The sequence below is a fragment of the Pelodiscus sinensis genome, chromosome 5 (assembly GCF_052426305.1).
Source record: "Pelodiscus sinensis isolate ZL-2025 chromosome 5, ASM5242630v1, whole genome shotgun sequence".
NCBI classification, from domain to species: domain Eukaryota; kingdom Metazoa; phylum Chordata; order Testudines; family Trionychidae; genus Pelodiscus; species Pelodiscus sinensis.
Genome location: NC_143056.1, coordinates 17717676 through 17861854, shown reverse-complemented (window position 1 = coordinate 17861854; position 144179 = coordinate 17717676). Strand labels below are relative to the sequence as shown.

At 44.5% G+C, this 144179-nt stretch overlaps 1 protein-coding gene across 5 annotated transcripts; it reads left to right on the top strand.

Annotated features, from left to right (window-relative positions):
• Nucleotides 1–48618: 48618 nt before the first annotated feature.
• On the top strand, nt 48619–140378 carry CEP170B (centrosomal protein 170B). Of its 5 annotated transcripts, XM_089778335.1 has the most exons (20): nt 48619–49118; nt 52661–52796; nt 72836–72925; nt 76869–76947; nt 80103–80161; nt 82856–82985; nt 92329–92439; nt 96100–96576; nt 99643–100406; nt 104814–105002; nt 108167–108290; nt 109870–111666; nt 116287–116533; nt 122202–122361; nt 130643–130681; nt 131312–131455; nt 133241–133329; nt 134057–134150; nt 135173–135224; nt 136122–140378. In XM_089778335.1, exons 2-20 carry the CDS (start codon nt 52692–52694, stop codon nt 136352–136354), a joined length of 4983 nt encoding a protein of 1660 aa, XP_089634461.1. In that variant the 5' UTR covers nt 48619–49118; nt 52661–52691; the 3' UTR covers nt 136355–140378. The 5 variants fall into 5 exon arrangements, with proteins under 5 accessions (XP_089634461.1, XP_075782562.2, XP_075782559.2 ...); XM_075926447.2 differs by lacking the exons at nt 48619–49118; nt 52661–52796; nt 72836–72925; nt 76869–76947 and having other exon boundaries at nt 80072–80161; nt 92308–92439; nt 116392–116533; XM_075926444.2 differs by lacking the exons at nt 48619–49118; nt 52661–52796; nt 72836–72925; nt 76869–76947 and having other exon boundaries at nt 80072–80161; nt 92308–92439.
• Nucleotides 140379–144179: the final 3801 nt, after the last annotated feature.

Here is a 144179-nt window from a genome sequence, read left to right as displayed (position 1 = left end):
AGCTGGTTAAACTGAATAATCTTGGCTAGAGTTTTATGTCAAAGTGATTCAGCCCCAAAAATCCTTCTGTCAAGCAGATTTCAGGCTTCTTAGGCTTTGTCTACACTGCAGGGTTTTTGTGCAAGAAGCTTTTTGTGGAAGAGATCTTCCGCAAAAACTTCTTGCGCAAAAGCACGTCCACAGCTCAAAAGCGCATTGCAAAAGCGATGTGCTTTTGCGCAAGAGAGTGTCTACACTGCATGGATGCTCTTGCGCAAGAAAGCTCTGATTGCCATTAACAGAATGGCCATCAAAGCATCTGTGCTTTTTCTGATAGGCTCTTTTTGTGCAAGAAACCTCTGTAGAGTGTCCACAAATGCCTTTTTGCGCAAGAGCTGTAGCGCAAAAAGGAGTTATTTCTCATGTGGAGAGGAATAACTACCAGCGAATACCAGCAAACCCCCCCGTCCTGTCGATTTACTGTTTTTTTTTTTTTTTTTGCATAAAATCTCACTTGAGGTGTGGACGCTTCACCGGTTTTTGCGTAAAAACAGTTGTTTTTGCGCAAAAACTTTGTAGTGTTGACATAGCCTAAAAGGTTTTTTCCCTCTTAAAAACATATTGGGACTCTAATGCTCCTAGGATTTTTTTCTTTCATATGTGGAACTGTGTTTTGGGTGGAACTATGTCTGTCATAAACTGTGCTAGACAAAACCAAATCTTTCATCAAGTTTAAAAATACAATAGTATCATACTAATAGTATGGTCACTGAAATAATCAAAGTCTCTTAACACCCAAGCCACCTAAAAAAAGGAAACTGATTCTAGCCAAGATTTTGACAACTGTAATATTAGACTGCAAAACAATTATAGCTATTCAAGAATTAGTAATAGATGAAAGTACCATTAACCCCCGAAGCAAGCCAAGTATATACAAACTTAATATTTGTTTGCTGTTTTTTTCATAGTATCTACAGGACATAGGTAGGTCCATAACATATTATACAAACACTATTGTCACCATTAGCTTAGGGAAGGGGAAATACTCCATTAACTAAAAGGGTAAAGGCAAACTATGAACCAATTTATAGTTCAGTGTCCCAGTTCTTTGTGCTCCGGGATTGCCTCTGCCATTCTGCTAGATTTGTTGCTAGCACTTTCAGGTGCCTGACTGCCCCTTTTAAACTAAATCACTACTCTCATTGCTTTGAGCCCTGTATGATATAAAATTGACTCTTTAATATTTTCAGATGTTAGATGCAAAAGATTAACACTAATATAAAAGAAAAGTTGTGAAACAGAGTACATAGGAACCAGGAAATGAAAAGTTAAGTCTGAAAACTCAACATTTTCTTTGCCTTGTGCATTTGCAGCTCATAAATTTGTCAAAATTGCATTTGGTGTAATACAAATACAAAAATAATTTCTTATACAGTGTTACATATAGTACAATCTTCAGACTTGGCTTGTTTTGTTGCTCTCATTGAGATTTCAATCAAGTCAGGTGGGAACAAAATTTTAGCTGCTGAGCTGTGAATGTATAAAATTGCCTGTCTGAACACAGAAGGCAAGTGTATTTTTTGTACATATAGAATTCAAGAACAGCGGAAGAGAATTTTCTCAAACAAACATCAGCTCTGAGCAGAGACCAAATGTGGAACTTTTCTCAAACAAATTATTTTGAGGTGAAAATTATGAGCAAATGGAAAAAAGAGATTATACTCAAAACCACATTTTAGCCTTAAGCATAACTAAAAAATTCTTTTAAATTTTTATAGCAAAAAAGAGCATCTGGCAACTGCTATTGCTTATAAAATGCTTTAATTTGCATGTTCAGTTATATTTTAAAAGGTCATACAAATGTCTTTTTTCCTTTACCACCTCTCCCCCACAAAACTCCTTTGCATTAGAAGTGCTATCTCAACTGCAACTTGAGTATTGTTACTACAATGTTATAACAGAGCCACAAGTGACCGTTTCCACTGTAACCTATTTGATTTTACTTTTGCCTTAATCTTAAAAATATTGGACATTTTTCTTTCAGACAAAGTGTTTAAATAATGGATTAGTGAAAAAAATTACTGTGATATAATTTAGCTGACGATATTTACTGATTTCATTGGTAGCAGATTTTTCTTACATATAGCGCTCCTTTAGAAAAATCCCCAAATAAATGTGGACTAGCAATTAATCTATCATAAGAACATACTGCACCTTGTTCGGTATGTCTCTTAATTTTTCAATTATATTTTTATTAGGCTTATCAAATATTCCTTTCCTACTTGTCAGTAACAGTTCTCAAAGATGGAAGTAGAGTGGTGCAATTTTGTGTGTGTAAATGGCATCCACTATGAATTTTCTAAAGCAGAAATTATGGTTTTATTCTCTCTGCAATGCACCATGGACACCTATGGTGCTAATTATAAACATTAATATCATTGTTGACAATTTCTTGTAGCATTTTGATGATAACTCTTCTTTCTCCATCATTTATGCAGTCACACACTATAAAATGCTTCTAATGTATCCATTTCACTATAGGTTTTTAAATTTTAAAACATTGTTTGCTAATTAGTTGTATTATTTTCATACATCATGTGTCCTTTTTATGAATAGTTCTCTGCAACTCAAGAGTTCTGTTTGTGCATGACTTTTGACTGCTACAATACAAGAAACCTGGAAGGGAACTGGTTAGTTTGGGTACTCAGGTATGAAATGCAAAAGCTCTTGCTTTAAGGATGCTAGTTCAAATATAGTCCCAGGTGGTGTAAGCCAAACCATTGTGTGAGAGAAGGGAAAAATAAGACAATGTATTTGTGCTTACCAGAAATTTTCCTTTCTTTGAGCAATAAGGTCACAGATCCATTATAATGGATACGTCGACCTGCTTGCAGCTTGGAGGCAGCATCAGACCAGTAAGTTTCCAGCAGCAGCAGAATGCTCTACCTGCAGCGTTCTGTCCAATCAAGAGAACTTCCAGAGCCAGGACACCTCAGTTTACTTCCCTAAATGAAATCCCTGCTGGAGGAATTCAGAGCTCTTTGCCTTGTTTAACATGGATGTTGAACTTTGTACCACCAAGCAGAATAGTTCTATTTATTGACTTTGGTTCTGTGATCAAAATTGTATCTAAGTATCCATTTTGAATTTGGTTGGTCCTAGCCAGAGGGAATGCTTTGGCAACAGCAGACCTCTGCTGTAAGATAGACATCAGAAGGTCCAAAGCTAGATGAATCAGGCCCCACAGCCATAGCTGCCTCCACAAGAAAGGCATAAACTGTATCACTGACACCTGCTCTTTCCTATGTTTGCATCGTACTGGGGAGAAGTAGAAGAGATGGGAAAACGTAGCAGTCACCTGGCCCAGCTTTGGGAGGAGTCATTCAGTACCTCACAAGAGGCGTATTACAATGAGGCCACAAGACTTTTTATTTGCTCTTCCTGGATGTGACGAGGTCGAGCACCAGATCATCAAACTGATTTACAGTCTGTAAGGATACATCTGGATGCAGATTCTAGTTGGGTAATTCAATGTCTGCAATGTAAATCTTGGCATTCATCTTCCCTAGCTTGGCAGTGCACAGAGGTAGGGAGCTTTGCTCCACCAAGGCCAAGAAAATTTATCTTTGCAGTAGGGTTGATCACATACTTCCTAGTTTATTTTTGAACCCCCCCTCAGACATGTTGACCAACTTGACCAGAACAAGTCTGTTTCTTAGGGAAGAAAGAGTGCTCCAACACCTCAATGAAACCAACTAAAGATATTCCAGCTGACTGATATTAGACACTCTCTCTTCTGGTATCCACTCCTTGAACTGAATTGGGGTGATTCTTAAAAAACAAAGAAAAACAAACTAATTCCCATTCATGAGCAAAGACTATGCAATTGGAGCTAGAGCTCTGCCAATGGTGAAACAGGGTGAAGCGTGGAGGAAATAACACAAATTATTAAATGGGTAGCTGGTGAACTCTGAAGCACGCATTTCTGAGACCAGAATTCCCAAGAGGCTCCAGTAAGAACTGGATTTTTGTTTCTTTGACACCACTTGTTTTCCATTTGGACCATCTTCACCCTGTTAATGTTCTCAGAGGAGACCTTCTACCTAACCATACTCATACTCCACTCACAATGATGATGGGTCATTTGGTGCCAAGAATGCAAAGTACTCTAGGAACGGTATTACCTGTGGGTGAGTTTCAGCGTTCTCTTAGAACAGAGCTCTGATCAATTAGTTCATATTTATTTTGTTTCAGTGGGATCTAATAATGTTCATGCCTAAAGGGACGGGCAGAAACAACACTTGTCTGGACACAGAAGAGTCTGCGTCATGAAGAGGCTGCTTGTTCATGTAAAGATCTCCCCCACTTAAAACTGGGGTGCCTCGACCATCAGGTGAAATACACACACACACACACACACACACACACACACACACACACACACACACACACACACAGTGATTTACATTTCAACTAGCGCATGCTAGGGAATCTGTTCACTTTATAAAATGGAGGTCTGGAGGGGAATAGAGGGTGGGCCAAACAGTCCCTTACACTCTGCTATTGTTCCTGCTCTCACCACTCCAAGCCTAGCTGCTGGGGGCAGAGGTGGGGGTGGTGGAGAGGCACAGAAACCTGCAGCAGAAGCTGGGAACAATAATGCTAGAGCATGATGACCCTTAGAAATGACTTTGAATCATAGCCCAAGAGTTAGGGCACAGTGAGCCACAGAGGCTGCTGGAGACTTCTAGTAGTGACAGGAAATCCCCATCTCTCTATTACTGTGGTGTCCAACATGCTAGCCACGAGCCACAAGTGGCTATTTGGCCAGTTGAGTGTGGCTAGTTCACTATAGTAGTAGCCACTATAGTGGCTACTGCTTCAGAACTGGTTAGACATCAAGTGTATGTCTAGACTACATGCCTCTGGACAGAGGCATGTAAATTAGACTACCTGACATAGTCAATGAAGCGGGGATTTAACTATCCCCCACTTCATTAAAATAAAAATGGCTGCTGCGTTGTGCCGGCTCAGCTGATCGTCGGCACAGCACAGCAGTCAAGACGCGGAACAGTCGACAGGGAACGCCTTTGTCGACCATCCCTTATGCCTCATGAAATGAGGTTTACAGGAGCGGTCAACAAAAGCTTCCCTTGCTGACCGAGCCGTGTCTTGACTGCCGCGTTGTGCCAATGATCAGCTGAGTTGGCACAACGCGGCTGCCATTTTTATTCTAATGAAGTGGGGGATATTTAAATCCCCGCTTCATTGACTATGTCGGGTAGTCTAATTTACATGCCTCTGTCGGCAGAGGCATGTAGCCTAGAGATACCCCAAGGGTCAGGGATTTATGGCTCTCAGGTTGGCTAGGGTAGCTGCAGATTTCTGAAATGCAGTGTCACAATATTCCTCCCTGCCTGAAAGAGTTTGTACTTTGGGTTGGTTGATTTCTGTGTTTTACTGTTTGACTCTCTGCCTCTCGTTCAGATTGCAGACCTTCCACCCTCCCGAAGAGGACATTCTTATGTGAGGAATCAGCATGTGTCTGAGGCCCAGTCTTCTTCTGCACTGATTTGCTCGGGTGCACTCTGTCAGGGTCCCCCAGAGAACCAGGTGTTGAGTTTTATCACAAACAGTTATTCCAGGAAGGTGAACAGTGGAAATGACACTGTTTTTATGTCTTCATTTGTTTCTCCTTTGGGAGTGTGTCCTTATTTATCCCTGCTACCAAGGGGGGAACAAAACTGTGCTTGGAGATAGCTGCAAAAACATTTCAAGGGGCTAATGAATTCCCTAGCCACAAAACAACTGGGCTTTTATGTGAGTCTTCCCTCACATCATCCCATTCAGGGTGTTGTAAGGGCAGGAGTACATCAAGGGCTCAAGGATGGGCTCCAAGAAGCTCTACCTCTCTCCACTCCAGGGGATCCAAATTGGCCAGGTGGATCTGTTTCTTCTAGAGGTCTCAGCCTAAAGGGATCTACTTAGGGGCCTGTTATAGAGATGGTAGCAATGGAAAGGAGCTGGTCCTGATGGCAACTTATCTTGTTACCTTGTTCTTTGGCACTTGCAGTATCCATAGTGTGCCCACTGCCCTCCATCCATGATCTGTGGGGAAGGAGCTAGCCCAGTTCTGTAGGCATGGCTGCTGGTGTCAGCTCTAGGGAACTCAGGTATCATTGTCCATTCGTCTGCCTTCACTGCCTCATTGAGTGGGCAGGGGGCTATGCATCCCTGGGACTAATTCTTAATGATTCCTGTCAGGCCACCTTGCCTGGGCTGAGGGAGGGAAACTTCACCCTGCCCACAGAACTGGGTTCCCCAATGAGACACGCATGAGAAGGTGAAACAGAAGAGACGTACTTTTTCTTTTGCCTCCGGCTTCTTTTGGCTCACCATGTTTGCTGAAATCTGCCTGGTCACCATCAGCTACAAATTCCTGGTGCTGAAGGGACAATCTTCCCCGAAAGGTAAAGGCTGCCTTGAGAAAGCTGCTGGGAATCAGACTGATATACTGAGCCACGCTGTCAGAGAATTTGACATCAGGTTTGGAATTTCCCTCCGAAAAGCTATGCAGCTGAGAGGGCGAGCCGAGCTGTCTCACCAGGAGACAAAAAGACTGGATGTAACTTCAGGAAGCTGGGCTTCCCCTAATGCCGGTGCCTGCCAGGTGTGGTTCTGTCCCCGAGCTACATGCAGGCTGACGCACCCATCTTGTGGATTTCAGGACTCTCACACAAAGAACGTATCTTCTCAAGTGTTTCCCTGGACTGCTGCTGTTCTCCACTGCGCAACTTCACAGTGAATACTTTTCGTATGTGTGATAGGTGGTGGTGAGCAACAATCGTTATAACCTGTCAGCAGATCAGTGGGCTCTATGCAATGAATTGTTGGGTTTGGGTCAATTCCAGCTCCCTGCCTTAAAGATTATAATCATGTGCTGCAAGAAGGGGACATAATGGTATTAAAAGGCAGAAAAATTAAAATGGATGAAAGGAAAGACTTTTTTTACCCAATAACTTCATGGGACTTCATTGCCACATGGTATCCCTGAGGCCAGCAGAACAAGGACATGCAGAGTTACAAGAGGAAAATATATATGGTTTTGTAACAGCTATAAATTCACATGATTCAAACCAAATGCTATTTTAAGGCTTCTCGCACTTTATTCTGAAATACTGGTACTGGCTGCTGTTGGAGCCAAAATAATGGATGATACGGACCAGTGGTCCAATCTGTTATGAAGACTCCACTGTACTATCTCTTGGACCCTTGCTTTTGTCCACATAACATTGCAACATGCAGATAACACCTCCCTTCAAAGTATTTTAAATATTTTAACTCCTGAGTGCACAATCTATGCTTCAGAACTAAATCACAAACTCCGTAGACAGATCATATTTACCTTTGACAGATATCTGAGGACTCTGCTTTTCTTTTCTCTCCCACCCCCACATTTTGGCTCCATCTGCAACGTGCCTGACCAAAACTAATTTATATTGGATTGTTCATTGATGCCACTGAAGTGATACTGGTTTGCTGCCTGTGTGAGAGAAGTTTTAGTAATATCTTAATTAACTGCTGCAAAACTGGATACCTTTCTTCATCCTGAATGCAGCAAAGCTCAAATTGCCTTGTTTTTATCCTCAGTAGCCTCACAGTCAGGCTGAAGAGAAAAGGTAACAGAGTGGAACCCAGGCCAAATATTTAGTTGCTCCATTTTAAATGATCAAGTATATTTATTCCTGCATGATGCTTTGGGTGTGTCTCAAAACCTACCTTTACTTTTAGATGGGTTTATAGGTACAGACAGAGAGCTATTAAAAGAAAGCCTCATGTATGGAACAAGATGTATTGTATAGGGATTTGCCAACGTCAAAAATCGTACAGTCAGGAACATGTTCATGTGACTAGACCCATTAAAGATGACGTGTATGAGCAGGAGCTGTAGCATAGGGGCCAAGGGCCACAGTAATTACTCCTGGCACAAATTCAGTTCACCTGATTGAGTTTGGGGGGGGGTCTCCCCAATACTGGATACTTTGGCTGTATTTTTAAATAGTTCCTTAGCAAGGCCATGTATAAATATTTAGTTGGAAGGATTTTGAATATATTCAACCTCCCCCTCCCCCAGGTTATAGCAAATTTATTTTTTGATCTTCTGATGTTTCCTGACTCTTACGATTCACTGAAATTCATTTTACTAGCTTGGTTACAATGTACTATAACAGCTTTCATAGAGCTATGAAACAGTGGCTTGCCGAAGAATGCATTTTCATTGAATGCACCTTTCAAACCAACCTCCAGAAATAATTCATATGGAAAGTGCTATATTAGTGCTAAGTATTATGGCTATTATGTATGTACAAATGTAGAGCTAAGAAACCACTTTATCTACCCAGAGATTCAGGTCAGATGTCTGCAAATTTAGGGAATCTGTACACTGCAACTGGAGACATATTTGCAGACACGCTCAAGCTGGCTTTGATATAGCTAGTACAAGTACCAATAGCAGTGAAGCCATGGCAGCACGGATAAATCTCCTGAATAGGTTCCCAGGTTCTCAGACAGGCTTGTACAGCCCACACTGTTATTGGTACCTGCACTATCAGTCTGGGTATGTCTATCCCTGCAGCCACAAGACCCCTGATTGCAGTGTAGACTGACATCTCCTCCCCAAAGGCATCAGTCCTGCAACACATATGCTTAACTTTATGCACACGACATTTAATCAATGTGATTACTTGTATATTTAAAGTCCAACAAAGCACTTAAGGACATGCTTGACAGAGCCCCAGGTCCCCGATCCTGCAGCTATTTTATATGGGCACCGTGTGGAATCCCAGTGATTTCAACAAGTGGGTCCTTCCACGCAGAGCAAGTTGCAGGCTGAGACTTGGAAATTCCCACTGAATGAAATGTGGGTCTGTCGAAGAAACCTGAGAAGTAGGCACTTCACTCCCTTACATTGTGGTGAAACCTCAGGTGAAACACACTCAATTCACTGAGAATTTGGGGCATAAAAGGAATGCTGAAATGTGCCCCAAATCTCATTTCTGCGAGAGATGATGTGTTCTTGTAGTTGATTTAAACATTCATCAATATGTACCTCACGCTGGGCCCTGGGAATGTCCCTTACAAGCCTATACCAAACCTTTTCACCAAATGTATTTATCAGCATTGTGATTGTATTGAAATCTCTCTCTTTTTCCCTATTATGAATATTTTTTTAATGAAATTCTGGGAATTACCTAAGTCCTGAATCTTTATAAATAATCAACATATGTAATAGTATTACAGCTACAATACGAAAAAATGTGACTTATCAGTATCCTTCACTATTCTCATATATTTGTCCATTAAAAAGCTTATTCTACTCTCTCTTCTGTAAATCTCTGGCTTCCTGTTAAATAGCAGAAGTTTCAGAGTGGGTAGCTGTGTTAGTTTGTAACTGGAAAAACAAAAAACAACAAATAAGTCTTGCAGCACCTTAGAGACTAGCAAAACATGTAGATGGTATCATGAGCTTTTGTGGGCACAACCCACTTCTTCAGATGAACGGAGTTTAAAGGATCAAGTTTTCAAATCAATAGCATAGAGAGGGGATGGGAGAGGGTAAGAGGAGGAAGAAGGGGGAAAAAAGGGAATGAAGTTGTCAATTAGCATGCCTATGCTAAATGAAGCTGAAAACCACTTATTTAAGAAGCAAGAGGAGGTAGTTTCTTTCTTCATGCTGACTCAAGAGCACCCCCTGGTGTGCATTTATGGAAACACGACAGTATTGTGCAAGTATTCATTGTGCAAGGATAACATTTCTAAAGTAAAGAACAAAAACCCATTCATGAAAATCAGCTCACTGGTAAGAAAACCTGAATTTAACAGGCGTGGCTGACACTGAACACCTTACAAAGCCAAGCCCTTAAGTGCTACATTTATGGATTGCTGAACTGGAATTCCCCAGGTTTAGTTGAAATCTAACACTTTTATAATTGAAACAATGGAGGGTTTTCAAACATAATTAAGTAGATATTTTAAATAGAAGATTAACCATACAGGAAACATAGAATTACAAGTTACAGGGCAATAACATACATAACATTAATGTTTAAAGAGCCTTTGTTTGGACTATTTATATATTCTAAATAGACTAATGATTCCATTTTACCTTCTCCAAATTTGCGGGAAAGTGTATTTTTTCTCTTGCAAAATTTCCTGTAGTTAATACTTTGTTTTGTTGTGGCATCTTGAGTTTCTTGTGAGTGCATATATCAGCTGAAGACATTATGGCTACGTCTACACTGTATCGCTATTTTGGGATACCGAAGGTATCCCAAAATAGCAGTTCTGCATCTTTTGAGCGTGCCCATTATTTCAAAATATTTTGCTGGCTATTCCAACGTCCATGTAAACCTCATTCCACCAGGAGTAAGGGATGCTTCAGAATCGCAATTTATTTCAAAATAAGTGCTGTGTAGACAATGCCAATTTTCAAAATAAGCTATTTCAAAATAAGATATGCAATTTGAGCTACGTAAATTGCATATCTTATTTCTACCTACGATGCAGTGTAGACGCACCCTATAACTGCCATGCCATGCCACCATATAATAGTTGAAATGGTCAATTCTTTTTATTTTATTTTTGCAATCAGTAAGAGCAGCTATTATTTGGTACTGATTAAAACTTTCTTTCTTTCTTGTAGACATACACACGCATACACACACACATACACACGCATACACACACACACACACGGAGTTTTAACAAAACTGAATGATAAACAGTGTGGTAGAATTATCAATAATAGTGCAGAAAAGGCAGAAATGTTCAATAAATATTTCTGTGCTGTATTGGGAAGTGTCAGATGACATACAGGCAGTCCCCGGGTTACGTACAAGATAGGGACTGTAGGTTTGTTCTTAAGTTGAATCTGTATGTAAGTCGGAACTGGCGTCCAGATTCAGCCGCTGCTGAAACTGACTGCCAGTTCTGACTTACATACAGAATCAACTTAAGAACCCCAAGCGTCCCCAAGTCAGCCGCTGCTGAAACTGATCAGCAGCTGATTCCAGGAAGCCCGGGGCAGAGCAACTCTGCCTCGGGCTTCCTGTAGTCAGCGCTGGTCAGTTTCAGCAGCGGCTAAATCAGGACGCCTGAGGTAGAGCAGCTGGGGTGCTGCTGGGTTGCTCCAGTAGCGCCTGTGCTGCCCCGCTGCCCGAGCCCCTCCGCGGCTTTGCTCCGCGTCTTCCTGGTCTGCAGACCAGGGAGACGCGGAGAAAGCCCCAGAGTACACGGGTGGCAGGACCGCGAGGTCCCGCAGTCCGTGTACTCCGGGGCAGCCCCGTTCGTAACTGCGGATCCGACATAAGTCGGATCCGTGTAAGTCGGGGACTGCCTGTACTGAGTTCCTACTAATTTTGAATAATTATTCAAATCCTGTAGAGAGGCTTTGGATGACTCCCTCCCAATCCTACCCAAACAAATGCATTTCTAATTAAGAATATAAGAACAAGCCATACTGGGTCACACCAAAGGTCTATCTAACCCAGTGTCCTGTCTTCTGACAGTGGCCAATGCCAAGTGCCGTGCCCCAGAGGGAATGAACAGAACAGGTAACCCTGAGGTAGTCCTTCCTTGTCACCCATTCCCAGCCTCTGACAGAGTTAGGGACACCATTCCTACCCACCCTTCCTTAAACCTGTTTTGAGAGGAACTGAGGAAAAGGCAGCGGTAAGTGCTAGGTAATTACTACCTAGCAAGCAAACATCTGCACACATACAACTATTAAGGAAGCGTAGGGGCTCACGGTCAAACTTGCTCTCAATTGCGAGGATTCGTATCCAGGCACTGCTGCAGGACCAAGGACCTCTGCTCCTGGCATTATGCACAGGGGCAGGGAAATTCCCCAGTCAATGGTGCCGCGAGGAGAATGGACAGGGGCAAGGCAGACCTGTGCTGAAGGGTGGAGGGGGAGCGGGCAGACTCAGATGCAGTAAGCGCCGGCGAGAGCTGGAGACGCGGGCAGGGCGGAGAGACAGAGCTGGTGTCCCTGTGCTCAAAGCGCGGGGGAGGAAGCGGGGGGGGAGGGGTGTGTTAAAAACGCTTCTTCGCCAGCAGCAGCAGCTGGTCCCAGCAACCTGGCTCGCGGGGCAGGGGGCTGCTGCCCTTGTCCAGGCTGCCTCGCGCTCTCGGGGCGCTGGTCCCTGGGCCTTACACGTGGCAGACGCGCCCCTCGCTCCGGGCGGGACTCTGCGGGGGGCCGGCCGTGCTGTTGCTCCCGGCGCGCCTCGCACGAGAGGGAGCAGGCGGGCAACTGCTGCCGGCCGGTGGGCTGCCCGCGGCGCGGACCCAGGAGCGGAGGCGGCCGCGGCGGCTCCGCTTGTTGCAGTGCTCTGGGCAGGGCTGCCCCCGGGAAAAGGGCTGGAAGCCCGGCTCTGAGGTCGCTGCTTCAGCTCCCCCCCCACCCCCCCCCGGCAGAGGCGCCCCCACCTGGCGGAGCTGGGAGGAGCCCAGAGCCGGGCTGCTGGGTCCTGGTGACAGCCCCGCTGCTGCAGCTTTTTTTGTCGGGGAGTACACGGGCGGCGGGACCGCGTGGTCCCGCAGTCCGTGTTCGTAACTGCGGATCCGACATAAGTCGGATCCGCGTAAGTCGGGGACTGCCTGTATTTAGATAACATGATGATTAAATACTTTCCATTCCAAGAGTAACTAAGAAAGATGTTAAACAGCATCTACTCAAGACAGGCATTTTAAAATCACCAGGTTCAAATAACTTGTACCCAAAAGATGTAAAAGATCTAACCAAGGAACTCTCTTGACTAATATTGTTTTTCAGTGAGTCTTGGAACATTTCCAGTGGAGTGGAAGAAAGCTAATATTGTGGCAGTATTTAAAAAGTGTAAACAGAATGACCCAGTTAATTATAGGCTTATTGGCCTGACATAAATCCTGGGCAAAATATATCTAGGAATACAGGCATGGCTGTCCTTAGGCATTGTGGAGCCCTATCCAGCACTATTATACTGGTGTCCCTATGCCCAATGGCAGCTGTGTATGTGTGATTTTTTTGAGATGTGATTTTATAATCTTCAGCATAGGGATGTAAATGAGTAGTCGAGTATATGATTAACTGATAAGCCTGGGCTTTACAGTTAATCTTCTCGACTACTTGCATCCTCCCGCCCCCACCTTGCTGACTCTATATCAGTTGCAGCAAAGGTGGGGAATGCAGGAGCCGGTGCTAGGGGGAGCCGGCTTAAAAGCCAGTTCCCCCCAGCACCAGTTCTGTGGTGCTGTCTGCCCGCCCCTGCGTGGCGGATGGGGAGAGGAGGCTGCCACAAAGTAGCTTCTGCCCTCAGTGGGCCCAGAGAAGATTACTGGAGACCAGAGCACAGTTTTTGAGTACTGGATATACAGAACAGAAACTTGACAGTAGAAGGCTTTACAATCTGGCTGAGAAAGATATACCAAGAGCCAGCGGCTGGAAGTTGAAGCTAGACACAGTCAGATTAGAAATTAAATAATTTTTAGCCTTGAGGGCAAATAACCATTGGAACCACTTAGCAATGCTTGTGGTGGATTCTCCATCACTGGAAATTTTTAAATCAAGATTGGATTTTAAAAAAATGCTCTAGTTCAAAAAGAACTAACCCTCAGGGGAAGTCCTATGGCCTGCATTGTACAGGAGGCCAGACTAAGATGATTATAGTGGTCTGAGCCAGCTTTATAATCTATTAATTGTTTGTGAGGTGCTTAGTTACTGTGGCAATGAGGGCACTATAGGAAGCCAACAGTCAGGAGTGCCTTGGATTTTGAGCCAGTGAAGCTGCATGGGGTACCTGCTTGTGGGTCAAATCATTGCTCCTCTCTGAGTCTTCACTCTCCTGTGCAGAGTCGAAATGGAGCTTGGCTCCATGATGCACAGAGGAGTGGGTCAAGACCCCCGGGTTCAGATGGTGTAGGGACAGTTTTGTTGTTGCCCTCAAACAGAACAGTATTTCTGTCCGGACACATCACATAAAATGTGTGGGGACAGCAGGGGGGCAGCAAAATACCCTGTAGGGGAACTCCAGATTCCCTCCCCCACCTTGCTTCCCAGTGAACCAAAGTCCTCTGCACTGGGAGAGGAACATGGACAAAAATGCTGTAGCAGTCACTCGGAGGCATTTTCAAGTGGACTTTTCCATGCCATGGTTAGGCCATAGCTGCTTTTGTTACATAAAAAGTGTTGCTCTATTTCCCAAACAGGGCTCAGCTTTGGACCCTTTCCAGTTCCACAAGGAGGGTTAGTCATCTTTCAGCTGGCAAAGCATGCAGAGAGGGCTGGAGCTTGCTAAGCTGAACACATGGCTCCTTGCGCCTTCCTCAAAGAAATGAGTGGGATTTTGAAAGACAGCCATTCATGTTAAAACTATCAAGACTTGGCTGTGAAACGCACCTGCTCCTATGGAGAAAATGGCAGAAAATCTTGTTTCTTCACAACACTCCATAATTCCTTTGGGATGTATGCAGTGGCCAAATATGAGCCTAATAGTGCACACGGCCCCATAACGTGTAGCACTTATATAGCATATCCCGTGTACAATCACTATCTAATGTATGTTCATAATACCTCTGTGAGGCAGATCAGTAGTGCTCTCCCCATTTCACATACAGCCAGGAAACTGGCAGGTAGAGAGAAAGCCAGTTCTCATGGCCAAGACTACACAGTGACTCTGGCTTGCCAAGAGAACAGGATTGGGAAGCATAGTTCCAGACTTCCACCTCCGGATCACACCGTCTCCCAGCAAGGGACGGGCAAACTGATTCAGATATAAAAGAACATTCACTTGACATGCAAATCAAACCTTAGGTTGTATAATGGAGAGAGCTTGTGTGGGCCTGGGGTAGGGGATGGTTCAGGGAGTCGAGACTGAAGCAGGAGTCAGGCAAGATGGGTTTCTTTCCTGGTTCTACCAGTGACCTGCCATGTGAGTTTACGTAAGTCATTTCAGCCCCATGGTCTTCAACCTTTTTAAGCACAGTCCAGGATCTACCTTAAACCCAAATACTCCTGCTCTGCCCCTTTTCCAAGGCCCTGCCCCTACCCTACCCCTTTGCCGAGGCCCAGCCCTCCTTACTCTGTGAAGATGGAGTACAGGAGAGCGGGACAGATGTGACATCAGTGCCCCTGCCTCTGTCTCCCCGACCCTGCACAACAAGCAGGAGCTGCTCTGAGGCTCTGGGTAAGAGCAGCAGGGCAGTGTGGTGAGGGGCAGCTGAAGTGCAGACACTTGATAGCCTCCCTGCCAAACCAGTCAGGATCACCTGTCAGAGGCTCCAAAATCTGCTGGTAGATCCTGTTCTACTGGTTGGTGACCACTGTTTCAGCCTTCTGTGGTTGTGTATCCCCTCCTGCCCTGGTCTGTTTAGATTGAAGACACTAACTCTTGCACATGGGCATAAATATCTACTTTTTTGATAATCTGACCCTTATTATATATTACAGGTTGAACCTCCCTAGTCCAGCAGCCTTGGGACCTGACTGGTGCTGAACCAGAGAATTTGCCAAACCTCGGGAGGTCAATATTGTCCAGCACTATTACCAACACTTCCATTGTTCACTGGACTATTTGAAGACATTTAAGGGTAAATTAGAGCTAAATAACAGCATAAAACACTGAGGCTGCGTCTACACTGGCAAGTTTTTCCGCAAAAGCAGCTGCTTTTGTGGAAAAACTTGCCAGCTGTCTACACTGGCCGCTTGAATTTCCGCAAGAACACAGATGATCTCATGTAAGATTGTCAGTGTTCTTGCGGAAATACTATGCTGCTCCCATTCGGGCAAAAGCCCTCTTGCGCAAATGCTTTTGCGCATGAGGGCCAGTGAAGACAACGCGGTATTGTTTAGCGCAAAAAAGCCCCGATCGCGAAAATGACAATCGGGGCTTTCTTGCGCAAAACCGCATCTAGATTGGCACGGACGCTTTTCCGCAAAAAGTGCTTTTTTCCGTTAAAAGCATTTGCGAAAAATCATGCCAGTCTAGATGTAGCCTGAGAGTCAGGACTGGCAGCTGTAAACAAAGTTTATAGGATCATGGGAAACTTGGCCACATCCATTATAAGTGGACATCTGGCTCACTAAAATCATGCTGGATGTTGCTGGACCAGAGAGTACCAGGTTAAAGAGGTACAAATCTTATCAGTTAAGCCTAGTTTTCACTGATAAAACTAATTTTCACTAAAAATTCATATGTTTGATATGACTATCCATCATGATCCCATAGCTGAAGGGAAAATAGATGGTTTGGACCATATTGGGGTTCTCTGGAAGCTCAGTAAGATGTTGTAGAAAATGTTATCACAGGCTTGTTTTAAAGGCTGCCTTTTGGCGATCAACCGACATATATTATATTTACCTTGTATAAATACATTGGGATTTATCAGCATCAGGTTAGAATGGAAAGCAGTCATTATATAATGATGATGGAGGGAGGTGGCTATGGATGGATATACTAACTCACCACCTATAGGTAAGAACTGATCAGGACGTACAGAGGCCTGGACCAGGGTAGAATCACAGGCTGGTAAATATGACAAAATCTTATTAAATAAGATTTCCATGTGTTCTTGCCAGTCTCAAACTGTAGTTACAGTCTGGCCATCCCCCACTTCTCAGCAGCAGCGTCTGTGTGAAGCATTGCTGGGTGCTTCTTCCCCGCATGTACTCAGCTTAGATCCGTTTGCCCCCAAGCATGCAGCTCTTTGATGCAGCTCCACAGTTAGGAAAAGGGCAAAGTGAGCACCGACCCTCACCAAGTCAAAAGAAAAAGTACTGAGCCAAAGGGCAGCTGCCTTGTGCTGTCAGAATTTGTTCTGCACCACTTAAAGTCAATGTGGCATGGGGGGAGGGGTCGTCACAGATGTTGGTGACAGTTGGGTCCGACCATTAATGAACTGTTGTATGATCTGATCAGGCTGCAGCCCGCCTGCTTAAGGCTACTGATCAAATACCATCCACCACATTGATTTCCCATTTAGTGTTTACAGTAGGCTTCCCAGAGGTCTTCGCCCCTTGAATTAGCTCATCCCCACACGGTTAATTCTCTCTGATGTGCTCTCTAGCTGATCTTCCCCTGTCTACTCCCATTGTTTTCTCTTATTTCTGTCTTCTCTAACCTGGTGCTTCTGACCCTAATCATGTTGTGCCTGATCCTGCCAGGTGCTGAGGCCCAGCTCCACAAAGGTGTTTAGGCCCTGACTCCCATTGATTTCATGGGGAGCCAGGCACCTTCCCGCCTCAGCTCTCACTGAGATCTCTGGGAGTTGAGGGCATTCAGCACCTTGCAGTGGTGACCTGAACCTTGCAGGATTGGACCCTTTTGTGGCAATCTCTGGAGGTTCTGCTTCCTTCCCTGAGCAGCCTCCTCTGTTTCCATCTGCTCTCAGCAACTGCATCCCAGGTTTCTGGCTGGGGCATTCGTCTGTCGGGCCTGAAGCTGCTCTGCCCCTGCCATTATGCAGGGCTCACGCTAAAGTCCGCAGACATGGCTGCTAAGCCTCTCCTCTTCCTGGGTAGGTTTAGCATTTATAGGTTCTTTTGTCTCAGTCTCCCAAGTGCAGCAATACTGAGGGGAAGCTTTCCAGGGCCACGTCACCACCTGGATGACACCTAACCCAGGTGAGTCACCAGCACCCCTGAATGCCAAGAAATCAAAGTAACCAACCAAAAGCTGTGAAGAAAGACAGCCAGGAACAAGTCGACCTGCATCGGGATCTTTTAACCAAGCAGGAAACTATAGGTAAATATTGCCCTCACTAACACCCAGGAAACACCAGGGAGTGCAGAGATTGCACATGGCTAACTGAAGGCACTTGTACGGCTTACTGGGATATTAGAAGACATTTAGGGGTAAATGAGTGCTGACCTCCTGCTGTCCAAGCGGAGAGCTGGAATGTGGAGGATCCCATACACAAAAGTACCAGCCTTCCACAACATAACTGCACTGGTGCATTTCCTGGTGAATAAAAGCACGCTGCTTTACCTGCTTCCCTGCTGTCATGAGGTATTCAGGAGTCTCTCTACCTGGCGCAGGAGAATCACAGTGAGAGCCATAAGCCTGAACACCAAACCACAGCTGGTAGATGTAATTGTAAGTCCCTCTGACCTACGTTTCCCTCTAAATCAGGGATGGGGAACCTTGTGTGGGTCAGAGGCCACTGACCCACAGAAAAATCAGGCAGAAAGGCACTCCCCACATTCCCCTTGCACCCCAGAGCCTAGGTGGGCCCAGGCTAGTAGATTTTGTGTGCTCCCGCCCTGCTGAGGGAGAGGGGGCTGGAGTGACACCGTGGGCTTCCCAATGCTGAAGGAGGGGGAGCCCTGAGCCTCAGAGGCCGGATGCAGGCATCTGGCCCCTGGGCTTTAGGTTACCTACCTAAGGTAGGTTCCTTACCCCTGCTCTAAATAGCTAAGGCTCTAGATAAAACCTCACTTAGGGTTGCCAGATGGTTTCAACAAAAATACCGGACACACTTGACATTACATCACAATCTACATTACATCTTATTTAGAAAATACTGGACATTTATATTTTCTCCTTTATATTTTCCCAATTTTTTTCACAAACAAAAAGTTCAAATACTGGACTGTCCGGTTCAAAACCGGACACCTGGCAACCCTAACCCCATTTCAAACACAGTAGAGTATGTGTATTAACCAAGGACACTGATGGTAAAAACTTGGCCCAATTGAAGTGAATGGAAGTTTAGCTATTGACTTCAATGGAGGCAGGATTTCACTTCCCCACATTCATTCCTATTCTATTCCAAATAATAGAGAGAGAAAGTTTCTGTATTACAATCATAAAAGTCAGTGGCTTCCTCAATTTAAAGCCTATAGAGGCTATATCTAAACTACATTCCTCTTTCAAAAGACGGATGTAAATTAGGCAGATCAAAAGTGCAAATTAAGCAGGGATTTAAATATCCTGTGATTCATTTGCATAATTGCCTCATAATGTTCTTTCGAAAAAGGGTATTTTGAAAGTGAAATCGCCATCTAGACGCGGTTCTTCAAAAAAAAAACCCTTTTTCGAAAGATCCGGTACTACTCATTTTTTGAGGAATACAGGATCTTTCAAAAAAGGAGGTTTTTTTTAATCGAAAGAACCACGTCTAGATGATGGTTTCACTTTCAAACTACTCTTTTTCGAAAGAACGCTGTGATGCAATTATGCAAATGAAGTGTGGGATATTTAAATCTCTACTTCATTTGCACTTTTGATCTGCCTAATTTACATCCCTCTTTCGAAAGAGGGATGTAGTTTAGACATGCCCAGAGATTTATAAACTTTTGACCAAATCCATTATTAGTAAAGAGATTGTATTTAGATCTGCATTCTTTTTACTACAGTAAAAATATGAACATAGAAAGTATTTTAGTTTTTAATTTTGTGAATGAATTTGGTTTTCTTCATGTGACTTTGCTGTTCCTGTCCTCTCCTTCTCTTGTTCCTGGTTTAATTATTTCATTGCTTATTGGCCCCTAATAGTTTGTAGATCTTTCACAGATTGTAAAAGAACAATTACCAGACACTAGTGGTAACTGTATTGTAATTTGTTTTCTTCTTTTTGTAGGGAAATATATATTCAAATGGTCAACGCCTTTGCTGATGTAAATAACTTACATGGAATTACACCTATTGGTGCCAGTATACAATTTGGCCCAAATGTACCAAAAAAGAAAAAAAAAAGAGAGAGCAAGAAAGGAGGGAAAACAAATCCTCTGAGAAATTCTGAGGGTGAGGTCTCAGGGTTGAGAATTCTCCTGTTTTGTGTGTGTGTGTCTGTTAATTTAACTCATAGAGAGAGTCAGTCTATACTAGTCTGTCCATTCCCAGTTTTGCTGGTTTTGATAGTCTAAAACCCCCAATCTTTTTTTTTTTTTTTTTGCATTCTGATGAGTGTTGATGGGAGATTTCAGATTGGAATGGCTTGATCCAAACCTTCCCAATGATTCTAGTTTGGATTGGAACCAAAAGTAGATGGGGTATATTTTCAGGTTTAGGTACCACCCTCTAAATGATACAGCAAAAGCCATTTTCACAACTTTTTGGGCTAGGATTGCTAAAATAGTACAATAACAGATGCTGTTGGGTGACTGCTTTCATTTTTTGGATTAAAATCTCACATAAACTGCTTTCCACAGAGTCCCCAGAAGGGATCCTTGCAACATCTAATCCAGGGGTGGGGAACCTCATGTGGCCCCTGGCTTGCCTGGATCCAGCCCTGAGGGCTCAGGGCCCACCCCAGCATTGGGGAGCCCGCACTGGCACTCTAGCCCTCCCTCCTCCCGCACACAAAATCTACCAGGCTGCCCCTTGCCCCCAAGGTTCCAGCGTGTGAGGGAATGTGAGGAGTGTCTTTTTCATTCTCAGTCGGGGGCCACATCAGCGGCCCTCGACCTAAAAAAGGTTCCCCTCCTCCCCCAATCTAATCCAACCTCCTGTCTCTGACAGGGCTTAGCACAAGGCCTGCAGGCTAGACACGGTTCACCAGGGTTAGCTGCATCATGCCTAAGGGCTGTTTCTTGCCCATCCTGCCTTAGCATCTCACCCCGTGATTCCCACACTGAGCCCAATAATTTGCGTTTGACTAAAGCATTTCATCCAGAAAGGCAGCCTGCCTTGACTGAGATTTCACAAGACGGAGACTCCACTACTGCCTTTGGTAACTTGTTCCAGTGATTAGTCACCCTCACTGTTAAAAATCAGTGTCTAATTTGAATTTGAATTTATCTGGTTTCCACTTCCAGCCATTGGTTCTTGTTCTTCCTTTCTCCTATAGACTGAAGAGCTCTTTGTATCCAGTATTTTCTCCCTGTGAGAAATTATAACTAAGTCACCTCTTCACTCTTTTTTTTTATGAATAGATTGAACTCTTTACTGTTCCACAATAAGGGACTTTCTCCACCCCAGGAATCATTTTTGCATTCTCTCCAATTTTAACATCCTTTTAAAAAATGTGACCACTCAAATTCCATGCAGTATTCTAGAATGGGTCCCATCAATGCCACGTAGAGAGGATACATTCACTTCCTTATTCCTCCAGCTATACATTCAACGATTCTGTTTGCCCTTTTGGTCACAGAATCACACTGGGTGCTCAAGTCCAATTGCTTATTCACTATCACCACAGAAGTGTCTGTTTCCACGATACATGCCTCTGTTCAGTTGATATGTGTTATCCTCACAAAATTCTCTGTTAACTCCCACACTCTAGGAGCACACGCCTTTACCCAGTTTCTAGGGCTCAAGGTGTAACCTGTTAATTTAAATCCCCACCCTTCCCCAATTTCTAGAGCTCAGGGCGTAACTTCCTGTAGGTTTGTAGGACTTTTTACCAGTGAAAGAGCCTTCCACAGTAATGTCCTTACACTCTATTTATTAACAATTACCAAGCAAGCAGAATATACATGCTCAGCCTACAATGCCATGTACACCATTCCTAATCAAGTAGATGAACTTCCCTTGTTGGACAGGCAAGGTCAGTCTCAACTGGATTCTGGTTGCTGCACATCATGGTCATGCAGAGGATTCTTAGCAGCTCTGATCTTAGGCTGTGTCATGGAGGTGAGTTCTTCTTCCAGGTCTTTCCTTCTTATTCCTCCGTTCCTTCCTTTCATCTCCCACTGGTCTCCTTCTTGGACCCCAGTGTATATAGAGAAACCTGAGTCCTGCTTAGCTATACCATAACCAATCATTTTACTAAAACGTTACTAACCAGTCCTAATATACTATAACAAAATTCCCTAACCAGTTATATTCCACCATCTTAACTCATTTACACCTAGCAAAATTAATTATAAAGCAGACAGAAACAATTAAAATCAGACTGAGATCATACAGACAGCAACAGGGAAGTGGGGACCAAAATTGGTCATCTGAAGAAATGGGCTGTGCCCACGAAAGCTCATGTTACCTGTTTTGTTAGTCTAGAAAGTGCTACCCAGAATATTTGTTGTTTTTTAAGTTTTTCCTATTAAGAAGTAGTGTCTTGCCGGACAAAATGCTATCAAACTAACTTTTCTTTAACCATCCTGAGATCGGTTTCTTTAGCTAGTGATAGTGGGTGCCATTAGGACAGGGTCTCCTTTTTAACAGCCTGATGTTACACTATTTTAATGTGATTTAGATGTAGGGTTGCTAGGTGTCCAGTATTGACCCAGATAGTCCGGTATTTTCGCCTCCTGTCCAGTAAAAAAAAAATCAGAAAATACCGGACACCTGAAATGTCCGGTATTTTCTGATTTTTTCCTTGCCAGGAGGTGAAAATACTGGACACCTGGCAACCCTACACACATTCAACAACTGAGCCCAGCCCCTGGGCCCCCCGGATCTCCCACCGGGCCCCCTCACCCCCCACTTACCTGGTTCCACAGGGGAGCAATCTTGTGACTGGAGCAGAAAAACAAGATGGCTGCCGGCAAAAACCTCTTCTTAAAGGGGCCATGCTGGGGTTTTTAATTTTTATTTTGCTTAATAACTGCTGTCAGCTAATGGCTGCTGCTCTTTCAGTCTGGCTGCAGATAAAGGCCTTAGGCTGTAGGCCTTTCAGTATGGCTATAGGCCTTCCAATATGGCTACAGAAAAAGGCATTACCCTTACATATGGTCATCAGTCTTTGTTCTTAGATGCCTTGCATTTGGGTGTATTCAAATGCATTTGGTTAGAACAGGCCCATTTTAACCAAACTCTGTCCTCAATATTACCTACCATTCTGTCATTTTTTGTATCATCTTCAAATTTTATCAGCAGGGATTTTATATTTACTTTCTGATCATTGAAAAAAGTAAATAGCATCAAGTCTGGAATGGATCCTTGTAGTACTCTACTAGCAACATCCCCCTTTGATGATGGTTCCCATTGACAACTACTTTTTGAAGTCTGTCAGTTAGCCAACTCCTTAATCCATTGAATGTGTGCTATATGTTGTATGATGCTAATTTTCATGAGAATGTCACATAGTAATAAGTCAAATGCCCACATCTACAAAGTTACATTTATAACCTCATAACAATTAAATCAGATTTGTTTGACAGTATCTACATTTTAATAAAACCATGTTCAATGGCATGAATTATAGTCCCATCCTTTTATATTTTATTAATGGAATCCTGTATCAACTTTACTATCGTTTTGCCTGCTATTGGTGTCAGACTAAGTGGCCAATAACTATCTATGTCAACGCACCAACTCTTTCTGAATATTGGCACAATACTTTTCCAGTCCTCTGGAATTTTTCTGTTATTCCTAGGTTTATTAAACATTAACATCTGTGAGCTACAGATCTCCTTAGCCAACTCTTTAAGGACTGTTGGGCATAAATTATCCAGGCCCATGATTTAAATGTGCATTCCTAGTAGATGCTGTTTAACAGACTTCTTAGTTACTAATGGATTGGAAAGTACTTCCATCATTTGATACAAGTACAAATCTGCTTGTATCTTAGTCTGCTTCTTCCCTAACACAGAACAAAGACATTTATTGCATACTTTTATATTTTGTCCATCATTCACATTTTTACCATCTCCATCTAGTAATGCTTCTGTGATGCTAGTGTTCTTGAAACAAATCCCAGCTCAAGTGTAATCTTGTTCCCAATGCCAGCTTATTTTCCTCTCTCTGCATAAAATACTTGAGACCTAATTAGGGCCTGATCTTCCAAGACAGCAGCAATGTGAAATTCCCAGTGAAATCACAAAGGACATGCAGTATTGGACTCCGCTCCTAATGAGATTTTTGGCATCTTTGTTATTCAACATAAAAATGACTTACATAATGAACTGGGCAAGTGGTTACTACCTCACATGATCCTCCTGAAATTGTTAAAAAGTAGCTTACAGAGGATGCATACCCTTTTTTTTTCTTAGAAAAAAAAACAGCACTGAAAACTCCCAAAGGTTTTTATAAGGGAATGTCTTTATTTATATCTGTATAAATCCATGCATTCCAAGCACCCATGACATTAGACAGAAATTCAACCAAATTAATGCCTGATTAAATGCCTAAACTATGTGACTCCAAAGGGCACCATAATTTTAATGGAAAACTTTTATGGACATGATACAAGACCATAAAAGTGCACAAGTAGGTAATGGCTTGATAAACTTAAATCAGAGATAATCTAATCTAATGAGCAAATCACACAGCCCTGATGTTGCAAATGGACCCCTGAGGGTGCAAATTTCTACACCCAAGGATTGGACTGTTGTATCTGGACCTTCTTAAGCTCTTTTTTTTTTATCACTGTAAGCTCTCTGACTATCATTTAAGTGTATATTTGTTTACATCTATGGCAGATATTGCTGCTTGGTTATTGATAATGTCTCTTGAAAGTGAGAACAGGCATTTGCCTGGCACTTTTGTTGCTGGCATTGCAAGGTAACAGCCCTGATATGTTTGACCACCATTCCAGAGGACATGTTTCCAGGATGATGATGTTCATTAAAAATAATGTGTTAATTCAATTTGTGATCAGACTCCTTAGGGGAGAACTGTAGAGGGTTGCAACCCACAGAAATTTCATTTATGGACAAAATGGGAAAAATTTACGGACAGACAAATTTTTTTACGGACATAATTTTTATACTATATTAAGATGACATAAATGGCCAAAAGTGAAAACTAATCATTGGCATTCATACATCCCAAGAACAATCTGCTATTTAAATCACTTTCATTTAGTTAGTCATGGTCCTGGAAGTTTTCCATTGATCTAAATAAACAACTGAAATGTCAAATTTTCGCTGCTCCACAGTAAAATGGCTGAAGCAGCACAGAAGAAATTTAATTGCTATAGAATAATTGCTGTTTTTTGAAATTATATTGCACTTTTACGAAATTTACGGACACCTAAATTTTTTTTTACAGACTTTAGACATGTCCAATTTCGGCTAATTTTTTACGCGCTGTCCGTAAATTTACTGATGGTTGACAACCCTGGAACTGTATGTCTTTGGGGAGCAACATGATGTTTGATCTACTGTAAGAAGGAAATAGTGACTAGAATAGTAAAAGCAAGAGCGAGTTTGAAGGAAATGGATAAAATCTGGAAAAGTAAAGCAATTAGCTTAGGAATGAAGCTGAGTGTCTTGAAAACATGTGTATTTAGCAGCATGTTGTACTGATGTGAGACATGAGTGATAATGAAAGATTCGAAGAGAAGGATATTGGCGTTCGAGAGGAGTTGTTATAGAAAGATCCTGAGAATAGGAAGGATGCATAAGGTCACCGATGAGGAATTCTATAAGAAGATACAGCCAAAAAAAAACCTACTGCAGAAGGTAATACAACGGAAGTTACAGCTATTTGGGCATATCTGCAGAATGAACGACGAGCGAAAAGTTAAGACCTTGGTATTCGGCATAATGGATGGTCCGAATAGGAGAGGCAAACCCCACAGAGAATGGGTAGATGACATAGTAGATTGGTGGGGAGCTAGTCTACAGAAACTAAGCCACTCCGCACTGGACAGGGAAAGATGGAAGGAAATAGTGAGAGAGGCATCGAACACCAACAGGCATTGAGCCCATGGTTGTTGTTGATGATGATATGTCTTTGCTCTGTTTTACCTGCACTCTGCCGTATATTTCATGTTATAGCAGTGTTGGGTGATTATCCTGCTAGCACATAGTTTGTTTTAAGAACACTTTCACTGCAGCGCTGACAAAATGCAAAGTACCCATGTGAGATTTCTAAAGATAGCTATAGCACATGCCGCGAAGTTTAAGAATCTGAAGTGCCTTCCAAAATGTGAAGGACAAGACACGGGGCATGCTTTCAGAAGCCTTAAAAAAGCAACACTGATGCAGAAACTACAGAACCTGAACAACAAAAAAGGAAAATCAACCTGCTGACTCAGATGATGAAAATGAAAATGCATCAGTCCATGCTGCTTTGGACCATTATTGAGCAGAACCCATCATTAGCATCGATGCATAATGCCAAGAGGACTCAACTGAGATTGGAGCTAGAGCACCGTACACACACAGCCATAGGCACGAACACACTTCTAGCTAGGGGTTACTTGACCCCCCTTCTCCTGCTCCACCTCTGCCCACCCCTGCTCCACACCTGCCCTGCTGTCATTCTACCCTTTCTTCCAAGTCCCCTTCCCCACCTCTTCACCTGAGCATGCCTCATCCCTGCTCCTCTTCTTCCCTCCTGGGTCTTCCTGAATGTTCTGAATCAGCTGTTTGTGGCACTCCAGAAGATCTAGGAGGACAAGGGAGGAGTTGGCCAGAGAGGCCACCAGTGGATAGGAGGAGCTAGGGGAAAGGAAGACAAATGGGGGAGCTTGGTGTTGGGTGGGTGCTCAGCACGCACTAATTTTTCTCTATGGATGCTCCAGCCCAAGAGCACCCACAAAGTAGGCACCTATGCACAGAGCATGAGACAGTCCCTGCCTCCAAGCGCTTACTACCTAAACACCCAAAACAGACAAAGGATGGGGGAGGAAACAGAGATGAAGTGACATGCTCTGTCAGAGATAATAAATGCTTTCTCTTCTGAGTCCTAATCTAGTGACCTAACCACTAGACAATGTTGCTTCTCAGTCTTATGTGGTTATGTCTGTAGCGTTACAGTGAAAGGGATCTCTTCTTTCATTCTGCATTTTCTTTCATACTTATTTTCTCATCATTCCAGTTATTGAAATAACACCATTTTACAGAACTGTATTATATCAATGTCATGCTGTAAAGTGCTTTCCTTTGGACTTCGTAATCATCTTCTACTGATAGTTTGTAAGCGCGGCTCCTGAGACTTTAATAACAGGAAAAAAGGGGGAAATGTAGATTACTGGGAACATGCCCTGAATGAGGAGACACTGAAAGGCAGAGACGAAAAGGCAGAATGCAATATGATTGAACACATCCGTACCTGCTGTTACCCCAAAAATATTCTCACTGGAGACCACCTAGGGTTACACTAGTATAGGCTTATTTCTACTAGATAAAACTACAGAGGAGAAAGCAGCCACCAAAGGTTTAAGCTAAAGAAGATAGAACTTTCTCTCTCTCTCTCTCTCTCTCTCTCACACACACAGACAATCAAGCAAGCACACACCCCTCCATTCATTCACTCATTCACACTCATTCATTCCTGCCCTCAGGCAAATCACACACTTACACAGACATATGGGTTGCAGAAGGAACCAAGGCATGTGGATCCTGGAGGGTCTGTCTGCTCATCATGGCTGGGGAAGCTGGTCAGGAGGAAAGACATTGGAGAAGAGCTTCTCAGGATCAGTGGAAGGAAAAAAGAGAGAGTCTCACATGTGCTCCTTCTCTTTATAGGCTACGTCTAGACTGGCATGAATTTCTGAAAATGCTTTTAACGGAAAAGTTTTTCGTTAAAAGCATTTTCGGAAAAGCACGTCTAGATTGGCAGGATGCTTTTCCGCAAAAGCACTTTTTGCGGAAAAGCGTCTGTGGCCAATCTAGACGCGGTTTTCCGCAAAAAAGCCCCGATCGCCATTTTCGCGATCGGGACTTTTTTGTGGAAAACACTACTGTTCTGTTTACACTGGCCCTTTTGGGCAAAAGTCTTTCGGAAAAAGACTTTTGCCCAAACGGGAGCAGCATAGTATTTCTGGAAAAGCACTGATGATCTTACATGAGATCATCAGTGCTTTTCCGGAAATTCAAGCGGACAGTGTAGACAGCTGGCAAGTTTTTCCGCAAAATCAGAAGATTTTGCGGGAAAACTTGCCAGTCTAGACACAGCCATATAGTGTCTGAATAGCCCCTGTGACTCATTCACCTCATCATCAGAGAGCATGCCCAGACTTCCCTTTATCCAGCAAGGAGCATGCCCAGACTGTGACGACTCATTGAAATGTGCTCCATTGTTCCAAGTCTTCTTCAAACACACTCACATTCTCTCTCCATTCACTCAGGGGAGAATGCAGCTTAGAGAAAGTTACAAGCAAGGTGGCTTCATGTTACAAAGATTACAAAGTTGCAGTTTACAGTAAGTTTGAGAGTTACACAGATTGCAAAGATTGACAAGGATCACAATAAGTTGCAGTTTAAAACCTTAGACCTTACAGTTTGGTGTAGCTTTAGAAAATCCCTGTATATATATCTAGTGAGCTCAGGCGGAGGCTTTTTTTATGCAAAACCTGCCAGCTCATAGTGTCTGGGCCAAAAGAACTAAGGAAATCTCTGGACTGCCTGTATGAAAGGCAGGATCTAAAACAGCTAGAGCCCAATAAGCTTAATGGAACAGATAATGGGATGGCTCAAGTCACTGCATCCACATTTAGCCCATTCTCTGTCTCAGCATTTGCTCACTGGGTAGACACGCCCATCTCTAATCTGTTTAAGGGAAGCTCCTTTTCTTCCCTGCATACATTACTACTTTTCTCCCCTACTCCTACGTCTTCGAGCACCTCGTCCGCCAGGGGTATTATCTGCCAGGGAATGTACACTAACAGGTATGTCAGTGATAGAAATGTAGCCGTGTTAGTCTGGGGTAGTTGAAGCAAAATGCAGGACAATATAGCACTTTAAAGACTAACAAGATGGTTTATTAGATGATGAGCTTTCGTGGGCCAGACCCACTTCCTCAGATCAAATAGTGGAAGAAAGTAGTCACAACCATATATACCAAAGGATAGAATTTAAAAAATCCCAGAGGACACTACTGCCAACCTGATAGCAGACCTATGTAACTTTGTTCTCACCCACAATTATTTCCGGTTTGAGAACAACTTATACCTCCAGATCAGCGGCACAGCCATGGGTACACGCATGGCCCCACAGTATGCTAACATCTTTATGGCTGACCTAGAACAACGTTTCCTCAACTCCCGTCCCCTTTCACCCCTCCTCTACCTACGGTACATCGATGACATCTTTATGATCTGGACACATGGCCAAGAAACACTGGAGATATTCCACAGAGATTTCAACAACCTACACCCCACCATCAACCTCAGCCTGGACCATTCTACACGAGAGATCCACTTCCTGGACACCACCGTACAAATCAACAATGGAAAATTAGACACCACTCTCTACAGAAAACCCACTGACTCATACAGTTACCTACATGCATCCAGCTCCCATCCAGAACACACCACACGATCCATCGTCTATAGCCAAGCCCTTCGATACAACCGCATCTGCTCTAACCCCACTGACAGAGACCAGAAGCTTCAGGATCTCTACCAAGCATTTATAAATCTCAACTACCCACCCAGAGAAACAAAAAAGCAAATTGAAAGAGCCAGACGAATACCTAGAAACCATCTACTTCAAGACAGACCCAAGAAAACCAACAATAGAACACCACTTGTCATCACCTACAACCCCCAACTTAAACCTGTCCAACACATTATCAATAAACTACAGCCTATATTGGAACAGGATACCATACTCAAAGAGGCTCTGGGAGACAGACCCATAGTCTCCTATAGACAACCACCTAACCTCAAGATGATTCTTACCAACCACCACAGGACATACCACACTAATACCAACCCTGGTACCTTCCCTTGCAACAAACCCCGTTGCCAGCTTTGTCCACATATTCATTCTGCTGATACCATTATTGGACCTAACCAAGTGAGCTATAAGATCAAGAACACATATTCCTGCGCATCCAGAAATATAATCTATGCTATCATGTGCCGAAAGTGTCCGTCTGCTATGTACATTGGACAAACATCTCAGACACTTCGCCAAAGGATTAATGCCCACAAAACAGATATCAGACAAGATCACAAAGAGAAAACAGTTTCTTGCCACTTTAACCAGAAAGGACACTCTCTAAATGACTTAGCCACCTGCATTCTGCTACAAAGACCTTTTACATCTGCACTTGAAAGGGAATCCTCTGAACTGTCATTCATGTTAAAATTCGACACTTACCAACAGGGACTTAACAAGTCTTTGAACTTTCTCACCCATTACCAAGACAGTTTCCCCAATTATCACCTGTAATACCATTAACTCACAAACATCCCACTCTCCCTACCTTTAATATCAGCAATTCACAGACACTTACCTTCCTTCCTCCCCCTTCCCACCCCCCCGCATCTCCCTTCTGTTCTGCAATGTGATTTGTCCTTTTCATATTTGTTCATTTTTTTAAATTCTATCCTTTGGTATATATGGTTGTGACTACTTTCTTCCACTATTTGATCTGAGGAAGTGGGTCTGGCCCACGAAAGCTCATCATCTAATAAACCATCTTGTTAGTCTTTAAAGTGCTATATTGTCCTGCATTTTGCTTCAGGTATGTCAGTGAAACTCAAAGACTGTGGACACTGCTGGGAAATAAGAAGTTGTGATTAAAACCATCCAGCACTCCTCTGCCTATGGGTGAACAGGGATGGTTTCAAGCTGCCAGAGCAGACAGTGAAACCCCTGTGACTGGCTGGCTAATGCATTATGCCCTTTGGCAACTGTTAGATTCTCCAGGAGCCGAGCCAGACAGTGAACTTCTCACACACCCTCTGGCTAGTGGGATGTACCAGAGCGCTCCCTGCTAGAAGGCAGTTCAGATTTACATGGAGCCTGACATTAACCTCCACATCCTCCACCTTTCCTTCCACTCCCAATCAGCCACAGTGGAGTCTGAAAGAAGCCACCGTTTTATTTAGGGGGAAAAAACATTCAAAACGTAATGCATCTTAATGGAGCTTATCAAAGAGCTGAGAAACATCTTAGATTTTACTTGCTACACCCGATTCAATGAGGGATGTCTTTCTCTCATTTACTGCACCCTCTGCAAATCACATCCCAGCTACATGGAGTCACTTTGCCTCGTACAGTGAGGCTAGGAAAGATGCTAATGCAAGTGTCATCTTGATCTGCTGAGGGCTGAGCTAGGATGCCACTGAGATAAAAACCGCTACAGCTGCTCTACTCTAAGATTCTCACCCTTGGGACTCTTTCCATTGACTTTGAAGGGAGTTGGATCAGGGAAATGTGCAGTGAAGTCTACAGCCTATGAGTATGCTATTCAGAGTGGTATTTTTACGGGTGCACATGATGAGGTGCACAAGGGCTCTGTGATGAGGCTGTGACAAGATGATCTAATGTAGCATGTAGGAACTCAACCACTGCTCATGAAACAAGATTAACTCAAACTATCCTGAGGCTTTCAAAATAATGCATGTAAATGAAATGCAGCTCCCGCACGCACTGTGCTCAGATCACTCTTCTATCAAACTCCTCCTGATGGCTGTCCTTTCCCTTTGATGCTTCTAACCCCTCCCGTCGCCCTCAAGGAACACAAACATTTCTCTAAGGGCTGGTTTTAAAATGTACGGCGAGTGCAATTATCCAGTATTCTCTTCACCCCGTATACGCTGGCTGGCTTGTCCTGACAATAATGACCTTTTCATGTATATTTATAGCTATCTTCCTTCCCTCTGGGTAATTATAACAGGACACCATCAAATCATTGTACAACAGAGGAAGAGCAGTACTAAAGGATGATGTAGTTCAGGGGTTCTCAAGCTTCATTGCACCGTGACCCCCTCTTCTGAGAACAAAGATTACTACAAGACCAAAACCAAAGTCTGACACCACCGTCCTCGGTGGGGAGCTCAAAGCTGAAGCTGCAGGCAGGGAGCCTGTAACCTTAGCCCCACCAGCCAGAGCTGAAGGAGCTTGGGCTTTGACCTCAGATCCCAGCAAATCTAAGCCAGCCCTGGAGAGCCCATTAAAATAGGCTCATAACCAATGTGTCCTCTAATCTTTTTCCATCCATGTGTGGAATAAATGTTATGTGCACCGAGGCATGTGCAAATGTGCATCATCAGTAAAAACAAAACCGATCTGTGTGCACTCTGCTAATCAGCTGGGAGGCATTTCAATCTCTCCTGAGTGGCTGCACAAGGGCCCAGCTTGCTGGGAACACTAGTTGCAACCCACTTCGGAGTCCTGACCCAAAGTTTGAAAACCACTAATGGAACTGATTTTAACTTCCACAGTGCAGAAAATGGGTGTCAGTGAACCTGAAAACTCAAATCACTCCCTGTAAACTGTCAAACAATATCTTAATCTTGCTGCCAGGTCTTAATTTCTATGGATACCATTGACAGATCCTTACATTTATATATGAACTATGATTCCTTTTATATAGATATTAAATATTTCATGGAAGTTTTTCCGTTTACAGGCATCATGATAGTGTAACAGGATGCAATAAACAAAAAAATCAAATACACAGTTCCAAGCAAGAGTGCTTAGACATGGAGATTTCCATTAATAGAAATATTACCATCTGGACCCAGTCAGACTGGCAACTTGTGACTACTGAGATCAGAGTTATGTAGCATTTATGGAAATACCTGTCTCTACTATAAACTTAACCCCACTTCACCTCCCCATCTGCCTGTTTATTGACAGGAACTGGACAGAAACATTCACAATTTCAACAAAACTTTTGAATTTGGATTAAAAAACCAAAATGAAATGTTGGTGAATGTTTTCATAAATATTACAGTCTTTCCCCCTTTTTTAACCAACTGTATTATTCACTTATCAGACATTGTCTAATTCTTGGGGTATCAGCTCTTAAAGGACAGGGACTCTTTGCATTAATAACAAGAGTAACGTGAATTTACCCTCATCTTAAACTGAGATTTATAACGGAATCATACTCTTTAGAAATTTTAGATAAGTTGATCTAATTTTTCCATCCATGTGTGGGATAAATTTTGTTATGTGCACTGAGGCATGTATGCATGTGCACCACCAATAGAAATGCATTCTGCTAGCTGTGGGCACTCTACTAATCAGCTGGGTGATATTGAATCTCTCCTGCATGGCCACCTAAACACTCAGGTTACAGAGGGCTTTTTATCGCAAAAACCTCTTCCACAAAAAGGATCGGAAGAGGATATGCAAATGAGAGTGTGAGATATGCAAATGCATGCTCCATTTGCATATCTTCTGCCAAAAAAAACCATGCAGTATAAATCTAGCCAAAGAAAGCTCATAAAGATGTTCACCTTCTTTATCAATGAAAAAGGGATGTGCACACTGTGGGTATGTCTACACTACATGGCTCCATCGACAGAGCCATGTAGATTTGTTTACTGGGCATAGGAAAATGAAGCGGTGATTTAAATAATTGCCGCTTCATTTAAATTTAAATGGCTACTGCACTGAGCTGAGTAGCTGTTTGTCAGCTCAGCGCGCTAATCTGGATGCTCCGTGGTTGACATCAAAGGCATTTGTCGACCTTCCCGGTAAACCTCATCCCACAAGGCATACCGTGAGTCATCCTGTGAGTGCATCTACACTGCAGCGTAGCTTGAAACAAGAATATGCAAATTGAGGTATGCAAATTGCATATTTTATTTTGATCTTATTCCGAAATGTCCCTTATGTCTCATGGAATGAAGTTTACAGGGATGTCGGAATAGTGAGCCTGAAATAATGGGCTTGCTGTTAAGACACAGGATAGCTATTTTGGGATACTTGGTATCCCAAAATAGCGTTGCAGTGTAGACGTAGCCTGATTGTTCTCCCCCCGATAACAATTATTTACACTGGGGTTGATAGTAAACAAAAGTGTTTTTATTAAGCACAAACAGTAGAATTTGAAGCAAAATGCAGGACAATGTAGCACTTTAAAGACTAACAAGATGGTTTATTAGATGATGAGCTTTCGTGGGCCAGACCCACTTCCTCAGATCAAAAAGTGGGTCTGGCCCACGAAAGCTCATCATCTAATAAACCATCTTGTTAGTCTTTAAAGTGCTACATTGTCCTGCATTTTGCTTCAGCTACCCCAGACTAACACGGCTACATTTCTATCAGTAGAATTTGAGTGGTTGCAAATGAAAACCAATAGATCAAAGTTACTAAAAATGAAAAGAAAATGCATAGCTAGTTCTAATACACTAAAAAGCTTATTGCAAATGTACCGTAAAACCTGTTCTTATTTCAGGCAGGCCTTCAAATAAAAAATTATCTTTTTCTCTGACTTGTACCCCAGCTCTCTTCTTGGGTGTATCATGCCAGCCAAAGACAAAAGGACAGATAGCTTCCCATTGCTTAAATAGACTTTTTCCCCTAGGCGGGAATCTTTTGTTCTGCATCCTTCCTTTTTCCCCTCTCACTCCTTCCATGGAAAATTACCTGTTCAAACAGGTATCCCACAGGATAGCTATTTTGGGATACTTGGTATCCCAAAATAGCGTTGCAGTGTAGACGTAGCCTGATTGTTCTTCCCCAATAACAATTATTTACACTGGGGTTGATAGTAAACAAAAGTGTTTTTATTAAGCACAAACAGTAGAATTTTAGTGGTTGCAAATGAAAACCAATAGATCAAAGTTACTAAAAATGAAAAGAAAATGCATAGCTGGCATGGTCACATGTCTTCCCAGAACTAACCACTGCTTGGACTTCAAGGACAAACAAAGAAGTTCTCAAGTGGTTAAGTTGACTGCCCAATTGTTAAAGCTTCATAGCACCATTGATGGCTCTCATTTGCACTTTTAAAACCATAAACAGTCTCATACTTCATATTTCTAACTTTACATACAAGAATGACACATGCACCAAAACACAATATACGGAAGTAGCAGATTGTAACATTAACATTGATAGGTTACATGAGATATTTTGTCCAAAGCATCTTTGAGTTATGCATATTTATATTCATAAGCCAACTCCATAAACTTTAAACAGTGGAGGAGGGGGGCACTTGGCAAGCACCAAGCATGAGAAACCTACAAACAAAACAGAAAGGGAACTCATCAGAAGAAAAAACAATAATTCAGGCTGCTGACTGCCTGTCTTTTCCATCATCCCATGCAGGAAACTGCAAAATCCTGCTGCTTGCCTTATGAAACCAATCAACTCTCCATGAAGAATTATTTCTTTAAACATAAAAATGAAATCAATCCGGGTTACAATAAATGGCTGCTATTTAAGAAACCACATAATATAACCAAATATCCTTGACCTAATCTCACCAGGCAGCATGGTATCTTCATTGCTGCACTTACTAATTACAGCTGCCCAACACCAATAATGAAAACACACCTTTCAAATTCTTTTCCGGCAAAGATTTATACTGCACAAACCCTGGGTGAAACAGGACCACCCCCACTCTCACATTGATATTTGTTGTTTTAATGAGGTTATAAATGGCTTAAATTAAAAACAGCCTTATGATTTAGACTACATCATAGAAAGAAAATGACTATGCTTACTCTTTCATGGCATATCTGGAAGAATGAATTCAGCAAAGAATGGCATGTGCTTCCTTACAAAACCTGCAAATGCAAATTAGATATTTTAGGGAATTTCATAGTACTGCCATTAAGTGCCAGGCTGGTATAATAGGAATATAAAGTCACTATAAAAATACACTATATTGTAAAGTAAAAAGAGATAGGTCCAGATCCTCAGGAGCTATACAATGATGCAGCTCCATAGGCCAATACAGACCTGCTGAAGATCTGCTCCTATCATGGAGTTTTAAAATGTTAACATTGCGGAAATCATCCATTAACTCCTCTCCCCCTCAAAGGGTGCGTCTACACAGTGCCCTTAACTTGAAATAAGCTACGTAATTTGAGCTATGCAAATTGTGAGGCTTATTTCAAGTTAATTTCGAAATAGCTTATTTTGAAATTTGGCGCTCTCTACACAGCACCAAATTTCTAAATAGAGAGCTATTCTGAAACATCCCTTAATCCTAGTGGAAGGGGTTTTACAGGGACATTGGAATAGCGTGTCTGTTCTTTCAAAAGCTATTTTGAAATAACGGGCGCACTGCCAAAACGCTATTTTGGGAGACTGCAAGTATCCCGAAATAGCACCGCTGTCTAGATGCACCCCCAAAAAATTATAGTCTGATAGACAGGATGGTATTCAATAGGGATTTAGGGGTTGCGATGCTAACATCACAAAACCTATTTTTTATGTGCCGAGAAAAATCTCAGGAACAACAATGCAATCAACAAGGCTAAGGTAGGTGTTGCACAGGGTAGCTTGCCCCATGGATGGGAGAACACAGGATCAACCCTGATTACTGGATGATCCCCAACTAAGAATCAGGGGATTCTTGTACATAAGGAGCTAGGTTTGATGCTGGGGAGAGCTTTCCCACTGGGAAAGAGCTGGAAGAGAGAGAAAGAGCAAACATGTGCATGAGCTAGCTCACTCACTTGCTCTTGCAGCAGTACGGAAAAGGTCAGAGCACTAAAAAAAAACAGCTTAGAAGAAAAAAGTAAGTAAGTACATTTCTTCAAGCAGGGAGGCCTGAGAGAGGCCCCAACAGGCATAGAGGCTGGAATTGGGGGTGTTTGCTGTATCCCAAGGCTTGAAGTGGTTTCCATCACATTCAGGGTTTACAGTTTGGCTCACTGGCTCTCAGTACTTCTCCCCTCTCCCCACCCCCCACACAAATTGTTCCATAACCCCTGGCTATGGGTTAAAAGAGCTGTCCTAGCTGGGCAATACAGGGTGCTGGGTCAGAACTCTGAGTAGAGGGTGGGACTTGGGTTCCCTTATCGACCACAAGGAGGCAATGCACACATCCTCTACAACAGTGTTGAGTCCCCCAAGGGGCAGCCGGCCGAACTGAGGAAAAGCCCCAGAAAGGGTGGAAGGACTTTTGTTTCCATTTAAAGGCAAGTTTTGACTCCTAGATTAGATGGAGAAGGTGGACTAAAAACCATGGCTCCAGTGGAAGGCTGAGTTATCAGGGAGAGAAACCACCAAAGCAATGGAGGGACTGTCAATGGGGGGCACTAGCTAGGTGCTGCTAGGCCACAAACACCCACAGCAGCTGCCTAGCTGTGTACCCATTCAAAAGCACCCTTAGGTGAATAGGGAGCGAGAGGAGGTCCACACAAGCCAGCATGCTAGGTGGCTCCCTGCCTAAACTAGCTAATGGGAGATGCTGACTGTAGGAGCGTGAATGCCTCACTCTACATAGCCCAGGAGTAGGCCCATTGTCAGGGTGCCACCACCCACCTTAACTCTTAGCTCAGTGATTAGAGCAGTCAGGCTCCCTGAATCTCTCCTGTTGTCCTCTTGATACATGAGGGGTTGGAGCAGGTAAAACTGGAGCCACGGTCTCCCCCTCCCTGGTAGGTGATCCTAACTACTGGGCTACAGAGCCATTCCTCTTCCTTCCCTTGCCCACATTCACAGAACAGTCATTGAGCAGAGAGAAAGAGGGTGACCCACACCAGAATCTCCCACTGCTCTGGCAGAGTGGGGGGAGAGAGGGGGAACGACTGACTCAAAGACTCCTCCTCCCAGCTCTGGGCCAAATGCTGTAAGGTGGGCTCCTGTTCTGGAGGCTGGGCTCTGGGCATGCCTACCAGCTCAGGCAGTTGAATGTGTCTTCCCTCACGCTGTGGATTGCTCTGGGGCGTAGGCAGGAGACAGACCTCCAGAAACTTAGAGGGAGACAGCAATGGGGGTGGCCAGAGACAGAAATGCAAGTGCTCAGGGTGGTTTTACCCTGACAAGCTTAGGTGCTGAATGGGTTTAGGCACCTAGGGTATGTCTACACTAGCCCCCTAGCTCGAACTAGGGAGGCTAATGAGGGCGACTGAAATTGCAAATGCAGTGCGGGATTTAAATATCCCGCACTTCATTAGCATGTTCCCAGCTGGTCGCCATTTTGGAAATTGACTAGCCCAGAATAACTGCCCACGTCTACACGCGGCAGTGAAACGGGAGTTTGAAATAAAGCCCTAACTGGAATTAGCTGTTATTCCTCCTGGAATGAGGTTTACCAGCTAATTCGAATTAAGGGCTTTACTTCAAACTCCCATTTCACTGCCGCGTGTAGACACGGGCAGTTATTCCGGGCTAGTCAATTTCCAAAATGGTGACTGCCTGGGAACATGCTAATGAAGCACGGGATATTTAAATCCCGTGCTTCATTTGCAATTTCAATCACCCTCATTAGCCTCCCTAGTTCGAACTAGGGGGCTAGTGTAGATGTACCCCTACTGAGCTCAGTGGGGACCAAAACTGCGACTTAGGTGCCTAAATACCTTTGTGGATCCCACCTTTAGGTCTCAATGCTGCAAATGCTTGTGCTAGTGAGTAACTCTATGGCCCTGAGCAGTCCTTTTTTTGTTCAATTGAATGACTAATGTGCTGTAAGTGTGTGCAGGACTGAAGCCTCTTGCTAGCTGTTAAACAGGCTGGGATATAACGTTGGCACACAACACAGTTGGAATATACTCTGGGGCTGGAAAGAATATTTAGAGTGAAGGGAGGACCTAATTCTCCCTGCCACTGCTGTAAATCAGGAGCCAGCAATGCCTTCACACCCCTGTAAAGCTGGAGTAAGTGAAAGAACCAGGCCCATAAGCTGTAATTCAAATGCAAGCCAACTACCAATAAGCTGTATTAACCATTCAAAGGGGCAGAGGTCAGACTTTCAAAAGAGGCTAGTGCTTGGGGAGGGGAGAGAGAAACTGAGACTCCTCTAAAGGGCTCTGTTTTGCAGATGGCAGATGCTTGGCATTTTTTGAACTCCAGGTCCTTCTAAGGCATCTGAACTTGGACACCTCAAAAAACAAGCAACATCCCCAATTCTGTTTGGCAAAGCCGTTGATAGAAAATAACCCCCATGAAAAGAGGGGAGGGGGACATGGACAAAGAAATCAATCTAGAGGAAAGAGGACAGACATCTTCAATTTGAAGCTCACAAAGAAAGTTATAAAATACTGTGTTGATGGCATTTGATTCCAGTTAAGACATCAAGTTTTTGCTACTAGAGAGGCACTCTATTGATGGAGTTGTGGGGAACAAGTTGGATGTGGTGGTTGTGGCTGGGAATTAGACAATTTGGAGAGGAAATTAAATAGATTAATCTTATAACAAAATGCCTAGCTTCCCAGAGATTCCCTGTCCGGCTTACTTAATGCTCCAGTTAAGGGTTTAATTGTTAAACAGAACAAATTCACTTACTGTTAACAGTAAGACTTTATATTGCTTATTATTTGAAAAATGTAACTTCTGTCAAAATGGGGTATAGTATAATATGGACTGTTCGTATTATAATAGAAAAGCTTTACACCGCATACAGACACAAGAGAAGTGCCCCAAAGAGATAATTTGGTCATTCTTTTTACTGTACCCAGAGGAGGAGAGCTCTTCAACCAGCAAGCCAAAATCTTTAGCCAGGATCTTTGAGTATTAACTTGGTCCTAAATAAGTAAGGTGTGATGTGAGATTGTTAATGTTTTATTGTAACCTTGCCTTACTAAAAAGTTTAAAAAGCAATTGAGCTGTAATTTTGGCAGCGGCCTTATGAAAACCACGGTGTAGGGCTCAACTGTGCATTCCCTGCTAGAAGATAATGAGTGTTCTGAATATATGAAGAATGCCAGATCAGACTTCTTCTAATGTCATCTTCTAAATGTCCACAGATTCTTTCTTCTGCCTCTGGCAGGAAGTCTGGGAATCCTGGCCTGAAAAGTGAGAGAGCTCCCAGCAACACGTGATTCAGGACACTATGCAGAAGCAGCCAGTACCAGGACTCTGAAGAAGTGGCTCTCCTACAATTAAGAAAGCCTTGTTTTCTGAGATGGAATTGTCTGTGTCCACTGGGTAGCAGAATGCAATGGTGTGGAAATTCACTTTAGAACACTTGACCTGTTGGGAGCCTTTACTAATGCTTCTGAAAGTAAGTTACTTAAAAGTGAATGAAAGAATCTGGGGGATTGGTGAATGGCAAATATTTATATAGCACCTCTCTTGTAAAAGGTCTCAGAGTGCTCAGCAAATTTACAAACTTCCTGGCTGTGTCTAGACTGGCAAGTTTTTCCACAAAATCACCTGATTTTGCGGAAAAACTTGCCAGCTGTCTACACTGGCCACTTGAATTTTCGGAAAAGCACTGACGAGCTCCTGTAAAATCATCAGTGCTTTTCCGGAAATACTATGCTGCTCCCGTTCGGGCAAAAGTCTTTTTCCGAAAGACTTTTGCGCAAAAGAGCCAGTGTAGACAGCATAGTACTGTTTTCCGCAAAAAAGCCCTGATCACGAAAATGGCGATCGGGGCTTTTTTGCGGAAAACCGCGTCTAGATTGGCCACAGACGCTTTTCCGCAAAAAGTGCTTTTGCAGAAAAGCATCCTGCCAATCTAGACGCGCTTTTCCGAAAATGCTTTTAACGGAAAACTTTTCCGTTAAAAACATTTTCGGAAAATCATGCCAGTGTAGACATAGCCCCTCTGTACACAAAGCTTGCTTCAGCCATCCTGTTATGGAGTAGATATGGCAGCCTTGAAACAGCGCACTGTAACATCTTTTACTTGTAACAACATGAAGAGTTTGTGGCTCCTTAAAGACTAAGGGTATGTCTACACTACAAAGTTAGTTCGAACTAACGGACGTTAGTTCGAACTAACTTTCATAGGCGCTACACTAGCGCTCCGTTAGTTCAAATTTAATTCAAACTAACGGAGCGCTTAGTTCAAACTAGGTAATCCTCATTCCACGAGGATTAAGCCTAGTTCGAACTTACTAGTTCGAATTAAGGGCTGTGTCGCCACTTAATTTGAACTAGCGGGAGGCTAGCCCGCCCCAGCTTTCCCTGGTGGCCACTCTGGCCAACACCAGGGAAACTCTACTGCCCCCCTCCCGGCCCCGGACCCCTTTAAGGGGCACGGGCTGGCTATGGTGCCCGTGCCAGGTGCAAGCCTGCCAGCACCCAGCCAGCAGACCCTGCACCTGGCACGGATTGAGCCAGCCACCCGATGCCCCCCAGCCCTCCCCCTCTTCCCAGGACCAGGCTGGCGGCTCCTGGGAGCTTGCCCGAGACAGCAAGAGGCGGGCACCTGCCTGGCCTAGTGCAGACATCGTGGACCTCGTCCACGACCTCCGCACTAGGCACAGGAAAGTGGCCGTCTAGGGCAGGAGAGCTGCTAGCCTGGCCACCCAGGAGCAGGTGTGCAAGAAAATCAAGGTGGTCCACTGAGACCCCCGACCCTGAGCCCTGAGCTTACAATGGCCGTACTGGGTCAGACCAAAGGTCCATCTAGCCCAGTAGCCTGTCTGCCGACAGCGGCCAACCCTAGGGACCCTGGAGGGGATGGACCGAAGACAGTGACCAAGCCATTTGTCTCGTGCTATCTCTCTCCAGCCTTCCACAAACCTTGGGCAGGGACACCACTCCTACCCCCTGGCTAATAGCACTCCATGGACCCAACCTCCATGACTAGATCTCACATCCCTTTAAACTCTGTTCTAGTTCTAGCCTTCACAGCCTCCTGCAGCAAGGAGTTCCATAGGTTGACTCTTTGCTTTGTGAAGAACAACTTTCTGTTACTAGTTTGAAGCCTGCTACCCATTCCTTTCCTTTGGTGTCCTCTAGTCCTTCTTTATGGGAACTAATGAAGAACTTTTCTGTATGCACCCTCTCCACCCCACTCCTGCTTTTAGAGACCTCTATCCTGTCCCCCCTCCATCTCCTCTTTTCTAAGCTGAAAAGTCCCAGTCTCTTTAGCCTCTCTTCATATGGGACCTGTTCCCAACCCCTCATGATTGTGGTTGCCCTCCCCTCTCCCAGCCTCTCTCTTCCCCTCTCCCACCTCCTTTTCCTAGTCTCCCCCAGTTTTGTTCAATAAAGACAGATTCCATTTTTTAACACAATTGTCCTTTATTTTGTACATCAATAAGAAGGGGGGCTAGGGAAGGGTAAGTGGAAGGAGGTGAGGGAGGAATGGGGTACGAGCCCCCGATGGGGAGGACTGGGCTGGCTCTGCGGTCTTCTGGGGGTGGAAGCTCTCCTGCAGCCCTCCAATTGCTCCCTCTCCCCAGATGGCAGCCTGCGGCAAGTGCAGCCGGTCTGATGGCCGAGTGCTGTGATGTGCCCAGTGTGGGTAGTCCGGGCAATGCAAGCGGGGCACCCCTGAGAACTGTCTGTCCGGGGTGGGGGTCGGGACCCTTTAAGCACAGCCCTCGGCTAGCCTGAGACAGCATCTCCACGCTCTAAGTCCTCCTCTGATGCCCTGCCGGCACTGCTTCCGGCCATCCTTAAGCCTGGTTCAGGGTCCACTTAATGTGGACATGCTAGTTCGAATTAGCAAAACGCTAATTCGAACTAGTTTTTTAGTCTGGATCCGTTAGTTTGAATTAGCTTAGTTCGAATTAACTAATTCGAACTAAGTTAGTTCGAATTAACGTTGTAGTGTAGACGTACCCTAAGAGATTTATTTGGCCATACACTTTTGTGGGTAAAACCCACTTCATAAGATGCATTAATCAGAAGGGGGTTTTACTCATGAAAACTTATGCCCAAATAAATGTTAGGCTATGTCTAGACTGCAGGCTTCTTTAGAAAGAAGCTTTTCTGGAAGATCTTCCAAAAAAAACTTCTTCCGAAAGAGAGCATCCACACTGCCAAAGCACATCGAAAAAGCGGTTTGCTTTTTCGAAAGATAGCATCCATTCAGTGTGGACGCTATCTCACATTTCTGCTGTGAATACTATGGATGGATTGGCCACCAGGGCACCTGTGTTCTTTCCTCTTCTTTTGAAAGAACTCCTTCTTCCCTATCCACACACGCCTTTTTCCGAAAGAGCTCTTTCAGAAAAAGGTTTCTTCCTCACAGAAGGAGGTTTACCAAAATCAGAAAAACCTCTCTGTTCTTTCCATTTTTTTCGAAATAACACGATTACAGTGTGGATGAAAGTAACTTTTTTGGGAAAAACTCTGTAGTGTAGACATAGCCTTAGTCTTTAAGGTGCCACAGGACTCTGCGTTGTTTTTGCAGATACAGACTAACACAGCTACCCCTCTGAGATTTATTTGCTATCTACTTTATTGATGAGTTACCTAACAGATTGCCAACCCGGGGTTGCTGTGGCCTTATCATTGTCTCAGAGAACAATTTTTTGAAAGAGGGATCTGAGATAGCTATACTCAAACCCATTATGACGTTCTACATTGTATGCAGGACTTCAGCTAGATCAGTGTAAATTAGAGCAGCTTTTGGGAGATCTAACTTAAATGTGCCTGCCAGCAATAACACTGAGGAGCTGTTTGGTAGCCAAAAACAGCAGGACTACAGCAGTGCCAGAACTTTCAAACCAATATAAACATTTGCTAGAAGTATTCCTCAGGGGCTGTATCCACTAACATTTTGCTCCCACTCTATCACTGGAGCAGCATAAAGGGGCTATAATGCAATGTATAATTAGGCCCTGTATGTCTGTCTGAACTTTATTAAGATAGAAGCAAGGATCCAAGGAATAAGGACTCGGGTAACTTCTATATTTTGTACAATATTGACCACACTGATGGTATTCACTGGTGGATTGGTGTGCTCACACTCAAAATAATAACATCCATATAAAGGCACTAACCCTATAGAACAGTGGTGGGCAATATGCAGCCCACATGCTGTATGCAGCCCTTCTGGGCTTTATGTATGGCCTGTGGGAGATTTTGTCGACTGTTGCCCATGTGCAGGGTTGCCAGATTCTGCTGGTATCCATCCACATAATTTTACTCCTACTGGTATTACTAAAATGACATGCACATAAAGCAAGGGCATGGGAAGTGAGGTACATGCTGATTCACACATTGATTGTGAGAGCTGTGTGTTCCCTCAGCACCGAATTAAAGTGCTGCTATATTTTAATTGGCACACCCTACACATTCTAGGAATGCTAGTACAGTTACTACACTACATTTTCTTGGTTACTACAATCTTGCAGCCCACTGAGATGAAGGAGACTAGCCCACTCACTAGCCTAGGTTGTCCATTGCTGCTATAGAGTGACAAAAACCTTTTTATAGATATAAACTAACAAAGATTTGCCTAGATGGCAAGTTCGTGTAGCTAAATAAATTGTACCACTGTGGTCCTATAGGGTGATTAGGCTAATACAGAAACTTTTCAAGTGTCATTCAACAAAAAGTGATAACACTTAAGAGTTAAACTCTGCAATACTGAAATCAACCATAATGCACAACAACCAAAGAGTAAACTAAATAATGTAGTAAAGTCTATTTTCATTTATAATGGCCTTGTAATAAATTATACCAACACTCCAAAAATGCATAAGCAGATATAAAGGGCCAAAGAAAATAGCCCTAAAAGTAGAGAGTTCTCTACCCTGTCCACCTACAAAGAATCTACTGCCAGCTAACCTGCTAGACTACATAGATGTATTTTGCACGAGGCCTGAAAGGTCACAAAAGGCAAGGGTTTGCCATTGAGAATTAGGGATGTGGCAGTGTAAACGGTACAAGCGGTTAACTGATGAGCCTGAGTAAACACTTTTAAACATCCCTGATGAGATGAGAATGTCCTGCTGCTTTTTTAAAAATGTACTTTGATCCCCATTAGCCACAAACTGACCCGTTAACCACGCCCCTGACTCCCATTGGCCACATGTCTGGAGGTAACACTCTGGGGGCAAGATGGGCACATAACCAGAAGTAAAAGGTGTCATGTGACCCCCTTCTAAGGACTTTTCCCACCACCCTCCTATCAACAGGGATTAATTTGGCCCTCACCAAACCCCCCTCATGCAACTATCCTGCAGTTGCATTAACCCAATGTGTGTGACATTAACTTGGGGGCGGAGAGACTGGGGGAAGTGTTCCCTCAGAGTTCCCTCCCATGAGCAGAATGAATTTTTTGTTGTACACCAGTACTGAGTTCATATGGCTTGTTTGGATGTGCTACTGTGGCACCCAAGTTATTCATAAATATCTCATCAACCTCTACCTTTTCCCTCTGCTGCCATGTCTCCTCCCCTTGCTCCATTAGCTCCCCTGGTGCATGCTGCCCCCCCAACCCCTCACCCGCCTCTGCTGTCCTGACTCCTGCCCTTCTCACTGCCCTCAGCCCTCCTGAAACCTGCCCCCCTCCATCAGCCCTTCTCTGCCCCCTGTGCCAACTCTTCCAGTAGCCCCACTCTGATCATGTGAGATACCCCTCCTCATCCCCTCTCCTAACACCTCCCTCTACACACCTACCCTGCCTCTCTCCTCTGGTGCTGGTCCCTCCTCTGCAGGTGTCTGCCCTTCTGCTTCACCCCCAGAATCCCCTGGCACCTGCACCTTCCCTTAGCCCTGCACCCTCCTGGTGCCTCCCCCTTCCCTCACTGCCCCTGCACCCTTTTTCAATGGTGCCCACCCCCTCACCACCCTCTGCTCTCATTTCCCTCATGCCCGTGCCCTCACACATGCCTTGCTCAATCCCTGCCTTCCTCATGCCTACCCCTTCTTTCAAGCCTTCTCCCAGAACCTCTCCCTTTGCTCCCTAGCCCCCGGTGCCCTTACCCTCTCCTCTCCCAGCATCACTCTGTCCCCACTCCCACTGACACCTCCCTTCCTGCCCTTTTCCTCATTGTCTCCACTTGGCCCCCTGGCATTTGTCTCTCCTCTCCTCTGTCCCTTGGTGCTTTCCCCTTTCTTCTCCTGACCTGCCCCCTCCCCTCAGCACAAACCCCTTCCTCTTATTTTTCGCCCTTCCCATCCCATCCCCTCTGTTACCTTACCTTCGGCTTCTGCTTTCCCATTTGCGGGGCTGGAGTCAGAGCCGGCCCAAGCTACAGGCCGGCCAGGCCTTAGCCCAGGATGCCTCAGGGTCACCGCACTGTGCAGCTGGGCTGGGTGGATGTGCCCCTGGGCGTCTCAGGGGCACCACACCGTGCTGCTGTGCTGGGCAGGGGTGCTCCCGGGCACCTCAGGGGTGCCACACTGTGCTGCCGTGCTGGGTGGGGGTGTTCCCGGGTGCCTCAAGGGTGCTGCGCCATGCTGCCGGGGGGTGCTCCCGGGCGCCTCAGGAGTGCCGTGAGGTGCTGCCATACTGGGCACTCCCAGGCGCCTCAAGGCCACCGTGCCGTGCTGCCATGCTGGGCAGGGGCGTTCCCGGGCACCGCGTCGTGCTGCTGGGCTGCGTGGTGCTGTCGGGCCGGGTGGGGCCCAGGGTGCAAAAATGGCTTGGGCTAGCCAGCCCAAGACATTAGAGTGTGCCTGGGCACACCCGGCACACCTTGTGCTCAGGCCTATGATTCTAACCAAGCATTGTTGCTGCAGGAGAGAAAGTCTCAGGTACAGCTGGATTTTAGATCATGTAGGTTGTGGGCTATATCTACACTGCTGGGTTTTTTCCTGCAGAAGATATGCAAATTGCACTCTCATTTGCATATCTTCTGCCGATCCTTGTTGCGGAAGAGGTTTTGCCACTAAAAAGCCCCGTGTAGACGGGGCCATTTGTCAGAAAAAAACCCTTTTTCACAAGATCCTGTAAACCTCATTTTTTGAGGAATAAGGGATCTTGCGAAAAAGGGGTTTTTTTTCCTGACAAATGGCCCCATGTACATGGGGCTTTTTAGCAGCAAAACCTCTTCCGCAAAAAGGATCAGCAGAAGATATGCAAATGAGAGCGTGATTTGCATATCTTCTGCCGGAAAAAAACAGCAGAGTAGACATAGCCTTGGAAGAGAATCAATACATTGAATTACAGTTAGTCACAAGGCATTTCCCAGAGAAGAACTCAAACATTGATTAAAGTGGGCAATCATACTACAACTTATGAATAACTAAGTTCTATTACTCCTTTTAGAGTAGGGGAGGAAGAGGAGAAATGCAGTCTCCTCTCTCACTTGTGCTATAGCTTATTTCTTCCTCCTTAACTCTTGCAACTTACAAGGCCCTTGGGATTTACAATCAATGGCTTTTCCTGCTGGTAAGCATGATTATTTACTAATATTCACTGAGTGCTAATCACTGTATTAGCTAGACACGAGAAAGGATGCCAGGATTCAGTTGTGACCAGTGTAAATTGGGGTAGCTCCACTGAAGTCAATGAAGTTATTTATATTGGCTTTGGTAGAAGTCATATGTTATATGTAACACCAGTAACAGTTAATCTGGCTCATGGTGTCCTCGGTGGCCAGTCACTGCCATCCTGTGCCTAGGTGTCCGGTTTTGAACTTGACAGTCCAATATTTGAGCTTCTGTTTGGGAAACAAATTGAGAAAATATAAATGTCTGGTATTTTCTAAAGAATGTAATGTAGATTGCAATTTAATGTCAAGTGTGTCCAGTATTTTTGTTGAAACCATCTGGCAATCCTACCTGTGCCACCATTTGCTGCTATAAGTAGTTGGTTATGTCCCTAACATAACAGAGATGCTTATGTAGGCGCCTGGAAACTACATGGGGCCTGATTTTCTATGGTAGGTACTAAGCATCCACAGCTCTCATTGACTTCCTCTGGAGTTGTAGGCACCCAGCACGTCTAAAAATCTGGTCCTTCCTTCTACCAGCATCAGCACAGAGCTGGCCTTAATTGGTGCCAGGACTGAGCTGTGGCACCTCTACACTTAGCAGTTCAAGCCCTGGCACTTCTGGGCTTGCTATGTCAGTTACCGAAAAACAAAAAAACAAAAACCAACCCACAAAAAATTACTTGAGCCCCACCACATCTTTCATTGCAAATTAAGCACTGGCTGTATTATAATAATGGGTGGCTCCAGTTTTCCTTCAGTAAGAAATAGCTGGCTGATTGCTTTCCATAGTAGTGAGCATCAGTGATTTTCTAGTTACCTTCATAAATCACTACCAACAACATATGTTTTCCTGAACTTTTTCTTTAACAGCCTCTTATTCCATTCACAAACTCTCCAGATTACTCCAATCCCTTGTCGATCACGCTTGGATATGTTCCTTCCAAAAGTGCAGCTAAGTAGGATAAGCATGATTTTAAAATGTATGTTGAGAGGAATTTCAGCCTACTCCACTAAGCCAAAGGGAGGAAATTTATGCAGAACAACTAACCCCTTGCACCCACACACCAATTGTGTTAACATAGAGCTTGGAGCTATGGTCCCAGAACCCTGCAGGACTGAAGGTCTAAGAACCTGTTAAGTCTGAGCTCTATTGCTTTCCCATGTCCATGTGGCCCAGTTTGATTTGGGTTTCCAGAAGTCTTCTTGATGTATCCCAGAGCTCCTTGGGGGCAACCTGGAGGATCAGGAGCTGCTGTCTGTTGGTTTCTAGTAGGCCAGGAGGCATCATAACTCTATTCTTAATTCTGACATTGAATTTGCTCCATTTATTTTATAGCCTTGCAAACTGGTGATAATAGAGTCTACAATACAGAAGTGTTGCAAAGCTTAATTAATGTTTACAAAGCCCACTGGGAACCTTGAATAAAAGACACTATAAAAGAGAAGTATGTTACTATTATTAATATTCATTACGAATGTAAAAATCAAGTACCCAGCAACCAGATTAAGATCTGCCTACTGTGGCATTACATCTGGTGTGGAGATACCAGGGTAGAGGCGCCTTTGAAATACCAGTGAGAGCTAGACAGCTTTCTTCTGCCACATCAGCTAAATTTGGCACAGCAACCAGCTACTAGCCTGCCAACTGTTCAGGGCAAGGTCTTCTGCTGCCGACGTTTTCATTAGCAAATGGGTGAAAGTAGATGCGCACCCTTGCGTGCCCTGACTTGTGCATGTGCAAGGAATGGGTGTGCTCAAAGCAGCGGGGGTTGCACGCAGGAGCATGTGGCCAACTTCTTATGCACATTGGGCAATGTGCCTGCGAGCAAAACCGTCCACCCCTGTCCTGTGTGCGCCCACGCTGTGGACAATGCAGGCAGATTGCAGTCCCAGGGAAGCCTCACGCACAACTCGCTGCATCAGGGTAGTTCCGAACTCCTAGGGAGGTGGGAGGGAAAAGCCCTGCCCCTCATCACGTCCTAACTCCGGGCTGCGCTTGGAACATGCCAGCTCCCTGCGCGCGGCTGCACCCAGCTCCGCCGCGCCAGGGGTCACCGCAGAGGGGAGGCGGCTGCGGGCACCTTTAATGTGTAAACCAGCTTGTCAGCTGACCTAACCTGGCTCCGCGCTCCGGAGCGGGCGGCGGCGGGCGAGCCGGGCTGGCGGGGGGTGGCGGCCGGGGTAGGAGCCGCCTACTGACGTCTAGAACCTGCTGTGCAAGTGCAGGCGGCGCTGCCTTCCCTGGCAGGAGAGGGACGGAGCCCGGCGGCCGCTGACAATGTGCAACGCCGGAGGAGCGGCCCGGCGGGCAGGCGGCCCGGCTAGAGGCAGGCGCTGAGCCGGCACCTGGCGGAGGGGCTGGCAGGGGGAGCAGCCGGCCGGAGCAGGTACCGGGAGGCCGGGCCGGGGAGAGCCTGCGGGGATGGGAGGAGGCTGGCTCGGCCGCCGACAGGAAACAGCTGATCCTCAGTGGCTCTGGCCTGCGGCCTCCGCAGCACCTGGCTGGGTTGCAGCGCCCCAGCCGGGCAGGCCTGCGTGCGGGGAGCGCGGGGCAGTGAAATGCGGGGCGGGGGGGCAGCAGGCAGGGCAGGAGGCTGCTGCCAGGTCGAGGCGCTTGGGCAGAGCGATCCGCCCGGCGGGGAGCCCCGGGGGACGGCGGCGCCAGCCCCTTTCCACGTCCCGGTGGCGGCGATTGATCGCTGCGGGGGGAGCTGTCTGCCCGAGCTCCAGGGGAGGCGGAGAATCCGCGCCCCTTCCCCGGCTCGGCTCTGTTCCATTCCGCGCCCACATCATGATTTGGGGCAGGGGGGTAGTCGCTGTAGCCCCTTCCCCAGCGCGGCCCTCTCCAGACAAAGAGCCCCAGTCTCCCCTCCAGCCCCCCCGCCTCCCCATGACTAATGGGGGCCGTCCCTCCCCCGCTCCGCGAGCCCGCAGACTGGAGGGATTGTTGTCGCACCTTCTTAGGGTGGTGTTTTCCCTGGGTGTGGGTGGGTGGGTGGCTGGCAGCAGCTTTCTAATGGTGGCGGATGATGGAGGGAAATGCGAGCCAGCCCTTTTATTGGCATCCGTGGCCACCACACATGCAGTCACCTCCCCGAGCCGGTTGTGTTCTCAATCTCTGCCCCTCCATTGTGTGATGGATTTGATCACGTTAGCAGCCAGTGTGCGGCTTGTATCCCCCCACCTCTCTCCCTTGAAAAACACTTGCATGTTTCAGCAGGGTTAGGTGGCTTTGTGCTTTTTTTTTCTCTTCTTGTCTAAATAACCCTCCTCTCCCCCTAGAAATGTCCTTAACATAATAAGCATCAGTTTCACCAGTCTCTGCTGCTAGGGATGAGAGCTGATTAAAGATACAGCTTCTCTCCACTGAATCTAGCTAAGGGGAGGGGGCAACTTCAATTACTCCTCTGACTTTCTGCATTGTGGGCCAATCGCAGCTTGTATAGAGTGTTTGTGTCCATCCTCCTAGCAACATAGGCTCATTGCATGGCAATAGATGCAAAATCTAGTGTGGAGAGGTGGGCTGTGTTTCTTTATCCCTTAGCTTTCCTGCAGAAGAGCAGTGTAACAGCACAGTCTTTTCTGTCTGGGGTCCCTGGATATCCTTTTTGGTGTGAATGCAAGGCCTCCTGGCGTCTTGCACGTTCCGTGTGCATCTGTGTTTGAATGGCATTGTGCTTGCTCAGGTCACCGAGGCTGTTTTGTCTAGGCTACAGGTGACAGGGAGTGGATTTTTAAGTGACATGCTTTCTGCAGGAAAAGTCCTTCCCGTAGGTCTGCTCTGCAGTGCTTGCAGGTGGCTTTCTCTGATCTTTCACACCTTGATGTTTTTATGTTGCCAACAAGGGATGGAAGGACCTAGTGTAACTCAAGGGCTCTCACAGGTGCTAAAAAAGGCAGTGAAAGAAGACACAGTAGTATATGCTGGGGGGAGGAGGGACATGTGTTGGTAGAGCTTTAAGCACCTACTGTGCTGTGTGGGATGCAGATGAAATCAGGATCCATGTCTCAAGGAGTTCATAATCCAAGACTGATCACAATCAGAGCCACTCTCTGAGCCTCTCAAGGCAAGCCCTAACCCTATCTTGGAACGCATTTTAATGTGCTGTGGGTGGATGATGGCATTTTTACTGATGCAGGGTAGTGTTTATAGTCTTATCACAACTATGGGTTCATGTTGCTCATGCTAGTAATTCCATATCAACCTCAAAGCCAAGTTAGGCAAAGAGGATGTGCAGCCCAAAGTGCATAGCCTAAATTGCTCAATAACAAGGTGTATCTTTTCATGCAAATTTAGTATCAGGTGACTTTGTTTACATACAGAAAAAAGGGAATAGTAATATTTGCCTCAGGGCTCATGAAGTAGTCTTTGAGATGCTCAGAAGGAAGATTCTGTAATGCAGAGATCATGGGGCATGTGTTATGTTAAATGGTCTCTTCCCTTTCTTGCCATTAGTGTTGTTGATACATCCTGCTTTGTTAGATGGACCTCACACAGGCTACCTTCCAACCCTGATTACATACAGGATTGTAGAACTGCAGCAGACAGTGGCATAACTGGCAGGAATATAAGGATTTAATACTCACCTGCAGCTAAAAAGAAAACAAAACTTTGAGAAGAGGAAGATGGGGAGAAATCAGATGGGGAGAAAAAGGGAGTCTAATTAGTGATACATCCTTTTTCTTGAGGGAGGAAGAGAGAACAAGAAACCCTTCTCCTCCCCCCCCCCAATGCCTTTCTTCCCTATCTACTCTTGTCCAGGGACATAAGGAATCTAGTGGGAGAGCCCAAGCAGCAGACGGGTTTGCTGGCACGGTTGCTTGTTAGAAGTCACGCTCCGAGCTCCTCTATGCGCTAGTGTTGCTGATGGCTGAGCATTCATACTTTAGAGCTAGACTGGGATCTAAGAGTGTGTTGGGGGTAATGGGAAGTATGTAGCTGCACCGTCCTGGAGGAGAGTGGAGAGCAAACTGTGAAAGTTACACACTGTTCCCTGGTTCCTCCCACTTGCTGCAGGGGTGGGGCAGGGATGCAGTGGGCTACTGATAGCTTACCAGTAGGTTGCATTCTCCATCATGTACCAGTGGAGCTCCTCTGGCTGCTTCACTGAAGTGGGGAATCCAAGATTCTGCCCATTCTCTGTTCGTATGTGGCCATTTCCCACCCACCTGCCGTTCTCCTCCCCAGCCTTGTGCTGTGCCTGTGATGCAGGTACCCCACAAAGCAGGGTAAGAGGGCACGCTACGTCTCCTTACTCCCTGAGTCGGTATGGCTGGTTGTTACGGACCAGCTCAGATGTTTGATTATGGAGGTGGAAGAAGTATGCTCTGTGCTCCTTGTCAGTCTGGAGGATGCAGTGAGTTGCCAGTGCCCAGAGAGTACTTGGGCCAGAGAGCCTTCCTCCTTAAGAATATAAGGACATAAAAATGGCCATACTGTAACAAACCAAAGGTCTGTCTAGCCCAGTATCCTGTCTGCTGACCATGGCCAATGCCAGGTGCCTGAAGGAATAAATAGAACAGGCATCCATCAAGTGATCCATCCCCTGTCACCCATTCCCAGTTTCTGGCAAGCAGAGGCTTGGGACACTATTCTTGCCCATCATGGCTATAACCATTGATGGACTCATCCTCCATTGAGGAACCTATCCTTTATCTAGTTCTTTTTTTAACCCTATTATAGTGTTGGCCTTCACAACACCCTCTGGCAAGGAGTTCCGCAGGTGGACTGTACATTGTGTGAAGAAATACATCTGCTACTGTACCACCTGTGAACTTTGTATCCCTTGAGTTCTGGTAGCCATATATTATTATTTGTTTATAACCCTCCACAAAACTTCCTTAATGCAGTCAAATTAATTTCAAGGCTGCTAATTAACTTGCTTCTGTTATTGACCAATAACTTAACAACTGTGTTGTTTTATTTCAGGATGTTTAAAGGTTAAGTGCCAAACACCAAAATGAGTGTGACTTCGTGGTTCCTGGTGAGCAGCACTGGCATTCGCCACCGGCTCCCTCGGGAGATGATATTTGTTGGCAGAGATGAATGTGAACTAATGCTCCAGGTAAATATATTTTAATTCAGTTTCTTCTGATCTGGTAAATGTCTCCTGAAGATGCAGTAGATGCCTTGAATGTAAAATCAGGGCTCTAGAAGCTATTCCAAACCCAACCGTTACTTTTAAATAAATTCTCTATTTCATAAGAACTCGATATAAGCTAAATTTACGATACCCACCGAGGTTTGATGTACTTGTGAAAGCGCCAGTGAGCTTTTCTCCAAGGGCCCAGTGATTAGTCTGGGAGTCGGAGCTTTGTAGGCTGTAAGCTAAGTGACAGGAACAGATTAATAGTACGGCTCCCAAGGCAACGCGTCACCACAAAATTAAAAATTCTGTGCAAGGTATTTTAAAATGCGGCATATTTTATTTCTCAAAATAGCACAATTATTTTGATAATTTATTTTAAAATACCTGTGAGCAAGTATGTCTGGAACAACACAGCAAAAAGGGGTCAGGGAAGGTTTTTTGACCAGTAAGATTCCTTACTTGGCATATTGGCACATATTAATGGCTCCTCAGAGCATATGACAACACTGATGCTTCCATGCATGCCAAACACAGACAGCTTTAAGGCTGTGTCCACACAGCCAAGAAAAACCCGTGGCCGGCCTGTGCCAGCTGACATGGGCTCGTAGGGCTCAGGCCGTGGGGCCATTTCGCTGCTGTGCAGAATGATGGGCTCCGTCTAGAGCCAGAGCTCCAGGATCCTCCCATCTGCTGTGTCCTAGAGCCGAGGCTGTGCAGCAAGGAAGAGCCCTGCAGCCTGAGCCCTGTGAGCCTGAGTGGCTTGGCACAGGCTAGCCAGAGGTTCTTCTTTGCTGCGTAGACATATCCCAAAGAACAGGATGTCCTTAGGAGTAAAGTTAGGCTGTGAACTGGCATAGCACTGAAACAGCTGCATGTAGTTCAGCACCGGATTAGGAATCAGGAGCCTGGCACATGGTAGGAGCTGTCTGCTGGGGCCTCTCCAGCCCTGTTCCTCTCCTGCTCCGGGTACACTGCAATAGCGAGAGAGAGGGACAGAGTCTTGCAAGCTTGCGCAGCCCTGCCACCCCAAGGCGGGGACTTAAGTCACTCCTGGCTGGTCTCAGAGCCCAAATCAGACATACTCACTTGAGAGCGCTGCCCAGGAGGGACATGTAAATCAGTTATCCTGTGGGGAGGGAGTAAAATCTGTACTGGCCATTAACTCTGGGCTTATGTAAAGATCCACAGTTTCCCCAGGAGTTAATACTGATGCTCATACTGGGATGTGAATGGTTAACCGGTAAGCCTCGTCCTTAACGTGTGAGGCTCACCGGTTCCGATTATCAGGTAGGGCTGGAACAGCTCCCTGCCCGCTGCCAACAGGGAGCTGCTCCAGTCCCGGTGGCACCACCACAGCAGGGGCTGCTCTGACTATGCAGCCGGAGCAGTGCCTGTCTGTGTCATGCCCGGTGAAGTCCCCTCCTTTAATTGGTTAGCCAGTTAAACAGGATTTTACCTCCTAGCTCATACAGACACTATGCAAAAGAAACACAATTCCTTCCCTTGCTTCTGAATCTATTTTTTCTATAAATTTTACTGTATATACCATCTATGGATGCTTGTGATTTTTTTGTTTCTGTTCACATTTCATTAGTGCTTTTAGAGTAAAGATCCAAGACAGAGACTTAAAACAGACACTAATGTTGTTTCCTAAGTACAGAAACTTTAGCTGATGTGGTGGCTAGGGATGTAAGCAGGTAGTCGACTACCTGGTAAGCCTAAGCTTATTGGGTAGTTGAGTCGACTACTTCCTCCACCTCCCCCCAGCTGCCTCTATATCAGAGGCAGCGAGGCAGGGAAAACCAGAACTGGTGCTTGGAGGGGCATTTTAAAGGGGGATGTTGCGCAGTTGGAAATTAGCAGAACCAAGCCAAGGATGCTTATTCCCCGGGTTCAGGCAGCGCGGCTGGGGTTGGGGGGAGGGAATGGCAGTGAAATAAGCATACACTCGATATAAATCACACAGCGAGGGGACTTACAGGCCCTGTGCTACCCGCATGTGGCCACACATGAAGGGAGCCATGCAAGGCAGGTGTTGACCCTGCGCCCTAGCTAGGCGCTCTGGAGCACTCCACTCCAGGCATTCGCTTGCTTGTCATCTCCCCCTCTGCTTCCTTCCTTCCTTCCCCTTCTCTAGCGCCCAGGGAAGGGCTTTACAGTGACTCCTCAGTCTTTCCCTCACCTGAGCTCGCTTTCACCTTTGGGCTGGGAAGTCTTGGTCCTTATTTTGTGGCTCAGGCTGGAAATGCTGTTTAGCTCCTGACTGGAGCAGGGGAAAAGGTCCCTGGCTGCTCTTGGAGGACACTTTCCTCCTGCCTCCACTGCCCCCATGCACCCGATGCGGATTTATTAATGGCTGCATTGAACAGGAGCAGTGATTGGCATTTCCTAATGGAAATGGTGTCCGAGTTTTCCGCCGGCCGCAACGCTCCCGGCTCACCCTTGCCCCATCAGGGCCTGGAGGGGAGAGGCAGATTTTCCTCTGAAGTGGCCCCGACTTCAGTTTCCCAGACTCAATACATTTTAAACATGGGCACACAAACACAGGCTGCAAATTAGAGCAAACTGAATTAGAAACCAGGCCTGGGAGTATCTCTGTATCCCCCATACCTCCAGTCTGAATGCCCCCATCTTGCCCCTTAGCCTGGCAAACAAAGAGTTTCCTTTGATTTCTCAGACTTGCTATCATTTTTAAATTAATGACTCCGCCCCTGGCTAATCAAATCCACAAGGGTTGGATGGTTTGCCTGCACTGGGGCATCGGGAATAAGCCCAACCCCCTGTTTGCTTCCTTCCTTTCTTCCCTCCCCGGCTGGGGCTTGCTCACAACAAAGTTTGCAACCAAAGTAGGTTGCAATTTGGAACTTACAGGAAGCGAGCCAGCTGGGAGTGGCAGATTTGCTTGTCCGGCAGGTCAGGATCACACCCCACCCACACCTCACACCCTGATCGATTGGTGATGCTGGGCTTGCAACCGCAGGGAGGGGTGAAGGAAGGGGTGGGCGTGGGTGGCAAAGGAGGCGAAGAGAGGCAGGCGAGGGGCGCAAACCTTGCCCTAGCCCTGGGGAGCTTGAACCTTTCTACCTTACCCTAGTTCTCTTGACATTGATTTTTCCCAGTGTCTGTCTAGTTCCGCGGAGGTTGCAAATCAAAGGGGACATGGAAAAGGCTGGCAATTGAGGTCTGGGGAGCCAAGTCTGCACCATGCCCTCCGTGCTTTATCCAGCCACTCCTTTATTGTTTAGTCTCGTTTCTTTTTTCTTGGTTCCGCGGTCTGGGATCAAATGTAGCATGATTTAAAATGCAGAGCCGCAGCAGTCGCGGCTCTGTCCTGGCCCATGCCGGTCAGGAACCTACCTCTGCTGAGGCTCTGCAGCTTAAATGTAGTAGGAGGTCAGCTGTGGCTCCTACTGCATTTAAACTGCGGAGCTGCAACAGGGGTAGCTCCTGGACTGGTGTGAGCTGTGACCGAGCACTTTCCCCTGTTGACTAATCGTGTCATCGATACAAATTGTATTTATACCACGATTCATCAGTTATCCGCCTCTTAACACCCTTAGTGGTGGTGTGAACTAGAAGGCATCCTTCTGCCCTAAAAAGCTATTGTGTTACTTGCACAGAAACATGATTTCCCTCCCATCCCCCGCAGTGGGATAATCCCGTTTGTTTGCAGTCTTGGCCTTGATGGTCAGATGTTTCAGCTTAAGAATGCTACATAGTGTTGAACACGCATATGTACAAACTGGAGAAAAATGTTAACCAGGAATCCTTCATCTGAGGACTTTGTGGAAATTCAGAACCTAAATTATTGGGCTTTGACCTGGTTGAAACATTAATATTTAGATGCAGAAAACTCTTTGTTGTGTTCTGTTGTTGTTGTAGTTGTGAATGAACTGGGCTACAAAGAAGGGAAGGAGGTTTGTCTTGGGCAGTTTCAATAGAGGTTCCTGGACGCTGGTCCCCAGAGCATGGGTCATAGCAGCCTACAGTGGGGATTGGCAGTAAGCTAACTGTTGCACATTGGAGCTGTCGTTCTGTTTCCACCAGCTAAATAGTGTGAAGAAATGTCCTAAATGCTTTTCTGATATTTTCCTGTGCAAACATTTTTTGTAGCGGGTTCAGGGAGTTTGTGTGTTTGGGGATGAAAGGAGAGCTAATGGGTTCGGTTTCCAATCAGAGGAGAGGTGTCTACAGGCAGTCTATTAAGATGTGGTCTGTCTTTAACAGTGTTTCTCAATCAGTGGTACAAGTACCCTTAGCGGTACTTGAGAAAAGTCTGGGAGGTACATCAACACAACTGAAATGTGGAGAAAACTGAATTTTTGTTTTAAGTTTTACAGCGCTTTATTATTTTTGTACGTTTTACACCCCAACATTTCATTGCCTGCCCAGCTACAATTAAGTTGTTTAAACAAATGTGTTGCAATGGTAGAAAAAAAAATGTGTGTGTCTGAAAACTAGGTACTGCGGGAACTTTTTTTTTTTTTTTTTTGAAAAAGGGAAACTTTATAAAAAAAGGTTGAGAAACACTGGTCTGTAACAACACTGGAGAAACCTCCATTCAAACGGAAAACTAGCTGATGTGGGGACATTGATTTGCAGTTTATGAAATGGCTAGACTGGGTTTTCTAGAGTTTAGCACTCCGACATTTTTTTGTTTCATGGTGGGTCATTTGTGGGGGTTTCCCCATGACCATGCTTTTTTGTTTTTGTCTTATATTTCTGCGTTTGAGAGCGGAAGGTGAAATCTACAGAGGTTAAAAAGGTCCTAATGTTTTCTGTAGAGCTGTTTTGGACAGTTCAAAAAACCTGATTGTTCAAAAGGGCTTGAGTTTTTAAGTGATTAACTTAAGACCCTTTAAAGGCACCTGATTTTCATGGGCTGGGTGCTATGCACTTTCTGAAAATCACGTGTCTCTAGTTGGGCGCTCAGAAATGGACACCCCAGATCAGTAGTTGCTCTTAAAAATCTTGGTCACTGTTTCTTCCAGTGTTAGCCTATGGCAGAACTGGCAGACTGAATGGTAACCTGTGCAGTATTTCATGCTGAGGTGCTGTTCTGTGAGACTCCGAGCTGATTCAGCACCCCGTGCTGCCCTTTCCTCTCCCCCACTAACAGACTTTTGCTATCAGCAGCAAAACCTAGTAGAGGGGCCCTTTTAAATTAAAATCTGGTTCTTTTCCGTGGGCCTTCACAGGTAGGGGGGAATGAAGTAAGTGCCAAAGGATGTTGTGAGGAGGATGTAATTGTGACTGGGAATCTGGCAGAGTGCGAAGAGAGGAAGGTTTAAGGCCCATTGGTCAATGTTCATGTGACACATCATGCATGATCCTGCCTGAGTGCATTTTTTCACTGTCCTCTATAGTAAAAAACAAAAGACAGAACTATGTAGCACTTTAAAGACTAACAAGATGGTTTATTAGGTGATGAGCTTTCATGGGCCAGACCCACTTCCTCAAATCAATTTGTGGAAGAAAATTGGCATGACCGTATATACCAAAATGATACAATCAAAAAAAGTGCACACATATAAAACTGACAAATCAAATTTTAGAACAGAGTGGGGCTGAGGGGGGAAGTTTAGTGTCTGTGAGGTAATGACGGGTGATAACTGGGGAAGCTATTGTTGTAATGAAGACTTTGTAGTAAGTCTTTCTGTAGATCAGGTTACCCAATGAAACCCAATGCGGACTATACATGGCCCACCAGAGGATTTCATAGTGGTGGGCAATGTTCTCTGTAATCTTTTCCATCCATGTGCAGAATAATTTTTATGTACACTGAGGCATGTACATGTGCACCACCATAAGAAACAAAAACCTGTCTGTGGGCACTCCACTAATCAGCTAGGTGGCCTTTGAATTTCTCCTGAGCATCCACACAAAAGCCCAGCTTACAGGGAACACTGGTGGTGGGACTTGGGCTATCGGCCCCTGGTGGGTTGTTACCCTCCTGCATAATAAGGTTGGACACCACTGCGCTAGATAATATTTTCTCATTTTGGGCCGCACATAGTGGATTATTTTACTGGCTATTCACTTCTAGAGATATTCTTCGGAGCTGTTTTAGGTTCCAGACGAAAGGAGTTTACAGCACTCCTAGGCAGGTTAGAGAATTTTTGCGTTTCGCATGTGTGTTTGCAACGTTTCATGTGAACAAATGGAGGCTGGTGTTTAGACCTCTTGCTACAATGACTGTATCACAAAACCACTGTGTAGACTAGCACCAGTTTGTCTTAGGGGGGGCATAAGAAATGGGGGCATTGCACAGTTGCATTAAGTTTTATTAAGCTCCTCTGTTGGGACTATCCTATTAGTTTACTGGAACTATTTGTTTTATAACTTCTGGGTCAGTGCTCTTACTGTAGAGTTATTTTATTTGTGTGTATTCTAGGCTTGCAGGGTGTCCGGTATTGGCCCGGACAATCAGGTATTTGTGACCTCTTTCTAGTTTAAAAAACAAACAAACAGAAAATACCAGACATGTAAAATGTGGGACATTCTTCCCCAGCCGCGTCTGACGGGGGGAGTGGGGAGCTTGGGGATTTAAAAGTGCAGTGACTCTTTTTTTTTTCCCAAACAATGTTGGTCCTCCCTTTTTTTTTGGTTGTTTTTTTTTTTTGCCCAACTAGTTTGGTCCCCCTTCTCCCCCCCCCCCCCCCCGTCAACCAATTTTTCTCCCGCCACGTTCAGTAATTTTTGTGAAAGTATCTGGCAACCCTAGTGTTTTCAGGGATGGAATTACTAGCGATAATTTTTTTTCTAGCCCACATACAACAGACTACTATTGTCAGGGGAATTTAATATATTACCTAACAGGTCTCTTCTATCTGTAACATTATGATTATTTAGTAGTTGCATTGTGGTAATGATTAAAGGCCAGATCAGGTCCTCATGTGATGCAAAAGACAGTCCCTGGCCCAAAAAGTGCACAATTTATCATCCATTATTCTACTGCTTTAGGAATTATTTTGTGAGGAGGGAAAGAGAGAGATTTTTTATTTTAAACTTTCCTTAGTTGAGTTGCCTCCAGGTAATAATAGATTCCTAAACAATTAAAATGCTTTATTATTTTGTTTAAGGATGTAAAATCTGGGGTAATCAGTTAACCAGTTAAATGTTAGGTTAACCTAGCATTTTACTGGTTAACCAACCAAATGGGATCTGGGCTGGCTCTGACAGGCTCCCAGCCCCCATGTTGGGATTGGGGCTTTCACCATCTCTCAGCTCCTAGCCCATTTAGGGTGATGCTTACTGGTTAACTAGTTAGCCTTTCACATCCCTAGTTTTGTTACAGAATTAAAAAGGGATGCTCTGTGCTTTATTTTGATCTGTGTTTGCTTGTTTTATGTACTGGACTGGATCCACTGTTAGCAGTCAACTGGTTGAAGATTATAGCTTTAAAGCTTGAAACTAAATTGGTTTGCTTGGTGGGAACTTAATCTTTCTAGAAATCTTCTACACCTACTTAAAGGATTAGAAATATTTAAAATACTTCTGCAGTGTTGTAAGATTTTTAGTGAAAATATCTGTCAGGCATATTTTGGTTCTGTATATAAGTAAAAGGGAAAAACTGGGTTTAACTTGTATTTTAATTTCCAGCCTGGATTTTTATAAACAAGCAGAGGCCCAATTCTGCCATTCTCACATTGAGCTGTATTTTGTTTTTCAAGTGGTCTTCTTGATTCCAATGAGATAATTTATTCCTTGGGCAATTATTCAACATGAGATCCACCTCTTAATAACATAATAAAAACGCAAATGCTACATGAAAAATCAATGTAAGCTAGCAATTGCAGTAAGAAGAGGTTCTATAAATACATAAGGAGCAAGATAAAGGAAAGTTTAGGTTGTTTACTTAATGGAGAATGACAGCTAATAACAGAAGACATCAAGAAGGCTGAAGTGTTTAATGCTGGGTTTGCTTCAGCCTTCCTTAACAAAAATTTTGAGCAGAGGCTTACCACAATTAAATTAACAAGAGGGAAGGAACTCAAGCCAGAATAGGGAAAAATGGGTTAAAGACAATTTAGATACGTTCAAAGTATTCAAGTCTGCAGGGCCTAATGAAAAGTATCCTAGGGCACTTAAGGATGGAGTCCTGCAAATCCATGGATATCAGCAAACAGTTTTGTGTGCTGTGGATCAGGGATGTTTAAAATGGGAACCAGTTAGCTATATGTTTAGTTAACCAGCCCATCGCGTGGCAGACAAGGGGGCGTGTGGAGCAGCCCACTGCACAGCTCACAGCCAGCTGGTTTTTATCTCATGCAGTAGAGGCTCATGGTTTTAGCCCCTAGATTTGCAGGTTCAATCCTATCTGCCGGTGACCCAGGTCTGTTGGCGTTCCAAGCGGATGTTCATCTGGGATGGCAGCTGGGAGGGAGGTTTTTGAAGCTTGGGAGATGCTTCCTCTACTGGGATAAGTGTTTGACCCAGAGGCACCAAGACCACTGAGAAGAAGAGTGAAGTCTGCCCCACTGCTTAGCTAATAGCCAGCTGGCTTTTAGTTCATGCAGTAGAGCAGTGGTCTCTTAACCTTTAAATTTAAGGGTGACCCAGGATCTACCCTCCCCCTTCCATGATGCCTCTGCCCCTTCCACAAGCTCCATTCCCCCTCTCTCCATCACTTGCTCTCTCTCACCTTCACACAGTGTCACTGGGCTCAGGAATGGGGCTGAGGGGGTTCAGGTGTAGGGGGGGAGGAGTGTCGGGGTGCAGAAGGGGATTCTGGCTCTGGGAGGGGGGCAGGGCTGGGGTAGGGGATCAGGGTGTTAGATGCAGAAGGGGAAATAGGGTGCTGGCTCTGTGAGGGGAAATGGGGTGCTGGCTCGGGGGGGCTTACGGCTGGAGCAGAGTGTTGGGGTGCAGGAGGGAGTTGTGGGGTGCTGGCTCTGGGAGCGGGGGCAGGGCTGGGACAGCGGAGCAGGAAGGTATGAGGTTCAGGCTGCAGCTAGGAGGTGCTTACCGCAGGCGGCTCCCAAGTGGCAGCACAGGAGGGCTCAGATAGCTGCCTGCATAGCATGGCCCCATGCCACTCCTAGAAGCGGCTGACTGCAGGCATGTCTCTGTGGCCCCTGACTGGAGGGGAAGGCAGCTGCATGATTCCATCCCTAGTACTGTCCTCCCAGCTGTGGGGTGGTGCTGCCTGGTGCGGGCAGCTTGTGGAGACACTGTCCACCTCCCCAAAGGGATGCACAGAAACGTGCTGCTGTGCTGCTGGACTTGTAGTGGCCCGGGGCAGCTCACAAGCAACTGGCTGAGGCTCCGTTATCAACCATTCGATTGCAGTCATTGGGTTGGTGACAGTTGCCGTAGTAGAAGCTCAGAGCTTTAGCCTCATAGGTCCCAGGTTCAATCCTGCCTGCTGACAAACTGGGTCCATCAGCACTGACCTTGTACGAAAAACGAATGAACAGATTTCAGAGCACGAGGTTTTTAAATCAGTCCGGTGGCCCCTTTAAAAGGCTGGCAGCAGGAGGTTAAATTTCCTACTGGGACAGTCTCTGCTTTGCACTGTGGCTAGCTCTGAGCATTACCCAGAGCGCTAGGGATAACTGAGACTGACAGAGGTGTGACCTGCTCAGCATGGAAAGTATGCGACTTAGAGTGAATGCTCACTGCAGGTTGCCGCCAGAGCGCTGCAGTTATCTGAGTGCCAGTGACACACATCAGACTGTCACGAACAGGCCGGACGCAGCCACTGCCAGCCCGTATTTATTTTCTCTCTCAGACTGGTAGGAAGTTGCAGATCGCAATTTCGTTGTGGAAGCTGCAACTTTATGCATTCACGGCAGCTTTTTCACAATGCGCTCACAGATTTGGCCTGGCTGCTCTGAGTTGTGAGGGAGGGGCAGCTGGGCTGCATGCCAGTGGGAAACACGGGGTATCATTTAGGTAGGGTGGGGCAAGGAACCAACCCTCCTGGGTTTAACCATCATACAACTCAAGCTAGGCCGTTCTCTTTGTCAGGGGGAGGCCGTTCATGGTCCCATCCTGAGGCAGGGCACTGAGGTGCATGGATCCAGGTGGAGTCTGGTCCCGCTGCTGGCAGCAGCGTCCAAGGGCTTGTGGGAGCCAGGCCTGGCAGGGATCTGCTACATGGAGGAAGGGATATGGGGAGGGGGCGCCTGTGCTGCCACTGAGATTGAGTCTGGTCCCTGCATTCCTGAGCACTCTGGGCAATGATGGCAGCTCACTTCTAGGAAGCTGAGGGCATAGGGGTGGGGGGACAAGGAGGGAAGACCCTAAATTCCTTTCCAGCAACACAAGGTGCCCACACTGGGGGGAGGTTCAGTCCCTGCAGTGGGCCTAAGTGGCTCCTGGACTGCCCCTTCCCCCAGTGAAACGCTTGAAATTTGAAACAGTGCTCCCGTCTCGGCACCACTTACATTTGGCCTTCCTGTGACAAAACCGTAGGTTTAATGCACGGAGGCTGCAGCTTTTGAGCCTAACAATCACAGCTTTCTTCCGGTCTTATCTCCGGGCCCATGATCCCTCCCAGCATTGGCAAGTTTGGATTCCAAATCTTGATCCTGTGCGTAATGAGCAGAAGGGTTTTGACAGTGGGTCCTGTGCTGAGCCTGGGGAGAAACAGAGTCAATATGGATCTCTACTTAGGGTACGTCTAGACTGCGGCACCATTTCGGGATACCGGCAGTATCCTGAAATAGCAATGTTGCATCTTTAAATGTTCTCGCTATTTCCCAAAATAGCAGGTGCGCTATTCTGGCATCCCGAGGGTTAAGGGATTTGTCGGAATAGTGCCTTATTTTGAAATTTGGCGCTGTCTACACAGCGCCAAATTTCAAAATAAGCTCTTTCGGTTTAGACTCGGAATAAGCTACGCAATTTGTGTAGCTTATTCCAACAGAAGGGTGCTACCTAGACGCATCCTTACAGAGCTGGGCTATGACTGTGACTAAAGCACATGGGGAAATGTAAGGCCGTGTCCAGACTCAGGGGTTTTTTCGGGAAAAGTAGCCTTTTCCCGAAAAAACTTCCCCTGCGTCCAGACTCAATCCGCGTTCTTTCGAAATTATTTCGAAAGAACGTGGCTTTTCTTTTGATGGCGGTAAACCTCATTTCACGAGGAAGAATGCCTTCTTTCGAAAGCTCCTCTTTCGAAAGAAGGCGTTCTTCAATGTAAAGAGGCCGTCTTCGAAAGAGAGCATCCAGACTCGCTGGGTGCTCTCTTTCGAAAAAGCGGATTTCTCTTTCGAAAGATCCGCCTGCAGTCTAGACGCGATCTTTCGAAAGAGGCTCTTTCGAAAGATGCTTTCGAAAGAGCCTCTTTCGAAAGAAGCCTGCAGTCTAGACATAGCCTAAGAGACAGCTTAATTTTCCCCTCTTGCCCTCCCTCCCCCCGGCCTGTGGATCTCACTTTGAATCTGTCCGCAGCCCACAGTTTTCTTTCCTCTTTGTTTCCTGCGTCATTCCTGAGGCACATGCAACCCTCTGAGCTGGTCCCCTGTCTCTATCCATAGAGCTATGGAAACCTGCCACACAGTAGCTGTTCTCTGCGGTCCCTGCATGGGGATGCTGCTGGTTTGGATTCTTGTACTGCCGAACCATATTTTTAAGCTTCTTACGTTCTAACCCAGCATGCTCAGGATTTGAAGCTACGTGGCGAGAGAATTTCAAGGACCACCAACGTGCCGCTTGGCTGCATGAATAGTCGCAGTGAATGAAAGGGTTGGCGCAGGATGCTGGGTTAGGTTTTCAGACTGATATACAAGGATTTAGGTGTGTAAGTCTGGAAATATGCCTCCGTCGATTAGGCCATGGGTGGGAAACGGAAGGCCCAGGGGCTGGATGCAGCGCTTGGCTTGCCTGGATGTGTCCCCTGAGATTTAGGGTTCCTTCCACCCAACATTGGGGAGCCCATGCTGATGATCCAGCCCCCCGCTGCTGCACCACAGGGATGGAGTGCACAAAATCTACTAGCCTGGACCCTTCTAGGTTCTGGTGTACAAGGGGAATGTGGGGAGTGTCTTTCTCCTCCTCAGTCGGGCCATGTCAGTGAGGTTTGTTTTTTGCTTCTCACTTGTGTGCAGCCCCTGACTGATTTTTCTGTGGGTCAGCGGTCCCCCACCCAGAAAAGCCCCCCCCCCCCAAGTATTAGGACTGGGGCCAGGGGGATTATCAAAGTGTACAGTACTTCTCCTTTTGGATAATTTTGTTTATTTGGGGCAAATGGTAAATTGTAGATAGTTAAAACATGGTGAGTTTATAGACTGTAATGGAGAAACAAAGCAATATAACATTAAGAAATAATTATATTTCCAGAAAAGAAATACTCTGTAAGTTAATATTATATTGATCCATTTTACCTGTCAGAAAATCTGCTAAATACTGTTACCGAGTGTTTTTGAAAAGTGTGTTTTTTGTCTACAAGGTAAGTTATTTGAACTGATTATAGGCTCTGTACTCAGGCCCGTACACAGGAATTTCTGTGTGGGGGGTGCTTTTTTCTGTAAATGTGAACAGCCAGGGTATGAATGCACCCCCCTATCGTTCCCCAAGTAAGCAGGGAAATCAGCCCTAGCCTTCCCCTAGTTGGCCAGATGATGGGGGAGGGAGGCTTGGGCAGCGCACTGCTCCTGCTTTCCCCTGGCTGGCTGGAACATGCTTACTTAGGGGTCCATGGGGGAGAGCTTTCACACTCTTTGCACACTCCCATGTACAGACCTGGTACTACAACTGCAGAAATTTAGAATTTTTCCTTCTGCTCCCACTTCCCTAGGGTCTCGCCTTCTGTTTGACTCTTTCTAGCTGTAGGCTTCCAAATAAACAGTTGTTCTTCCATCCCCATCATTTGGGATGAAGAGTCCCTGTTTGTTTCTCAGCGGAATAGAGGTGATACTTGTACTGGTATTGGAATGCTTAGCGTCCATCTCTGACTTTGCTCCTTCTAAGGAAATACATTAGCTTCTCTTGCTTGGCTTTTTTGCTTTATAATTCTTGTTTTAAACATTCTCTTGCAGATTTTTGTTTTTTAAAAACATCTTATTGTGGGAAATTTGGATAGCAGCTTTTTTGTTTTAACTATGTCCAGCCACATTACATAGACCAGCTTCTGGAGACCACCAACTTGCTATAAAAATTCTTTGGCTCGCCTGTGCCACAATTATTTTCTTGCAGATCCAGTAGCTTAAAAGCCAGGCCTGGCATTAGGGACTAGCAATCAGTGCAATTGCCCAGAGCCCCTCAAAGCTTTCTTGCTCAGGCTGTAGCTTTGGCCCCTCACGGCAGGGCTTGGGCTTTGGCCTTCTGCCCTGGTCCCCAGCAAGTCCAACACTGGTCCTGCACTCTAGTTTTTGGTGGACTCCCTACCCCGGATCCCTGGTTGAGAAGTACTGACCTAGAGTCCTTATATATTTTTGGCATGGAAGATGCAATTAAACACGTTTCCTCACTTTATCACCTTCATCCACCTCATTGAGGCAAAATGCTGAATAAACCGATGGTTCCTAAAATGCTGGTGTAAATGAGGCTGTTCCTGCTTTGTGGGTCTCTATCCACCAGAGTTAGATCAGGCGGTAGACTGACCCTTGGAAGCTAATCAGTACCTCTTGTTCATGAGTGGGATATGAAGCATTCTGCTCAAAACCGGAAGAACAAAGGGTTGATCAGCCTCCAGCCCTCGAGGTTGCTGGTATACCGAAAGTAAGAGTTATTTCCGTTAATCGGAAGGGATGCCATAACTGGCTACTTCTGCTCTCAAACAGATATGGGCCTACCGACAGAACAGACCTGTAAGACTTAATGTAGGCAAACACGATGGGTAGTGAGCACTCCGCTTCTGAAAGAATAGGTTCCTTGCTTGCCTTCCATTACAATACAGACATATCCTGCATTCACAGTTGGGTTGTCTTTTGGCGTTGTGAAATTACATCTGAGACTCGATTGTCCTGGAGGCAGAGTGACAGCCTGTAGAGGGAGATGTCTGTACCAAAGGCACCCATGGTCCTGAGACACATGCAACCCTCTCAGAGGGTCCCTTGTTTTAGGCCCAAAGTTGCCCACATTCCATACACATTTGGCATCCACTTTCTTCTTTATTTACCTCAGAGGCAAAGAGTCATAACACTGAGGTTACAGAAAGAATTGCTTATGATAGGAGACGGGAACCTGCAACTTCTTTGTGATAGGGACCTTTTTTTGTTCTGTTTATGCAGCACCCAGCAAGACATAGTCCTGGTCCATGACTGGGGTGCCAAGGTGCTACTGCAATACAAATAAAACATAAAAATGAACTTATTTTACTTCCTGTGTAAGTAGGCCCCATGTATGTATCCTTCCATCCATCTCTTGTCCTGAGTTTCTGTCATGCACTATGGGGTCCAATGGCTAGGGCAAAAGCCTAGGACTTGAGAGTGAGGTTCAATTTTCTTCCTTGCCACAGACTTGTATGACCCTGGCCAAGTCACTTAGCCTCTCTGCTCTTCATCTGTAGAATGGGAATAATAGCACTTCCCTCCCTCAGAGGATTAATACATTAATGACTGGGAAGTGCTCTGTGATGTAGTGATAGAATAGGCATTATATAAGAGCTAGAAGGTGTTGTTGTTATGTATTATTTGTTTGGGGCTTGGTATAAATGTATTGGAGCTTGGGGGATGCTCTTTAATGTTACTTTTCTGTGTGCAATGTTAGTTGTCCAGAAGACATTTTCATGTACAGGCAGTCCCCGAGTTACGCGGATCCGACTTACAGCAGACCAGGCTTTTCTCGCGGATGCCTGTGGTAGAGCAGCTTGGGCGCTGCTGGTCAGTTTCAGCAGTGGCTGAATCAGGATGCCTGGGGCAGAGCAGCTGGGGTGCTGCTGGGTTGGTCCAGTAGCGCCTAGGAGCAGTGCTACTGGACCAACCCAGCAGCACCCCAGCTGCTCTGCCCCAGGCGTCCCCAAGTCAGCCGCTGCTGAAACTGACCAGCGGCTGACTTCAGGAAGCCCGAGGCAGAGTTGTTCTGCCCCGGGCTTCCTGGAATCAGCCACTGATCAGTTTCAGCAGCAGCTGACTTGGGGACACCTGGGGTAGAGCAGCTGGGGTGATGCCGGGTTGGTCCAGTAGCGCCGAGGAGCGGCGCGCTGTGGGACCAACCGGCTGTGCCCCAGCTGCTCTGTCCCAGGCGTCCAGATTCAGCTGCTGTTGAAACTGATCAGCGGCTGATTCCAGGAAGCCCGGGGCAGAGAAACTCTGCCTTGGGCTTCCTGTAGTCAGCCGCTGGTCAGTTTCAGCAGTGGCTGAATCTGGACGCCAGTTCCGACTTAAGTACAAATTCAACTTAAGTACAAACCTACAGTCCCTATCTTGTATGTAACCTGGGGACTGCCTGTAATGGAAACTGTTGCACAGCTTTAACTACAGTAGTTAGTGATAACTTCCTGTCTCAACTACTAGAGTAATAACACCTATTGGATGGCATGGCAGTTTGAATTGCATGAGCAGTAAGGATCGTTTTTCATTTGGAACTGACTATATTTACATACACTGGCGACCCCTTTTACTTACAGATTGGGTTTTACTGAGATATCACAGTATTAGTGATGCAGCCCGAGACAAAGCTGTTTTAAAAACTATCTAAGCAATAACTTCTGCTGTCTGCAGCAGGTTGCAAATGATGCAGGATATCACATGATATATACACATATCCCCCAACTGGAATATATGTTTGTTTCCAGTCAACTCATTGGGGTCATTTGGGAGCCCACATTTCCTTAGTCTAGAAAAAGAAGAAAAAGCTGAGGATTTATCTGCTGCTAGGAACATTAGTGGCATGTTTGACATCAGCAAGGGAGAAAAATTCTAGCAAAGTATTACAATATTTGTCACCAAAAAAAGCCATCCTTTTGTTTTAATACTGGAATTCTCATGAAATAGTGAAGGCCTCCGTTTGCTTAAAAGCAACTTGGCAGAGCCATTTTGAGAATAGCATTATGGAAGCCAGTGTGTATGTACCTGGAGAAGGGGAGCAGCCCCTCTCTTCCAACAGTTTGTTCATTTTGTGGATACCAAGAGATACCACAGAGGTTTATATTGATGGGCTTTTCATTGACTGATCTAGTTTTTCCATTTAGAATTCAGGTCATATTGGGAAATGGAAAATAATCCTAAATATAGAGCAGACAGTGTCAATAACCTCATTAATTTTTTCAAAACTTTAAAGAAACAGTTTATTTTACCTGCAGCTAATTTGTGCATTTTGAAGATTAAATTTACTGAGTGCAGTTAACATCATAAAAAATCACTGGGGCTAATTATTTGAATAAAGTTATCTGTGTGTAGGTACAGGAAAACTCTGTTATATGGCATGTTGGGGGAATGGAGGGAGGGGTACTAGTTAATTGAGTATTCTGGTTAACTGAGAGTTATACTTCACCAGTGGAATACACATTTTCAAAGAATTAGAATACAATAAAACAAATAGGGTGTAAAATAGTCCATCGGTACTCACCAATATAGTAGCAGTTCTGCACCACAGAGGAGTTGGTTTCTCAAAGCCCTTAGGTATATATAGGTAATGTTTTCTGTACAGTAGGTTATCTTTTGACACCACAAATCACTATGGGCAGCTCATGGCGTACACCTAGATCACTAAAAATGCACTTAACGCTAAACTATACTGAACATAATTGAATCTTTCTGTGATGATTCAGAAGGCACGTCAGGGTCTTGCAGTGCCTCAGAGTCGTCATGATCAACATCAATTATCACTGTAGATGTGGAAGGTGAAGGAGATTGGGCTGAGTCTGTAATGACCCTACGACACATCCTGGAAGCTGCTTTTTTGACTAAATCCCTGATTTCAGCTTGCTTACTTGTCTTCTGCCTCTCTTGCATGAAAGTAGAGTGCAGAATATGCAATCGCATGGTATGCTGGGCAGTATACTGTCCCTGTTACTAGATGGAAGATTGGGAGACAGGGAGGTTGACAGAATTGCTGGCCCCTGGGCAAGGTGGCGGAAGGGCCAGTCTCCATTTTCCTGGAAGAGGCAGGGCCTTGGACAGAAGGGGTGGGGCTGGAAGCTAGGCTTCCTCCACCAGCATTTCAGTGCCACCCAACACTCCAGTGGAAATTTAAAGGGCTCGGGCTCTGGCTGCTGCTGCAGTAACCCATCCCTGGGGACCACAAGGTGCTAGGTTCGAATCCCCCACCACACCCACCCTGGGAGCAGCTGTTCAGCCAACACAAGCTACCCCAGAGCAGGAGCTGGCTCTAGCACTCGGAAGGAAGCATAAGGGATGCCTGGAAGGTACGGAGGGGGTGTTGCAGAGTGGCCTAGGGAATAGGGCATTCACTTGGGGAGGGTAATGTTGGGGGCTAGAGCTCCCTGAAACTCCCCATATAGGGAGGTGGGCTGTGCTCTGGAGTGGCCTAGGGGATAGGGCACTTGCTTGGGGAGGGCAGGGCTGGGGGCCCAAGCTCCACCCTCCCCCCCCCTCCACCCTGGGAGCAGCCAAAGACCTAACACAGGCTGCCCCAGGGCTGGAGCTGGCAACTGCACTAGGAAGCAGGGTTCCTGCAACGACCGCCTGCTGTCAACATGCCTGTTGGGAGATACCAGAAGTGCTGGTTAATTGATCTTTCTGGTTAATTGAGAGCTGGATAACAGAGTTTTTACTGTATTCCCAGAACAGAGATTTTAGACAATTAAGTTCCTTTTATTATTAAAAAGGAAGTGAACATCTTTCTCCGAATAAAGAAGAAACTTAGATGGAAATGTGTTACATGTCTTGAGCGAAAAATGTAAATATCCACCACAAAAGCTGGTATCGTCTTTACTGTGTTTGAACAAAACACAAGGAAGTGATGTGTGCAATCACCCATCCCATTGAACATAACGACAATTTGTTTTAAAATTGGATTTTGCTTAGTGATATTTTAAAAAACTTATTTTTAAAAACCCAAACCCGAACATTCTCGCATTTAATTATGCAACTAATCTGCGAGATTGAACTTGTACACATGCACAAAGGAAAGCGATGCAAAGCCAAAGTATGGGGGGAAAATCATTTAAAGAAAATCTAGCTGCATTTGCATCTTGGAAAGTAACTAAATAAAATGAGATTAGAAATACAAAGACATGACTAAAAATAGGAAAGTTCCAAAAGATAAGGCAGCAGATTCTTGGCTGGTGTAAATATGGAGCAATGAGAATTGACAGAAGCTGGGAATCTGCCCCAGTTTTTAAGTGTGGTTAGTTTGGTTTGAGTGTGTGCTGCTGTCACACTTTTAAATCCTGCCTTAAAAACGGTGGCTTTAAATGAATTTTTCCTTTTAAAAATAATTTGGTAATAAATGTTAAAAAAAATTGCTAAGTAGGTTTGTCTGTTATCTGAGATGGACTGGTAGGCACCAGTCTTGCAAACTCTTATCCTTGTGCTAAACTTTCAGCACACGACTAATCATAATATAGTGCTCCTCTATAAAAAGGGAAATAAGAACAACCCAGGAAACTACAGACCTGTGAGCTTAACTTCTGTGCCAGGAAAGATAATGGAGCAAGTAATTAAGGAAATAATCTGCAAACACTTGGAAGATAATAAGGTGATAGGGAACAGCCAGCATGGACCTGTAAAGAACAAATCGTGTCAAACCAATCTGATAGCTGTCTTTGATAGGGTAACGAGACTTATGGATAGGGGAGAGGCAGTGGACATGGTATACCTAGACTTTAGTAAGGCATTTGATACGGTCTCACATGATATTCTTATCAATAAACTAGGCAAATACAACTTAGATGGGGCTACTATAAGGTGGGTACATAACTGGTTGGATAACCATTTTCAGAGAGTAGTTATTAACGGTTCACAATCCTGCTGGAAAGGTATAACAAGTGGGGTTCCACAGGGATCTGTTTTGGGACCGGTTCTGTTCAATATCTTCATCAACAATTTAGATGTCAGCATAGAGAGTATGCTTATTAAGTTTGCAGGTATACCAAGCTGGGAGGGGTTGCAACTGCTTTGGAGGACAGAGTTATAATTCAAAATGATCTGTACAAATTGGAAAAATGGTCTGAGGTAAACAGGATGAAGTTTAATAAGGACAAATGCAGGGTGCTCCATTTAGGAAGGAACAATCCGTTTCACACATACAGAATGGGAAGTGACTGTCTAGGAAGGAGTATGGCAGAAAGGGATCTAGGGGTTATAGTGGACTACAGGCTAAATATGAGTCAACAATGTGATGCTGTTGCAAAAAAAGCAAACATGATTCTAGGATGCATTAGCAGGTGTGTTGTGAGCAAGACATGAGAAGTCATTCTTCCGCTCTACTTTGCACTGATTAGGCCTCAGTTCGAGTATTGTGTCCAGTTCTGGGCACCACATTTCAAGAAAGATGTGGAGAAATTGGAGAAGATCCAGAGAAGAGCAACAAGAATGAGTAAAGATCTAGAGAACATGACCTATGAAAGAAGACTGAAAGAATTGGGCTTGTTTAGCTCGGAAAAGAGAAGATTGAGAGGGAACATGAGAGCAGTTTTCAGATATCTAAAAGGGTATCACAAGGAGGAGGGAGAAAACTTGTTCTTCCTGGCCTCTGAGGATAGAACAAGAAGCAATGGGCTTAAATTGCAGCAAGGGAGGTTTAGGTTGGACATTAGGAAAAAGTTCCTAACTGTCAGGGTAGTTAAACACTGGAATAAATTGCCCAGGGAGGTTGTGGAATCTCCACCTGTGGAGATATTTAAGAGTAGGTTAGATAAATGTCTAGCAGGGATAGTCTAGACAGCAGTGGGTCCTGCCATGAGGACAGGGGACTAGATGCGACCTCTAGAGGTCCCTTCCAGTCCTAGTATTCTAATATTCTATGATAATGAGTTCAATGGAATATTTAGAACAGTCATGTCAGCTTTTCCTGTTTATCCTCTGACTATTTATAGAATTAATAATGTGTAATCTTCCACCTATCCCCATACCAGGTAAGGGGAATATCTCCACTTTGTTTTGATTACCATAACCTCTGGTGTCTGGCCAGTCTCAAGTTCATTATGCTTTTGTTTCCAGTCCCGCAGTGTGGATAAGCAGCATGCTGTAATCAACTATGACAAGGACAAAGATGAGCACAGGGTGAAGGATCTGGGGAGCTTAAATGGGGTAAGTTGTAAACTCATCCGCTGGCTAAAACATATGCACTGTGCATGTCTAAATCCTAATCATACATTTATGAGCATGCTTAACTTTAACTTACAAAAGTAGATGCATTTTGAGTCTGTGGGATTCAGGTGAATGAAGCTGAAGACCTGCCTAAGTGTGTGCATGGCTGGTTTGGTTAATGACTTTGTTTGTTTAACTAGAAGATAAACACACATCCACTGAAGTGATTTTCCATTATTTTGGTGCTCCCTCTTTCTCTGCCCCACCTCCAGCCTTGCTGAACTCTCCAGTTACTAATTCAGTCATAGAGCCAATTAGAAAAGAGAGACTACAGTTCCTCTTCTTCCCTCCACACCTGGGCCAAAATGGGTTCTGCATTGACACTTTCTGACTGGCAGTATAAAACTGTAAAACTAATAAAGCCTCTTCTGTCAGCTGTTCATGTGAAGCAGGGTGACCTTGGACAAGTCAACTGTCTTCCTAATTAACAATGTGGAATTCCTAATTAACGGTGTGGAATGCCATTTAATTTCTCTGTTGAGATAAAGCATTTAAAAATTACTTTTTAAATCATTGGAATAGATCCCCACCATTCCTCCCTCCCTGCCTACTTCTGTTGTGAAAACTGAGGGGCCTCTTGGCCTGATGAATTCAGCACAGAGCTGGGAGACAGGTACACTTGAGTATCCTTTTCTGGCATCCACGCAGCATATGGTTTCAGGCAAGTCACTTAGGGAATGTCTACACAGCAGGGCTAACGTTGAATTAATCTACGCAAGCCTTCAACTACATCAATTGTGTAGCTGAAGTCAAAATAGTTTAGTATGGCTTTTGGCGCTGTCTACACAGCAGGATTTGGAAGGAAGAGCAGTCTTCCTTTGACTTCCCTTACTCCTCATGAAATGAGGGTTATGATGAGTCAGAGTAAGAAGTCTTCCAGCTCGAAATTATTTCGAAATAAAAGGCTTTCTGTGTAGATGTGCGTGGTGTTATTTCGGAATAACGTCAGCTATTCTTAAATAACGCTGCTGTGTAAACGTACCCTTAGGGCTTGTTTACACACCCAAGTTGTACTGCGTTAGCTAAAGTGGTGGAATTAAGGGTGTTTGGCCCCCTACTGCTGATGCAGTTATATTGCTCTATTGACACTTGATACTGATACAGCCATTTCTGGTGGGAAAGAAGAGTGCATTGTATCTGCATAAGGCACCTTTGTACTGGTATAACTGTGTCCACCGTAGGGCTACATCCACACTGTTTGTTTTTTGCGGAAGAGAAAATGCAAATGAAGCGCTCATTTGCAAATCTTAGACTCTCATTTGCATATTCTCTTCCGATCCTTTTTGCGAAAGAGGTTTTTGCGAAAAACCCCGCAGTGTAGACGGGGCCATTTTTGGAACGAAACCCTTTTGCTCAAGATCCCTTATTCCTTAAAAAATGAGGTTTACAGGATCTTGCGCAAAAGGGGTTTTTTCTGAAAAATGGCCTAGTCTACGCTGTGGGTTTTTTTTTTCTTCGCAAAAACCTCTTCCGCAAAAAGAATCAGAAGAGAATATGCAAATTTAAGCATGAGATTTGTAAATGAGCGCTTCATTTGCATGTCCTCTTCTGCTAAAAACCAACAGTGTGGACATAGCCTAGGGGATGTACTACTATAACTATCTTGGTTTAAAAAAAAATCACCTCCCCTTAATAGTACAGTGGTACAAAAACTGTATGTAGACCAGGCTTGGGACTCTCCATTATCCTCTATGCAATGTGCATTGTGTGTCTCTCTGATGCATTATGTATAGGGAAGCTAAGAGTTAGTAAAGGGATTTGGAAATGGAAAGCTCTGCAGGAGTGCTCCATGTTTGTTGTTTTGTTTCATAAATCCTGTCGCTGGCGCACGAGATAAGAACTTGTGAGGCAGGTAAGTCACCCTGGCAAAGAAGCAGCAGCTGCTGAAGGGGGCTGATAGGTGACGGCCGAGGTGATGCAAGCTGCTGTGCGCTTGCTTTAAATAAACATTAATATTTAGTAGTAAATATAACAAACCAGCACTCAGTGGAGGAGGTAAGCTCTGCATAGGGACCTTTGTACTCTCAAAGGTGGGGATGGGCAATAATTGTCACAGTGGGACACTGCAAGAATTTGTAAGTGGTCATGGGCTGCACTTTTCTGGTATATTAATGGAGAGGTGCAAGTCTGGGATGGAGTTTGGGTGCAGGACCTGGGGCAAAGGGTGGGAGTATAGGGTCTGGGAGGGAACTTGGTTTCAGAAGGGTGTTTCAGTGCAGGAGCGGGTATCAAGTTTAGGCTCTGGCTGGGAGGATTTTCATAAGTGGCTCCTGGCTCATTGACCAGTCAGGTGCTCGGGCAGGCTGGCCGCCTGCTGCAGCCCCACACACTGTTCAAAGCTGCTGGCTTTTGGGGCAAGTGTGTCGCTGCTTGCCCCTGGGAGGGAGGGGGCAATGCCCCTGCAGCTCCCATTGGCTGGAAACCGGCCAGTTGCTGCTGTGAGGAGTATGCTGGGCAAGGTGGCATGTGTCTATCCACTGCCCTTCTCTCCCCTCCTCCTAGAGGCAGGCAGGCACTCAGAGACATGTTTGGCTCAGCAGCTGGCTGCTTTGAATGGAGTGTGGGGAAGCCTGTCTGAGGGCCCTACTGGGCTGCGGGACATTACTAGCCTGGGAGGGAGGGGTCATTGTGGGTCAGATTCAAATATCTGGTGGATCAGATCCAGCCCACAGTCCATATTTTATCCACTACTGTCCTAATGGGAGTCCACCCTGCCCTCACATCCCGGTACCTCTTTTCATTCTGATGCTACAGACGAGGTCCTCAGCAGCTGTAAATCACTGCAGCTGTGAAGCACATGGAGTTTTGCTGATTTTGCTCCAGCTGTGGATCTTGCCCTATGTTCTAAACTCTATTTCTCTGGATTTAATTCTTGGGCTTGTCATGCGTGCTTAATCTGGACTATTGTGAGAGGATTAGGAGGGGAAAGTTATGCCCCAGCACGGCAAACATATTTGCTCATTTTCCTTTGTAAGCCCGTTTCTTCAAAGTCCCTTTTGAGAGAGTCAGGTTTTTGTTGTGTTTTGCAAGCAGTGACTCTGCTCTCACCCACCCAAGGAAGGAATTGCGTTGCTGTGCTGAAAACCCTGTATCAGGCAGCTTGATGCTCATTTCCCATCTATGTAGAATTCCACCTTGGAGCATGTGATAATTCCCAGTGTTTGCCAGTGCCCGTCTTCTGATCTAAGTGCAGCAGTATGTCTAGCTCCCACCAGCATTTGTTTGCATAAGTTTGTGAACTTTTTTTATTTTCAAACCAGCTATACAAGACGCACTTGCACACAATTGCCTGATTTTCACATGTGGATTAATTTCTTTTCTATTGGGAGGCCGGGCATCAAATTTCCATCTCTGCCACACACTTCTTGTATGGCCTTGGGCAAATCACTTAACCTCTCTGGGCTTCAGTTCCCCATCTGTGAAATGGGAATAATTAGTTGTAAGCTCTTTTGGGTGGGGGTATTTTTTAGTTCCGTATTTTATATAGCACCAAGCATAATGTGGCCTTAGGTACCACTTCAGTACAAATGATGAAGAAGCTTCCTTTCATGCATGCCCTGCCTCCACCCATCCCCGGTTTCTACAGTTTATTTAAATGGTAAGCTTTTTGAGGCAGCGCCCTGCCTCAGAGCAAGTACATGTACAGATCCTAGCATGTTGTAGTACTGATCTCCATGGGGGCATGTGAGTGTTACTGTACTAGCTAAAGAAAATTAAACCCAGTACACAGAATGTGAGTAGTTCTAATCGTCAAACTATATTTTGTTTTGAGGGTGAGCTAAGTGTTTCCAGAGCTGTATACATGTGTTCCATTGGGTTGCTTGATTAAATATATAAACATTATGCCTTCCCTCAAAACAAGGCCTGTGCTTCTGTCTTGCAGACTTTTGTGAACGATGTCCGGATTCCTGACCAGAAGTACATCACACTAAAGCTGAACGACGTGATTCGCTTTGGCTACGATATCCTTATTGCCTGAGCACAGCATGACACACTATTTTTGTTTGAAGTGCTCTGTTTGCTATGTTGAGGGTGACATATCCTTAATCACAGCTAATGACTAAGTGTGTGGATAGTGCCTTGTAGAGCCTCTGGATGGCTCATCAGCTTAGAAGTTCTCCACTGTGGGGTTGATCCAATGCATGCAAATGCCAACTCCCTTTGATTTTGTTGGATTTTGGATCACGCCTTCTGTTAGCAGGATCTCCATTCATCATAGGTGCCATGTCTAGCTCTCTCAGCTTTAAGAAAAAGACAAAAAATTATATGGGAAACTACAGGCCTGTAAGTTTGACCTTGATTGTATGCAAATTTTGAAAGAGAAGATAGTTAAGGATGGTAATTGGCATAAAATACAGCGTTGCTTTACAAAAGGTAAATGGTGCCAGGACAACTGATCATCTTCTTTGAGAAGATAACTGATTTTTTAGACAAAAGAAATGCAGTAGAGCAAATCTTCCTGGATTTCTGGAAGGCATTTATTACAGTTCCACATGGAAAATTCTTAGTTAAATTGGAGAACATGGGAATTAATATGAGAATTGAAGGGTGGATAAGCAACTGGTAAAAGCGGAGGCTATCCTAGTCATATTTAACATTTTTATTATTGACTTTAGCACAGAAAGTGGGAGTGTGCTACTAACATTTGTAGATGACACAAAGTTGGGAGGTATTGCCAATACAGAGGAAGACCAGAATATACTTGAGGAAGATCTGCGTGAACTTGAAAACTTCAGTAATAGAAATGGGATGAAATTTCATAGTGGAAAGTGAAAGGTCTTGCACTACTTGTGTATTTTAAGTGAGGCACAGGTTCAAGTGCCTTGCTGAATTGTGACCTCCCTGGCTAAAATCTTGCTTATTGTTGTTAATACTACAGAAGCCTGAAGGAGACTCTTGGAAACTTGAATGCATCCAAGGCATTAGGCCAATGGCTAGAGTGAAGGTAGATTTTAATGACTGTGATACAGATCTAAACTTTTCCATTGCACATCTTAGTCAAAGAGCCTATTGGGCAGCCGTTACTCCTGGATATTCCTGCTGAAATATGGCAAATGATGAGGCGTCTTTATGTTGCCCCTCCGGAGAAGACTTACGAGAGTGAGGGCAGCAGGGTCAGTCGTCATCAAGCACAAACTCTACCAAGTCTGATTGCTGCCCGTTCTTTGCCATGGCATTTTAGAGAGTGCATTCTGTGATTCTCTTGTTCAGCCCTGTACCGAAGGCTGCATCGTTCATGTGTTGTGAGCAGGGCCAACCAGAGAACTGGGGTAAGGAGGGCCATTTGGCCTGGGCCTCAACCTGAAAGGGGCCTCACATTTAGACACTTGTTGAATTTTTTGCATAGAGAAAGGCTAGAAAAGCATTTGTTAAAAAATATTCATTCATTTTTTTTTTTTTGGTGGTGCCTTATTTTGTTTTCATGTGTCATCATTTTATTTTATTTGTACTCTGGCTTGGGGCCTCAAAAGCTGGAAGTGGCTCTGCCTCTCTGGGCCTCTGAGAGGGCCTGGCTGTGAGTCAGCTGAGCTCTATTGCATAAGGGCATGCAGCTCTTTTTTCATTGAGAGAGGCCCTCACACACAAGTGATGTTTCCCTGCTATGCTCCTGTCACTGGTGTCTATTTTTAGTTTAACATTTCCCTCCCTGTCTCCCCCTCGGCTTTGTGTAATCTTTATAGGACTATTTCTGACTAGACTGCTGAATGCTTCCTTCATACATTCTCTGTGGGGAATCCACAGAGGTAATTGCCTGGGCCCAAAGACATGACTATTGTCCTTTTTGGAGAGGTTCTAGTAACTCACTCCGAGTGACTCGCTTAGGGTTGCCAGCTGTCGGTTTTGAACTAGACAGTTCGGTATTTGAGGGTTCTGTCTGGGAAACAAATTGAGAAAATACCGGACATATAAAATGTCCGGTATTTTCTAATTAGGTAAGTGAGTGTGTCTACCAGCCAGGCAGTACGCAACTGTGCGAGGGGGCGGGAGGGAATCGCTCACGCTCCGCCGGGACCGTACATGGGATGGGCAGCGCTCCGGGACTGCGTATGCCCGGGCCAGCCCCACTGTCCCTGACTCCCTCCCAGCAAGCCCTGCTTCTCACCAGCTGGTCCCCCCCCACCTCTCCCGGCCAGCCCCACTGCCCCCAACCCCCTCCCAGCCAGTCCTACTTCCCGCCAGCTGGTCGTCCCCTCTCCCCCGCCGATCTCCCCCTGGCCAGCCCCGCTGCCCCCTCCCCCCCACCAACCCTGCTTCCCACTGGCCGTTCCCCCCCGCCCCTCACCTCCTTCTGGTCAGCCCTGCTCCCCTCCCGGCTGCTCCCCCCTCCATCTGAGATCAAGTGTGTCCAGTATTTTTTTTTTTTAAGCCACTTGGTAACCCTGGACTTGCTACATAAGAAGCTACATTGCTAGTCTTGAGCAGGATTGTTCCCTGGTCCTATGTGGCTGTGCGAGGCACTAAAGCAGGGATGAGGAACGTTTTTTGGGCCGCTGACCCACAGGAAAATCATTCGGGGGCTGCTTGCAGGTGAGAAGCAAACCCCCCACCCCTCAGTGACGTGGTCCCTGAGATGGAGAAAGACACTCCTCACATTCCCCTGGTACACCAAAGCCTTGGGGGGCCCAGGCTGGTAGATTTTGTATACTCCAGCCCCATAGTGGGCTTGAGGGCTGGATCCAGGCAAGCTGAGGACCACATCTGGGCCCTGGGCCTTAAGTCCCCCACCTCTGAACTAAAGCCGTCCTTCCAGCCACTTTCATAACCACATGGGACTATTCCAGTTATGGCTTGGGTATGGAGGGGGAATGGCAGGAGTTATGGAGCTAACAGCTGGGTGAGAAGGAGCAGGGAGTGGACAGTTGTGTACCGCACCATGCTGTGCCTAAAGGCACAATAGAGCCTGTAGATATTGGTATATATGTTGCAGGGTATGCACACTGTTGTTTTAAGGGAATAATTATATTGGATAGTTTAGTTCTGGTAGTGACACAACTGCTTTCAGGTTTTTCATTCAGTTTTTCCTTTGAGGCTCGTCCAGTTTTATAATCACATTTGCTTCAGTTATAGTATTACTGTGTATTTGACTCCTCCTTTGCTTCCTTAACGCACACTCTACATTCTAACATGTATGTCTTGGAACAGATTCAACACAAAGTACCAGAGGAAGCATTAAAGGTAAGTTATTTTTGTGTGAAGTTTCAGAAGGGTAGCCATGTTAGTGTGTAACTTTAAAAACAACGAGTAGTCCTGTGGCACCTTAGAGACTAACAAAAATGTATAGAATCATGAGCTTTCATGGGTAAAACCAACTTCATCAGAGTATTTTTGTATGGTACATGTGAAGCACTGACAGCATTAAATAGCAAAACCCTACAGCAGGTTCATAACAACATCCTAAATTTTTCAGCACACCAGTGGCAGGCGTATAGCTTGAAGTTCTTATACCCTTTCATAATGCAGCGTAGAAACAATCACAACTCAAGATTTCCCTTTAATGAGTGCTTGGCAGGACCTCACCTTGAGGATAGTTGCATCTCCCAGCTAGTCCAGATCTTCTCTTTCTATCCCAACAATAGCGTCTATCTGAAATTATTTATGATTTTATGACCGACAGTTAAATAATGGGCACTAAAGCTTTAGGCTACGTCTACACTGGCATGAATTTCCGGAAATGCTTAAAACAGAATAGTTTTCATTATAAGTATTTCCAGAAAAAGAGCGTCTACACTGGCAGGCTGCTTTTCCGGAAAAGCCCTTTTTCCGGAAAAGCATCTGTGGCCAATGTAGACGTGCTTTTCCGGAAAAGAGCCCCGATCGTCATTTTCGCAATCGGGGCTTTTTTCCGGAAAAGACTACTGGGCTGTCTACACTGGCCCTTTTCCGGAACAGTGTTCCGGAATAAGGACTTATGCCCGAGCGGGAGTAGCGTAGCTTTTCCGGAATAGCGGCTGATTTTGTATAGTAGAGCATCGTTGCTTTTCCGGAAATTCAAGGGCCAGTGTAGACAGCTTGCAGCTTATTCCGGAAAAGCGGCTGATTTTCCGGAATAAGTGGCCCAGTGTAGACACAGCCTTAGTGTATAAAGATGAACTCTTTGTACTTTAAACTTTGCTTCTGCAGAAAATCAATGGCCTCCGAGAAATTAAGCAACAAAGGGTAAATTCCTTTGTTTGAGTTCTCTGGCTTATGTCAGCTACTTGATGCTTCCTCCAACAGGCCAACATTTGTTCAGTTTAATCTCAGTAACCATCTCCATTTTTCTCTCTAAAGATCCCAGTTGTTCCCTAGGACTTTCCTTACAGAGCAGTTTCTGTGAAATGGCTCCCCCAAGCATGAGCTTCAGGATCAGAGACCAAACAAACTCACCCATGAAAGAAAGGCAGTCCCCACTGGGATTGTCAAGGCTGTTCCCCACTCTGGCATTATGAATGCAGAAGTTGGGGGCCTGCAAGAATGCTCCAAAACCTTGCCTCTACAGGCACTGGTACAAAAACTTTCCCCCAAAATCCTAATACCCAGATTTTGGGGGACTCGCTGCCAGCATTAAGTGGCATCAAGCTTTTGAACCCCAAAATTAAAAAACCACAAACGGGATGGACACGTGAAACCAACCCCAGGGGTACCCCAAGCTTTTTTCCCCAAAAGAGCTTGAAAAAGAAAAGAGAAAAACAAGCTGCAGTGTCTTGTAGCTGACCCCTCAGTCAGAGGCATGCAGATACACACAGACAGACCTTCCAGGACACAAGAATCAGCTACTACCGGTTAATTAGAATAAAAAACACAGTCTTTTATTCTATCAAAACAAAACTGCAGTTGCAAGCATAGTATATTGGCTAGATGGAAAGAGCCACCATTTGATATAGATACTCAGGGAAAGCCCCTGGGCTGTAATCCTTAGTTACAAAAGAGAAAAACAATTAGCCAGCTCAGACATAATTTCCAAACCCCCAAACAGGGAAAACAATAATCCCTAGTAGACTATCTAAACTTTTGCTTACTTACACATTTTAAGAAGTCCGTTCTTGGAGAGAGAAGTGTCTCCCATCTCCCTTGATACCTGGGAGAAACTGCTCTGATCTCAAACAAAAAAGAGAAAGCCCCCTCTTTTCCAGTTTGAAATTCCTACCTGCATTATTATTAGCTGATTGCCCGAACCCCCCCATGCCGATCCTTTTGCTAGGTACCTGAGGTAACCCCTTAGTCACTGGGTGCTGGTCAGCGTTCCTCCTGATCATGACGGATGAAATGCATAGTTGTTTCACAGTTCCCAGCAATGCCAAAGCTGCACAGCATTTAGAACCAGAAATACCAATACCAACCATCAACCTTCAATTGACAGTTGTAGTCTCACATCCCAGGTTTCATAAGTCTACTTGTGTAGGAGGGTAGGACAGAGGTGACTCATTCATTGAACTTACTCAGACCTGATTTTTACGGAAACACCCTTTTCTGCATATTAGATTAGATCATTGAACACTGCCCAGCTTTAAAGGGAACCTGATTTCACGCAAAATACCTTTCTGACCCTTCTGTCCAGATACGAGACAACTAATGATAAAATGTGATGTGCTGGCACTGAAACCTTCAGAGAAGGTAGATAAAAGGATAGTTTGGGAAGAATTCATGATGCTGTTGTGAGAATAAAGAGCAGTGAGGGAATTTGGTACTTGAATCCTTAATGGAAGAGGTGATTGTTCTTAGTATAGTTTTTTTAAAGCTTTTTCAGGCATATAGTTTATTCTTGGTCTAGAGCACAATCTCAATACTAGTTCTCACCTGGTCACATGGGGAGATAGTGTGCTCTTTTTATTGCCTGTTGTGCATGTAGCACCCCATAGACTTGTACACATTTTTTGTTTGTATCTGCAGCATGAAAAGTACACTAGCCAACTTCAGATGAGTTTCAAGGGCGCTGTGATGAAAAGGGTGGAGCAGAATATGGAACATGGTGGTTATGCTGAATCCCCGCAAGCAAAACTGGACAGGAAGGCAATCTCAGGTACTTGCTTAGAAACCAGTTAGTCAAGGTTCAGAACAGTCACTTAACAATGCATCTTGATTTCGGTGCTGATTCACAATAGAACTGCAGGCTGCTTTTTGAAGCAATTACAAATGTCCTCTTTCTGAACTTCTTTGTTAAGTAAACTGGTGTCAGATAATCAGCCTTGCTTTCTCTGATGCAGTCTTCAGAAGAAATGTGCCAGTCTGACATTACAAGAGAGGCGTGCTATTGCAATGGTGTTTTGGACTGGTTCATTTTGCAGTGAGATGTGGGCAGGGCAGGGCTGGTTAACTCTTGGCACCTGTCTGGTTTAATTTTAATTTCATATCTGTAAACCACCACATGAATATTGTCAGTGACGCAGCCCAGAAAAGGCAAAGGCTTCCATGGATGGGCGCCATTATGGAGTGGACGGTGGCAGCATTGAATTCACCACAAAAACCCTTTATGGTCTTAAATAACTGCACTTCCTCATGTGAAGTGTTGTATTTCAGGATGGGTGGATTGCTGCATGCAACACAAAGACCATTGTGAACCTCTTCAGTTTGGCTGAGCCCGTCCCGTTACCTTCTCTCCCGCTCCCTTTGTCTGTCATTCCTGCCCACCCCAGCTCTGTGCTCTTCTTCCCCAGGGCTATGTCTAGACTGCAAGCCTCTTTCGAAAGACGCTTTCGAAAAAGCCTCTTTTGAAAAAGAGCGTCTAGACTGCAAGCAGTACTTTCGAAAAAGCAAGCAGCTTTTTCGAAAGAAAGCACCCAGGCAGTCTGGATGCTCTCTTTCGAAAAAGCCCTGTTTGCATTCAAGAACGCCTTTTTTCGAAAGAGCACTGAAATGAGTTTTTCCGCCGTTGAAAGAAAAGCCGCGTTCTTTCAATTTAATTTCAAAAGAACACACAGCAGGAGTGACAAACAGGAATATAAACAGAAGAGAAATGCTATGCAGCTTTAATATACCCTCTCAGCTTATTGGGATTTAGACGCAGGTGAAGTTTTTCCGAAAAAAGGCTACTTTTTTCAAAAAAAACCTTGAGTCTGGACACAGCCTAGGTCTCATCCTGACCAAGATGCCTCCTGCTTCTTCCCTCTCCCACACATTAGAAGAACTGTGGAGTTAATTGACTGTTGCTTACCTTTGGGGCTGCAGAGGTTGCTTGCCCTGTGTTTTAGAAGCTCCAAAGTCCCAGGAAAGTTGAAGTAAGTCACTAACCTGGGGCTTAGCAGAGAGGTTGTCAGGCATATGGAATGGAGCCCCCAGACCAGAAAAGGAAGAAGAGGTACATGGCAATAGGGAAGGGTGTGGGGAGCATCACATGGTTAAGGGAGGGATGACAGAGCCTAAGTTGCAGGAAAGAGATGAAAGGGGTGTGTGAATTTGGGTACAGAATCTTTGCAGAAGTGTCTGTTTATTTAGATACTTAGGTGCATCTGTCAGGTTTTCCCATCACTAGTCCTGGCCAGCTGGAATGTGGTGACCTTAATCTCCCACATTGTGTCTTGCCCTTGTGAAAATCCCAATAAGCTGAGAGGGTATATTAAAGCTGCATAGCATTTCTCTTCTGTTTATATTCCTGTTTGTCACTCCTGCTGTGTGTGAAATCACACATGCCTTCCTGCTCCTCATTCTGCTTCCCTGCCTGGCAGGAACCTTTTCCCTGGTGCTTTCCATGTGTCCCTCTTATTTGTGGTGAATACAGTAGATGTGGCACATTCCGCCTTGCCTCCTTGAGAGTTCGTTCACAAGCGCTTATAGGGATAGGTTGGGTGGTGATTAGCCGTGACACAGAGGAGGGTGAAAGGAGGTGAACTGTCTCTTGTCCCTGAAGTAAACTGTCTAGCCCGAGTGTAACTTGAGCCGGATTCTTGAAATGAGTTGCAAATATCCAGTTTGTACTCTCCAAAGCTAATTAATTTACCTTTGTCACCTACTGGCTGACATTTTGGCAGCATGCAGAGATTATCTAGGCGCTTTCCTACTTGGTTCTTTTTATCACTTGTCACCTTGCTAAATATGCAGGGCTTTTGTTTGTTGTCAGACTGATTCCCTGTAACTGAGGCAGTTGGTATCTGAAATATCTGCAAACACAACATCTGATGTGATACCTCAAGCATAGTGACCTACTTTCCTGATGTGTAGCTCTTGCTAACCCTTGTTTAATTTTCACTTTGAGGTACAAAAACTAGTTTTGCAGATTGCCTAGGAGGGGTGAATTCTGAGGAGGGTGTTGCTGGCTCCTGCTAATGTAACTGGCTGCTCAGTGTCCGATCTGGAAAGTGATAGAGATGTAGCCGTGTTAGTCTGGGGTAGCTGAAGCAAAATGCAGGACAATGTAGCACTTTAAAGACTAACAAGATGGTTTATTAGATGATGAGCTTTCGTGGGCCAGACCCACTTCCTCAGATCAAAAACCGATCTGGAAAGAGGTTGAGAGTCATCTGCAAAATGCTGAGCTGTTGCTAATCCCATTCAAAGAAGTGGGTGTTGAAGATGCTGAGTATTTAGACGGAGGTACTTAACAGGATGGGACCCAATGAGCCACTCCCAAAGTCCACTGAAGTCAATAGAAAAAGCTGGATGAGTTTTGGAAGATGAGCTAGCAGAAATAGTTATTAGCCTGTAGTGGAGTTTTCACTCACTTGGTCTTCAGTTATACATGCAGCTTCACTCTGTGCATTTGGAGGACTGGCCGTGGTTTAAAATCATCATGCTCTTCATTCCATTAATGTATTTTCAGCAAAGTGGGTTGACTTTCTGGCAGTGGGAAAGGCTTTGGAGGGAGAACTGTTGTGCTAACCCTGTAAGTATGTAGTAATTTGCTTCTAGCAAATGAAAGCACTTTGTGGTGACAATGGCATTTAAAAATCCACATTACAGTTCCAATGGGAGGAAAGAGAGCAAAGGGCAGGACTTTTTTTAGTAGGGGAGGTTTAAAAATAATACTAGGACTGGTTAGGAATGGGGGGGGGTGATATAGAAAACAATGAATCAGAAAGAGGGGTCTCAACTGTGCTTTCTATTAATTTTTTCCTATAATAACCAATTAATCTTTATACCACTAAAAAATTCTTGTAGGTTTTTTAAGTATTGCCTTAAAGTGCAAATATAATCAAACACTGGAGTTTGCTTCTACGGGATGTTACTGAGGCAAGTAGCCGAAACTCATTGAGGAATAGAAATTTTTATCAATAAGAAAAGCATCCGCAGTTTGATTAGCTAGTATTAAAAATTAGCAGTATTAGCTGTCCTGTTTTATGGGATAAGCTGATCCATGAGTGGACTAGGGACATCTCACTCCCCACGCATCGGTTGTTGCACAATTACTTTGCGTTAGGCAGTTTTGAAGACTGTCTCTGGAGCACTTACCATTGCCAATTTCTGGTGTGACATATTGATAGACTGGGGGGTTGGTTTTAATGTGACAGTTCCTGTGGTCTTTGTGCATACTAATAAATTGGTCATAACAGGGGTGGTGTGTGTGTGTGTATATAAGTACCCTGAAACACTTGTGCAGTCTAGAGTGTAGCTATTTGAACATACTGTTGTTGTAGCTTAAAAACAATATGGCACTTTAAAAAAAATCCTTTAATATCTCGAACTTCCCAGAGCTGGCAGATCTAAAGAAACACTGATGGCTTGAATTTCAGAAGGGTAACGTGCCCAGAGCTCCCATTTGAAATCGGCCCCTTTGTCAACAACACCAGGATTTTTAATTTCCGTCAAATTCTGAATCTGCATACAAGTGGCCATTGGGTAACTGCTGTGTGCTGGAGAGGACACAGGGTCTTGTGCTTCAGGCACCAAATTGTCACTTCAGCAATGTGGTTTCATGTCTGCTTCTTCCGCAGAGTTCCCTGGAATGGTCATTTAGATTCCCTAGGCCTCCGTTTCTCATCTGTGTCTCTCTTCTCTGTCTAGAATGGAAGCTTTTCTGTGCTGGAGCTGTCTCTTACTCTGTGTTTGAATAGCACCTACAACAATGGGGTGCTGATCTCTACTGGTTCTCTAGGTGCTACCAAAATACAAATAACAATAGAAGGTGAAACCTGCTATCGAGGAAGGCGGAACTATAACATGTGTAACTGATTTGCTAGGGTGTTTGTTTCTTTCGGCCAAATCTGGCAATGGAGCAAGCTGGCGCCGCTTTCATGGACTCAGTGGGAGCCGTTGCTGCTTGTGTAGTGGGATTTAACTCTTGGAGTACTCTCCACCTGAGGTCATGGTAACAGCTGCATTAGAGATTAGGAGAAACAGCCATCTTAGATATGCAGCTATCTGTACCTCATCTGGTCCTGTTTGGAGAAGCCTACAGCACATCAAAGACTTATTGACTGGCTGAATAATTGATAAAAATAAGATCGGCCTGGCCATTCTAATGCAAGAACCTCCAATATTAATGTACATTGATTACAAGAGACCATGGTATAGACTTACCTTACTTTAAAAAAAACCCTTAACTGCCAATGATGTGCTTTAGTTTTCCCCCCTCCCCAGCTAAATTGTAATTTACTATTAGAAAAAAGTGATAGAGGTTGTAGGAATTATCTGACTTACAATGTTAACGCTAGATCTAGATCATCTTCGGTTTTTTCCCCAAGGCCTGTTCCTTACTAAACCTGGTGCACCACATCTTCTGATGATGGAAGTTGTGCTATTAATAATGAATTTTAAAAAAAGCTTGATTGATGCTGTGTAGATTTCTGATGCTTTTTTTAGGAATAGCAAAAACTGCTAATGTTCTCATCAGCAAAGGAATTTGCCATTATTGTCTCTTTTCCTTTGTAATTTTATACATTATTCGGGCCACAGGGGGTATGTACGGCCTTTGGCACTAAACCAGGAGGCTGCTAGCAACCCTATCAGTTCTGTTATCAAAGAGATGGAACCCCGGCATGATCAAAGCTGCATGCGTGAAGTGAGACGCTGGTAGAGGGGCTGCATTACTGCATCGTTTCCTCTTTTCCTTGTTTAGTGTGACTGTGTTTTGGGTCCTGACCCATGTTGCCTTACTTGAAATCATGTTCTTAAAAAAAGTGAAACTGGACCAGCCCCCTTTTGCAGGCATAATTTGCTCAGTAGAACACAGTCTGTCAGTAGCCATCTCTGTATTACACTGTTCCCAGTAATTCAATAATTAGCTAGCTGAGTGCTCATGCTGACCTCAGTTTTGTCATCTACATGTATGGTTTCCAGGCTGCCTGCCTGAATTGATGAGCCAAAAAGTATATTTGAATGAATTGGCATAATCTGGACCAATTGGCATGATATTGAGAGAGGGGAGCAAGGAGCTGCTATCCAGCAGACTGGCTACAAAACGATTTAAATGACTGTGTCGTTATTTTTCATTTCTGCTCCTCATGGGACCAGTAGTTTGGACAGTTCCCATGTTTCTGTGCATTCCCAAAAGCAAAAGCTATGGATTTAAGGCACTTAGTATCTGAGATGCTTGGTGTATGTAACAGGGCGAGCAAAATCTTACCCATCATTCCTCAAAGAATGTAAGAATTTTTGCTTTTGGGGCCAGATCCTCTGTGGGTGTAAACCAATGTAGCTCTGCTGAAGTCAGTTGAACTTTGCAGATTTATATCAGTTGAGGATCTCGCCCTTTGGGTCATAGCTGAAATTTAGCATGCACCGCTTACTTGATAGAATTGAAACAATTTAATTGGGAAGCTAAAATGTGTATGAAAATTAATGGTTCCCTACAATATTTTAGCCACTTTAAAAGAGAGAAATACCCGACATTCTAGCTGTGCCTTTTGCATTCTTCTGGGATGTTGAGTTGAATGAAGTTGTAATTTATTCCCTTGTCCTGGGATGATCAGGGACAGCAGAATAACCCCAGAACAAACATTTTTCCCCCAAATACTTAATCTAAAAAACCTGGTGCTTTAAAACATCCCAGTTCAGATCCTTGAGGGACACAATTATTTACCGCTCTCCAATCTGAAAAGTGACTATTTGTTTCCTGTATTTTAACCAGTCATTGATTCTTGAGAGGACCTTCCCTCAAATCCCATGACCACTTACTTTGCATAAGAGTCTTTCTTGAGGGACTCTGTCAAAGGCTTTCTGAAACACTAGTTCCACTGGATCCCTCTTGTCCGTATGCTTGTTGATTCCCTCAAATAGATGGATGAAGCACGTTTTCCTTTACAAAAGCTATAGTGACTCTTCCCCAACAAATCATGTTCACATGTGCATCTGATAAGGGTTTGGAACAGCTTCAATATGAGGACAAATTAAAAAGACTTGTAAAAGGGATGGCGGGGGGTGGGGGTATGATAGAGGTCTATAAAATAATGACTGATGGTAAATAAGGAAGTGCTATTTACTCCTTATAACACAAGAATTGGGAGTCACTATGTGAAATAAATAGGCAGCAGGTTTAAAACAAACAAAGGAGAAGTATTTCTTTGCACAATGCATACTCAACCTTTGGAACTCTTTGCCAGAGGATGTTGGGAAGGCCAAGATTATAATAGGGTTCAAAAAAGAACTAGGTAAGTTCATGGAGGATAAATCGATCAATGTCTATCAGCCAGGATTGGCAGGGATTCAAAAGCATTCTCTGAAGTGTCCAGAGGCTGTTTGCAGAGGCTGGGAATGGATGATAGGGAATGGATTACTTGATGATTTCCTGTTCTGTTCATTTCCTCTAGTACATCTGGCACTGACCACTGTCAGACGACAGGATACTGAGCTAGATGGACCCGTGGTCTGACCCAGTGTAGCTTTTCCTGTATTATATTTTTTTGGTCATTTCTTACTCCTTTTTGAAGTGGTTTGTTATAAAAATTATTGCTTATTGTGTATTATTTAGTATTACTAAATAATAAGCAGCAAGCTTATTGCTTAGTATTATAGTTTCTTAATGGTGAGAAATCTTCCTCCTCTGAATTTTAAAAGGCTGCAGGAAGAGTGTGAATGTAGTTTTCTTTTTAATGCTGAAAGAGTACAGAAAATAGATCTTCAACCTCATTTGACCTGTAGTCCTATGAGAGACTATGTTTTTATAATTTCCAATTATGTAGACAAGTCCTTGGGAGGGCCTGTAGTCAGTAAATGCTGTATTTTTAGAACAAAATGACTGTATTTGGAGACTCTGAAAGCCAGTGTTCCGGATTTAAAAGTTTCTCACTCTGATTTCTTCTGAAATATTCCAAGTGATGGTTATTAGGTTTGTGGGTGGGAAAGGATTAACTCTTTCTTCAGATATACTTTTGAACTGCATATCCAATAGCCATCATAGCAATAAGAACTACTGTCCCTCCCCCCCATACACTACACTGGCAATGCAGTGGCAATCCGATGCAGAGGCAATCCGATGATTCCTTTGAAGCAGCTCAGTATGTGAGTTTAAAGCATGTCAGGTAGCTGCTGTCTAGGCAGCTGTAGCTTGAATATGGTGTCATAGAAGAAGGTGGCAAAATAGGTGCTCAGCCTGTGAGTCTGAGCTACTTTTGGCATGCAACGTGACGTTCTGTGGCTTGTCGGCTTAAATTAAGATAGTGTGGTGATTGTACAGAGGATCCACTGCCCCTCTCTAGTCTTGGGGAAGTAATGGGGGGAAAGGATTTCTCCCCACCCCTGCACTCTATGGGTACGTCTAGACTACAGGCTTTTGTCGACAGATACTGTCGACAAAGCTTCTGTTGACAAAGAGCGTCTAGACTACAACCAGTTCTGTCGACAAAGCACGCCGCTTTGTCGACATGACAGTATAGATGCAAAAGACAGTGTAGATGCAATAATGCCTTCTGTCGACAGAACTCTGTTGATAAAAGGAGATATTCCTTGTAGAATGAGGTTTACAGCCATCGACAAAACTGCTGAGTTCTGTCGACTTTATGCCAACAGAACTCAACAGCACTGTAGATGCAGGTATAGTTTTATTGACAAAAGTCCACTTTTGTCGACAAAACTCTGTAGTCTAGACACACCCTATCAGTCCTCGTTTTCCAATATGAAAGTTGTGTGGTTCGTATCAGTGTCAATATCTGGCAGAGATCCTTGCTCAGGATCTAGGCTTGCTTGGGGATTGGAATGAAGGACGACAACAGAAATCTGGAGCATGCCCAGGGGAAACTGGTTTAATATAAAGAGCTACAGAGCTAACACTATTTCCACCCATGTGCCTAGTGAGGAGTGGTCTCCCACTGAACACTGTAATGAGGCTCAGCTTATCTTACCACCAAGAACATGAGATGTGCCCTGGCAGCACCAGGGTAAATGCAGGATATACAATTAAAAATGCAGCAGCTTGAGTGTAATTTTACGGGGTGTGTCTACGCTGCACCCGCAGCTCTAAATAAGCTACGCAATTTGAGCTACACAAATTGCATAGCTCATTTCGAGAGTATTTCGAAATAGCTTATTTCAAAATTTGGCGCTGTCTACACAGTGTTAAATTTTGAAATGCACCGCTGTTGCGACAAGTCCCTTAGTCCTCATGGAATGAGGTTTACTGGGACGTTGGAATAGCAAGCCCGTTATTTCGATTGCATTTTGAAATAACGGGCGAGCTGTTAAGATGCAGAAAACACTATTTTGGGATACCAGAGGTGTCTAGATGTATCCGCAGTGGGGCTGCCCTCATTCCTGCTGGGCTAATGCAAAAGAAGTAACTTGAAGGCAGCTCACTTAACTCTGCAGTGAAGAGCTGACCTAAGTGATTGCCACCCCAATCCTGTTATTCAGCATTGGGGCTGTGGGCAGGACTTGGTCTTTCCTGGAGACCTCCTCTTATGTATACCTACACCTTTGCTACTTTATATTTCCACATTGAACGCAGTACTGAATCTGTCAAAGACAAAGCTCCTGTGATTTCCACCTGGAGTTTTGCTTCCTTTTTAGACCTGCAGGATCTGTAAGTTTAAATGGAGGGTTTAGCAGTATCTGCTTTTAAAACACGGAATAATTTAAATTTCATCTTTCATATTTGTAATTTGTTTTGCTTTTTTTTTCCCCCTGCTTTTTTCTCAGCCGGGCCAGAGAATTGTGGTAGGTCACTCTTTGATTTTTAGGCAATAGTATAATGCTACCATTTGGGTTTGCAGCGCAGCAGGGAATACTTAAGATACAAAAGAAAACAGCATTCATTACAGTTTTTCTCTTTTCCTCTCCCACCTGCCCTTTCTTTCTCCCTGCTTCCCCCAGCTGTGGAATTTGGGCTTGAACTAAAGTAGGCGGAGACACTGGCAGTTTTAGCTCCAAAATATTTTGTAGTTACTAGAAAATTTCTTGAATATATGAAAGTCCATTGAGACTCCATCATTCTATTTTCACCTTCCTTTTAGCAGACTGTATATTTACTGTCATAGTAGCTTCTTGCTTTCCCTTCCCAGAGACAACTACTTATCGCACTCCTCTTTATGGTCAGCCTTCATGGTGGGGAGAAGATGATGCAAATAACAAACTAGAAAGGCAGGAGGACAGAAGGCAAGAAGATTATTCAGGTAATGGAGATGGTCTTTGGGAGAAAACTGAGGCATTTTTATTTCCCACCACACACAACATCCTGCTTCAGAATTCTAGTGACTAAAACTCCTTGTACTCTGTAAATTTTGCAATTTGAAGTCCTAATATTTTGTTTTTTAAAAAAAGAGGAATAAGGGGAAATTTAAAAAAAAATGAGTATTTCCTTGATTGGGTGTGAAATAAGTCATGACAATTGCCTTTGTATAGAGTTTAATTCCAAATAAACAAATACCAAGAGCACCACCCTAAGGGTATGTCTACACTGCCACCCAAGTTCGAAGTAGGGTGGCTAATGTAGGCATTTGAAGTTGCAAATGAAGCCTGGGATTTAAATATCCTGGGCTTCATTTGCATCTTGCTGGGCGCCGCCATTTTTAAATCCCCGTTAGTGCGGACTCGTAGAACGAGGTGTACCGGTAGTTCGAATTAGAAAGCCTAATTCGAACTACCTACTCCGTGCTGCGTGTAGCCGCGGGCACGGAGTCCGCACTAATGGGGATTTAAAAATGGCGGCACCTGGCAAGATGCAAATGAAGCCCGGGATATTTAAATCCCGGGCTTCATTTGCAACTTCGAATGCCTACATTAGCCACCCTCGTTCGAACTAGGGTGGCAGTGTAGACATACCCTAGCAGTGGTATTTGATTTCTGTTAACAGCAGGGAGGACACTAAGGGTATGTCTACACTACAAAGTTAGTTCGAACTAATGGACGTTAGTTCGAACTAACTTTAATAGGTGCTACACTAGCGCTCCGCTAGTTCGAATTTGAATCGAACTAGCGGAGAGCTTAGTTCGAACTAGGTAAACCTCATTTTACGAGGACTAACGCCTAGTTCGAACTAGCTAGTTCGAACTAAGGGCTGTGTAGCCCTTTAGTTCGAACTAGTGGGAGGCTAGCCCTCCCCAGGTTTCCCTGGTGGCCACTCTGGCCAACACCAGGGAAACTCTATGCCCCCCTCCCGGCCCCGGACCCCTTAAAGGGGCACGGGCTGGCTACGGTGCCCGTGCCAGGTGCAAGCCTGCCAGCACCCAGCTAGCAGACCCTGCACCTGGCACGGCACAGAGCCACCCACCCGATGCCCCCCAGCCCACCCCCTCTTGCCGGGACCAGGCTGGCGGCTCCCGGGAGCTTGCCCTGGACCGCAAGAGGCGGGCACCTTCCTGGGCTAGTGCGGACATCGTGGACCTCGTCCACGATCTCCTCACTAGGCACAGGAAAGTGGCCGGCTAGGGCAGGAGAGCTGCCCGCCTGGCCACCCAGGACCAGGTGTGCATGAAAATCAAGGTGATCCACTGAGACCCCCGACCCTGAGCCCTGAGCTTACAATGGCCGTCCTGGGTCAGACCAAAGGTCCATCTAGCCCAGTAGCCTGTCTGCCGACAGCGGCCAACCCTAGGGACCCTGGAGGGGATGGACCGAAGACAATGACCAAGCGATTTGTCTCCTGCCATCCCTCTCCAGCCTTCCACAAACTTTGGGCAGGGACACCACTCCTACCCTCTGGCTAATAGGACTCCATGGACCCAACCTCCATCACTTTATCTCACTTCTCTTTAAACTCTGTTCCAGTTCTAGCCTTCACAGCCTCCTGCAGCAAGGAGTTCCACAGGTTGACTATTTTCTTTGTGAAGAAGAACAACTTTCTCTTACTAGTTTCAAGCCTGCTACCCATTCCTTTCCTTTGGTGTCCTCTAGTCCTTCTTTATGGGAACTCAGGAAGAACTTTTCTGAATGCACCCTCTCCACCCAACCCCTGCTTTTAGAGACCTCTATCCTGTCCCCCTCCGTCTCCTCTTTTCTAAGCTGAACAGTCCCAGTCTCTGTAGCCTTTCTTCATCTGGGACCTGTTCCCAACCCCTGATCATGTTAGTTGCCCTCCCCTCTCCCAGCCTTTCTCTTCCCCTCTCCCACCTCCTTTTCCCAGTCTCCCCCAGTTTTTTTTCAATAAAGACAGAGTCAATGTTGGAAGAAACGTTATCTTTATTTTGTACATCAATAAGAAGGGGGGCTAAGGAAGGGTAAGTGGAAGGAGGTGAGGGAGGAATGGGGTACGAGCCCCCGATGGGGAGGACTGAGCTGGCTCTGCGGGCTTCTGGGGGTGGAAGCTCTCCTGCAGCCCCCCAATTACTCCCTCTCCCCAGATGGCAGCCTGCGGCAAGTGCAGCCGGGCTGATGGCCGAGTGGTGTGATGTGCCCAGTGTGGGCACTCAGGGCACTCCAAGCCAGAACTTCTTTGCAAGCGGGGCACCCCTGAGAACTGTCTGTCCGGGGTGGGGGTCGGGACCCTTTAAGCGCAGCCCTCGGCTAGCCTGAGACAGCATCTCCATGCTCTAAGTCCTCCTTTTATGCCCTGCCGGCACTGCTTCCGGCCATCCTTAAGCCCTGTTCAGAGTCCACTCAATGTGGACTTGCTAGTTCGAATTAGCAAAACGCTAGTTCGAACTAGTTTTTAGTTCTAGATGCGTTAGTTCGAACTAGCTTAGTTCGAATTAACTAATTCGAACTAAGTTAGTTCGAACTAGCGCTGTAGTGTAGACATACCCTAATATATTAGGAAATCAAGCTCCCATCTGAACTTCATATCCACTGTAGTCCTATGGAAATCACTCTTGTATATAAATTTAAGTAAAGGCTAAAGTGTTCATGGTGGACCAGGCCTAAGAAATCACATTGAAGGATAAACTTGGCTGTAGTTATTAACTCTGGGATGAAGTCCCACAGGAATCTCAGGACCATTCCAAACCTCATCACCTTCAGCTCCATGTTTAGGGTGTCCTCCTCTAACATAAAAACACAGGCATCTACAAATTCTGCAGCACACACAATTCTTCATCTGGGGGAGAGAGAACAAACCATACATAACAGTAGTTAGTCACATTGCTTAATGAGGTTCTCAGTGAGGCAGTTAGTATTAGGGATGTTAAATAATGGTTAATTGAATAGTCGATGCAGTTGTTAGTCATGTTGCTTAATGAGGCAGTTGGTATTAGGGATGTTAAATATTGGTTAATTGAATAGTCGATTAACCTCATGAATTCTTATTGGTTACTCGACTATTCTATAGTCCCTGGAGGTGAGGCCAGCAGCCAGTGCTCTCTGGCCCCACTTCCGAGGAGCCCTCTGCTCAGGGTGCCAGATGGGAGCTGGTCCGCAAGGGGAGCCAGTATAAAAACCAGCTTCCCTCACAGACTGGATGCCTGTCATCCTACGCTGCTGCCTCTAATACAGAGGCAGCAGCACAGGGTGGCAGTAACTCCTATCTGGGAGGGTGGGTCTGAGCTCCTGGACCGGGCATGACCTGGAACTGAGGTGGGCTGCCTGCCCACCTGGCTCCTAACACACTTTAAATGCAGAGCTGCAGTGGGAATAGGTCCTGGTTCTGGTGCGAGCCGGGACTGAGCCGGGCTGCTGGCCAGCCTGCTAAAAAAATTACTGGGCAGAGGGGTGGGAATGCATGTAGCCTATGGCATTAACCTATAAGCTCTTGCTTATTGGTTAATCAACTACACTATTACATCCCTAGTTGGTATGTGAACAATAGAACTATATTATTACCAAGTATGGTCATATAGGCTTTTTAATCTAATATTGAGATGGTGCCTTTAAGGTGTTTGCTTCCATATGTTTGTCTGTAGAAAGAACGAAGGAGATATCACAGCATGAAGGAGAGATCAATGGCAACCTTCCTGCTTATAGAGATTCCCAGGAACAATCAGTGTATGCATTCAGAAGAGAACCCAGTTATTTTGAAATCCCAACTAAAGAATTCCAACAGCTAGCAAAATCACCTGAAACGCAGGTCCATGAAATCCCAACGAAGGACGTTGATGCGGTGGTACCCCCCGTTGTGCAAAGCCATGCCTCTTTTACCATTGAATTTGATGACTGTACCCCTGGTAAAATAAAGATAAAAGATCATGTAACTAAGTTCTCATTGAGACAGAGAAGACCCTTCGGTAAGGACGTGGGTCACACAGAGATGATGTCAGCGGAGAGCAAGGTGGCTGATTGGCTGGTTCAGAACGATCCAAGTTTGATGAGAAGGCAGTCTCCGGTAGACGATGTGTATAGTACAAAGAGCGATCTGCCAGTTCATGTGAGGACGCTGAAAGGTAAGCTGCTCTTTTTCATGCTGGCTAGTCCATGGGTTTGACTTCCAAATACAGCATAAGTAGGGGGAAAATGGCCTTTCAAAGGAAAAATGAACCCATTTTTCTTAGCTCAGAGTTTTCAGGGTGTAAGAACCACATCTCTGTGACAGGTATTTCTATAATCACTCTTGACGCTTCTAAGCCTTGTGTAGCAGGTGACGACGCACCTGCTGGGCATGGATGCCACTTGTCACCTGGCAGTGGAATGCTCTAATCCAGTTCCCACCCTGCTTTATTACTGCACGTTTTCAGAAATGCTCATCTCAAATAGAGAGCTTCAGTGTCAGAGACTCGAGTTTTTCTCTTCATGTGGTTAAGTTAGGTTGGAAGCACATTTAATTGTGAGCTAATCCCTTGGTCTCCTGTCCTGGGAGGAATGACACGTGCTTTTCTGGCGGTAGGCTCACAATGGCCAAATATAGCTAATTGCCCGGGGCCGTGGTATACCATGGTTAGTCACTGTTCCATGACCGTTGACGTGCATGGGATGGAGGCTAGCTCTGGGGCAGAGTCTGATAGGTTGGGTCAAAGGTTGGGTGGCATAGCTGTGAGAGAGGTTTCTCTTCCTTCACCAAAATGTATCAGAAACACCCTTCAGTGTTCAACTGTTCCAGACATGGGGCCCCACAAAACTGCCAAGCCCCTAGGCAAGGTGGGAGGAGGGTGGCGATGCCATGCTCCCAGAAGAGGTAGGCCTCGGGCAGAAGGGGTGGACATGGGGGCTAGCCCCGTCTGCCCCTCCCCCACTAACCCTTCAGTGTTGCTGGGGCTCCGGTGGCAATTCAAAAGGGCCTGGGGCACCAGCCACTGCTATAGTGGTGGTGGCAGCCAGGAGTCCTGGGCCCTTTTGAATCACCCTGGACCCCAGGGCAGTTGCCCCTTTTGCCCCACCCTGCTGACAGGCCTGGTTCCAGATGAATCTAAATTGCCGGCCTTGGGAAGAGTCTGTCACCACGAGGTGTTTCCTGTTATCTCTGCAGATAAGGAGGGGGAGATGTCAAAGCCCATAATAATTCAGTGTCCCACTGCTAATGGCAGCGTCTGGCAGATGAGCGTCTAGCGTTCATCAGTGCCTTTGAAAATTCTCCCCAGGATCTGTTTGACCGGAGCTAGTTTGGCTGCCTCTGTCAGGCCAGCTCTCTGTCAAATGGGGGAAAGGTAACATCTTATGCATTTCCACCGGTCGGCTCATAGAGGTTGTGCAGGTGCTGTAGCAGCTGCAGTTTGTAATCCTCCTACCTGCTAAAATTGAGGAGGAGGGCTACCAGGCCCACCAGTGGCTGAGGTTAATGGCCCTTTACCAGAGGGCAAGACACCAGCTTCCTCAAAGAAGAAGAAGTTAGGCCCTTGTCCAAGAAACTCTCTCCTGATGCAGACAGTCTTGCCTTACCTTAGACATAATCCGACATGTCGTGCAGTGTTTGAGAAGCTTGTGTAGGAAGGAGCTCGTTTCAAGATGTGGATGATGCATGTATTTGTCTCCTTTTCATCAAATACCTTGTGAATATCTTTGTCCATCTGTGTGTAGGCAGAGATGAGAACTTTGCAACATTTATCGGTGCCTTTTTGACCTCTAGATTGGTTTATTGTGTGACATGTTCCTATCTGGGGCATTCTTCGAAGAACACTTGGAAGCTATTGTTGGCCTCCTCCTTAATTAGCATGTTTGGCCCCAAGGAATATTTTGCACCAGTTTTCTGAAGACTTCACTGCCTGCTTCTTTGCTTTTGAGAAGAATTCAGGTGACTTGACAACCAGATTTAAATACTCTGTGATTTGGGTCCAGAGGAGAGATGTAGTCTCTTATTGTTCTGTCATAACATCTGAAATCAGCCAGAGAGCTTTTTCCCTCAGCCCCAAGATTTTAACATGTAGAGCAAGGTTTGCAGCCCTTAGATTGAGCACAATAGCAAGTTCTCAATTTAACAGAGTCCAAGTTTGCTCACCTTCAGGGCACAATACCATTTACTTGCTGAGCCTTTTTCTTGAAAAAGGAGCTGGTGAGATCTTTGAAGGGCTTCAACAGAGACTGAGGATTAAATTGTGATGCTCCATACTTGTGTGCTTGGGCCATTTGTATTTGCAAAACAAGTGCAGTTTTCCTGTCAGCTGCATGATGTTAAACCTCTATCACTCCTTGCCACACATGTTTAAGGTCTAGAGCATAGAGGTCTTTTCTCAGTTCTCCTGATGACTTGTAAGTCCTAGGGCAAATCACCCATAGCCCGGATGCCTCTGATTCCTTGTTGGTAAAATGGGGTGGGGAATATTAAACATTACAGAGATCCTGTACTAAAAATATTACTACTGTTGATGCAAAACAGAGCTTAATAAGCAAGAACCTTCCATAAAATAACCTTTGCCAGGAGGGTGAAAAAATGATGTGGAAGCCATATATATAACTTAAAGGAATTTTATTGCCTCAGTCATTCAAATAAAACTGAAAGTCCCACAAGTCCAGTTTGCTGTTAACTGTCAGTTTACTTGCCCTTCTAAGGGGGAGAGAAAATAGAAGTTCAGTTCCATTCCATCAGCTTGCTACTCTTTGATCATCTTGATTTGAGTCCATGGAATGCAATCTAGAGGGTTTTCTTGTTTTGTTTTGTCTTGGTTTGTTTCCCTTGCTCTGCAGGGTAACAACAAATGATGCATAACAAGATAATCTTTGAGACAGTGAAATTGCATAGAATAGTAAAATAATTACATGTATTTATTTTGATTTAGGAAAAAAAAAGACGCACATGAAAAGCTTTAGATGGCCTGACATAATTAATTTTACAACAACAAAAAAACCAAAACCCCAGCTCCCTTCAGTCTCTCCCCCTCCTTCCCGCCCTTTCATCATGCTGGGATGCAAACCCTCAGCTCTCTCTAATCACCATCTCAAACAGGTGTCTTTTGCAGTGTGCCCAGTATGAACTATTCCTTTACAGAGAGAAAAATCCAGGATTGATCATGCTGGGAAGGGGTGACGAGGGTTACAACGGAATGGTAGTGGAGGAATCACTTACATGTGGTCGTTTTCAGGTCACAGACATGAAGATGGGACACAGAGCGACTCTGAAGACCCTGTTGCACCCAAAGCAGAAAAGGAGACCCCTGCCAGCGACCATGCCTCTGAGCAAGCCAAGCTTCAGCGCCAGATCAGGAGGGACCCTCATGAAATGCTGCATAACCAGCAGGCCTTTGTCATTGAGTTCTTTGACGATGACACGCCTCGTAAAAAGCGGTCGCAGTCTTTCACACACAGCGCGCACTCCTCCCAGAGCGACACAGATCCCGTCCCAAAAGCCAAGGTGGAAAAGCGCAAAGCCACCATGCCCGCTGAGAAGCTCGGTAGCCCAGTGCCACCTGCTCATCCACCTGCCCCAGCTGGCAAGTCAGCCAGCTCCTCATCAGGGACACAGAGAGCTGGATCCTTTAAGAGAGAGAAGACAGAGGATCGGATCAACGCTTCATCCTCCTCTGCTTCTAGGGCCTCTGCGAAGAACTACGGCAGCGTGGGGAGGAAATCTAAAATTGCTCAGGATTTTGCTGCTGAGTATCTAAGGGAAACCTCTCCAGCAGGCAAGCCAAGCACTGAGAAGCCAGCACCTATGCAGATGCCAGTGGCTCCCCGGGTAGTCATATCGTCTGCCCCAGACTCTGCTGCCACCCCACCTACCAACCCAAAATTGGCCAAAGCTCGGAAGCACGACGAGGAGGACAGCTTAAGTGAAACGGGAACTTACACCATTGAGACCGAGTCACAAGATAAAGAAGTAGAAGAAGCTCGGAAAATGATAGATCAGGTAAAATCACCCTAGAAAAAGTCTCTTATAAATGTGATCACTGTCGGCCAACGAACCGGGAATTGACTCGAGGCTACGTCTACACTGCAAAGTGGAAGCCAGTCTGAGAGCCTGTATCTACAGACACTGGCTCGTGGGGCTTGTGCTAGAACACTAAAACTGCCTAAACCCCATCCTTAGGCTTCAGTCTCCGAGCCTGAATGCCCATTTTAGTGCGGCACGAAAACCCTTTCCTGGAGACCCGGGCTCTGACACTCTCCACTGCTTGCAGTGTAGACATAGCCTTGAGCCAGAAATATGAGCTGCAATGGCTTCCATGGAAGGGCATGAGCTGTGGGGGAACTTCAAGGGATTCCTTTCCTCTGGATCTGGCTCAGAAGGGACACTATCACATACTCTCCAGTGTGTTACACAGGCACCATCAGTGGGGGGTAAATATCAGTTAAAAAACCCATCTGGAAAGAGGCAGGGGGACCTGATAGCAGCTCATTTCTTTGTGTCCAAATAGGATTTACATGCAAAAATTCAAGAGTGTAGATGTAAATGTACCAATAAAGAGCAACATGATGCTCAAAGCAATGAAGGGGTTGACTCTGCAAAGATTAGTGCGCGTGGGTTACGTTATGCAGTGGGACTGCTCGAATGCACAAGTAGGGTTGCCAGATGGTTTAACCAAAAATACCGAACTATCCCCCCACCCACCGCCAAAGAAAAAAAAAAACCAACCCACCGGGGAAAAAATTCTGTTGAGGGAAAAAGAAGGAGACCAAAGTTGTTGAGCAAAAAAAAAAAAAAAAAAAAAAGGACCCCGAGAGTTGTTAAAAAAAATAAATTAAAAAACAAACAGCATGTCTCCTTTAAGAAATGCTTTTGAGGCTTTTTGGTCCTAACTGGCTGTCTGCCATCTTGTCTCCCTGCTCTGGGCCGGACAGCTCCCCTGTGGAACCTGGTAAGCCCCTGGAATTTTCGCCTCCTGGAAAAAAATCAGAAAATACCAGACATTTTAGGTGTCTGGTATTTTCTGAATTTTTTTACCAGACGGGAGGCGAAAATACCTGGTAGTCCGGGTCAATACCAGATAGGGTTGCTAGGTATCTGGTATTCAACCGGACAGTCTGTTTTTTGGGCCCTCTGGTAAAAAAATTCAGAAAATACTGGTCATGTGCAGTGTCCGGTATTTTCTGGTTTTCCGGCTGGGTGCCCAACGGAATCCTCGTGGAGGCAGGAGGAATGGCTGGGAAGTGGGGCGTGATCGGCGCTGGGAGCCTCTGGTTGCATCTGACGTAGGGGTGACACCTTGGGGAGGAGGAGAAGCCCTGTCCGTGCACCCGAGCGCTGTTCAAGTGCATGGTGGAGCCGTAGCCGGACTCACTCATTCTTTGCCGGAACCGTGTGTGGGACGGGCAGCGACCTGGGATCTGCATGTGCCTGGGTCAGTCCACTCCCCGTTGGCCAATTCTCTCCCCCCCCAGCCAGCCCTGCTCCCCCCTCCCGACCAGCCCCGCTCCCCCTGACACCCTCCTGGCAAGCCCCGCTTCCTGCCGGCTGGTTCTCCTCCTCCCGATCTCCCCCAGCCAGCCCTGCTCCTCCCACCCCCCCTGATCTCCCCCGGCCAGCCCCGCTGCCCCTGTCCCCCCCCTCCCAGTCCTGCTTCCCACCCACTCCCCTCCTCCCGGCCAGTCCCTTCCCCACTCCCTCCCCTCATCAAGTGTGTCTGGTATTTTTTCTGCAGCTACCTGATAACCCTAATACCGGACACCTGGCAACTCTATGCACAAGTCTTTACAAGCTTAGGATCTAACTATGCATTGTGCTCTTTACAGCCCCATCTCCAGCCCTGCTGTTACTAGTGCATGGGACACGTATATCCTCCCTGGCAGGCCAGTGGAAGCTGAAACGGAGGACTGATTTTCTGTGTGTTAGGAGTTGAGGATGTCAGTGGGGCTCCCAGCCGAGGGTAGTTTTATTTTGTTAAAGGGGACTTGTCCAGGCAGACAACTAATTGCTGTAGGCAAGGAAGTGTCTGGGTCGGGTTGGTCGTGGAAATGGATGTATCTGTTTTAATTTAAAAAAAAAATGTAAAATGAATGATAACTTAAAACAACCCAGCCACCAAAAATGCAAACAATTATTTTGTAAAGGTTGGCCTTTTTCCAGGTTTAGCGACAGAGAAAGCAGGCAGAGGTACAAGTAAAACAGACAAGTGAAAAATAGCAGAAATGTAGGCGAAGGGTAAATAACTAGTTATTTCAAAGAGTAATTGAATCAGGCTGCGAATCTCTGCACTAATTGGCCTATGTACCCATATGGATCTTATCCTTGCTACATTCCCCCTCTCTGCATCTCCTTCTGATAGTTTGGTACACCCACTCCTGACAAGTAGTTTTAGGGCTTGTCTACATGGGGAAGTTGGTGTGAAATAAATTAGGATGTGCATACAAAGCCCAACTATACGTACAAAATAATGGGGACTAATTAAGCTATAATCACTCAAGAGAGAGATCTTGGAGTCATTGTGGATAATTTTCTGAAAACATCCAATCAGTGTGCAGTGGCAGTCAAAAAAGCAAACAGAATGTTAGGAATCATTAAAAAAGGGATAGAGAATAAGACAGAGAATATCTTATTGCCTCTATATAAATCTATGTTACATCCACATCTTGAATACTGTGTACAGATGTGGTCGCCTCATTTCAAAAAAGATATCTTGGCATTGGAAAATGTTCAGAAAAGGGCAACAAAAACGATTAGGGGTTTGGAACGGATCCAATATGAAGAGAAATTAAAAAGACTGGGATATTTTGTCTTAGAAAAGAGAAGATCAAGGGGGGATATGATAGAGGTCTCTAAATCATGACAGGTATGGCGAAAGTGAATAAGGAAATTTTATGTACTTGTTCCCATAATATAAGAACTAGCAGGTCACCAAACGAAATTAATAGATAGCAGGTTTAAAGCAAACAAAAGGAAGTTTTTTTTCATGCAGGGTACAGTCAACCTGTGGAACTCCTTGCCAGAGGATGTTGTGAAAACCAGGACTTTAATAGGGTTCAAAAAAGAACTAGATAAATTCATGGAGATTAGGACCATCAATAGCCAGAATGGGTAGGAATGGTGTCCCTCGCCTCTGTTTGGCCCCTATTGGAAGACAGGATACTAGGCTAGATGGACCTTTGGTCTTGACCCAGTATGGCCATTCTTATGTTTTACATTCACAATAGCTATTCTGCTCTAGCACCCCACATATGCTTTTACTCCGCACCGAGTGCCTTTTTGGGGGTTAGCTTAATCTGTTTCCAAAGAGTAAAGTGTGTCCACATGAAATGCTAGTACTTCTGGGCTATTTCTCTGAATAAACATGCCCTTAAACTAGATTGCAGGCTCTAAGGGGAAAGGACTCGGTCAATGTTTCAACAGCATGCACAGCAGCAAGGTCTTGACCCTGATATGTAAACAATCATAATGCAAAAGTATAAAAGATATGCAAATTAATGTATCCTTGCACGAAGGAGAAGGATGCTCTCATGGTTACAGCACTGGAGTTTGGAAGTCAGGTGACTTGATTCCTATCCTGACTCTGCCACAGACTTCCAAAGACCTTGGTCACATCACTAAACTGCTCTATGCTGCAGGTTTCCCCCTTTGTAAAACAGAGAAAATGATAATTTCATCCTCATGGAGGTGTTCTATGGCTTAAGTATAAAGTATTTTGAGATAAATTATGGCAGTGAGTGACGGAGAAGGCTTGTTGGGTCATTGGGTCCATCTCCCTGGTGATGCAGGGCTGGGCTCACCAGAGTGTTATCTAGTGTTCTGTCCAGTCTGTCTTTAACAGTCCCCAGGGCAGGATCTTCTATGGCTTCCCTTGAGAGACTCTTCCACAGTTTAATGCACCATATCATCCCAATTTTTCCTGATAGTCGTACTAAATTTCATGTGGATGAAAGAGGATTTATCCGTGCAAATTATTAACTTTATATGGAATGTACCAGAGCGGTGTACAGATCTGGAAATGTAAATGTATAAAGTGTGTTAGGCTATGTCTACAGTAGGGACCTCACAGTGGCATAATAAACGGCTCCCAATGAGTTTGTCAGTGAGAGTGTCTCCTGCCGATGTAGCACTATCCATGCTGGCACATTGGTTTGTGAAACTTTTGTCAGTCGGGAAGGGGTTTTTTCCCCACCTCTGACTAATAAAAGTTTTACTGGCAAAAAGGTACAGGTGTGGTCGTAGCCTTAGAAAAAGTTTCTGAAGAGTTGTGAGTTGAATCTCTTACATGGTCTATCAGGATTGGTTTGTATCTGATCATCTTGGACCCTGGTTTCAGTGTGATTATAAGCCTTTGGATTTGATTTTCATGGTTACATTGTTTTAATCTCTCCCCCCGCCCCCATATGTTTTTAGGTTTTCGGAGTTTTTGAATCTCCAGAGTTTTCCAGAATATCTTCTGCCTTCAGGCCTATTATAAAAGGAGAAAAAGAAGAATCAAGCTCTCCCCAGCATCTAATCAGTGAAAATGGCACCAGTCAGAAGACACTTCTGCTCCAGGCATTCCCTTCCAAACCCACTGGTGGGAGCCAGGCAGAGATGCAGGTACAGGGGATGCAAGTACAGGAAAGGGAAGGGGAGGAGTAGGTAAGTTCAGGGCACCTAATGTACAAGAGAAACCATCCCTATTCCCTATTAAGGGGACAGAGATGGTCTTTGTGTGTGCTTTTCCCTCTAGATGGGAATGAAGTGATTTGATTTCACCTCTGAGAGACCAGTCTGTGTGTGCAGCAGGCTCTCAAGAGCATGTGGCATTCCTCAGGGTGCAATCTGAAGTGCTGCATCCTCTAAGCTCAGTAGTAGGCAGCTTGTGACCCATGTGTAGCCCATTGGGGTTCCATGTGCGGCCCATACACCCTGTCTCTGCCCCCTTCTCCCACATCTCTTGTGCACTGAGTGCCCCGAACTTACCTACTTCTCCCTCTCCCTGCCAGCACTTCTGGAGCATCACAAATCAGCTGATTTGCAGCATTCAGGCTCTGAGACGGGGAGGAGTGGGGACTGGGCGTGATTCAGCCAATTCATGGTGCTTCGGAAGTGCTGGGAAGTAAGGGGAGAAGCAGGAAGGGGACGGGCTTGGGTGTGGAGGCAGGGAAGAGGCTGGGCAGGGATTTGATGTTGTAAAGTAAGTGTAAATGTTTCTTTTTTATTATTTGAAGTTCTGTGACTATATGAATGATTGAAGCATTTCTATCTGTTTTGAAATATTCAGCATGCTGTGTATTAATGTATTTAATCTTTTTCTTGGGGCCCTGGTTAGTGCACATGTCTGATTTCAATCTTTTAACCCACTGAGATGGAGGAGGGCCGCTCACTAACCTGGGTTGCCCATCACTGCCTTAGCTCTTTGGCCTGCTTTTAACACTGCTTTGCTGGTGAATAGCAAGCCTCTTTGGGCTCTGCTTGCACCCAGCCCCTAGCAAGTAAAGTCACTCCCCGCTAAGTACATCAGTGCTATGCCCAGACATCCAGGAATTACAAACAGGACGACACATGCATGTTTGTGAATCCCAGCCTTATCTCTTAGAAATATGTGTCTTGTATTGCTCACTGGACTACATGCTCCTAAATAATCCATCATTCCAACAATGGGGATTGAATATGTACCAGCCTTTTAGACTCAGTAGAGATTTCTCAAATACTTCAACCAAACACACTGGTTTACATAAAACAAGTATATTAACTAAGGCAGAACAGTCAGTATTGGTTACCAAAGAAATAAAAGGTTAAACTAACTTTATTGGACTAACAGGCTTAAATACAAAAGGTTTGTCTCATCATGCCCTGCCATAACTTTCATAGGCTGCATCCCTTTCTAGCCTGGGATTAGTCCCTTCCTTGTAAAGTCCTTTGAGAGTTGTTGCTGCCATAAGCAGAGAAGTAAAAGGGGAGAGGTGTTCTGTGGAAGTCACTGTCCTTTGTTATTGTACCCTCCTCCTCTCTTTGGATATGTCTACACTGCATTCCTCTTTCAGGAGAGAAATGCAAATGCAGCCGAGTGAAATTGCAAATGAAGCGCGGATTTGAATTTCCTGTGCTTCATTTCATAGAATCATGGAATAATAGGACTGGAAGCGACCTCAAGAGGTCATCGAGTCCAGCCCCCCGCCCTCAAGGCAGGACCAAGCTCCATCTACACCATCCCTGACAGTTGTCTATCTAACCTGTTCTTAAATATCTCCAGAGAGGGAGATTCCACCACCTCCCTTGGCAATTTATTCCAATATTTGACCACCCTGACAGTTAGGAATTTTTTCCTAATATCCAATCTAAACCTCCCCTGCTGCACTTTAAGCCCATTACTCCTTGTCCTGTCCTCAGAAACCAAGAGGAACAAATTTTCTCCTTCCTCCTTGTGACACCCTTTTAGATATTTGAAAACCGCTATCATGTCCCCCCTTAATCTTCTTTTTTCCAAACTAAACAAGCCCAGTTCATGAAGCCTGGCTTCATAGGTCATGTTCTCTAAACCTTTAATCATTCTTGTCGCTCTTCTCTGGACCCTTTCCAATTTCTCCACATCTTTCTTGAAAGTACACAGTACTCCAGCTGAGGCCTAACTAGTGCAGAGTAGAGCGGCAGAATGACTTCACGAGTTTTGCTTACAACACACCTGTTGATACAACCTAGAATCATATTTGCTTTTTTTGCAACAGCATCACACTGTTAACTCATATCCAACTTGTGGTCCACTATGACCCCTAGATCCCTTTCCGCCATGCTCCTTCCTAGACAGTTGCTTCCCATCTTGTATGTATGGAACTGATTGTTCCTTCCTAAGTGGAGCACTTTGCATTTCTCTTTATTAAACCTCATCCTGTTTACCTCTGACCATTTCTCTAACTTGCTAAGGTCATTTTGAATTATGTCCCTATCCTCCAAAGAAGTTGCAACCCCACCCAGTTTGGTATATTTGAATAATCGCATCCAGCTGCTATTTCGAAATACCCTATTACGACATAAAAAACACTGGGTAGACGCGGTTATTTCGAAAGAAACCCCTTCTTTTGAAATAACCCTTACTTAATGGTTTTTTCAAAAGAAGGGGTTTCTTTCACAATAACCATGTCTACACAGCGTTTTTTATCTTGAAATAGGGTACTTCAAAATAGCGGCCGGATGCAATTATGCAAATGAAGCATGGGAAATTCAAATCCACGCTTCATTTGCATTTTCGCTTGGCTGCATTTGCATTCCTCTCTCGAAAGAGGAATGCAGTGTAGACATACCCTTAGAGGATTACCACCCCGCCGGGGATTGACAAATGATCCCCTGTGTATGTGAGATTCAGGCTGTAGCTGGGAGGAAATGGTTAATTTCTTGTTTACATATCCCTGCTGCTGAAGAATGGCTGCTTAAGTAAATGATAATTCACTTGACTGTGTTAATACATGTCTGGGGTTGCAAGTGTGTCTTTGCTTCTGAAAAATGGATTTGTTGGTATGAGCCAATACTTCCACGTATTTCAGTAACAATCATATAGCAAAATCTCATAACTTTACACACAGTGTTGCTATAAATATTTTAACAGGACAGTGATGTTCAGTGGATTAGGAGTTTTCAAATGATACCTCACAATGCATACTTTGTACAGAATATATCATAACCATGTAAAGGGGTAAATATGGGGTACAGAGTGTGTTGTAGGTACATAGTGTCTCAGATGGACTTTGGTTAAAAAAATGATGATATTCCATTTGTCTCTATAGGTACCTCCAGCATCGCAAGGTGGTCAGAAATGGGTCTCTAGGTGGGCAAGTCTTGCTGACAGCTACACAGACTCAGGACTTTGTGATGTTCAGCATCAGGAATTAGTATCTGAGGGCCATACAGGTAAGTCCTGTACTGATGCCATCTTCAGGACGCTGGACAGTTTATTTAAAAGTAACGTGAAAAGTATGTGGGGTGGGGGAAAGAGAGAGAAATGCTTATGCTCTTTTTTGTTGCTTTCTGGTGAATATAAAGAAAGCTTGAAATGCTCTTAAATTTTTGTACGGCTTATTTTCTATTTTAACTGAAGTATTTGGCAGGAAATCTTTATTTGCTTAGGATTAGTTGCCTCATCCCTACAGTTAAGAGCTAGGAAGGCCTCAGTGCACATTTGAGTCAGCCAAGAAATCTTTAAGCAAAAAAAGTAAAGATCATACTTGACATTCCTGATGTTTCTTAAGGGGGCATAGGGAGAAATAAACACTTAAGGGGGCAGGATTGGAAAGAACCATCTATCAGAAATGCTTTATACTTCATTAAGAAGCAAAAAAGGAAAGGCAGTATCCTAGTTTTGTCTTTGCAAGTCATCCATAAAAGTGGCTACTGACTAGTCCTTTTATAACTGTGTTTTTGTTTCACTTCTCCCTTGCTCTCAAGCTCTGCTAAGCATCTCAGATTATCCTGGGGTTTGGTAGACCTAGGTAGCAGTATTTGAGGTGATTGTAGGAAGCATGATGTATAGAATGAGATGTAAGAGGAGAAGAAAACCTAAGGTAAGTTATAGAGTCACGTCAGAGATTGGAGCCAAGAAACGGAAAAGGCTTAAGGCCTAATGTTGAGAATGAGTTGCAGAGTGTAGGAAATGTTCGTAATCCAGAAGACAGCCAAGCCCCCCTCTCTCTATAAGGAGCCATTTGTACTCACTCCAGTAGCTGCCAGGAAAGGCTGCAGAAAGAAATCATGTTGTTCCAGGGATTATTTCGTAATATGGCACATAGTACTTGAATTCTCCTGGGAAATTGGGTTTTTTATTTTGCACTGCCAAGTTACAAGCCATTTATTATTTAAACTAACAATCCCAGAAGATTTGAAATCCTGAGCTGTGACATGGGGTGAAAAATAACATGGTTCTAGTGAAGTGTGTCCTCAGTAACACACACACTTGGCTGCTAATTCCTAAGCTTGTTTAAACAGTAGGATTTCTATAGGGAGACTTTGATGTGGAATACAATCTGTAAAAGTGGGAAATTGTGTCTCTTCAGTGAAGTCAGCTGCATCATTTTCTAACACATTTCTTAAAATGTTGCATCTCTGGTCCAAACATGTGACTAACAGGGTTAACAGATTTTCCCTATTCTCTTTGGAAGGAAGAAGATATAGTTTCAGGGTCTCTTGTATATTTGTATGGTCTTTTAGATTATATATGTATGCCACCCTCCTGCAACGTTTGAATGCCAAGGTTGTTAAATTTAGGTCTTGATTCTGCAAGGTGATTGAGCACTCTGGCCCTGATCCAGCCTGGGACATAAGCAAATGCTTAGCTTTCAATATGGACCTATTGATGCCTGTGCTTAAAATCAAGCTTGTACTAATTGCCTTTCTGAATCTGCATCTTGCAGACTCAAGGCCGTGGTGAATAAATGCAGTATTCTAGTACAGCCTGGAAGCAGCATTTAAATGAGTGTCTTTTATTCTTTCTTAGAAAGCGGCACAGCTCATAAACCAGCAGAATCAGAGACCATTGTGTCCTCAAGAACAAGAAGGCTTCTTCCCCAGCTCCCGCCAAGTGATAAATCTGACAGTTCAACTCCCACAGTTTTAATTTGTCAAGACTCCTATCCTGAAGTACCCAAGAAAAACATTGCAAAGGAACAGAGGCTAGAAGCCTATGCTGATCCCAGCACCCGACTCTTCATCCAAGAGGACTTGGATCCTGATAGCCTGAGTGATGCCAGCAGGTCCGACGATGGCTTTGGTTTGGAAAAAGGCAAGAAATACAAAGAAAATAGTAGAATGCCTGCACAAGAGTGCAGAAGGGGGGAAGGCTTAAAACCTGAGGGCCGACAGCCAGCAGTTCTCGGGGTTTCAAGTATCCCAGCTGTGAATGAGCCAGCATCTACTGCCTTCTACATTGGAGATGAAAGTAATGAGGTCGGGGTTCCCTCCAAGCTTTCTCTAAGCACGTCTCATTCTCGAGCAGACACAGAATGCAAGGACCAAGAGTTTCCTTTCAAGTCATCCAGTGCAGCTGCTCCTGGAAAGCCAGTGGTGAAAGATCTTAACAGCACTTACAGTAGCCCATCGGGAAAAATGATGATTTCCCTTCATCAGAGTCTTCCTCAAGAGCAAGAAAACATAGCCACGAAAGAGGCATCCTCCTTCATTAGGCAGGAGAGTTTTACCAAAGATAAATCTAGTGGCATTGTTCCTCTGAATAAACTGCCTCATATTTCAAGTCACCCTCTGCTTAAAGATTTAGATGCTGCCCGGTCAAGCCGTATGGACTATAATCAGGACACCCATCTTATCCTGAAAGACACGGAAACTGCTTTGGCAGCGTTGGAAGCCAAAATACTCTGTCAAAACCACCAGGTGGACCCTTCAGAACCTATTCCTGGGCAGCTGGAAGACTCCTTATCTGGGGACTCTGATGTGGACACAGCAAGCACAGTCAGCTTGGTTAGTGGTAAAAATGTCCCGAACAGCACACCGAAAGGCAAAGTAATGAGCAGCTTGCAGAAAGAGAAATCCTCTTCTACTCCTTCTATCCAGGACCAGTGTAGCCAGCCCAGTGCTCGCGAAAGACTGTCAGAAAAACGCAGGATGCTCCCACTCGAGGCAGGAAACAAAGGAGAAACCACCAAACGTTTCCAAATCAAGCGTAGCACTGGGGCTCGTGGGTCGCTGGAATTTATAGATGATGAAAGAGGCTCTAATCTTCCTTACTTCCCGGTAATCGAAACAGCTTCTTCTGATCATGAGCATTCTGTATCAAAGCCCGCCCCCAGAAGGAAACCTTTTACTTCAGTTGTGAAAGAGGAGCACAGCAAAGTGACTTCAAATGTGCAAAAGATTCAGCAGGTTCTCACTAGGTCCAACAGTTTATCGACTCCCAGGCCCACTAGGGCCTCAAAACTCCGTCGTGCCCGGTTGGGAGATGCATCGGATAATGAATGTGCCGACACTGAGAAAACAGCCTCCAACCTCGACGCCACGACTTCATCTTCGAAACAATCCACGGAGTCTAAAAAACTGTCCAGGCTTGACATCCTTGCCATGCCAAGGAAACGAGCGGGTTCGTTCACAGTGCCAAGCGACTCTGAAACGACACAGTCAAGAACTGTGTTTTCAGGGCGCAGTGTGGAGTCATATTACGCAAACCGGAAGCCACTTGTGTCAGAGGCTAGAACTGCAGCTAGAAAAAGTGCAGCCTCTGCTACTACCAAGCAACCATTCAGCAGAACGCGTTCTAGCAGTGTCAGGTATTCATCCACTTCCAGTAAGTACTTACGTTTTATGTGTCTCCTTAGTTCAGCTCTTTTATAATATGCAGACTTTATACATGGGTTCCAGGTGTAGTTTTCCTAGGAATAACAACCACTGCAGTGGGTGTGCCATGGAGCGGAAGAGTGGAAAGGAAAGGGAACAAGACAAAAGGAACATGCACAAATAAGCAGATTAGAGCAATTAAAGAACAACACAACTTGACGCAGCAGGATATATAGAAATAGCAAATATCCCCACAGTTTTTTCATACACAGTTGAAATTTAGTTTGATCAACCAGAAGAATTTGGAAGTGAGTAGTGATTTTGGAGTTGCCTCAATTACTGTGTGCCCAACCTAAGATGCTTTAACAGGGGCTGACTTTAAAGTATCCAAAAATCAGAGCCCTTTCTGAAAGCTCTCAAGTTGGGCACCCAGAATCACTGCTTCTGTTAAGATCTTGGCCCTATTTACCACGATAGAACTTCCTGACTTTCCAGTGTCACATGGAAATTGTCTTTGATTTTGAAGAGCCGGAAAATGTGCCCAATGGAGAATTTATAACTGCGTCAATGACGGTATAATGTCAGAGTGGTAAATTTGAAGCCATCAGAGAAGTCAAAGCAAGGAATAAGCAAGTGAGCAAATAATTTGGAAGCAGCTCTGCTCGTTGCCTCAAATTCAAAGCTTTGCATGATTGGACAATTGACGTTGAACTATGATAGCCCGTAGTGGGATAGTGCCTCTGCTCTCTTTTTATTGTTTGGCACGTAGCCTCCAAAATATGTCATCGTTACAGTAGCTGCATTCGTAAGTCTCTCACTGAGGAATATGGTGCAGATTATTCTGCTGTCTAGCTGCTCGTGTCATGAACAATAATGATCATGTTTAAACTGTTCTTAAATTAATAGATGAGGAAGATGCATATGACAGATACTGCACAGTAATCGGAGATGGCTCTGAACATCATTAGGTCTGAAATCCTGGTTCTTTGGCCTTTGGGGGAAGCAGCAAGTCGTGTCAATTCACTTGGGCTTTTAGGGAGGAATTCGGTGGCTTGCTGAGTTTCACTGGGTCTGTTGGGGGTAGTGGCTAATTTCAGCCCTTGTGTTTTTTTGTGACTTGCATCAAAGGCCCTTAGAGTGCTAGATAAAGGCCTCTTTTCCATGCTTTTATAAATGTGATATTAGTTTCCTATTGCATGCTGGAATTGTTCTTCATGCTGTTGTTTTAATATTGACTTATTAACTTACCTCATCTTTTATTTTACACACCAATATGCAAAGAAATCAGCATTGTGTATGAGCAAACAAAGGCAATATGTGCAGTATTTCCCTTGTGTTTTCTGAGATGATACTCCTATTAACATTCTCTTATATTAGAATATTGACCAATTGTAATGTAGATGACCTCTTGAGGTCTCTTCTGGCCTTACAGTTCAGGGTTTTCCATATAGATGCTTCCTCTGCACTGGACCACAGACTTCAACTGTTAGGACAAATTCATGCCCGATTCTTGTTCTAAATGAATTGGTTTTTTGGCTTCCAGCACTTTGTACCACACACTAACAATATTTCTTGTGTGAAATTAAAGCAGAGAATTCTAATTCTTTCTGTCATATCATGTTCTATTGAAATACTAATCTTCTAATTCCTTGATAGAATTCTGGACCATGCACAAGTTCTACATAGACTGGGGTACCTTAATACACTTTGTCCTACTGTAGATAGCGTTGATACCTGTTTCTGTACTAATCAGCAAACAGCTAGTACACCCTGAGAGCAAAAATTAAACTTGAATAAGCTTAAAAGTTTCACTGTAGTGTCAAGACTTTTTTTTTAATATGATACAGTAACAATTTGAAAGTGAAGTGCTTTGATGCTGGAACCAGAAACTTTCAATGACTTAACAACTGGAAGAGAGCAATGAGGTAGATCTGGCTGCATTATTCAGTGGTTTCTTTAAACAGTTAGCTAACTGCCATCATCTCCCTCCATGCCAGTGGAAAAAGTAATCCTACAAGTAGAGAGACTGTATAAATACGTAGTCATGACAACGAGGAGTCCTGTGGCACTTTAAAGACTAACAGATTGATTTGGGCATAAGTAGAGCCGTGAATGGATACAAAATTTGTATCTGCATCTGTATCTGCAAAAATGAGCCACAGATATCTGCATTGACATCCACAGATGCAAATACCCATGGATATAAAGCAGATGTCTGAAAATTTGCAGGATCCTAGGCACAAAATTTGTATCTGCATTAAAGATATTAAGGATTAGTCGACTATCCGATAAGCAGAAGCTTATTGGATAGTCCAGTCGACTAGTCGATTTCCCCTGCTTGTTGCCTATATCAGATAGAGGCAGCAAAGGCGGGGAGGCAGAAGCACGTACTTCAAAGTGGCAGCGCCTCACAGCTGAGCTCAGGATCAGCTGTGCAGTGCTGCCCCTTTGAAATGCCACGGCACATGGGCTGATCCCAGGCTCCATTTCCACCCGGGCTCCATGTGGCTTTTCAAAGCAGCAGTACCACATGGAGCCCTGGTCAGCGGGGGACTCTGAGTCCCCCGCTGGCCCCAGGCTTCATGAGGGTGCTTCCGCTTTGAAATGCGTGCAGCCCAGAGTCAATGGGACTTCTAGCTTACCCCGGGCTGCACACAGAGTTCCACATTCCTCCTTTGAAATGTACAAGAGCCCCAGTAGAGGCTCTTGTACAATTGAAAGGAGGAATGTGGAAGTGCCTATCAGCTATTTGAGTAGTCGATGGAAATTCCATCGACTACTTGACAAGTAAATTACTTGCTATTTAACATCCTTAATCTGCATCCATATCCACAAAAATCAGTCACGGATATTGACCTCCAGAGATGTGGATATCTGCGGATATAAAGTGGATAGCCACAGATTAGCTGATCTCTACGCATAAGCTTTCATGGGCAAAGACTCATGAAAATGTTAGTCTTTAAGGACTCCTTGTTGCTTTTGCAGATACAGACTGGGGATGTGAATGGTTAACTGGCTAGCATGACTGTTATCGGGTGAAGCTTACTGGTCACGGTTAACTGGCGGGAGCTGGAGAAGCTTGAATAACAGAGAAGCCCCTGCCTACCCCAATTTAAGCAATTAACCGATTAATCATCCTGGTTAACTGATTAAATGAGATTTTTCATCCCCAATACAGACTAACACGGCTACCTCTCTGATACATGGCCATGGGACGTGAGATGCCAGGATGTCATCAGGCTATTTTAAGCAATTGTACTGAGATGTCAAGAGATTATCTATTCTGATAATTACTCAACCAATTATTCCAAAAGCTCAGGGCTAGATTCCTCTCTCTTTTGCTGGATTTATGCACCGTAATGTCACTGACTTCAGCGGACTTATTTCTGATTTATGTGAGTGGAGGTGAATGGTGGAGTTAGCCCTTAATTTTGAAATGTCCACTGAATGCATGTGTATTCTGAAAGCTGGATGGCCTTTCTTTCTTTCTTTCTTTCTTTCTTTCTTTCTTTCTTTCTTTCTTTCTTTCTTTCTTTCTTTCTTTCTTTCTTTCTTTCTTTCTTTTTAACATCCTCTCAGCTGAATTATGAACAAGATCCATTTTTCTGGTAACTCTGTCATAAGCCAGGACTCTTAAAAAGTTGTAACCAGGCAAGAAGTAGATCTAGAAACTTTCTGTTCATAGTTAAAGGGTAGCTGCATGTCTGTAGACCATTGCTCTCCACTTTTTATATGCCAAATTCAATATTTTCATTTGTCTGATATTGTGATAACCTTGATGACACAGTGAAACTTTTAAGTGTTATTCAGGTTGCACTTCAGTTTTAAATAAAGTGGCTAATCCTGTCTTTTATAGATTATCATGGCAAAATGTAAGAGGTGAAACCATTAATTCTTGAATAATACAATGGGAAATTAAACAAACAAATATTGGGAGCCCAAGTTTCAAATGTAGGCATCTGAGTTGTCCGAAGGTTGATACATGGATGCCTAAAAATAGGCATCTAAGTGCTTAAGAATTGGCTTCAGAGCCAAGGGAAATGAATAAAAAGACTCTCATTGACTTTAGGAGACTTTGGAGCAGGCCATAAGTGCCTATTTGACTCCTTTTCTGAGGTTTGAAATCCTGTGAAAGGGGAACTGCAAGGCAAAAGTAAAAGTCCCTGCAGATTTTCACAAATAAAATGAAGCATGAAAATCTATGCTTCAGTCAACCATTTCTGTAGGTTTTTTTTTAACTTCTAGCTCACCTTTAGGCTGCTCAACACACTTGAAAATTGGGCGTTGGGGACTTCTAAGAGTCTAACTTGTATGCTACTTATGGATGAGGCTTCTGTGTATGGAAAATCAAGTCTGACAATAACAATTATGTTTAGTTGATAATACAGTCGGTGCACTTTTCCACTAGAATATATAACTTCAAATTTGTATAGCTTGTGGCAGATCCATTACAACAGTGATCTGCTTGTGAATAAGCTATATCAAAGTTTCCATTCACTGAAAAGATGCACAGAAACTCTCCAGGCCTTTCTCTGTGGGCTAGTTTGTATTACTCTTAGTTTTGCCTTCTGTAGTTGGTCTTAAATCTCTCCCTTTCTTCTTCATCTGAAACCAATTCATTTTTTATAAGCTTCAAGGCGGAGACAGCAGGGTTCAGATTACACTTCCACTTCAGAGGAGGAGTATGGCTCAAATCACAGCTCCCCTAAACACAAACGCTCCCATACTTCAACAGCCACCCAGACGCCGAGGGCACACAGTTCTGGGCTGAACCGACAGAAGCACAATGGGAGAGAAACGGATGATGATGAAGACTATGACGAACCTGATCCCTTCAACTTCATCGCACAAACAGCCGAGATAGCCGAGATAGCCAGGTGAGCTGGAATGGCAGTGCCAAGCCATTGTAGGAAAACTGATCTCCCGTGTTACCTCAGATTTCAAACCAAGCTGGGAGGAGGGAGCACAGGGAGAGGGAATTTAGCATTGTAACAAAGGATGAAGTTAGAGAGTAAGTGTGCTCTGCAGGGGATTCCCTATGTGGAGTTCCATAGGACAACCTGTCATGCTGCCAAGTATTGCTTAGATAGTCATTTCCTCCTTGCTTGGAGGATCCTTGTGTTATATAGTGAAATGAGCTTGATGTATGTTTACTACTTCAGCTGAAATTCTGTGAGCCATTTGGCTTTATCCTTTCATTCTGGTTTTAGGGCCAGATCCAGCTCTCATTTTTTGTTTCCTTCAATGAGGGCCCATTGTGAATAAATTGCTTTTGTTCCTGTTTTAGTAGCAAACCTAAAAAACATGCTTCTCTGTGTGTTTCCTTCAGCAGTGCCAGTAACAGACCTGTAACTCCCTCTTGGCTCAGACGGGTTTATAACTAGCTTATAAAACTTCTCTATCGCCCAGCATGTGTGTGAGTTTATTTTATGCTGCCCTGTTGGTTTAAAGGACTGAGCCATATGGGATTGGGAAGGAGAACGCAGGAGCAGTGGTGACTACAGGACAGCTGTACTGATAGACATGCGGGGATGAATTATATCCATGCAGAGGCATGCTTGTCTTTAACAAGATGTCATGTATAAAGGGTGATGGGCATTGGAAGGAGTGATTTGAGGAATGATGGAGCAGAACAAAGGCAAGGGTGCCCTTGTAGTTAAGGCATTGAACCTGAGACCCAGGAGATCTGAATTCCGTTCCTGGCTCAGCAACAGAATTATTGTGTGACTTTGACCAAGTCATTTAATCTCACTGGGCCTAAATTCCCCATCTGTAAAATGGGAATAATTTAATCTCATTTCTTTCACATGCTCTCTGATCTATCTGTTTAGATTGTCAGTTCCTCAGGGAAGACTGGGAGCTGGCAGCATGATTCCATTTTATTAAGACAGTTACCTATTGTCATTAGAGAGCAGCAGATCCCAGGAAGCGGTGATCTATCCCTCCAGCTCCTAGGCAGAAGTATGGCCAGGAGGATCTGCGCACTGCTTCCACCAGCAGGCACCGCCTTGGCAGTTCCCACTGACTGTGGTTCCCAGCCAGTGGGAGCTCTGGGGCTGGTGATCAGGGCTGAGGCAGCAAATGGCACCCTGTGGTCCCCTCTCCTAGAAGCCAGACATGCCGGTTGCTTCCCGGGATCTGTGCAGAGCTGGGCAGGGAGCCTGCCTGCTCTGCTGCACTACCAGCCAAACTTCTAATGGCCCAATCAACGGTGCTGACCGGAGTCATTCGGGCGCTTTTTCAGGCGGGCGTAGACATTTACAAAGCTTAATGTGTGAAAAAATATATTTTCATGGATGGTTTTCAGATGTTAGTGATTTAAAAAAAAACCACATTTGTCATTTTCCAGTCAGCAGCCAGACACCTAGCAATCCTATCTGTCTCCCTGGCACTTTACCTCCTCTCCTAGTGACCAACCGAACCTGCCTGCTCATCTGATTTTTCTCCCCGTCAAACCTGAACATTAAAAACATTAAAAATCTGGTTTGAAGTGATTGGTGAAGCCTCACAGCACATGCAGGGTTGGCGTTGGGTCGGGGGAGGGTAGGAGTGGGTCCCCTTCCCACGATGGCATGTCTAGGTACAGGGAGGCTGTGATTTGCCCTCCCCCCATTCACACAGCCCATGGCACATGTGGAATAGAATTTAGCAATCCTCTCTCTCACCCCTGTGATCTAAACCCTTGTCCTTTCCCTTCAAAATTTAATTTCAGTACACAGGCTTTGAAGCCACTGATGCGCTCATGTGGAGGAGATTCTCTCGCCAGAGTGTCTGTTATATAATGGGATATTCTGGCTGTTTGGAAAAGCCTGGCAGTCGGCCCTGTGGAAATGCATCCCTTTTTAAAGCAGGGGCATGCTGGATATTGAAGACATGCTAACTTTCTTGAGGAGAGGAATTCTCTCGTGCCTCCCATTCTTCACATGCTTTCCACTGAAGAAGCCAACCATTGGCTATATTCTTTCCACATTGTCAGCACTCACAGAATGGTTTTTCTAAAAGTTATTTTTTCCTTTTGCAAATACTGCTCTTTAAAGGTTAAAGCCTCCAATCAAAGTAGAAACAATTATCGACTTTGCTTCATTGTTGGATTTCCTAAAAGAGAGAGCACTTTAGATTGCAAAAGCTATAAATATATGGGCTGCATCAGATTTGTCTAGCATTGCACACTGAGCACTCAGCAGAACTCGGTCAAGTAGTCTGGTTTATAATTGCTGCTCTGATTTCCGCTTCTGCTCCTGAATTAACTGGGAGTGGTTTAGAATAGTAAGTGAGAGTTAAAGGAGAAAATTCCATTTGTTTGCAATGAGGATAATCACATAATTGGTGCAGGCTGTGACAACTGACAAGAGAAGGTGGTGTGTGAGACATGCAGATCTAAATATTATTTCATTAGTTCAACCATATGTCTTGTTTCTGAGGAAATCACTTCAAAATATTTTGGTGACCTCATGGTTTAATAAATTACTTGATTATGCCAATAAAATAAATACATTAAAGCAACAGTAGCTGGCCAGGAGACTGCTTTAAAGAAATCATATCAGCCTTTTTATAAATCTAGACTAATATTTTTAAAAAGAGACTAGTTTGTTTGGGTATCTGATTTTTTTTAAATGTTAGTTTGATTTTTTTTTAAGAGGCTTAAGTATTAGATATCTTTTAAAGTATTTAAATTTGGGCCCTTTTAGAAACCTTTTCAAACCTTTTCATTTTTGCATCTCACTCAGGCAGGACAGTGAAACTGTGAACTGATCAATTTCACATTTACATTTATCACATGTAAGAACAATGCTGTTTTATCTACCTAAGTTCTTTGGACTCTTATAATCATAGTATCCGGGAGAAAGAGTTTTCTATGCAGCAAGAAAATGCCAAATGTGTTTTTTTTAATCACTAACATCTGAAAACCATCAATGAAAATATTTTTTTTCAACATCAGGTTTTGTAAATGTCCGTTTTTCACCTGCTTCAGAGGGGTAGCCGAGTTAGTGTGTAACTGGAAAAACTTTAAAAAAAACCAACAAATAGTCTTGCAGCTCCGCACTCATTAATGGATCTCAAAGTCACTGCATTGTTTCAGACCAATTCCACAAGCCAACTCCAGAGGGAAGCCTTAGAACTTAATTTCATTAACAAATTTGATTCCTATCACAGAGGTATCATTTTTCTTTGGGGAGGGATAGCTCAGTGGTTTGAGCATTGGCTTGCTAAACCCAGGGTTGTGAGTTCAATCCTTGAGGGGGCCATTTAGGGATCTGGGGCAAATCTGTCAAGGATGGTACTTGGTCCTGCTGTGAAGGCAGGGGATTGGACTTCATGACCTTTCAAGGTTCCGTCCTGCTCTGTGAGATAGGTATATCTCCATATTATTAAGATGTTGGCTGGATGGCCCACCACATTCCACATCCCAACCACATTCCACATCCCAATGACATAAAAAAAACCAAACAATGTGTACAATTAGCACCTTCTCTCTCAGCTTCATGTAGCATGGACTTTCTAAATGACTGTTTCCCTCCCCCTTATTTTTTCTTCCATCTCATCTCCAATTTGTTTAGAAACTGTGAACCTTTAATAATTTCATTCATCTGAAGAAGTGGGTTGTGCCCATGAAAGCTCATGTCTTTTGTTAGTCTCTAAGGTGCTGCAATACTATTTGTTGTTTTTAAAGTTTTTTTCCCCCTTTTTCACATCTGGTTTTCAAGGAAAAGAAATTTTAAATTTTGAGGTTTAAAGAAAGTTTTTGTTTTAAAAACAAGCAGTTGTTTTTGGGTTGCTAATATAATATAATGTAACATTTCCTGATGTTATGGTGGAGCCTGTAGACTCAGCCTCTGATTAAAACATCTCTGAACCCCCCACTCTAAAGCAAATGGGCCAGATTCAACCCAGGTTTATGTGAGCTTCTGCCAGTGAAAACCATGGCCTTAGGTCCCTGACAGTAGAAAGTGCAGCAGGAGACGTGGTTGTACTGATGCAAAGTGGTTGCAAACTTCTTTTTGTGAGCAGGTAGAGCAGTGGTCACTAACCAGTAGTTTGGGGTCTACCAGTAGATCTTGGAGCTTCTGACAGGTGATCCTGACTGGTTTGGCCAGTGAGCTATCAAGCGCTGTCAGTTGCCCCTCTGCCCACTGTCACGCTGCTTCTGCCCCCTGCCCTGAAACTGCCCCGCTTCTCCTCCAGAGCCTCTTGCTTGTTGCGCAGAGTGTGAGGGAGGAGAGGAGGACGCTGATGTCAGGGAAAGGAGTGGCCCAAGGCCGGCTGTAGCAGCAGGCGCCTTAGGTGGGACGGCGCAATCACCGCCCCTGCCTTCATGGCCGTCAGTGGCCATGACGTCATCATCGGGCGCCCGGGGCAGTGGCGCCCTAGGCAACGGCCTAGCTCACCTAGGCTCACGGGCTGCCCTTGATCAGGGTTTCCCTCCTCCCCCCATGCCTGTACCCCATCTTCACACAGAGAGAAGGGGATGGAGGGAGCTTGGCAATGCCAATCTCTGTCAGTCTCACGCACTGTGTGTGTCTTCGTCATTCTCACACACACACACTGTCCTTCACGCTCATCTCGTGACCCAGCACACCCATCGGGGGTTGTTACCTCTTTCACCGCTTGCAGAGTGTGTTGGTTTTGGTTTTTGACTGGTCTGTGCATTTCATAATTTCCATCTCTCACTCACACTTAAATGTAATTCTTTGAGAAGTGAGTTCTAAAATATCGAACCTGTGGAGGCTGGAGTCATTATCCCTGTGGTAACTGCGGCTCCTGGAAGTGGCTGGCATGTCCCTGCAGCCCCGGAGGGTGGGTCTAGACTACATCCCTTTTTTCGAAAAAGGGATGTAAATTAGACACTTCGAAATTGGAAATGAAGCTGGGATTTAAATTTCCCGTGCTTCATTTGCATAATGGCAGCCTTGGCTTTTTTTCGACACAGGGCTTTTCGATAGAAAAACGGCAGTTTAGACAGGGATCTTTCGAAAATAAAACCCTTTTTTGAAAGATCCTGTAAACCTCATTTTTGGAGGAGTACATGGGAGGTGCAGGGGAAGGGAGTGAGCAGGATGAGGCCTTGGAGAAGGGGTGGAGCAGGGGCAGGGTCTCAAAGAAGGGGCAGGGAGGAAGTGGGGGCCAGGGTATTTGGGTTGGAGGTAGATGTTACATTGCACTTAAATTGAAAAAGTGATCTTGTGGTTAAAAAGGTTGGAGACCACTGAGTTAGAGGCATCCAAGGTGCGGACGGAGCGTGATCGGCAGGGGTGCTGATGAAAGGGCTTCTCTTAGCAGTCCTTTATGGCAGAGTTCCCTGGGATAGCCAAAGCAGCAATGGCTTTAGTGCAAAATTTAGCACAACTGTCCCAATAAAAACTCCTTTGTGGCCAGGGGACAATGACACCTACCTTTAGAGCCCTGCATACAGGAGTTAAAAATAGGCAGACCTGTACGTGTAGTCATATTCAAGGGACTTTTAACAGCCTCCTTTTTAAGGATCAGTTTAAGGTTGATTGACATGTTCATTGTGGTCTAATGGATCTGCCTTGTGCTGTGCTGTAGGTTAAGCCAAACCTTGGTGAAAGATGTCGCCATCCTTGCTAGAGAGATTCATGATGTCGCAGGTGACGGCGACTCCCAGAGTTCATCAGGAACAGGACCAAGCACCTCCCTCAGCTCCGTACCCAACACCCCTGCTTCTACCATCTCAGCAAGGGAAGAGGTAAGATAGCTGCCACAGGAAAAATCTGGACCACAAAATTGAAGTAAGTGTTCATCTACCCATCTGTGGCAGGGGGAGGGCTGCAGGGCCAGTCTTCATTTACTACAAAGAGGGGCGGAGATGAGGAGTGCAGCCAAAGGAGCGCGGTCTCTTTAGAGCACACAGCTTTTGTCAGGGTGGCCCCTGCTCTGGCCAGCTTACACAGAGGTGGGACCAAGACATTCCTCAGTGTGGTTCAAAGGGAGGAGTCTTCTCTTGTGAGATGGTAGCAGGCCTACTCAGGTGGGCGATGGGAAATTAAGTCATCTCACGGAGTCTTCAGCAAGCAATAGAGCTCTGTGGTGAGAGTATAAGTGTAGCTCCAAAGGACTTGGTGTCTCCTGCATTTAGGGAGCCTCCTGAGGGATAGCTCAGTGGTTTGAGCATTGGCCTGCTTAAACCCAGGGTTGTGAGTTCAATCTTTGAAGGGGCCATTTAGGGATCCAGGGCAAAGGGATTGGGGGAGGCAGGCCCCCAGCTCCACCTACAGCCCCGCCCACTCTGCTCAGGCCCCACCCCCACTGTTGGGAGGGGAGGAGGTGGGGCTGAGTGCACCAGCAGAGGGAGGGGTGTGTGTGCCTCCCTGACCCCACATGGCTCCAACGTGCCTGGCCCCTGGAGCACAGGGAGTGTGGGTGCTGGGGGCAGCAATGTTCTACAGAAGGTGTTCTGGGGGTGGAGTGTGGGCAGGGCCATGCCTGGTGGTTTGGGAAGGAAAAGCCTTCTTCCCACCAAGGCTATTGGACGCCCATGGAAGAAGCGCATGTTTCTCATTGCCAATGCTGTGTGCAGTCAGCACACACCTCCCGCTTCACATGCCCTGGCTTTACGTGGCAAGCACACACCTCCCGCTTCACATGCCCTGGCTTTACGTGGCAAGCATGTCGCTTTTGTAATACCGGCAGGACAGAAATCAGCCGCATTTGGCTGTCTTGCCCTTAGGCAAAGGCAAACAAAACATTTTGCAGGCCACATGCAGAACTCTGATGGGCCACATGCAGGCTGCAGGTTGCCCACCACTGCTCTGTGACCTGGGTTGGGCCCTGAAGAGGGAAGGAAATCTATGGCCTTCATATTTTTAAATGAGCACATTGGCTGAGGGCACTCTGGCCGTCCGCCACACGCCGTATTTTGCACTTCAATGGCACCCCTCCTCTGAAGCTCTGAAAGGGTTTGCAGAGGTTTGCTATGTTCGCATTGATGAGCCCACATAGGGCTCCTCTCTGCCAGTGGGCTGAGCAGATTCTGTAGGGCAAGCCTGGCCCCTTCTCTTCTGTTCCCTTTGAATGGATTTAATTCCTTCCCTGCCTGGCTGTTGGTGGCACCCATCGCACTGGCTTTAGATGTTCCCCCTTTCAGATTGGCTTCTTCTCTCCTCCCCAGGTGAAGTAACTAACAGGGCCTTTGATACCACCTGCCTGTCAATTTCAACTTGCTGTATGGTGCTGTGATTTTCACGCATGCTATGAAATAGATCCAAAGAGATGGGAAAAGTTAATGATCACTGTGTACTATTTGAGTTAGGTTAGACCCTAAGGGCCCCGATAGGGGGCTCATTGTTTCTATTTCTACAACCTGAGAATGGAGGTTTGGCAGAATTCCTGCAATAATACTGAACACCGTTTGCCCTGGTTTCCACTTGCAGTTAACCAGGACATGGTATTTTCCTACTGCAGACTAGGCTTGTGTCTCTATTGTGCAAAATACAGTTGCTTCACAGCAGCTTCAGGCTCTGAGATGATAAAAGATTCTTTTATTGCTTGACTTGAATCCAAGAACCACACCTGCAAAACTGCCATGTTGAGCAGTTAGATAACCAATTAACTCTTTACTTCTCAGCTTCCAATGAATTTTTGAATGCCTATAAACTGTATACCCTTTCTCCCCCCTCCTCCCAAACACAGAGAAACACACTTATTTCTATTTATATAGTGCCATTGGGTGTGTAGCACTTTGCAGAAAGGAAAAACTCCCCACTGTAGAAGAATGCTTCCAGTCTAGGTGAAATACAAGAGACATGGGGACAGCATAAAGTCCAGACGCGATAAAGCCTAGAAGCAAAGTAACTCAGTGACTGTGCTTAGCAGGCGTCTTCTTACATCCCAAGTTTTTATTCATGGTTTTGAAATGGTTCTGTGAGATCAGTGAGGAGCCCAGGAAAGCCATAAGAAGTGATTGGACAAAGAAGGAGTGTCGAAATTATAGAACCTTCACCACACTAAAAATCTTTTCCAGAACATCAAACTATTGCTATTGTTGGCTAATCTGCACCACTATCAGCAACAGTGTGAGCAGAATAGAAATAGAGAGGTAGCCGTGTTAGTCTAGTTTAGATGAAACAAAAAACAGGACTATGTAGCACTTTAAAGATTAACAAGATGATTTATTAGGTGATGAGCTTTTATGGGCCAGACCCACTTCCTCAAATCAAATTGTGGAAGAAAATAGGCATGACCATATATACCAAAGGGATACAATAAAAAAAAAAAGTGAACACATATAAAAAGGACAAATCAAATTTCAGAACAGAGGGAGGATGGGGGCGGAAGGTAAATGTCTGAGAGCTAATGATATTAGTGGTGATAATTGGGGAAGCTATCTTTGTAATGGGTAAGATAATTAGTGTCTTTGTTAAGACCCGGGCATAAAGTGTCAAATTTAAGCATGAATGACAGTTCAGAGGTTTCTCTTTCAAGTCTGCTGTTAAAATGTCTTTGAAGCAGTATGCAGATAATCAAGTTGTTGAGACAATGCCCCAATTATCACCTCTAATATCATTAGCTCACAGACATTTACCCTCCCCCCCCATCCCTCATCTGTTCTGAAATTTGATTTGTCCTTTTTATATGTGTTCACTTTTTTTTATTGTATCCCTTTGGTATATATGGTCATGCCTATTTTCTTCCACAATTTGATCTGAGGAAGTGGGTCTGGCCCACGAAAGCTCATTGCCTAATAAACCATCTTGTTAGTCTTTAAAGTGCTATATAGTCCTGTTTTTTGTTTCAATGTGAGCAGAGTGAGCCGAAAAATTTCCCAAAGGAAAAAGAGGGCAAACGTATTTGCAAAACATAGATTCACAGAGATGTAGGGCCAAACTGGACCTCAAGAGGCCATTTAGTCCGGCCCCCTGCGGTTATGCATGGCTAAGTAAATCTAGACTATCCCTGAAAGGTGTTATTAAAAACCCTAATGATGGGTATTCCACAGCCTCCCTTGAAAGCCTTTTTTAGAGCTTAATTATCTTTATAATTAGAAAGTTTTTCTTAATATCTAACCTAAATTCCCTGCTGCAGATAAACCTGGTCACCTCTTGTCATATCTTCAAGGGGGCATGGAGAACAATTGATCTCTGTTCTCCTTTTTAACATCCCCTACCCATTTGAAGACTGCTGTCATATTGGGGGCCCCTCAGTCGTCTGAGTCTCAGGATTAAACATGCCCCGTTTTTTTTTTAATCTTTCCTTAGAAAGGTCAGGGTTTTTTTTAAACTCTTATCTTTTTTGTTGCTCTCCTCTGTGTTGCTTGATTAAAGGAGGGTAAATGTTATTAATTTGGATAGTTTGGGTTGCAGGGTCACCAGCTGAACTGATCAGAAGGTAATAAGGCTCTTGTCCCAGAATCAGGCTGTACAGAATACACAGAGGCTCCTCGGGGGTAAGACAAGATGTTCACACTGAGACAAAATAGTATAAAACTTCATTAAAATACTAGAAGATTTATCTGGCGTTCCTCAGGTCCTTCAGGGCGGGGAGTTGGAGGTGTGTAGAGAGGTGCAGGAATCAGGTACGGGCTTAGGATGTGGGAATTCGGGGGTTCAGGAGTCAGGGTTAAGGGTGAGGAGGGAGTCAGGGCAGTGGTGGGGGTGTAGGAGTTGGGGCAGGGGATTGAGAGATGTGGGAAGGCCCAGGGGAAAGGGTGGGGTGTTGGAGTTGGGAGCTCAGAGCACAAATTTGCAGGGTACAGGAGACCAGGCAGTTGGGTGAGGGGGCAGTTCAGGGCAGAGGTAGAGGTCTAAGGATATGGGGTGGGGATGTAGGGATGCAGGAGTCAAGGCAGTGGATTGGGAGATGTGGGGGGTTTAGGGCAGCATGTGGGGGTGCAAGAGTCAGAGCAGGAGGTTCAGTGGGCAGATGGTGGGGGTGCGGTGAGTGTTTGGAGGTCCAGGGAGGGGAAAGGCTGCGCAGCTGAGGGCGGAGGGAGGGGCAGCAGGACGCAGAGTGATGTGTGACGTCACACTGTCATCCCCCAGGAAAAGTTTTTATTTATTTATTTATTTATTTATTTATTTAGAGACAGACAGACTAAATGACACCCGTCTGTCAGCAGAGGGATGTAAATCAGACACATTGGAAGTGCAAATGAAGCGGGGATTTAAATATTCTGTGCTTCATTTGCATAAACACGTTCGGGCGCTGTTTCGAACAAGCGTCATTTCGAAACTGAAACTGGGACTTAGCCGCGGTTCTGCTGATAGTGGGGTGATTTTTCGACAGATCCTGTACTCCTTGTTTTTTGAGGAGTACAGGATCTGTCGAAAAATCACCCCGCTGTCAGCAGAACCTTGGCTAAGCCGCGGTTTCAGTTTCGAAATGGTGCTTGTTAGAAACACCGCCCGAGCGTGATTATACAAATGAAGCGCAGGATATTTAAATCCCTGCTTCATTTGCACTTCCGATGTGTCTAATTTACATCCCTCTGCCAACAGAGGGGTGTAGTTTAGACACACCCAGAGAGAGAGAGAGACAACGAGGGATGTGAAAGTGTAACCGTGTACATGGTTAACCACTGAGCCTGGGCTTCATGGTTACATGTAGGCTCCCAGTGTGCATGGGGAGCCGTCTTAAAAGCCCTCTGGCTTCCAGTGAACACTGTCTCCAGAGCCACCTCCCCCTCCCCCCCACTCCTGCGCCTGTTGCTGCCTTTGTATTAGAGGCAACTGCATGGGAAGCAAGGAGCAGGTGGGAGCCAGTGCACACAGGGAGCTGGTTTCAAAGCCAGCTCCCCATGCGCTCCAGCTCCTGGGGAGCTCTCTGCCCCTTCCCCTTCCCTCCACATTGCTGCCTGTAGGCTGCATCTGTGCTCGGCTCTGTCCTTATCTGGACTAAAGTGTGGCACCCAGAACTGGACATAGTACCACTGCTGAGGCCTCCCCAGTGCTGAGCAGAGTGGAGATTACCTCCTGTGTCTTAGACATGACACTCCTGTTAATCCACCCCAGTTTTCCCTAACTGCATTATATTGTTGCTTTGTATTCCATTTGTGATGTACTCTAGCCCCCAGATTCTTTCTCGCAGTACTACCCCCTTGCCAGCTATTCCCCATTTGATAGCTGTGCATTTAATTTACTTCCTAATTGTAGCCCTTTGTCCTTGTCCTTGATTTCAGACCAGTTCTCCCATTTGTCAGGGTTGCTTGGAATTTTAATCCTGTCCCAGCTCAGTGTCATCCACAGGACCCCACTAGCTATGTCCTCCTCGTTTGACAGTGAACCATTGATAACTCCCCTTTCAGTACGCCTTTCAAACAAACTATGCACTTACCCTACGTTCATTTTATCTAGACCACATTTCTGTGGTTTGCTTATGAGAAAGTCCTGTTGGACTTTGTCAGAAACCCTAAAATCGAGTTGTATCATCTTTTACTTCCCTGTATTCAAGACAACAATAGCCCTGTCAAAGAAGGAAATTAAGTTGGTTTGGTGCTAGTTCCTTAAGTGCCCCAGGATGTATTTTGTCAGGCCCTGATGACTACACATTAGGCTACATCCCTTGTGGCAAGGGATAGAATATTATTACATCTGAAGATCTAGAAAAACAAGCTTAGGGCAAGGATGATTGGCACCATTTGACTTCTGCCCTGATGGTGCGGGAAGGCTAACGATGACCATATTAAATTGGTATATGTGAGGGCACAAGATGGGGGAACAGACACTGTCTGACAAGCAAACTACTGTGTGTAATTGAAAGCTATTTGATAAATTAGTACAGACCTGCCTGGCTTATAGTAAGGGGCTACGTCTACACTGGCATGATTTTCCGGAAATGCTTTTAACGGAAAAGTTTTCCATTAAAAGCATTTTCGGAAAAGTGCATCTAGATTGGCATGATGCTTTTCCGGAAAAGCACTTTTTCTGGAAAAGCGTCCGTGGCCAATCTAGATGCGCTTTTCCGCAAAAAAAGCCCCAATCATCATTTTCGCGATCGGGGCTTTTTTGCGGAAAACAGTACTGTGCTGTCTACACTGGCCCTTTTCCGGAACAGTTTTCCAGAAAAAGACTTTTGCCCGAACAGGAGAAGCATAGTTTTTCCGGAAAAGCACTGATGATTTTACATTAGATCGTCAGTGCTTTTCCAGAAATTCAAGCGGCCAGTGTAGACAGCTGGCAATTTTTTCCGGAAAAGCGGCTGATTTTCCGGAATAACCTGCCAGTGTAGACTCAGCCAGGGTGTGTATATAGAACATTATATGCCACTAATCTAGTCACCTGGTTTTCCAATGCTGAGTATCCATTCCTTTTCTAAGAAAGGAACAGTTCGGGGTCTCAACTTGTTCTTGATCCCCCATGCAAAGTAGGAAAAGGAGTAGCAACTTCTGTGATGTTTTCTAAGGCTTGGTCAGTGGGTACTAGCCTGGATTTTGGTAGAGGAAATAAATGTTTTAGAATACAAAATTGTATTCCGATGGCCCTAGCTAGAAGTAACTCACTGTAACTCAATGTCAGTGTTTTCAGTCTGTGCTGCTGTTTTCAGGGGTTTATAAAAGTGTCCATAAATATTCGCTCTGCCCTCATACTTGGTACAACAGCTTGGAGCCCTACACATACTGATTTTTTTAATGTTTTTATTTTGCTGCACTTGATTAAAAATTAAAAATTAGCCATGCTCCTTTAAAAGATAAAAATGGGGCCTTAAAAACTGAGCTTTTGTGCTTTACTCCTGATGTTTTGTCCTTACCAGTCCAGGATTGGGTTGGATTTAAACCAGGATGTTTTTCAAGTTTCCAAGTACACATTTAGTGAGGATTTTATTGCCCCTGTGCTATATAGTGTATGGATTATACAGTTCCCTGAAAGACCAACTTAAGCACTACTGAGAGTTTACAGCAAAGAGTACAAAGTACATGGCTTGCATTTTTTGAAAGTGACTTGTGGTTTTGAGCTTCTTAGTTACTAGATGCCAGCTTGAGATGCCCTTTAAAGAGGTCTAATATTTAGAAGTGCTGAATTTTAAGTTTAAGGTTTCTCAAGATGGACACAGCAAATCACTAGTCATTTTGAAAACTTAGGTCTGTGTTTAAAAATAAATTGCTAATGTTGTGTGGAAAACTTTTAAGTCTCCTTCAGTATTGTTATGGTATGTGTAAGGTATCAAGAATGCCTATTAGTGTGACATGGGCCAGTACTTTCAGATATGATAGAACTGTGGATAAGTATAAGCCAGTTTATCATGTGACTGTATTTCATAGGACCCTAATTATTGCATATGCCATATACAATATCGTGGTTTCAAAGCGATTGTTTATTTGATGGAATAACTATTACTTTTGCCCTTTCGTGACTCACTGTGTTAATTATTTGTATAAGATAGAAATGTCTCATTTGTTACCATTGATTTTTAGTGAATCTCATACCACTCACAGCATAGTGTACCAAAAACATTTCCAAAATCCTAAAGAGGACATTTTTAAAAACGAACAATAGAGGGCAGAATTGTGGGTATAATTCACAGTAATTGAACATTGTGTATTTTACCAAGCGTCTTCTGATTTCTGTCTGTTTATAACTCATGCTGTGTTTTGCAGTGCTCAAGAACAGCCAATACCCTGAGAACCCCAATTTCTCTTCACTTTGCTTGTGAGAGTTATGTGATATCATTAACCAACAGCCCATTGTACTGTCTTCATAGTTCCATGATCTGTGTTGCACAATTTCTCCTATTTCATTAAGGATGGCTCATATTACTGCAATTTGCTTCTTTTCAATGTAATCTGGGAATTGCTGCAGATCGTCTCTGGTGAATTGGTGTATGAACAAATTTTCAAAATGTCACAATGCATGTCCATGTTTAGGAACTTTCCATGGAAACATGCTGGTGCTTTTAAAATTTGTTTTCTGGAATGCACTTTTCGGTTTGCTACCTATTATGGTTTATCTTGTCCGTGCGCTTCCTTTGATAACTGCTGTCAGAGTCTTGTGATCAGTAATGATCTCTTTATCCCATTTGTTTCTGTTTTAACACAGATTGCTCGTACATCTTTACAACCGGCATATCCATCTCAGGTGCACTTTCCATCCCATTATTTTGTATCTGTGTCTTTAATGTTGTTTTCCTCACCTCCTCCAATGTTTTGTCTGAGTCCTATCAATTTTAACTTAGCAAATTAGTTGTCTTGCTTATTGTGTTTATCCTTTCTAATACTATTTACATATTTTAATTGCTTCTTTACCTTTTCTGTGTATTAATAGAGGTTGTATTTGCTTAATTTTAATGACACTTTAAGATTAAATTAGTTTTTTAGACTTTGATATATTAAAACATAAAATCCACATGTGTGAGCAGCTCTTTCTGGAAACAATCATTTCTGAATTCATCCCTGAATTCATACTAGGCAGGGATTTCTATAGTAAATGCTTGCTGTAACACGAAGGTTGCAAAGATGCACATGAGTAGTTACACTGAGTTTCATGGGACGGTTCCCATGTATAAATAAATATTTGCAGGATTGGAGTTTAAATCATTTGTTTCAGAACCCATTCCTGCCAGAGTAGGACATGTACTGTGGAGCTCTCTTCTTGGGCTTGCCTCAAAATCTCTAATACCTTTGGAAACGTGCCTGTTTGCTCGCCTTGTATTTTTTTTAATCTACACCATTGATAATTGCAACTGACTCATTGGTTATTATTTTTAAGCTGGTACAGCACATTCCAGAAGCAAGTCTGAACTACCAGAAGGTGCCTCCCGGGTCAGTGGGATTGAAGGATTTTGATCAAAATATGAACGACAATAGGGAAGAAGATCTCTCAAGAAAAACAAGAGCCAGAAACCGAGAGGAGGCAGGTTTTTTCCCCCTTTCCTTTCTAAAATTATAAAGTTGCAACACATATGTCTGTACTTCCTAACTAACCAGCTAGCTGAGGGAATTCAAAGAATTCCGGTGCTTGGGAGCCCTTGACTTTGTAGCTATAGAAACACATGTTTAGAAAAACCCTTGTACTGGATGCTGATAAGAGCTTTCTTTTTGGTGGAAATCACTGATAGAAACCAGCAAGAATTCTACAAGAAGAAACCAGGATGCTATGAACCAAGATTTTCAGAAGTCGCTAGTGAATGTAAGTGCTCCACCTTTTGAGTGCCAAATCTGAAAGCACTTAGGCCCCGTCTTCACTTGCCGCACTAGAGGCCAATCTTCCGGTGTTCAGTTTAGCAGGTCTAGTTAAGACCCGCTACATTGAATGCCGAGGGCGGCTCTGATCAGCACTGATATTCCTCGCAGTTGCAAGTAGTAAGGGAGGCTCACAGGAGTGTTTGCTTCTGTCGGCCTTCCTCTGTGAAGATGGTGCCAAGCTTGGCTTAAGGTAAGCCGACTCCAGCTCCATATTTTACATAGCTGGAGTTGCGTACTTTAACCCAAACTTCCAGGTCTTGACATGTAGACCTGGCCTTAGAGAGGCTTGGTTTCAGAACTATCTGAAAAAGGCCTTTTTTGAAAGGGGCATCACGTTCAGCACCAAGGTTCCCTCTAAACTGTCCTGTAGATGCTTAATGAGCCCTGCCAAGTTCTGCTCACAGAGCTGCCTGGCTGCCGGTGGGTGGGGGGCACTTCTCCCTCACCCACAGCAGCAGCTCCCTGCTGAGGACAGAGTAGCAAGTCTCTCCCAGGCGCTAGCTGAGAGAGAAGTGCTGCACGGCTTAGAGGGAACCTTGTTCAGCACCCTCAGTCACTAGTAACTTCTGAAAATCTTGTCCCTCCAGTCCATATTTGTGCTTTTGCTTTTGCAGCTGGTACAGTAGTAAGACAGACTATTCCTAGAACAAAATAATATTAAGGGGTGGCAGAACCTAGCTCTTCCTAATGAGCTTCTGTACTGGGGTTGAGTGTCCTGCCATGGCCTACTCATTGTATTCACCCAACTCTCAGTGAAGCATGGGCTTCTGTAGATTCTGTCCCCCACAATACAGGATAGAAGCACAAAAAGCCATGATGGCTACCAGGTATTTCAATGGGGGTCTTTGCCAGCTAAACTGGAAAGATGGCCCCCAAAAGCTTGGAAGTCTGTAATATAAAAGATGTGTGCTGTGAGCTATTTGTTAGATGGGTTAAGCTGATTGCCATGAGAATATAAAGCTTCCATTAAAAAGGCCATGGATACCCTATGGTAAAGTGCCTGGGTACATTGTTTTTGTATAGCATACCTTGCTTTTCCAAGGCTAACTCTGTGTGAGTAAACTGGATTTGAACTACAGTAGGGAAACACATTGACCAATTGCAATGGGGGTTTTCTGGTTTTGTCTTTAAAATCATGGTAGGGCTTCAGTGATGAGTTTAAAAAAATGCTCGAACAGTTTTATGACTGAAAATAATTCTCCCAGGCCTCTCCTCTTTTCTGTAATCTTAACAGATCAGTGCTAATCCCCTCAGTGAGGTACTGCAGTAAAGCTGCTTTTTTCTCTTCTCTTCTCTGTTGAGTTCTAAACATGAGCCACATTCAGGAAGCCTCAATTGCCATGTTACCATCTCCATCTGAAGAAATGAACTGTTTTGACACCGCCCTTATATTATATAAAAATGGCAACTATGAAGGCACGTTTTCAATATGATCCGCTCTGCTACATTTTAGGTAATCTTTGACAACCTGATGTTGAACCCGGTGTCACAATTATCCCACACGATCCGTGAAAATACAGAAAACCTGGCTGAAAAAATGAAGTAAGTTTTTAGCTTTGATCTAGAACTTACTCTTGCTTGTTGAGTTGTTTGTAGAAAGGGTGTGATTAATATATTACTCATGAAAGGAACAGGATTGTTATCCTGGGAGAACAGCGCATACTGCCAAAGCAGAAAGAAGGTTTTAGTTCCTAGTTCAGTTTTCATAAGCTTGTCCTGTAGCATAGTCTGTCCTTAGGTAACTGAAGCTCTGACCCTGCTTCCTAATGCAATGTCAGGTTGTTTGCATAAAAGTGTAAAGTTCATTGTATATGACACAATTAACTTTGTCATGGAAGACAGTGTCCAAATGATGGCTACTCAGAGTATGTGCCTGTTCTGTATTTGTGCATCTTAGCCTGCCCTGGAATAAGTCTCACCTATGAGAAGAAGGGGAGTACATTCTCTATTCTGTGCAATCCATGGACACCTCCCATCCCAACACTATTCCAAAACTCCTGTTGTGTATACATATTTTGATGGTGTTTGTTATGACACGCTCTGGGAGCAAGATGATCAGCTCCTAGGCCTTAGACCAGGCAGCATCTGGGGAATGAATTTCGGGTGCTTGAGGGCGAGATTCAAAGTGCAGAGGAAAGGCCCATGATCTCATCACGAATCTACAGAACCCCTTTGTTGCTATGCTTTGTGCCAATTGTATCCTGTAAACAAATTAGAAAATACATTGTTGGTGGACATTTTGTAAAAGACCCAATCTTGTGTGCTTCAGAATTCTGTTTCAGAACAGCGAAAGAACCTGGGAGGAGATGGAAGCCAAAATTAACTCAGAGAATGAAGTGCCAATTTTAAAGACCTCGAACAAGGTAATGTGCTTGTGTTAACTGATAAAAAAGTGCCAAGAAACTTGCTGAAGACAAGTCTTTGCCTAACAATTTATGGAATTAGGCGGAGGCTGTCAGAGCAGTTAGATGCCCGGCTAGCACTGAATTTTAATAGGATTTGGTTGTTAAGCTTTTTTAGACTCTGCTGAAAGTCCCAGCCTCAGCTTTGCATGTAAACATAACAGTGACACATGGTCACAATAAAATAATTTTCCATTGTAAGAAAAAAATGTAAGAAACCAAAGCAGTGAGCTTCAGAACCAGCCTATTTCCTACATTTTTATTAGTCCAAATGTATATATTGAATTTCCTCCTCCTCCTGTTTTAGGTGTGATTATTCTATATCGTCATACTGTTATTTTAATGTCAACTTCCCCTGTGTCTCCCCTTCATTAGTCTTCAAGGACCCAGGCTGGCTAAAGGAGGCATAAGCACAGCATCTTGTCTGTTTACCACTCTTCTCAGTGTCTCCCACCAGTGCAGCTCCATTGATGATAGCTCGGGCCCTACCACGTTCACAGTTCACTTTGATTAATTTCACAGCCACAGGGTCTTACATTTGATCAGTTTCATGAGGTCAGATGTCCTGAGCATAGGCAAAAGCCATGGGGGCTGTAGCCTCACGCCCGGGGGAAGCCAGGAGCGGGGGTAGAAGCCCTGAGCTTGCGTGGCCCCAGAGCCAAGGCAGGATGTCCAGTTATCATGGGTGTGGCCAAGTTTCCTGCAGTCCCATAAAGTTTGTTTACAGCCAGTAGGCTAGGCTCTGTGTTCTGTGCTGTTATTTAGCTCTAATTTACCCCTAAATGTCTTCTAAGAGTACTGGTCAGGTCCTAAGGGTGCTGGAGTAGAGAGGTTTATCCTGTATTTTGAGAAAATTAAGTAAATTCATATTTAGCTCTGAATCAGTACAAGGTAGAAAAACAAGGAATTCTGTGTAGGTTTGGATCCTAAAGTAGCTGCGTCATTGGTTAGTTAACTGATCTTTTTGGTGTATTTGTTTCTAGGAAATCAGTTCTATCCTAAAAGAGCTAAGAAGAGTTCAGAAACAACTCGAAGGTTGGTCATTTTACAATGTTCTCAGTTTCTCTGCTAAATGTAGATGACTAGAACAAAAAGTAAATATTGTTGTAACTTGTGGTTTGCTTTGTCAATTTAAAGTTTATGAATGTGAGGCACTCATTCATTTTATGCATGCTTGCTCCTCAATACATACACACAGAAGATATATAGGTGATGGCTATCTCTTGTGTTGCAAATGTAAGAAAGTTTCTGAATTCTGAAATGCTGAAGTTATTTCTGTAGAAATAGTTTGTTCACAATAATTAGGACTTCACCACAAGATGGATAAGCCAGCCATATGACTGGCAGCCCTATTCAGCCAATAAGTCATGCCGTATTTTCGTACTGTTTTTAAGCAAGTGTTTGTGTTGATTTAAATCCATTATAGAAGGTGTCATTCAGTAGAGTCGTGGTGTCCAACATGCTAGACACTAGCCACATGTGGCTTTTTGACCAGTGGAGTGTGGCTAGTTCGCTATAGTGGCTACTGCTTCAGAAGTGGTTGGACACCACAGTTATAGAGATAATAATATGCGCTCAATGCCTGACCCTTGTATCATAATAGTTAAGAAAATGCAAAAAATGTCTTATTGGAGAGTGTTTGGAGTCAGATAGGCGTTTCTCTTTTTCCAACTTAAACAGAAAATCTCAAGTCCCAATGGTAAAGGTCAATTTTTGAGGGGTTTTTATTTTTATTTATTTTGCTTATTAAAATTGCTTGGACATGAGGATAATTATAGAGGAGGTGGAGTACAGTCATGGAAAGGAAGAATACATTTTGACTACATTGGGCCCAAGAAGAGTCTAGAATTCTTAAGGTGAGAGACTTTCTGTGTAGAAATGCTGCTGAGTGTAGCTAATGTGCATTTGTCTGTCTCTTTTCTCCTTACCCAGTTATAAATGCTGTCATTGACCCCAGTGGGAACTTGGATGTAGTTGCCATTAACAAAGCATCCTCTGCTGCTACACAGTCTACAACCACTAAAGTCAGGACTGCTAGCCTTTCTGGCTCCACGTTGGAGGCTTTAGCACCAGTACAGATGAGAAATTACATCCAGAAATCAAACTGTGGATCTAGCCTACAAGATGCTAATTTCATTCCAGATGGAGAGAAATACGTGATCTGATACATTATTTTATATTGCTATCATATGTAATTTACTGTGGCGTTAGTTTTGTTGTCCGAGTGGTTGTGGACAATTCGTATGGAGCAGTTGTTTAGATTGCTAACAGACTGCACGCGCACACACACGCACACAATCTACGCTGTGTGAGTGAATGGCAAGTCTATGTATTTCTTTTGAACAAGACTAGCACTGTGGAGCAGCACATATTCAGCATAGAGGCAAACTCTGATTTTTTTAGACTACAACTCACTTAAATTCTTCCAGTGTGCCATAAGAAACAGGTTTTGCATTCCCTCCATTGCTATTGCTGAAGCTCTAAAGTGTTCTTGGATTAGCCTGTGTATTCTCAGTTATTGGTAGTTCAGTGGTAACAAGGTTCTGTTTAAAAAAAGTGTACTTTTTTGATTGTCACTATATTTTTGACTGCTTTTAAAAATAGAGCATTATAATTCTGTTGGAATCAACTTTACTTGCAATGTAATGGTGCATTAGAGTGGGTTTCTACAAGAAACACTATTGTAGTTGTATCAAAATTGGTTTCCGTGTTTGCACAAAAATAACAAACCACTTTGAATCTATGTGCATCATGCTTTCCGTACAAAACCTTTGTTTTTCCATTGGGAAGGTGTAAAATTTCTAATGTAGTTCCAGATTTTGAACATATTTCAGATACAAAGCTTCAAATATACAGGTGTAGATAAGCCTCATAACTGAGGTCAGTTTTTATAGTTGAGCTTGTCAAATTCTCATTATTTCAGTGTAATTGCAGTCTGAACACATTTTTGGAAAATGTAGTAATAATAATAACCAGGGCTCAACAAACTGTGGCGAAATCCACTCACCAGACCCGCACTGAGCATGCGCACACCGCCAGTGAACGGGGCAACTGGCTGAAATCTACTCACCACGGGCGAGTAGATAAACGGATTTGTCAAGCCCTCATAATAACAATAATCTTTCATATTGAGCTGCAAATTCTCCTGAATTGTCTGAAGAGCAAGTTGTCTGTGATCAGCCAATTGCTAAGAAAAGCATCTATTCCATTTGTTCATGTAATAAACTTACACAGTGGCTGGGAACTAGTATTCACTCTACAGCACTCAAAAATAATGGCTTAGATGTGGCTCTACCTTTACGAATAGTGTTGTCATGAGATTTTTCATATCCAAATGTGCTCGTATACACACCATCCTGTTGTATTTGTGAGAACCTACTCAGTAGTGTAAAGCAGCTGGCGTTACAAGGCAGCATTGGTATGACTCTTTTGGGGCTATTAGAATCTTAGGAACACTAAGGATTATTTTGCAGCAGCATTGAGCAATGTATTGTGTACTGTAAAATTAGCTTTTTATGTCCCATATGTCAAGCGAGCTGCCAAAATTCTAAACAATTAAGGCTTTCTAAAAGAGTGTTTGAGGGCCTTTTTGGAGAGTCTATTTGATGTATGGAGTGTGCAAACTGTAAATCTGTCCCTGTTGCATTAATTCCTCTTGACTGAAAAACAGTGAAAATATATCTGCATAGTTTTGGGAAACACTCTTATTGATGGAAGTAAGCAAATTAAATTCTACTCATACAGTGTATAATTTTGCTAATGAAAATAAGTTTCCCAAGCTTGATTGCTCTTTATGTACTGACTTTATATTTGGGGGGCAGAGGAGATCCATAATGAGGACAGTTAATTGACCTTTTCTCCTAGGATTTTGCTAATGTGTCAATTACATAAAGATAATTAAATAACTCTGCTGCTCACACAGTGTTTAGTGTACTAGCAAATGGCAGTATTCTGCTTTAAATGCCACCAGTGGGAGTTTTCCATTGATTTCAATGGGCACAGTCCTAAAGGAAGAGTTTGCTGGTTGGCCGTGCTATTGGGCCTTGTGAACATGGGGGGAAATAGTGTGGTTTTGCTAGCAATATAGCCAACAGAGAATATGGCTCAGTCACTACTGTAAATTGGAGAGATAAACCAAACTTAAAGTGAACACTGTGATGATGGAATTAAAATTTACCTTGTAGAATAGCTAAGAACTTGGCCTTTAAATTTCTCTGGACTGCCTATTCTGTTAATGCTGTCTGATTGCTTGTTCCAGTGTATTCTTTTGAAATACTTGCCTGTGTCCTTAGTTAAGATCATAAATAGTGGTATGGCACCTTACACATGGTAATTAGTTTTCAAAAGTCTCCTTAGTTAGGGTCTGATCTAGCAAGGTGCTGACTCCTATTTATCAGAAGTTGGAAAGTTTCAGCAACATAAGGGATCAGCCCAGTAGTTAGTTTTGCAGTAGACAAGTGTGTATTTGAGTTGCTCCTCAATATCATATCTTTTTATTTGTTTTTACTTTTTACCACATTTTCCCACCCTCGTGGCTATGCTCTTTTATTGGTTTTGTTTCTTGACAACATATCCTTGATGTGATTTCCGCTTACTTTCACCTGGAAACTTACTAGTTTCTCCTTTCATGAAGTGACCCATCAGAAATGAATTTTCTCCCTGTGCTGGTCCTCTGCTCTTGGTACCCAAATAGCTTCATTGTCAGTTGCATAAGCCTAGAAATATGGTACCTTTTAGAAACAATTGGAAATAAAGCCGGAGTCATGAATCTCTAAAAGTTTTAGTCTGAGGGTGAGAAAAAGCATAACCTGACTTTGTTTCACTTGGACTCATTTGTTCAGTGCAAGATAAAATACACCTTTTTCTCAGCATGAATTTCTTATTCTTTCAAGACTATTTTAATTGCAGTTCTATTATGTAATCATTTGGGTGCTGAAATGTAACATGAGTACATATGAGGTATTTAACTAATCTGAAGTATACCTCATTCTGCATTTGTCTGTTAAAATTAAGCCAAAGAGCAAGCCACATGATTATAAACTATCAGCCAAGGTTCAGTCTTATAAGCAGTACTGTATGTGACAAAAAAAAGTGTATGTACAGCTCTGATTTGAATTTCACAACCATTTAGGGTCTGATCCAATGGCTATTAGAACCAATGAAAAGAAACCTATGGACTTCAATGGTCATTGGTTAAATTTCACTGAGCTTAAATGGTACTCCACTGACCCAGTTGTCATCCATACAGCATATTGTTTTTATATTTGTTGTATTTACATTGAACAAAATTAGGCTAGCCTTTTCAAGGAGGCCTAAGGGGGTTCTGCACCCAATTCTTACTGAATGTCCCTGGGAATGTTAACACCCTTAGGCACCTTTGAAAATCTCAGCCCTAGTTCTTTTACTATACTTGAAAACTGTGCTCTCATTTTGATTGTTTTTGAATGTTAAATTCTTCAGACTTCATGATGGAGTGAATGTAAATTCCTAGGAAAATGCATCAGTGCTTTGTGAGCAAGAGCCTAAGCGTGTCTACAGTACTGTCGTGTTGTGGTCATGCTGTGAGTGTGAATAAAGCCTCAGTCATCCTTGAATATTTTAATAAAGAAAAACGTTACAGAATGTTTACATACAGCCTACTGAAAAAAAGTGTTTAAAATATATAAATGCAAGATTCTACTAGTTTTTTCTTCATTTTTGCAGATCACACTAGATATTTTTAAAATTCAGCAAATCTGTGTAATGACTTTGCAAAAAAATAAAAAGTTAACTACCTGTTTACTTTGGATGTACCTTGTGCTGAATTGTGCCTATCTGACTATCTGCTGTTGTTAATGCTGCCGATTCTGCTGTTCTAAACTCTTCACTGGATCATTCCATTTGCATGCAACACAAATGCAAGCTGTCTGAGAAGCTGAAACACACTTGTATGACTTGAATTGAATAATGACTCTCACTTTTTCCCACACCCTCTTCTTGAAATGTTGTGTATAATTTTTATTCATATTTCTCCCACCGAATTTCTTTCTCTTGTTTTTTGAATGGTAATTTATTTTGTTTTGATGATAGACAGTATCTGTACATTTTGTTCCAAGGTGATATTGTGGCTGTCTTTAAAAATAAATTGTTATTTTATATAATTTTATCATAAAATTTCTCTAATAAATCATTCTTTTATCATGTGACAAATACGATTCTGGGGTTTTTTGAGAGTTAATGTTATGATACAGGAAATATTAAGAGAATTAAACTATTGATCTTACACTGCCCTTTATAATGTCATGGAGGATCATATTGTTCCATAGTAGCAAACACGACTAGAGTCTCTTACAACTGCCATATTGTTGCTCACAAAGAGTGCCCATGTAATGCACACAGAATTTCCTGTGTGGATTCTGTTGCAGAATAGGGTCCTGAAAATCACCTTCTGTTCTGAGGCCCTCTTCTTCTGAACATGGGTGGGTTTGTGTTGCATTGCAGTTGATGGGACATGATTCCTTTGCTGCAATTAATGATGGTATTTTTAGGGTTTAAACCAGCTTCATTCTACATGTCTCTTCCTCCGTTTAATCTTTTAGGTTGAGATCTATCCCTGCCCGAATTGTGCATCCTCTCTCAGTGCTGAAAGGGAATAATTTTCTCCTGCTAAGCCTAAGGAGATCTTGCCACTATGTTCATTGCAGAAATGGAACTTCATTTCCACTTCCTCTACCATGTCCCATTTCCTGACCAAAGCGGTATGATGGAACCCGCATGGCAGATGCAATGTTCCAGCAGTGGACCAAAGTATTACAAAAGTCAATCCAATTTTTTCCATCTATGTAGAGCCTGATGAAATGCCCGAATAATATCAACAGGAGTTTGTCCACTCAGCCCAAGAGCCTTTGGACAGGCCATTAAGAACGGGAAGTTTTACTTTGAACAGACTAGATTTGGCTGTTTTTGCCAGCAATGGGGTTTGTCAAATGTCCTGCCTCTTTAAAAATGTGTCCCCTAGCTCTGCTGGTGAAATAAATGCTGAAATTGGGAGTGCTGCTGCCTCTTCCCGCCTCCCGCTTGAAAGAGTAACACCACCACAAATGCATGGTTTCCGTCTTCAAGACCCCGCTATAATAACTGTTCCAATAACACTGGCTAGTGTAATCTTTTACACAGAGAGAGAAAGAGAGAGAAACTCCTTTCATACCCTAAAATATGACACCAATTGTATTTTTGCTGTATACTCTCCACATGCTCTGACTTAGCAACACCAAGAAATATATTTGAAATTGAAGGGGCTGCAATTTCATCCACTTTTAATACGTCCTGTCTGACTAAAAGTAAGATGTGGTGAAACTGCTGCCAAATCTACTTGCTTAGTGATGAAAGTCATTATTATTCATCATTAAATCGTATCAAGTGAAAGGTGGAAGCAGCTATCACGAGAGCTTACTGCTGAGTACAGCAGTTAGTTGAAATCCTGCCTTGTTCTTTCAACCTTTCCTGGTCTGTTTGAAACAAAGCCATGACCTGATTCCCCCACAATCTGACAGGAGTAGCCTAGCGACTCCCATGCACATCTGTAATGGTTTGTGGCATCTGTCCATATTTACAAAGGTAACTCCCTAACTTCATCATTGATCTCCAATTCTAAATTATCAGTTTCTTACAGAAATGCAATTGATACATGGTCCTAATTGCTTATCCTGGACCGTGGCAGTAAAGATGGGGAAAGTGTAGGGGAGCCAATGAATAGTTTGGTCTTTTTTGTTTTGTTTGACCAACTTGAGTGAAACATACTTGCGGCTGGATGAAGGCAGGATCTTTGTGACCTCTGTTCCATGGCCAGGTAGAGCTCACCTGGAGCACTGCTGAGTGATAACAGCAGGCGACAGCACTCAGCACAGCCGCCTGCTGGCGGCCAGTTACATGATTTAGGCGGGAGAGGAAGGATTTGGAAATAAAAGGCTGGAGTCTGTCAGAGAGCTCAGATGGGTTCAAGAGACCCAAAAGGTTGGTGTCTCAGCATTGCATTCTCCAGGATGAACGGGGAAATCAAGACCTGATATTTTTAATGTAAAACAAAGAGAGGCTTAGTTTTCTGAAGCGTATAGACAAGGGAAGCCAGAAAAGTGTGCAGCCACCAGTGCTGCCTCACTTTTTACAAGAAATACTTTTTTTTATTTGTGTCTAAAGGAACTGCCACAAACAACCTTGTTGCCAAAGAAGCAGACAATGCCATAGCGTGCTTGTGTCCTCTCAGCAACAACACTCAGGACGGGAGAAGTTCACACCCCAGGTAAAGTAAAGCCAAGTTCTGGTGTGGACACCAATAGGCCCACAGAAAATTCTTCTGTCAGCCTTTTGCTACTGCCTCCTGAGTGGATTCAATACAGCAACAGCAGACCCCATTCGGTCACTGTAGAACATGTCTATCCTATAGCAGCGTAGTGGTGCCACCATAGCATTTCTAATACAGGCAGTCCCCGGGTTACATGGATCCGACTTACATCGGATCCCTACTTACAAACGGGGTGAGGCAACCCCGCACTAGCTGCTTCCCCCCAGCAGACCAGGGAGACACGAAGCTAGCGCCCCCCCCCTCCCCCAGCAGACCAGGGAGACGCGGAGCGGCTTTTCTCAGCAGACACCTCAGCTTGAGAATAAAGGACTGAGGGAAGTGAGGTGTGGGAGAATAAAATTGAGCTCTGGAGAAATGTTTGGCTAGAGTTTCCCCTACAATATGTACCAGTTCCGACTTACATACAAATTCAACTTAAGAACAAACCTACAGTCCCTATCTTGTACGTAACCTGGGGACTGCCTGTATAGGCCTGTCCATATGCGCACACCGAGGGCACGTCTACACAGCAGTGTTATTCCAAAATAACAAACACTACTAGCAGTTATTTCAACATAATGTCAAAATAATGTTGAAGTAGAGGACTTCTCACTCTGACTCCTGTAACCCTCATTTTACGAGGAGTAAGGGAAGTTGGAGGAAGAGTGCTCTTTCTTGAACTTCCTGCTGTGTAGGCAGCACCAAAAGCCAAAATAAGCTATTTTGTCTCAAGCTACACAATTGACACAGCTCAAGTTGTGTAGCTTATTTCAGCTTTAGCCCTGTGTATAGACGTGCCCTTACAGTAGGGAGAAGTATTCACTCTGTGATTTTTCACTGGAGACATACTTCCGCTGAATATGTCCCAATTCTGGCACTTAAGAGGCAGCCCCATGGGTAGTTGTCCCTCTCCAATCCCTGGTTGTCAACAAGTAAAGCTACAGTTTGCAAGGGCAAGGCACACCCTGGTTTCAAGCAGGGGCGAGCTCCACACGCACCGGTCACAGCTGTGCTTAGTTACGCCTGCAGTGGGGCTGCTACACTTCCATAACTGGCCACTGACTGACAGATTTGAGGTACAGTCCCCAGAGAGAACAGGTCTCACACACCCCCTCTCCTAATCTGCTCTGCTGAGCTGTATCATGTCGCTTTGTCAAAATCAAACCTTGAGGCAGCTGGGCGGGGGGGGGGGGGGGGGCTTGTTGTTATTTTTTGAAGGAAGTGACACTTTGTTTTCAGGAGGCTTCCATGAGCAGAAGTCAGGCCTTTCCCCTGTTTCTCTCTGCTGTTAGGTTGTCAGCAACTCCAGGTGGCAGACTGTTACAATGCCCCACTTAAAATAGCTACTGTTAAAGTGGGAAGGAACAGACAGGAGGCTTCCCTCCCCCTCTAGTGCGCATCATGTATATCCTGCCCCTTGATAAATTGCGGGTCATGGCACGAGAGGGGCCCTGCCTCATCACTGATGGGAGTGGAACTGTAGATGGCAAGAACCAGGATCCTTTTGTCTTCCCCTTTCTCTCGTGCTCCTCGTGGTGCCATTAGGTACCAGCAACATAATCGAAAATAACTTGCAACATCCGTATCTATTATTAACTCTGGCAGTGAAAGCAGGTGCTAGAGGGAGCCCAAGCTGTGGAGGGAGGAGGGGACAGAGAGAAGAGGATTAG

Excerpts from the sequence above, each read along its gene's own strand:
- CEP170B (XM_089778335.1), top strand. The coding sequence starts at position 52,692 with ATGAGTGTGACTTCGTGGTTCCTGGTGAGCAGCACTGGCATTCGCCAC. Across the intron at positions 80,162-82,855 it reads TACCAGAGGAAGCATTAAAG|CATGAAAAGTACACTAGCCA; the intron begins GTAAGTTATTTT and ends TTGTATCTGCAG. Across the intron at positions 135,225-136,121 it reads AGTTCAGAAACAACTCGAAG|TTATAAATGCTGTCATTGAC; the intron begins GTTGGTCATTTT and ends CTCCTTACCCAG.